A 144,179-nucleotide genomic window follows, 5' to 3' on the forward strand; every position below is an offset into this window, starting at 1 on the left:
CCCACTGGAGTGCAGGTGTTGTGATTTGGTTGGCACTAGACAATCAGCCTTCTCTGTCCAGACAGTTCCTAGCCCATGGGTAGTACATCCTGCTCCACTGGATCTGTCAAGGCAAGGTATAGGTATTTTTACTGTGTTTCTGTCCCGCACGCCCCTGCACAGTGTGAGCTGTACAAATGTCCACAAGGACCCTTGTGCAGTGATATATGAGAAACTGCTCAACTAGAGGCTTCCCTTAGGGCCAAAAGGATCCTTATCACATGGCTGAAGGGATCCTTGTGCAGGGCTGCTTCCCTATCCTCAGTGCAAAAACTACCCATCAAGCCCCGCCCCTCCAGAAACCCCGCCCCTCCAGAAACCCCACCCATTCACGAGCCCCACCCAAATCCCCCATCCCTTTGTAAACCCCGCCCATTCGGAAACCTCACCCATACTGAAGCCCCGCCCCCTCCAATGTCCGCCCTTATAAAGCCCTACCCATTTGAAGTCCCGCCCCTTATGAAGCCCCGCCCTTCTAAAGCGCTACCACTTTGAACCCCCGATCCCTTTCGAAGTCCTACCCCTTCCGAAGCTCAACCAATTTCAAAGCCTCATCTCTACACATGCTCAAATTCTATCTCCACCTCCACTTTTCTGAGTTCCTCTCCTGCCCATTATCTGAAACCCAGTATAAAGCCAGTCACAGTGGAGAACACTGGTAATCCCACCTACTGCAGAGGCTGAGGCAGGAGGAGTGCTGGAGCCCAGGCGGCAACAGAGCGAGATCCCATCTCAAAAAACAAACAAACAAAAAAACCCCACCCATATGGCCCATACTGTTTCAAATACATCCCCCACTACCTCACATATCCCCCATTCCAGATTAGGAACACATCTAGTCACTGGTACTGGGCGAGGCTAGGAGGGGTTGAGGTTAAGTGCAATAGGTCCCCCTGTATTTTCCAGGCTTGTTGCACTGCTAGAAATTTTAGAAGGCCCTTTGGGTTCCGGGTCTGGTATAGTGGGATTCCACTTCCAGAAAAACCTTCTGACCACTAACACCTGAGATGCTGTGGAAAACACTAAGGGTCACTGGGGACAGTCCACTGTGATTTGGGTTGCTGTCTGTACCCTGGGCCCAGCACCATACCTGCATGCCAAGAGTTCCTCTAGATGTAGCCACCACGCGCCTGCCACCGCTTCCGCGTCCAAACAGAATGGAGCACGAGGGTGTGGCAGCAAGAACATATATAGGGTGACAGCTCCCCTCCCCCCCGCCAGCTGCACACGGCCCTCTGGCAGCTGCGCCCTAACAATGTCACCCTCACAACTCCCCATCCCCCCAAAGCAGGATCCTCACTTTTACTCCCCCATCCCTTTACATTCAGTACCTGGGGTGGATAGGAACTTCAAAATGAACAGAGGACCACTTACATTGTGCAATAGGTCCAGGTCCAGTTGTAGTATTGGCTCAAAAGAAAATGCGTGGCCTGCCACGAGACGCATCAGACCCAGCAACCATTGCGTCTACTATTGCACATGTCACTCCCTCATTGGATGGAAGATGTAGCGTCATAGCCACCAGTCACTCTAATTTCTATATTCAAATTGCCAGCACAGGGCCGGGTGCAAAATACAGGCCGGGTGCAATGTATATGGCTATTTGCAAAGTATAAGGTCGAGTGCAAAATACAAAGTTGTGTGCAAAATACAAGGCCGGGCACAAAATACAACGCTGCCAAGCAAAATACATGGCTGAGTGCAAAGTACAGGCTGGGCACAAAGTACTGGCCCAGTGAGTGCTTACTAATTAAAAGTCATATTCCCTGTTTATTTTTTATTAGGATTTGTTCTTGGAAAGAGAGGGAAAAATACAGCAGCTTCCTGCTTTTCACAAGGGCATGAAAATTTTCAGGATGCACCGAGACAAAACTATCAAAAGATTGCACAACCAAGTATTGTTCAATTATTTCCTGCCAGTGCCCAAACTGCTTCCTTACCTTTCCCAAAATGGATTTAAGACTCGGATATTTGCTCAGTGGCCCCAAAGCCTGTTCTGGAAAATTCTGTGGATGGATCACAAGTAACCAACTGCAAATTGAACATGAAGCCCCAGACATTGTGATGAAAATACAGTCTCTGAATCAGGAGGTCTGGGGCTGAGCTGAGAGTTTTCTATAACTTAGGGACTGCATGTTGTGAGTCCCTGCCCACACTTTGTGTAAGAGGCTCTGGAGCCTGAGATTACATTTGAGAATTAAAAGTTGTGGAATTTTGGTGAAAGAATGGATTTGTACTCATATATTTGAGATTTATTTTTATTTATTTTTATTTTTTTTAATTTTAATATTTATTTTTTAGTTTTCAGCAGACACAACATCTTTGTTTGTACATGGTGCTGAGGATCGAACCCTGGCCTCTCGCATGCCAGGCGAGCATGCTACCGCTTGAGCCACATCCCCAGACCATATTTGAGATTTAAAAGAAAGGGCTTCAACGAATCCCACTATTAAGTTTAATTATAACACATGAATAAAAAGAAAAATAACAGGCTTTTCAAGAATTTGTTGATAAAAATGTGAAAAGCAGAAAAAATTTTAAATTAAAGGTCACTGAACAAGATGTCTGTGAGCTTGGTCTGTTTTCCCACCTTCTTATTTTTTATAGTGTTGGGCATGGAAGCCAGGTTGTGCATATATTAAGCATGTGATCTACTACTGAGCTGCACCCCCAGCCTCTAACTGCAGCTATTTTTTATGTCTGAGGAGACCATGGAGTTCATGAAATCAATATCCTTTATAACACCACTTGAAGAGATCATACTCACCTCTGGAATACTCAGCTTTTTTTTGCTGCTGCTACTAAAAGACCCAACAAGAACAATATTAGAGAAGGAAAATTTTATTTGGGTGTTCATGGTGTAGCTCAATAGTGGAGCACTTGTCTAGTATGTGTGAGGCACTGGGTTTGATCCTCAGCACCACATAAAAACAAATAAGACAAAGGTATTGTGTCCATTTACAGTTAAAATAAATGTGTGTGTGTGTGTGTGTGTGTGTGTGTGTATGTGTATATATATATATATATATATATATATATATATATATATATATATATATACATAGAGAGAGAGAGAGAGAGAGAGAGAGAGAGAGAGAGAGAAGTGTACAGAGGGAAGTAGCTCACATGATGATCAGAAGGCAGACAAAGACTTCCTCAGTGGTCAGGACTTCCCAGAGATTGTGTGAGTATGACTGAAAGCCCCTTTTCAGAATCTTGAGACCACACCCAGGGGAGTGGGATGGGGTATGTGCAAAATATCCCCAGTAAGGGGGATTGAGCACAGAGGGGCCCTGGGGTGTACAAGAAACCTATAATAAGAGGGTATGAGTACATAGGGGGAATCTCAGTTACAGGAACCTACAAAAAAATGGGGAATAAAAATTCTAGGCCCAGGGTCAGGGAAGGATAGTGGAAAGATCCCATATGTACAAGTCTCCTTTGTTTTCCTTTGAAGAGTCTAAGTAGGGAAAATAAACTGGTGATGGTGGGAGTCAATTTGCTCCCATGGAGGACGCGTGGCCATCTGGATCTTTGATTTCAACATCCACCATGGCTGACAGATTTTTCCTAATGTTCCAAACCACACAGGCCCTTTTCACGTCTGGGTTATACTGTAAAAATCTGTGACAGCCTCTATTTTAATCTGTGTATTGTATGGATGTCTATGTATGTGCTGGGTCTATATCATGTATGTGGTACCAAAATTGGCTTACAGATAGATAAATGAGTACTCATAAATTTAATTAATGGATCCAAATGCCTTTCAGTTTACATGACTTAAATAAAACTTTAACAAAAAGGGTCAATCTAAATTGGTAAGAGTAAATATGCCTTTGAAATTACTAACCCACACATTTTTTCTGGTTGGCTAACCAATCAGAGTGTTGGTTTCTATGAATCTAATCCCCTACTAATGGTGTGATTCTATGTACAACCATAGAATAGAACCAGAGATGTGAACAAATGTGCTCTATTTGTGTAATATGAATTGAATTGCATTCTGCTGTCATATATAACAAATTAGAATAAATGAAATAAAATAAAATAAAGTTAGTTTCTTCTAAGCAGCACAAAAAATGTTTAAACTGCAATATCCATTGCTTCTAAAGATTTTTCTCTGGTGAGAATAACTGATTTAAAGTGTTAATTAGACTTATCTTAGTTGGCTTTCATGTGTAACTAAAGTTCAAAATGGGTAAATTAAGCCAGGCACAGTGGCAATGCCTGTAATCCCAGCAGCTTGAGAGGCTGAGGCAGGAGGATCACAAGTTCAAGGCCAGCCTCAGCAACTTAGTGAGGATCTGTCTCAAAATTAAAAAAGGGCCAGAGATATAGCTTAGTGGTTCAACACCCCTAGGTTCAATCCCTGGTACCCCCCCAAGAGAGGGAGCACCCCCAAAATAAACAAAAGTGGGTAAATTAGACTTAACATATATGGGATAAACACTTATAAATGTGTTTGTTACAGAAGGTGTCTAATTAATTGGCAAAGTCAAAATACTAAAACTTGGGGACAGGTCTGTGGCTCAGCAGTAGTGCACTTGCCTGGCATGTGTGAAGCACTGGGTTCGATTCTCAGCAACGCGTATAAATAAATAAAATAAAGGTCTATCAACAACTAAAAATAATAATTAAAAAAACACAAAATACTAAAACTTCAACTACGTATAAATTCAAGTACTCTTGGCTTGAATTCCATAAGGTAACATATATTGGGGTCTACTAAATGTGTTTTCATAAATTGGTAAATAAAAACAAAAAGTTTAAGATTGCTCATTTTGGGGTCTTAAACTAAAAGCAAGGTTATTAAGAGTTAAAATTATAACAGGTGTTCTTCTCTATGTGTACAAAAAGTTTTAGCTGTGTTTTGATTAAATCATTGTAAAAAGAGTAAAATGTTCCTTCTTATTATAAAGAACTAAGATTTATTTGAATGAGATCAGATGGAAATCCTGTAATACAAGGACAACATAGCAGAGGGTTTTTTCTACTTGGGAGTACTAGTCTGGGGACTTATGACTTCTGGATAAAGGCATCAATCAGAGTCCATGTTGAACAGATATTAAGAGAAGTGTTGGGGCTAATGGTTGGAATCTGTGTTGCACAGGCATTGGGAGGGGCCCAAGGCTATGGGCTTGGCCCATGAGTTTCTAATTGATTATGCCCTGTTAGTCCTTGAGTCTGAATTTTTCTGCAGCCTCCACTTAGGTCTCCCCTAACTTTCATTTTTACTCTGTTCTGGGACAAAGGAGTGAACTGGAATGTTTAACCCCATGGGGTGGCCTTTATATTTGAAAAAATACCTTAATTTGAGTCCATAAACCTGAGATCCTGACAATTAACTATCCTATCTTATTCAGGGAATAAAAACTGCCAATCATAAAGGACATATCAATGGGTTCCACCACTGTTAGATTATAACCTGGGGACAAAAATGGTCTCCCTTTCTAAGATCTGGCAGGATGCCCCATTTGGCCAGGGGACAATTCTGGGTGGAGTCCTGCCTGCTGCCCACAGAGCTGAAATACAAGGGCCTCCTGGAGTCCCCCTATATGCAGGCATCTGTGTTTTGGCCATGCTGATTTCTGTATAGAGAAGTCTCTAATAGTCTCTGTGTGGTCATTGTGACAGACTGCCTGGACATAAAGAAAAAAAAAATCTAGACAAATGTCACAACTGGCCAGGCTGACAAGATGAGCTGGGTTTAAAGGAGCTGGATGCAGCAATAACTAAGAAAATGGTGAAGAAACCACACAACACATGAAAATGAGTTTCTAAAGTTGAGGGCAGGACTGCTCAGTGACCCCCAAGGCTCAGCTCCATGCTGGATAGCACTGGAAGGAGCAAGAGAGGGAGCACACCCAATATCCCCCCTATTTATTGGGGAGAAGATATTTGATAGAATATTCCACCCAAATAAGGCAAGGGGTAGGGTTTTGAAGGGTGGAGTCTTGCTTGGTGGTGTCCTGTGGTCAGCAGATTGATTGACATATTGGCAAGTCACACCCATCTCAGGTGCTGTGTGGGATCACAGGCAGAACAAGAGGAAAGGGACACTTGCATTGCACAGGCCAATCAGTGCACAACACCAGACCTGTCCCCTCATATGCTCAAATTCGCATAGTTCACACACACAGCTCATGGATGGCTCTCGACAGACAAAGGGGACAAACTGACATAAACCCCACACAACCAGTTGGTAGTGCCTTTATGATATATAATTCTGGGAGGAACAGAAACTAAAACCAACCTGTGTTTTGCTGGCAGCCTCAGCAAAGGGATCTTCAAGGAAGCCTAAAGAAAAGGATGGAAAGGGCCTCCTCCGGTGCATATCAATATGTCTATTGTAAGAAAAAGGCCCAAAAGGAGCCCCTGGGATCAATTGATGTTGAGAGCCACAGCCGAAGGGGCCCCAGCAAACTTTCAGACTGCCAGCTGATGATTGGCTCACAGCGGCCCCAGCAACACCTAGCTGATTGGCTCCTCTGTGGAGATGCTCATTGAGCTGTTTCCCTGCCCTTTCAGACTACCAGCTGATGATTGGCTCACAGCGGCCCCAGCAACATCTAGCAACATCTAGCTGATTGGCTCCTCTGCGGTGATGCTCATTGGGCTGTTTCCCTGCCCTTTCAGACCACGGAACTGCTCATTGGGGGACTTTTTTGGCTCCGCCCATGCGACCCAGCCAATCGGCCTCAAGAGCAGGAGGATTGTGGGAAGAAGAGGCTGGGTTGGTGTGTGTGGCTTGTGGGAAGCCGGTGGTGGCAGTTGGGCTCTGAGGGTTTTTTCCTGAGGAGCTGTTTTGTTTGGTGTGTGTGGTTCTAAAAATAAAGTTCGTTTCTTTTGACAAGTGGCTCCTGAATTGTGCCCAGCCAGACTGCGGCAAATTGACAGTGGGGAACTCGCTTAAAGTAGATGGCACCGTGATAAAGATAAGGGAGACAGATCAGACTCAGTAACATCCTGTGCTCCAACCCCTTGAATGAAACCTGGGAAGGAAGGTGTTGGGTGTGTGGGAGACTCCCCGCTGAAGTTAAGTTTCCATCCTGTGAGAACATCATGGAATCCCTTACCCCTCCCAATCCTCTCTGAAGGGTGCCAAGCCAAGAGCTCCATGAGCGAGCAGGGGGGGGCCTCCTCCCTGCCAGCCCCTCCCCTCTCAAATGCCTCCTCAACAATTTGGACACCATCAGCCTAACCCCGGAGTTCAATCCCAAGAAACTGATAAAATTCTCTACTCAGGATTGGCCCAATTATCCCTTAGGTAACCAAAACTGTTGGCCCCCTATAGGTCCTTAGACCCCGCCATTTTGCGGGATCTCTTCAAATATTGTAAGCGATTGAAAAAATGGGCAGAGATTTTATATATTCAGGCTGAAATTAAGTTTCCATCTTGTGAGAACATCATGCTCTCTGCCCTCCTCCTCTCTTCCTCTCTGCCCTCTTCCTCTTCTTTCTCTCTTCTCTCTGCTCTTTTTCTATGCTCTCTGACCTCCTCCTCTCCTCTCTCTGCTCTCTGCCTCTCTTTTTCTTCCCCCTTGGACAGCCCCTCAACAAATCTCTTGGTTGAATTTCTGTCTCGGATAAGTCACTCACCTTTCAGAAGGATTAAGAAAGAGGTTTTTTTTTTTTTTTTGTATATGTCACATTGTTTTAGTCAGCTTTTTCACTGCTGTGACTAAAAGAGCTGACAAAAAATTGTAGGGGAGGAAAAATTTATTTGGGGGCTCACAGTTTCAGAGGTCTCAGTCCACAGACAGTAGGCTCCATTCCTCAGGGCTCAAGGTGAGGCAGAGCATCATGGCAGGAGAGTGTGGCAGAGGGAGGCAGCTCACATGATCAGGAAGCAGAGAGAGAGACTGACTAGCACAACCCCAGTGACCCACCTCTTCCAGCCCCACCGTACCCACCTTCAGTTACCACTCAGTTAATCCCATCAGGTTATAAATACAATGAGTGGGTTAAGGCTCTCATAATCCAACAATTTCATGTGTAAAACTTTCTTGCATTGTCTAACACATGAATTTTGGGGGGACACCTCACATCCAAACTATAATAGATTGTTTGATCCCTCTCCTAGGATAAAATGTGCTGTATAAATTAAATGTACAGATAATATTCTAAGACAAAGAGCAACAATGTCAGTTGTAAGTTCCTCCCAGGAAAAGGAAACAAAGCCTGCTCAGCTGGAAGCCTACTAAAAGGCAGTAAGATCATTTGTGCCAAAGGGACCCTGAGAAAGGTGATCAATGTTAACCAAGATTTTGTTTAAGGAATTGAGTCAGCTTTGCCAGACACTATAAATACATCTGACTAGAGACATGTATAGATCTGAAAGTTTAGGAGAGCACTTTGCCAAGCTGGGGTTCTCCAAACTGAAGTTGACTGTAGTGGTAATTTTTTTTTCAGACTCATATAAAAATACCAAATTTAATTGGGAATTTACTTATGTCATTTAATGTTCTGAAATTGGATAAAGGTAACTTTTTTATCAATAAGATGTGTGTGTGTGTGTGTGTGTGAGAGAGAGAGAGAGAGAGAGAGAGAGAGAGAGATTTTGTGTTACTCTTTACACTGGTATGGGAATTTAAATGTTTTTTTGGAGAGTTATAAGGAGAGTTTAAGTGAGGAGCTCTCATAGCCTTTCTGTTTGAAACATGGTTTAGATGTAATGGTGTATTATGCTAACTGATATTCAGATACATTCAGGAAATAATATGTGAGAACTTTGTAAAATAATATTTAGGAAACAGGCAAAGATCTACTTCAGAAATAAAGCATTTTACCTAAGGTTTGTCAAGAGCCCTACCTTACCAGACATAAGGCTCTACTGATCACCCTACTCCATGTTAGAATGGCTCTAAAATAGGCCAGTATTAAGCAAATTTAAAATTGTGTTCAAAAGATAGATTTTGTTGTTGAAAAGATTACTATCATCTCAAAATAAACAGGGGATATAGTACATAACTAAAGGTTTTGGATTATAGAAATCATGTTTTTTTTTTAATTCATAACCATGATACAAACTGAATGCTTTTGCTCTCAACTCCATTTTGTAATTTTCTTATAAACTTTATAACTGTTGCCTAGTAGTGTTTTATAGAAGTACTACTTCTAATCTGGACAACCTGAGTTTATTTGAGACAATTAGCCATCACCCACAGGACAAATGAGATTACAGGAACAGTACTAATGCTGACCCCAATTAAATGGAAGGGGTAATTATAAAATTATAGCTATTGAAGTTAAAACCCAGTATCTCTACTTCAAGACTGGTGATACTGACCTGCCGGATATATTTAAAACCAAAACTTGGAGACCAAAGTTAAGGAAGTAAAAGAGCCAAGGAAAAAGCAGGCAATATTTTGCCCCTGTACCTCTAAGATCAGCCAGAATCCAGAGGAGGACAGCACCCTTCTCAGGGCCGTGAAACTCCAGTGAGTCATCTGACCTCTGGAACAGGGGGATTGAGATGATCCTAGAGAACAGGAAACCAACCAGGACACATTCTGCAAGGGGGAGCCATTGGAAAGAGAAATATCCCTGATGTTTCAAAAGGAAGCTACATGTGGTCAGCAAGACCTTGGCCCTTTGAGTATATGCTAAGGAGTGGGATAAATGGGTCAAAAAAAGCTAATCCACAATAAAAGGGGGGGGTAGGGAAGAAGAGAAATTCAGTAGATTAGACAAAAGGAAATGAAGGGAAGGGAGAGAAGATATGAATAAGAAAGACAGAATAAATATAACATGGGCTGGAGTTGTGGCTCAGAGATACAGCACTTGCCTAGTATGTGTGAAGCTCTGGGTTTGATTCTCAGCACACATAAAAATAAATAAGTAAAATAAATGTATTGTGTCCATCTACAACTAAAATGTATTTTTTAAGACTAGAGATTTTTTTAAATACATGATAGCAGAATGCATTACAATTCTTATTACACATATAGAGCACAATTTTTCATATTTTTGTATATAAAATACATTAAAAATATTTTATTAGTTGTTGATGGAGTATTTATTTATTTATTTATTTATGTGTGGTGCTGAGATTCAAACCCAGTGCCTCACACATGCTAGGCAAGTGTTCTACCACTAAGCCACAACCCCAGCCCCTAAAATGTATTTTTAAAAAAGAACAAATATAACATAATTTTCCTATGTACATAAATGAAAATACCTAAGTGAATCCCATCATCATGTACACCCTCATGAATGGAGTCCTACTTAGAAAAAGATATATTTCATGCTTGTATAACTATATCATAAGGGATTCTACTGTCGTATATATCTAAAAATAACCAATAAAATAAGAATCCCCATAGTCTTAATAGTTTCAGCATTGCTCAAAAGCTGAAGTACAAAGTTGCCTCAGAGACGCAGGGCAAATTCTTACCTGAAAAGTTTTTGTAAAAGTAAAAATTTAAAAAATCAAGTTACATATTTCCAAGATACAAAAACACAGGATACACAGTCCCATTCCAAAAGTAAGGAATAGGGGAATAGAAAGGAAGCTTGGACCAAAGCAAGACCAAAATCCAAAGGACAAACATTAAATCCTGTAGCACCATGTCTGGAATCTGGGGCTTGTGGTGGTGTGATGTGAGTTCCAAAGGGTTTGGACAGCCCTGCCACTCTGGCCTTATTGGCTTCAGCCCACATGGCCACTCTCTTGAGCTGGTTTTGCTTGTTGCCTATACTTTACTCAGCAAATGCTCCACATTCCTGCCATCTGTAGCTTCCTGGGGTCTCCATGGCAGCTTTAGCTTCACTCTCTCACAACTTAGTGCATTGCCCTTTCAGAAGCTGCCCATAGGGATTCAAACCTTGCCATGTTCTTTCTGACATCCCAGGCCTTCCTTTGAAATTACAGTGAAAGTTTCTGTGATCCCATCATTCTTTACTTTTTCATGCCTGTAAAACTAGCAGCACACAGACAATGCGAATATATGCTGCCAATGGAAGGAGCTGGGGACTCTGCATGCCAGGATATCTGAGCACAATGAAAAGAATCTTGGGTAAACAATTTCCTAGGCAGTCTTGTGAGAGCAGGGCACTCTGGGATTTTTTTTTTATCAAAGCAAAGTTTTGCAAACAGATTTATAAGTTTATACCCTTAAGCCTTCCATGGTGTACTGTGGCCAACTCCTGAGATGCCCTCAAGGTATATTTCATATTGTGGTAGGGCAAACTAAATGATTTCTTTTTTATGACTAATTTCTTTAGACACCATACTTTCTATGGCTGCTTGTATAATTGTATTTTTAAACATACAACTTTCCTGGCCAAATTACAAGTTCACCAAATCATTTCCCTCTTCTTTCTGCTATAGATTACCACAGCAAATCTGGCTAAAAGGAGCCAGGGATACCCATTAATGCTGTGCTGCCAAATTATTTGATCAATCATTGAAAGGAAAGTGAGGAACTAGGAGACGAGTGAGGGAGAAATGGAAGACAGTGACCAGGTATAGATACACCTGAGAGTTTCTCAGAGCTGAAAAAAAAAGGCATATCTCTCCATAGATGGAGAGAGGCAAAACAGGCTTGAGGTTTGGGACTTTTAAGGGGCAGGCTCAGGGATTAGAGCCTGGTGGGTCTAATGTGTGTGATTAAGGGTGGGTTGGTATGAGGGAGTGGTGAGCCTTTCTCAGAAACACTGTTCGGCAGGAAAGAGAAATTTTTCTTAAAATGGTGGCTGTCAATTAAGATGGTCATCCAGATGCTAAGCAAGGATCTTACATTCCCCCCAATTTTTGTTGGTTGTTGGGCCCCTTAAGGTACAGAGGTGTAGATCAATTTTGTGTAGATTTTTCCTGCTGGGAAGGGGCAGCGTCTGGACCATTGTTAGGAGTGTGGGTTGTCATTGAGTCAATGGTAATGGTCAGGGGGTGCCAGGCGATGCTGAGTCCAGATGGCCCAATTTTGGTGAGGGGTTGGAAGTTCTGTAACAGAAGCTAGTTCACAGTTTGGTTAGAGATCCTTTGCATCTGGTCTCAAATAAATCTAATGACACAGGGGGCAAGCATTTGCCAAAGGCCTATGATGAGGAGAGAGGTCAGGAAAGGAAGTGCCACTGGAGAAGGGGGTTACTTAGCTGCCATCCTTCAGTTCCAATGGCAGTGGGAAGCTCTGAGGCCTGAAGGAGATCGGAGGTAAAGGGGGCATTAGTAATTGAAGTTCCCTTGGTGCTAAGGAATCCGCTCTCCTTCCAGATAGCAGAGTGGGAGAGAAACATGTGGAAAGTGTATTTAGAGTCAGGGTAGGCTTTGAGGGAGGCTCCCTTTGCCAAAGTGAAGGCTCTGGTGAGCGCGACCAGATCAGCCTGCTGATTGCATGTGTTATTGGAGAGGGGAGCGGCTTCCACAACCAAGGTTAGAGAGACTGTAGCATACTCTGCCTGAGAAACTCCCTCCTGAAGGAAGGAGGAACCATCTGTGAACCATGTGCATGTTGCCTGGAGCAGGGGCCTTCCTGTGTGGGGGAAGGATGTGGAAGAAGCTCCTCCAGAGTTTCAGAACATGAATGGGTGAGAGGAGGAGAGGCGGAAGAGTCCTGAGGAGCAGGGAGGAGAGTAGCAGGGTTTAAAGATGAGCACGTGCGGAGAGTAAGACTGGATCTTCCACCAGGGAAACCTGTAGAGATCAAAGGTGGGGGGGGGCAGGAATGTAAGCCCGTGTAGGTGAGGAGATCCTTTAGGTGACGGGGAGCCAGGATGGTGAGTGGGGCCCCAAGGTGAGTTTCTTTGACTTGTTAATGAGCAGAGAGGCTGAGGCCAACATTCACAGGCAAGGGGCCCATCACCAAACAGTAGGGTCAAGGCCCTTCAATAGATAAGCCACCTGGGGCAAAGGCTGGCCCCAGCATGTGTCCGAGGACCCCTAGAGCAAATCCCTGTTTTTCAGCAGCCTAAAGGTGAAATGGGCGTGTGAGCTCAGGGAGATGGAGAGAGGCCCTGGAGGAGGGCCTGCTGGAGCCTGGTGAGGGGCTTTGTAACAGAGTGCAATAGGGATTCAGAGAGTGTGTCCCGGGCCGCATCATATACAGGCTTAGCCAATATGGAGTAGTTAGGAATCCAAGCTCTGAGGAATCCTGCCATACCCAGAAAGGAGAGAATTTCTTCCTTAGTAGAGGGCGTTGGTATACTAGTGATGAGGCTCTTTCTATCAACCATAATGGCTGTGTGTGTAGGGATCAGGAGGAGGCCTAGGTCTGTCACCATTGCCAAGGAGAGCTGTATCTTGGATGGAGAAACCCTATAACCACAGGCAGAGAGAAAGTGAACAAGTTTTCAGGTGTCCTGATGGCTGACCTCAAGGCAGGGACTGCAAAGAAGGAGGTCATCAACATACTGCAGCACCATAGACTGAGTGAGATATAGGGACACTAGGTCCTTAGCCAAGGCCTGTCTGAAGACATGAGGGCTGTCTCAGAACCCTTGGGGGAGAACTGTCCGCGTCAGCTGAGTGGAGTTATAAGACTCAGGGTCTGTCCATGTAAAGGCGAAAAAGTCTTGAGAGTCAGAATGGAGGGGAATAGAGAAGAAGGAATCTTTCAGGTCTAGTACTGAGCAGTAAGAGGTCCTGGAAGGAATGGGGGAGAGAAGGGCACAAGCATCGGTTACCACGGGATGGATAGGGACGACTGCAGAGTTGATGGAACGGAGCTCTTGGACCAAGTGGAAGGAGCCATTAGGCTTTTTTACTGCCAAGATGGGGTGTTATAAGGGGAATGAGTAGGTCTAAGGAATCCTTTTCACAAGAGGTCTTGAATGATAGGCCTAAGAGTTTTTGTCAGAAGAGCAGATATTGTGATTGGGCCAGAAAATGGAGAGGTTTTTGAGACGGATGTGAATGGGCTCGTGGTGTGAAGTGATGGCAGGACTTGAAATGTCCCAGACAGTAGGGTCCACCTTGGACGGGGGTAATGGGAAGGCACTGGCAGACAGAATAGGGTATGGTCAGGGTGAGGATCAGGGGAGCAGCAGGCGAGTCTGGATGGAAGCAAATACGAGGGTAGGAGGAAAGCATAGCCCCAACTTTGTGAGGATGTCCCTTCCCATATGGGGAACAGGGCACTGTGGAGTGACCAAAAAGGAGTGAGTGAAAATTAGAGAGGCAAAGGCGTAAACAAGGCTAGGTGTCTGTAGGGTTGGTAAGGTGTACACTCTACCTCAAAAATAGAGGTCACAAAACGAGCAGTAGCCCTCAGAACTCCTTGAGGTCTGAATATGTCACCTGGTGTCTAGGAGGAAGGAGACAGGTCCACCTGAAATACAGAGTTACCCTGGGTTCCCATGGAGGGATGGTAGTGGTCAGTGACGGGGACCTGGGCCTCATTGGTCCTCTGCAGCCACTCCTAAGAGTTGGAAAGGAGAACCAGAAGGGCCAGATGGCTGGGGGCCGCTACGGGCTCAGGGACAGTCAATAGCCCAGCGTCCCTTCTGATGGCATTTAGGACAAGGGTCTGGAGGCTTGTGAGGCTTGGGACATGTACGAGTCCAGTGACCCATCTGACTACACATAAAACAGGGTCTGGGTGGTCCAGAGGGACCCTTCTGTGGGCCAGTGGAACCAGGGACAGATGCTAAGGCCAGACAGACGGCTTGAGCAAGCATCTGGTATTTCTGCTTCTGGGCCTTCTCATCTCTCTTGTTATACACCTTAAAGGTCACTTCCAGAACCTCAGCTTTTGGACTTAGTGGCCCCCTCTCGAGGCACCTTAGTTTGGCCTTAATATTGGGGAAACTCTGGGAGGAAAAGTAGATCGTTAGTAGTGGCCTCCCATCTGGAGTCTCAGGGTCCAGGTTAGTATATTGTAATAAAGCCTTGGTCAGGCGGTCTAAAAATGTTGAAGGTTTTCATTCTTACCTTGGAAAATTTCCTGGAGGCTTTCATAATTGATAGCTTTATGGGCTGCCTTTCTAAGTCCTGCCATGAGGCAAGTAATGAATTGGTTTCTACTAGTTACTCCTCCAGGCAAATTATAATCCCAGTTGGGGTCCCAATCAGGGGCTGCTTCAGTGCCAATCGAATGGCAGGGGAGGTCTGATGTACCTCATCAGCATAATTTCTAGCTTGCTCCCAAACTCACCTGCGCTCCTCAGGCAGGAGGGTGTTAGACAAGATGGTAGAGACATCATGGGAGGTCCAATTATATGATTGAGTCATGTACGGAAACTCTTTGATACATGTGGTGGGACTTGAAGTATAGGACCCAAGCTGCTTTACTATCTGTGAAAAGCCTGACAAAGACAAAGGCTCATGAACCAGGATTACACCATCTACCCCAGCCACCTCGCGTAGAGGACACAGAGATGTGGGTTGGGCAGCGGCAGCCTGTGAGCGTGTGGCAGGAGGAGAAAAGGGTGGAGGGACCATGGGGACAGTTGCTATGGAGGTTCCATTAGAAAGACAATTGTGATATAGCAGGGGCTCATCCACTGGGTCGAAGGAGATCCTACCCAGGATCTTGTGTCCCTTTGGAAGCAAGCGTAGGGGAGGTGAGAGCTAAGAGGACTTGTGCAGGAGAGCCACAGTTGCAGAGAGAGGGCTCAGAACATAGAGAGGAGAAGGCCTGAACGTATGATATCTCTTTCCATTTTCCCAAACACTCACAATAGTTGAAAAGATCCCTGATAATATTGGGATCTAGAGTGCCATCAAGTGGCCATCTAGAGTCCAAAGAATATTGAGGCCAGATCTGATTGCACAAGTAGATAAGCTTTGGGGGGTTTAGGTCTGGAGTGAGAGAAAGAGACCCCAGGTTAGCCAGGAGGCAGCCTAGGGGACTAAGGGAGAGAATGGATGACGAGCCGCCCATGGTGTGTAGGAGATGAGTTTAGAGGTGAGGTGACCCCAGTATCACCTAGACGAGAGGATGGTTATGCTCAGGGGGTCGTCACCACCACTGGGTAAGCATCGGGGGAAGGGCCCATAGAGGCACTTGGGCACCCGACTGGAACTATGTAGGGGCAGAAGCTGTAGAGATTAAGCCAAGGCTGAGAGGTCTCACCAGGAACAACTCCCAATCACCCTCAGTAGTTTTTCTCAAAACCCAGGACCCAAGTAACAGACAAATTATAGATCCAGTTGACAGTAGGGATCAGCTGTAGCTGTGAAAGCTGTGACTGGGGATGCCCCTGACCACATGGTAGCCCTGGGAGTTCCAGACAATCGTTGGTCACTTCCTGGGACCTATAGGTCATTTAGATTGACTGGAGACAGGGATCCAATGGTGGGTGCAGAGAGGGCATTGGCAGAATGGAGGGCCTGGTCCCATGATGGAATCCAGATCTGGGGCTAATGATGCTCAGTGACCCTTGAAGAGGGGAGCAGGCACACTGGGGAACCTGATCCTGGGTCTTGGCACCAATAAAAGGAAAATGAGGAAGCGGGAGACGGGTGAGTGAGAAATGAAAGAGACCAGGCAGAGATACATATGAGAGTTTGTTTGTTAGAGCTGACACATAAAGGCCATCTCTTCATAGACAGAGAGAAGTGACAGATGCTTGGGTGCTGGAACTTTTATGGGGCAGGCTCAGGTATTAGAGCCAGGCGGTCCTAATGTGGTTGGTTAAGATTGGGGTTGGTATAAGGGAGTGAGTGGTGAGCCTTTCTCAGAAATGCCCGTAGGCGGGAAAGAGAAATTTCTCTTAAAATGTTGGCTGTCACTTAAGATGGCCATCCAGATGCTAAGCAAGAACCTTACAATCATCTTCAAACTTAGCCTCACACAAGGTCTCCAGTCATGGATAAATTGTAAACAAGTTCTTTCCCAGAATGTAATATGAATAACTTCTACTCAAATTCCTAATAGAGTATTTCCATCTGGAATCTCATGAGCACAGTCTTTACTTTTTGCAATCCTATTAGTATTCTGGTTTTCTGAGCTCACACCAGATTCATACATTAAGACTCCCAACATTCTAGGGCTCCTCTAGCCTGCATCTCAAAACCTTTTTAAACTTCTCCCACAAACCAGTTCTAAAGGCTTCTGAAGCTATGGTCAGAATGATTACAGCAATGATGCCACCTCTCTGTACCAATTTTCTGTTTGATTTTTAGCACTGTGACAAAATACCTAAGAAAATTAATTTAAAGGAGGAAAAATCTACTTTGGTTCAGAGTTTCAGAGGTTTTAGTCCATGGTCACTTGGTCCCATTGCTTTGGGCCTTTGGCAAGGCAGAACATTATAGTGGGTAGGATATGGTGGAACATATATATAGTTTACCTCATGGTAACTAGAAGTGAAGATGGGAGCCAAGGACAAAGGAAACTTCTCAAGGGCACACCTTTGGGACCTATTTTGTCCAACTAGGCCTACTTTCTAATGTTTCCACCATTTCCTAACAGCTCAAATAGCTGCGGTCCAAGCCTTTAGCACATGGCCTTCAGGGAAAATTTAACATGTAAAACATAATAGAGAGGATGTAGAAAAAGGGAACACTTGCACAACATTTGTGGAAATGTCAATTATTGCAACCATCATGAAAAATACTATGGAGATTCCTAAAAAAGTAAAAATAGAAAAATAGAATGACAAGATTAACAAATCACATTTGTGTGTGTGTATGTGTATGTGTGTGTATGTATGTGTGTGTGTGTGTGTGTGTGTGTGTGTGTGTATGTAATAGTAAGGGCACAATGTTCATTTACATAGTTATATGCTATTAATTAGAACAAGGATGTCAACAATTTTAGCACAGCACTTGTCTGCATGGCACATAGGGTTCAAATACTACTGTTGTGACTGCAGGGGAATGTTTCAAAGCTGTCTCCCAATCAGTGGCATCATAACCATCAGAGGAATTTTAAGCAAAACCAAACTGCAGATTCCTATGCCCACTCCCCCAAGTTCTGATACAGAAGGTTTGAAATAGGCTCTATAAATCTCTATTTCTCAAAAGTTCCCTGAGTTATGTATATGTACAACCAGGCCCTGAGCCACCAGTGCAAAGGACAGTCATGTGCCAATTAGATCTATGTGGCTGAGAATAATCAAACAACCAAGGTAAAGCACACCAATTCTTTTGAAGCCCTGAAATTACAGATTTAGTGATAGATGTTGAAGTCTGTGGTCAAAAGCACTTCTGCAGTGTGGTTATGGCTTGAGAACACCATGAGCTTTTCCCAGGTTGTGGGTGGCCTTGTTGTCCAGAAATTTCATCTGCTTGTCACTTGATCTCACCATGTTGTTCATTTTTGCCCTGCCACAGTCACCACAGGCACAGAGTGTGCACTGGCCCAAGAGTCTGGTAAGGAGTCAAAGAATTTCCTAACCAACCATTTACCTGGGTGAGATTCTTGTCTATAACAGAACTCCAGGCCTAAGTACTGAGTAGCAATCAAATTTTAATTCTCCAACCCTGGCTTCTACTTTTACCTTCTAATTATAAAAATTTACTTGACCTATCAGCTCCTTTAGAGGACAACAAGTTGAAATATTTGCACCCTCCAGCTTTTGCCAGCTCTGCAGACTTCGGCACATAATCACAGTCAACATGAACAAATTCCTCTGGCCCAGCTTTGTTTCCGGTGGTACCCTGGCAACTGAATTCAACATCATGACCTTGAAAGGCAGAAGCATAGTCTTCCAATTTTTTAAAGTCTACCAGTTCTTGATTCACATTTTTATAAGTTTCTTTCTCAAAGGGGAGCTTCCTCCAGGCAATGAAGATATGTGAAAATTTTAAAAACATTTAAAAGGAAAGGCATAGACAGTTAACTTTGAATGTACTAACAGAAACATTTGTTAGCACATTCTTAGACTCCAAGTTTGATAAAGTACCTTTTCATGTGGTGATAGTTGTATATTGATCGGCTAGGTTTCTCCAATATGTTTTACACAAAAAATGGAATTGATAAATGACTTTTTACAAAATTAATTATCTCAAACTGTTCTATTCATGATGTATTGGAAATACTTTGCTCAGCTTTAGAAATTGTTTTAAATAAAAGTAATTATTCAAAATGATCTTTCTTTAATATTTATTTTTTAGTACTAATTGGACTCAATACCTTGAATGTATTTATTTATTTATTTTTATGTGGTGCTGAGGATTGAACCCAGGGCCTTGCATGTGCTACGTGAGTGCTCTACTGCTGAGCCATAACCCCAGCCCTAAAAATAATCTTAAAATAGAAATTGGGAATATAACTTTATCATGATTGATATGCTATGTTATATTGAATATTAGATACTATGAATTTGTAGTACTACTCCATTATTTTATTGTATACCACTAAGGAAGGAAAACTCTTTGAATTAATGGCATCAATTACAGGATACATCTCAATTTCACAGATGATTGAATATGGAAAAATGTGCATTTAAGACTAAAATGCGGTAATAGATTTACTGCAGTCCTTTACTGAGCACTTACCATGTGCCAGGCCTTGTTTTCTAATCAAGAAATCTTGGGGATGGGGATGTGGCTCAGTGGTAGAACACTTGCCTAGCATATGTGAGGCCCTGGGCTTGAGGCTGAGCTCCACATAAATAAATAAAACAAAGATATTGTGCCCATCTACAATTAAAAATATATATTTTTTAAAAAACAAATCTTATTATCCTTACTTTATAAACATTGAGCCCAAGGTTCACAGAAATTAAATGATCTTCCAAAAAACATTGGGAACTAACAGAAAAGAGCACAGCTAGGATACACACTTACATCTTACTGACTACAGAGCCCACACCCTTATCTAGAATTAATGTTAGATTTATTAAACCTTTCTGATTTTGGCTTAAAATTCCAACTTGTGGTGGTCTTTTGTTAATATAGTAACAGATAGTAATTTTTACAATCTTTTAAAAATTTTTTTCATTGTCAGTGTCTATGTAACTGTTAGAAGATTTAAGTTAATGTACTAATTAATGGTCCATCAGAAAATTCTATTTTTCTGCCTGAAAATCTTCATTAAAGAAGGAAATTTTGACAGTCTGGGGTTGTGGCTCAATAGTAGAGTGCTTGCCTCACATGTGTGAGGCACTAGGTTCAATTCTCAACACCATATATAAATAAATGATTAAAATAAAGGTCCATCAACAACTAAAAATTCTTTTAAAAAGAAGGAAATTTTCTGATGTTTTATAATATAACACTATCAAAATAAAACTCAATTTGAAACATAATTTATTATGGAAATTCTCACAAATACACAAAAATAAACAGAGTAGTATGATTAAAAAATGAGATGATGAAAATGAAGTGAAAAAACCTGACTGGACACAGAAAGTCATAGAACTTTCATAAAAAATAAATTTTGTTATTCATGTTCAAAGCTGGGTAAAATCTTAACAGTTTGTATTTATTTAATTTTTTTAAAAGAAAAACAGTTTAGTATCAAATGAAAAAACTAGAACTTGGGGGTTTTCTCTGTTAAAATAATCATGGATAGTTGGTATGCCCTTAATAGTAGGTTGTAAAAGTTTTTTTTTTTTTAATTGAGTAATCTACTTTAGAAAACACAGATTTTTATTGGGATAACTTTCTGTTCATGGTGACTTTATTATTGTTTCAGTCAGTTCAGGCTTGTATAAAAAATACCATGCACTGGGTATGCTAAACAAAAAGTTATTTGTAACAGTTCTAAAATCTGGTAGATTTAAGATCAAGGAACTGGCCCACCTACAGGTAGTGTTTTCTGAGGGCTGTCTTCATGATCTGAAGATGGCAACTTTCTTGTATCCTCACATTGCTGGGAGAGCAACTACTACTGTCTCTCTTTTTATAACAATACTAATTCCATCATGCTGGCCACATTCTTATGATTTCATCTAAATCTAATTGCTTCCCCCAAACCCTACCTCTTAATACTAGCCCATTGAGGGTCAGAGTTTCAAAATATGAATTTTATGGGAACATAAACATGCACTACAGAACAATCATGTCCTTAATTACTTAAGGGAAGCAAGTTTCTTGCTATTAAAGACCTAAGTGGGGCCTGGGGGTGTAGCTCAGTGGTAAAATGCTTGCCTCTTACATGTGAGACACTGCATTCAATCCTCAGCACCACATAAAAATAAATTAAGATACTGTGTGTTCATCTACAACTAAAAATAATTTTTAAAAAAGAACTGTTTTTTTCTATGATCATTTTATCTCCTATATTCTTTTAGAATATCTTTTTATTGTCACCTCAGTTGAATAGGTGGTCAAGGGGTGTTTTTCAATGGTGCATGATACTATATAACCAAGTATTCAAACCTCTGACAACTTTTGACATTTTTCCTCTAAAATTAAATTTTAAATGATGTCTTCTTTGATAAAAAATCATCTTTGAGACTTTTCAGAGAGTTCCTGGAAAATCACAAAGAGTTTGTTCTTTTGTCTTGGAAAAAGGGATGATAGAATAATTAGGGTTTGCATTATATGAGTTGTGTGGAAGTGCTAGATTTTAAATAATGCTTAGCTTTCTTTAGATGAGTTTTTATGAAGGAAGTGTTATTAATATTAATATTTCACAAGGTCAATCTATGTTTCCACTGTAACATTACAAAGGTTCTTTCATGGCCAAAGTATTTACAATCATATATACTTTCCACCATGCAAATACATACCCTGGGAGGCAAGAGTACATATTACTTGCCTTGTTATTTGCACATACTAGACCTAGATGGTCATAGGTATGATTTTACCTGATACACCAGGAACTATAAACAATAGCCTAATATTTCCTCTTCCTAACTAGATAAGACAACATCTTCATCAAAAGGGATCATATGAACTCCAAGATGAACATTCCCAAGACAATGATGTCCATGAGTCCTGGATAGCACCTAATGACTCCTATTTGTGATAACTGTACCTAATGGTATATGTCTGCTAATCAGATGGGATCCTGTTATCTTTCCTTACTAGCCCCTATTGAATATTTTAAAAAATTTGTAAGTTGTAGATGGACAGAATGCCTTTATTTTATTTATTAATTTTTTATGTAGTGCCGAGGATCCAACGCAGTGCCTCACACATGCTAGGCAAGCACTTTGCCACTGAGCTACAGCCCCAGTCCTCCCTATTGAATCCGTAGACTGCCTACTTTTCTCACCCTTGCTACTCTATTATCTTTGATTTAATTTCTTCAAGCAGTAGAATATTCAAAAGAAATATGTCGCAGTTACAAGGTTTGGTGTACATCCCATCCCTAGAAGTCCGTGATTTCCTTTTCTCACCCGATTTTCAAGATATCATTGAACAAAAGTCTAAGAGATTGTGAATAAATCTTAAAGACTTGACTATTGTGGTAAATCATGCGTGGAGCTCCTACTACAGGCCACTCAGGAAGTTCACCATGACCATATTTTACAGACTTCACTTTTGGAAATATCTGTGACTCTGAACCTTCTTACTGAACCCACTTCAGTAAGAAGTCCAGGACATAGTCATGTAAAATCATCTGGCATTGAACACAATTCTTGCTTCTCCAAGGAGCTGCTGTGATTTGGATGTAGTTTGTCCCTGCCAAAATTCATGTGGAAATTTGGTTGCAAAGGTGGCAGTGTTGGGAAGTGGATATTTTAAGAGGGATTAGTATCTTTCTCATGAAACTGGATTTGTATTCATGGGAATAAATTAATTTGTGTGAGAGTAGGTTGTTATAAACTGGATTAGCTCTTTGTCCCCCTCTTCTGCTCTTGATTGCTTCCCCTTCCAATTTTCCACAATATATGAAGCAGCATGTGGTCCTCACCAGAAGCTGAGCAGGTGCTAGCACCATGCTTTGGGACTTCCAGGACCATGAGCCAAAATAAGCCTCTTTATAAATTTATAAATTACAGAAATCTCCGGTGCTCTGTTATAGCAATAAAAAATGGACAATGACAGAGACACATGTGCAGTCATCAAAACTGACTACTGTCTATGGGTTATCCAAAACCTCTTATGTCTATACTGTCACCAAAATATTCAGACTGCAGATGGGGAAACTTGTCAGTTGCCGGTGTCATTCTCACTCCATCATCTGAAGATGCTTCAGATCCAACAACTAGAAATCTTGACTGGCTTGCCCTAGAACTTAACATCTTCCTCTACCCCAAGAAAACCATGGTGCATTTCTTACTAGAGGCTGGTGTGCTAAAAGTCTAGTTCTAGTGTTGTGTAGTGAGCATACATATCATTGTACTGAGTTTCAACCATCTACTCACTTCTGTTATCATATCACTATTCACTGAGTCTCCTATTTCTGTCAGATGCTTCTGCTACTTTTCCCTACATGCCACCACACAAGCTGTGATGTATGCTTCCCTAAATGATCCTAGGATAGGAGAAAATTGTAACCATAAATATGTTCAGTGCTGCCAGTCTGTATCATTATCATATAGTATATTTAGGAAACACTAAATTTATATATACAGATGTGTGTGTGTGTGTGTGTGTGTGTGTGTGTGTGTAACAATTTGGACAGTAAAAATGAATATAAAGTTTGTTCATATCTTAGGAGGAAAGAGTTATTTGTTATTCAGCACTTAATTGCACCTCAACCAGGGAGCCAACATCAGTTCCCATGAAATGTTCCATTATTTCAGCATTCTACATAAAAACTCAAGAAGATTGTTAATAAAGTAGATGGGATAGGGTGAAGGAAGGGGAACTTCTAACAATCAGATGATAATCCGACATGAATCTCAGAAAATATTCAGTGAACCAGGTCTATACATGTTCCCATTGACAAATCTGGTGCATAATTGTGTCTACTTACAATTTTTCTACCCAGGGAGCAAAAAGCAAGCTATCATTATCAATTTCCCTAGTTCTTTAGAAATATACATTAAGGAAATTATAAATCCATTGGATAACTTTCCCTCTGGTGCCAAAATATCACATACACAGGATACTCTTTGTGTGTGTGTGTGTGTTTTATTTGTTTTGGTACAGGGAATTGAACTCAGGAGCACTCAATCACTAAGCTACATCCCCAGCCTTATTTTGTATTTTATTTAGACACAGGGTCTCACTGAGTTGCTTAGCACCTCGCTTTTTGCTGAGGCTGACTTTGAACTCATGATTCTCCTGCCTCAGCCTCTCAAGCTCCTGAGATTACAGGCGTGCGCCACTGCATCCAGCTCCTGCTATGTTATATTGTTCTAGTGTTTAAAGAGATGCCATTGGGATGAAGTTTTATCTCAGTATCTCAGTGATACAGCATGTGCTTAGTATGTGTGACACCTTGGGTTCAACCCCCAAAACCAAGAAGAAAAGGGAGTGATCATTTAAAATGTCTCAAGAGCAAGAAGTTCCTTTGTGGATCTGGAGAAGGCTTTTTTTTGACTTCTGGTTAGAAGGTAGGTCCTGAAAAACCACTGATTGCACTGTAACAAACTGCAAAAATATCAGATGATAAAAATGTCATTTTTATACATTTTTTAGTTGTAAGTGGACACAATACCTTTATTTTATTTTATGTGGTGCTGAGGATTGAACATGGTACCCTCATGCATGCTAGGTGAGTACTCTACTACTGAGTGACAACCCCAGCCCCAACGTCATATATTTTTGAAGGACATCTGAGAGTTGTATATTTAATGAATTCTAAAGTAACTACATTCCAGAGAGATAGAAAGAAAGAGACAAGCACACACCAATGGCCATTTTCCTCCCTGGAAACATGGGCTTGGAAAACAGAAGTTTGACCCAGCCACTGGTGGAAAAATTGCTGGGATAAGGACTGTTAATGATTGTGTGGCCTGAGTAGACAGATTAGAATCTGTAGGAATTCCAAATGCATAGTTAATTCTCCCCATCTATGTATCCTCCTAATGGGTTTATTTTATGAGTGCAAAAGGACAGAGAATATGGCTGAGACTGAGGGAGGTGAGAGGAGGAAAGGGAGGGAGGTGAGACAGAAATTGATTCACTGTTGTGTTTAGACCCCAAAGTCCTGCTTGAATTTAGCATCTAAAGGCAGCAACTTATAATATACATAGGACAGATTCCAACTTCAAGGCTCTTGAAGCCTGATGCTAAATGATCTAAATTCAAGTCATGCCGCAGCTCAAATCCTGATTGGATTGAATTTATATATCTCAGGTAAATGAGTGCTTGACCATGGAAAGGATGTACCCTCATGGTGTGTGTGTGTGTGTGTATTTTTTTCCCCAGTGTAGTTCTTTTAGACACAATGCCTGTCATACAGTACAAATCCAAAAACATGTGACATGATGGGACAATGTTACCCATGATGATAGTAATAAGAATTCATTGCACCTGAAATTTTATTTTCCAAAGCAGTCCCTAAAGCAGTCTAGATTCCTGAGGTGGGGAAATAGACTCCATCTTGTAATGGAAATAGTTTTGAAGTCATAATATAAAGAGTGTTGATACGGGGAAAGTGGAGAATCAGGGACATTAAAAAATCAATCTAACACAGGAATTCATGTGCAAGTTCTTCACCTCCACTGTGCCTGGAACATCAGATGTATTTTGCCTCTGCTGCAGCTACCCCACTGTTCATGTTTTTGGTCATGAAAGGTCGGTACTCAGGGTTGTACTGGGGCCCAGTCTTGGGGAACTCTCAAGGCTGCTACCAGATGGACAGCCGGTCCCAGACATAAAAGAGATTGGCTGAATTTTCCCAAAGGCCATTCTTGACCGACATCTGCAGAAAAAGACCCACAATGTCTCACCTCAGCCAATCCTTCGTTTTTTTGGGGGAAAGCAGTTCCAGTGTTTCTCATTACATCACTTTCTTCTTCAGAGCTCAGACTTAGAACCACTGGTTTCCTGCTCACTTTGATTCTGCAGATGTTGTGGTTGCCCCAGGGAAAAGCTGCCTTCAAAAGTGGCTGCAACAACCAACTTTCAATATCCTCACCATTGTTGGCCTCATCACCTCTTTCTTTTTCTGGGCACTTATGGTCATTTACTATGCCCACTGGAAGGTAAAGTTCCATGACAACCATGCAAGAAGGGTGTTCTTATTGCATATTTATAGAGGAGGGGCAGAGATCTTCAGTGATTTGTGTAAAACCACTATTTAGCTACAAAGTGAACACAGCTTTCAGGGCTGGGGGTGCAGTTCAGTGATAGAGTGCTTAGACCCTAGGTTTGATCCCTGGCACTGTCAAAAAGAAAAAAAAAAAAGTAAAGTGAAGCCATGACATGAAACTCATCACTTCTTCAATGCAATGGCTTCCTAGGTGATGAAGGCTGGCTTTGCAGCATAGGGAGCTGCGATGAGGCTCTTGAGTCAGGGAGAATTAGCCTCTGCCTGTTGTAGAGGGCCTTAGAATAATGTGGTGGACTTGTAAATACAGAGTGACACTGGGGACCCAGTCTGGAGTCCCAACACTTAGCTGTCCACTACCTCTAAGCTTCCAGCCCCAGCCCCCCACCATGAGCTTTCTGTTTTCCAGCTACCCCTCCCCCCTTCTCCCTGCACTTCCACTAGGCCATCTTGTTGGTGGAGGGCCAATGGATGTGCCTGTTGATCCTGGAGGCTCCAGGCCTTGCCACGTCAAGCTCTTACCACTGCAGATCCTGTCACCACTGGCAATACTGACATCTCAGTCTGTCCAGCCATTTGCCCTACACAGGGGCACTGAGATCTTTCTCCCTCATCTACCTGGAGCTTCTGGGAGAAGTGAGAATCTCACTAGGGTCTGGGAGATCACCTCATCCCTCTCTCCTCCTGCCAGCCGACTGCGCAGCCCCAGGAGGTCGACTGAGGTGTTCTTGGACCTCCTGCTGCAGGACTTTGAGGCGACCTCCAGAAACAGCTCTGCAACCTGAAGGCGGCATTTCCCTGGGGGAATCCACAACATCAGCAGAATTGAAGTGAGCAGGCAGCCAGGGGCTTTGCTCGGAAAGGACCCCACAGTGACCGCGAATACCCTGGGAAGAGGCTAGATTGCCCCGGTAGGGAGACGCAGGAAGGGGACATAATAGGACGAATGCAGAGACCGGAGGTGGTGCAGCCTCCCGGCTGCAGGAGTCTGATAAGGGAGAGCTCCTGGCTGAAGCTTTGGGGCCAGCTCTGGCTGCAGAGATGGAGGTGACAGTGGGAGAGGAAGAGGCTCCGGCTGTGTGTGGGGAGGGGTCTCTTGGCTCGGGATAAGGGAATCGCGAGAGGGTGTTGCCAGGTAGCAGGGATCAAGGATCCAGGATCGGAAACTCTAGATCCCGCGCTGGGAAAGAGGAGCGGAGAGCTCCTAGCTGCAGGGTTGCAGATGGTAATGGGAGGGGCTTCTGCTGTTAAGGTCGGATCAGCGGATGTCAGCCAAGGTGGAAGGGGTTCTCACTACAGACATGTGACGTATAGTCAGGGACTCAGTCGGTCGCTGCATTGCAGGACCAGAATGGGGAATTCTCGCTGCGACACGGGGAAGGAAAGATGCTTTAGGCTATCGCTGGGGAGGGTGGTGGCAGGTCTCCAGTTGTCCCTGGGGTAGGGCTGTCTGGCACCCACATCCCTTTCTCCCCTTTGTCCTCACAGGCTTCAGCAGAGACTGCCACCCTCAGCTCACACCCTGTCGGATCATGCTCCCTCCCACCAGGTCCCCTGCTATGGCGCTGGCAATGCTGCAGGACTGGTGTCAGTGGATGGGCGTGAATGCACAATGCTCACTGCTCATCCTGGGCATCCCTGATGACTGCGAGGAAGATGAATTCCAGGAGGCTGTGCAGGCTGCCCTCTGGCCCCTGGGCAGGTACCGAGTACTGGGCAAGGTCTTGAGGAAGGAAATTGGGTCCAGGGTAGCCTTGATTGAATTCCGTGACACTTTAAACAGAAGTTTGATCCCCCGACAAATGCCAGGCAAGGGAGGACCCTGGACTGTGGTCTTCCTGCCCCCAGATTCTGATGCTGAATTACAAGAGAGACCCAATTTCACTGCACAGTCTCAGGGGCAAGAAGTGGCAGCAGCTGCAGGTGAGGTAGGAGCTTCAGGTGACAGAGTTGCTGCAAGTGAGGGAGGAGCTGTAGTTGAGACAGAAGTACGTGAAATAGGAGTTGCAGATGAGGCAAGAGCATCGGATGAGGAGGGAGCTGCTGGTGACATGGGAGTTGCAGGTGTTCTAGGAGCTTTGGGTCTGGTAGGAGCTGCAGGTGACGGAGGAGTTGCAGGTGAGGTAGGAGATGCAGGTGAGGTAGGAGATGCAGGTGAGGCAGCAGCTGCACGTGGGGCAGCAGCTGAGGCAGAAGCAGCAGGTGAAGTAAGAGCTGCGCATGAGGCAAGAGTGTCAGATGAGGAGGGAGCTGCAGGGGACATGGGAGTTGCAGGAATTATAGGAGCTGTGGGTATGGCAGGAGCTGTAGGTGAGGGAGGAGCTGCAGGTGATGGAGGAGCTGCAGGTGAGGCAGGAGCTGCAGGTGAGGGAGGAGCTGCAGGTGAGAGAAGAGCTGCAGGTGAAGCAGAGGAAGCAGGTGAAATAGGAGCTGCAGATGAAGCAAGAGAGTCAGATGAGGAGGGAGCTGCAGGTGATATGGGAGTTGCAGGTGTGATAGGAGCTGTAGGTATAGCAGGAGCTGCAGGTGAGGCAGGAGCTGCAGGCGAGGCAGGAGCTGCAGGCGAGGCAGGAGCTGCAGGTGAGGAACGAGTCTTGGATATGGCAGGAGGGACAGATGACGCGGGAGCCCGGACCCAGCAGTGGAGCCAGGCCCTGCAGCCTGTCCTGGAAAACATGGCCTATGAGGAGCTGAGAAGCTTTTCTGGGATTGAAGAGCCAGCCTGTGGGGAAGACTCCTTCGAGAGCTGGCTGGATCATGCCAATGACATGCTGTACCTGTGGCGCCACATATCCGAGAGGGAGAGGAGGAGGAGGCTGGTGGAGAGCTTGGGTGGGCCTGCCCTGGATCTCATGTGCGGGCTCCTGGAAGAACACCCAGACACTCCTGCACAGGACTGCCTGGCCGCGCTGGTGCAGGTGTTTGGGAACAAGGACACCCGGATGACTGCACGCCTGAAGTTCCTGACTTGCTCTCAGCGGCCTCAGGAGACTCTCTTTGCCTACGTGATGCGCCTGGAAGGCCTGCTGCAGGTAGCCTTGGAGAAGGGGGCCATCCATCCGGCTATTGCTGACCAGCTGCGAGCCCGGCAGGTGCTGATGAGGGCCCGACCAAACCAGATGCTCCAGAATAACCTGAGGAGGATGCGTCTGGAGAGGAGGCCACCTGGCTTCCTGGGGCTTCTCCGGCTCATTAGGGAGACTGAGGCATGGGAGGCTGCCCTAGCTAGGAATGAGCAGGTGGAAGGTGAAGAGGGAGATGAAGTACAAAGTGGAGACCCAGCTGCCTCCCAGAATGTGCAGGCCCATGGAGAGGCTGCTGAGTCTGGCCCTGCCACCCATGACCCCTCCCACCCCTACGCAGGTAATGAAGATGCCAGTGCAGTTGCTCCTGAGCCTGAGCACCCTGCAGAAGATAATTCGGATTCTGATGATGCCATAGCATCCCCTGCCATTCAGAGAAGAGAAAATGCTCAGGTCCCTGCAGGCCTAGAGCAGGCAGAACCCAATGAGGCACCGGGGGCTCCCATCCCAGGAAGGATGGGCAGGGTTTCTGATGCCAGTCCAGGAGGGCCTGGCTGGATGCCAGAGAGTCTGGCCCAGGAGGAAGAGCGGGAGGCCTAGGAGCCCTTGCTGGAGGCGTCAGGAAACGAGGATGGGGCTGGACAGACAGATTGGCCACCCTGAGTTCTCCCCAGGCAAATAGGTTCAAAAGACCTCTCCTCTCAGGCAGCAGAGCCTTGAGGGAGGGGCAGGCCAGGCCAGGGCCTACTCTCACCCCACATCAGGAGCAGGGCCCAGGGAAGGGCTCACCCAGCCCAAACCAAGCCCCTGGATCCCCCCAGCTCCCCAAAGGGGCCCTGGCCACCACCACCACCAGACTTTTCCAGTGACCCCAATGACCATATTTGCCACCAGATGGAGCAAGGAGGGGTGCCCCTCCTCATGGAAGCCCCAACCCCAAACCCTGCCAGTCTAGGGCTGCAGGCCTAGAAATGGGGAGAGGGGCTGAGGTCACCTGCCACCTGCACTGGACTGGGGGACGTCGGGGAAGAGAGTCCATCTCAAGGGTGCCAGCTGCCTGGCTCTCCCAACAGGCAAAACCCCAACCCGATTCACCGTCCCCGGGACAGGGTGCTCCTGTCCCTGTCCCTGGAAGCCCACCTTATCTGTAAGCCCCATAGTGACCCACCTCAAGCAAACGCCCACCCCCACGCTAGCCATCGTTCCTGTGCAAAGCCGTGAGGTGTGTGTCAACCCCGGGCAGCGGACCGCGCCCTCGAGGCCGGCCACCTCCAGGCCCGGGCACGTGCCCTGAGCTTCCGGGCGAGCCAAGGCTCTGCCCGCTCCTGTCCAGTGTCGTGAGCTCAACCTCTGCTTTCTCGGTGTAGATCTAGGCCAGCTGCCTGCCGCTTGTTCTCGTGGAGATGTGTGTGTGTTCTTATCTGAGCAGCTCCTCCCAGGAGGCCCTGAGCCCAGTCCCCAGGAGTCGGAGACGGGAGCCGGCGGGAAGGATGGACGGCGAGGGCGCGGTGGACGCTCACCCCCTCGGTGATCAAGACCGCGGCCTCACCTCGGGCAGGAAGCACTGGACCTTAGATGGAGGGGGAGGGCCAGGGACTGTGCTTTGACGTTCCACCCCCGTTGTTCCTTGTGACTCAGTTTCCTTGGCTTGGGGGGGGTTCCCTGTTATGCTTTCCAGTGTCCTGTGACCCTTCTGTGCCAGCCATAGGGCAAGGGCCACCCCACAGCAAGCCAGCCCCTTAGGGGGCTCCCGGAATGGAAGTGAGTGTTCATTGCCAGAGGCCATTGTCCTGGCAAGAAGGCAGATCTGGGGTCCTCAGAAAGGGAGACTGTGGTGGGAGGGCCCCAGCGTGGAGACAGAGGAGGCTCCTCCTCTGCAGCCCCCGGGGGGGGGGGGGGGCGGGACCTGTGGCCTCGAGTGGTCCTGAAGAGTCCCTTTAGGTGTTGTCATCCCTTCTCTTCAATGGTTTCTGTAAATGTTTCTCTTCAATAAATCTCATGGATGTTCCAGAGGACTCTCATGCTAAGGGCAACTGGGGTCAGGGAGTGTCCCTTTTCATTATGGTGGTAGTGTAAAGACACTGGACTGGTGCTCTAACCAGAGAGTGGTTTGGGGGTATGGTTCTGATATGATCTGCTAGGGCTGTGGGGTACCCTAACTATCAAAATGTTGTGACCAAGTGTGAATGGCTTATAAGTCCACGCAAAGATACCTAGATGATCTGGCTAGATTGTCAGTATTCAGCATGTTGGTGGGTGACTGTAGTGGTTGCCGGGATCACCGTGCCTTATCCCAAGGCTTTATAACAGTCTTAATAGTTTTTTAAGAACTATTTTTAGTTGTTGATGGAACTTTATTATTTATTTTCTTATATATGGTGCTGAGAATTGGATCCAGTGCCTCACACAGGGTTGGCAATTTGTTTGCCACACATCCACAACCCGAGCCCCCTAATGCCTTTATAAAATAAGTCTGTAAGACAGTGAATCTAGAATAGGGGACACATGGCAGGACTGCAGGTATATATTACAGATTGAATATATATATGTATGTGTGTGTGACTTGGTGAAGAAGCATTCTTCCGGCAGGGCCAGCGGGCGGGCGTAGTGGTTCAGAAGGAGGGGCATCCCCAGACCTTCCGACTCCTGTTTGGCTGCCACGATTGAGGCTGGGTGGTACTAGGTACTGGGTTCTAAAGGGCACAGACCAGGTGCGTTGCTAAACATCCTACAGGGCACAGTACGGCGCCCAAGCCCGCAACGCACAGAGCAGAATTATCCGGCCCAAACGTTAATACAACTGAGCTTGACGACCCTGCTCCGGTGCGTCGTGGCGTCTTTGGGAACAGAACCTTAGGAGGAGTACAGGGGCCCGCTCAGGCTACCGACTCCCAGACCAGATCAGCGGACGCTGAAGCCGGGCGCCTGCGCGTGGGCGGAAGGAAGGGCCTCCGGCGCCTGCGCCCCGCGGAGCGTGAAGCCGCAATAAGAGTGTGCCCGCGCATGCGCGCGCCGGGGCACTTCGGCGCTCGCGGTCGGGCAGCATTGGACCATGGCGAGTGCGCCTGCGCACGCCGCCATTTCCTGCAGCCGCCGGCCGGGAGCCGAGGTGGCCGCCGGGAAGCGCGCCCCTCGGCCGGGCGAAATGGCCGCCAGGGCGAGGCGGGCCTCGGCGAGACTGGTCCCGAGGCCGCGCCCTTGCTGGCCGCGAGGTGGCGCGCGAGGATCGCGGATGGGCCTGGTCGTCCGGCTGGGGCTGTGTCCGCCCTTCCCCCACCCCAAGGCACCGCGGGTAGAGGTGGCCTCAGCAGGCTGGTCTTGGGGTGGCCGCGTGTGCACGGCTGTGGGGCGCAGGGGACCGTCGCCTCCGGACACTGGACAGTGGGCTGCGGAGGGCAGGGGGCGGCGGGGCGGGGCGTCCGTCCAGCCACCAGAGCCCTGGGGCGGGGGCACCGGCTTGGGTACGCTGTGCCCCCTCAGTGGTTAGCCTTGCCTGCGGGAGATTCAAACCAAGCAAGCCCCTGCCCCGCTGAGAGTTCTCACCCTTGTCTTTCTATGAACCTAGTAAGTTCCACAAAGCAATTTTGTAACTGCTTGAGAGGTTTGTTCTACTCCCCGAAAGACCTCAATTACGTAAACAATGAAATATTTCTTGCCTTATTGGTGTGTGTATGTGTGTTGTCATCAGTATCACCATCCAAATCAGCTTTTGCATTGGGGTCTATTTGTCCTTGCAGGTGACTCCAACATTTAGGAAAACCATGGAGGAGCCTGTGAACCTGCACCATCCCACACACATATGTCCAGGAGAATAAGTTGAACTTTATAACAGGAGGCATAGCAGAGATTAGAACCACTCCTAAAGATATGGAAGATATAGGTATGGTGGTCATCATCTGCATTCAATTTACTACTGAGTTGCAGTAATCGGATGGATTTGGAAGAATGTACACTACTCACACTTCACTAGGTACTAATCCCAGGTAGAGATGCTGTTAGACATGGTACGATTTTTCTAGCACATTAATAAGGTCTTATGTACATTGCATATGGCCATTGTATTGAAGAAAATGTTCCTTTCCATTTCAACCAATCAAGCAAAGAAGATAGACATTTCAAAATCATGTGGACAAAAATATTTATTTGCACTCTGTCCCAGGTACATGTTAACTCTGCTGTTTTCTGTCATAGTTCAAAAAGATATTGATTATATAGATAACCCATAGATCATCACCCAGATCCATTACACTGATGCTGTGATTGCCAGGATAGATAAGAGGCAGCCAGCTCACTGGAGATCCTTGTAAGGTATACTGGCTCCAGAAGGTGTGAGAAAAACCTTAAGAATATCCAGGGACTTGCCACTTCAGTGAGGTTCTTAAGGAATCAGTAGTCAGATGCATGCCACCATCTGCATAACAAAAAGCATATGACTTTCTAGATATAGCTTATGGTATGCTTCTGGTTCCTGGTAGAAATATCCATGACCATGGAATATCAAGTAACTGTGTGTATAGAACTTCTCATTATGAGCTAAGTCCTCTCAGCCCTATCAAATCACAGTCAGGAACCATTAGCAATCTATTACAGGAATGAGCTGGTGCATCTGAAATACAAACTGGGTGGGGACAAAGATATGAGTAAGCTGTGTGGGCACTAGCTCAGACCCCAATGTTACCCATCACAGTTACTTCAGTGCCCCTTCCTCAGGTCACAGCTTTGGCCATGTGATCTTATATAGCTACTTGAAGGAAGAGGAAAAGGCCTGAGTTTGGCTTATGGTTGAATTGTCTTGGTATCTGAGTATAATTTAAAATGGATAGCAGCTGCATTTCATTCATACCCACCCTAGGATGCCCCCAAAAGACAGAAAAGGAAGATCTTTCCAGTGGAGCTTTGAGTGGTATGCCTTGTTATTACTTCACGTGAAAAGAGAAGTGGTACAAGATAGGCATATACACAGATTCCTGCACATTGTCCAATGGCCCAGTGAAAGGCCTAGAAAGAAAAGGATAGGATAATTGGAGATAAGGAGGTGTGAGGTAGAGGCAATATGGATGAACATATAAGAGTATATTAATGACCAGCAAAAGCATAAAAAATTGAAGATGAACTGAACAGTGAAGCAGAAAATAATGACAACAAAGTTGACATTAGCTACTTTTTATTCATCATCCATTGGAAATGGGCACATGAACAGGGTGGCTATAACATGAGAAATGGAGACTGATGGTGGGCTCAACAACATGGAATCCTCCTCAGAGAGGCCTTTGATGCTGCCACTGGCTCTGAATGTCCAATGTGCAACACAGATCAATGCTGAGACCCCCAATATGACATCATTTCTCCAGCTTGAGTCTCTTTTCTCTTTCAGGAGGGCCATTCTTCTTTCTTACAAGAATGGAAATATTTTCTGAGTATGAGTTTTCCTTTTCTTCTGGCAGAGCTCAGTTAGCTTCACTATTCAGGGGCTGCTAGAGTGTATAGTCTGTAAACATGAAATCTCACAAAAGATAGTATCCTATTAGGGGACACACTTTGCAGTGAAGGAGGTGTGTAAGTGGGTCCATGAGCATTACATTATCTGGTGTCACACACCACATCATCCAGAAGCTGCTAGTTTAGTAGAGTATGTGAATGCACTGCTGAAGGTGCAGCAGAAGCATAACCTTAGAGGAAATATTCTGAAGGATGGGGTGTCATCATCCAGAATGCAACATATGCACTGAATCAGAGACCTCCAGGTGGCACTGGGTTCCCAGTGGGAAGAATATGTCTGGAAACCAAAGGATTGAGGTCACAGTGGCCTCACTTTCCATTATTCCCAGTGACTTACTCAGGGGGCTACTTTATGCTTCCCAATTCATCAGCTTTGGGCTTTGCAGAGGTTCTGGTCTCTAAAGAGAATTCCCTTTCACCAGGAGATACAGCCAGGGTTGCATTGTACCTATAGCTGTGACTGCTGAATAGGCATTTCTGAAGTTCCTTGTGTATAGAAATCAGTAAGCAGAAAGTATCACTATTTTGGTAGGAGTAATAGACTCTTCTCAAGGAAAAGAAAGAACTACTGTTGCAGTACAAATGGGAAAGAATATGTGGGAGGCCCAGATGATCTTGGGTGACTCTTGATATTCTCTTGCCTGACTGTGGCTATGCATGTGTTATGTAGTAGTTAGTAAGGGGTTGTGGAATACAAACCAGTAACAGAGCAGGGTCACATCACAGGGTTTCTTTAAATTGCTTGTAATGAATAATTGAGTAATTTACAGGAAACCAACAGGTATGCTAACCCTGAGAATAAACATGCTGGTAGCAGGCCCGCCCTGGCTCCCGGGGCTCAGTCCCCAGTTCCTTGTTCTGCATGTCAAAGTGGCCAGCTCACAGGGTCGTGATGCAGGTTTGCGGTTTCTGCCTCAGTCATATGTGCCTCTTTGGGAACATCTTGACCTGTTCAGAGCCTCCTGATAGGGGACGATGACGGTAACCCAAGGACGCAGTTATTACTTTTCCCTCCTCGCTTTTGAGTCATTTCCTCAGCTGTTTCAAAAGATATATAAGGGGAACAAATTTGGCAATAAAGCGGCGGCAGCACACACTTCCTCCTGGATGAAGAACCTTGGTGTCCTGTGTATTTCTTAACCTCACCGGCCCTCGGCGGACTCGGCTCCCGTAGCGGACCCGGCAACTGGAGGTTCCCACCGAGATCCGGAAAGCAGGGGTAAGTGGATGAGGCTCACCTTCTAAGGGAGAAGGGGGAGGATTGGTTTAAAGATAATTTAAAGAGACAGGGTATGTACCATGGGTAACTCAACAGCGAAACTTCGTCTGGCCAACGAAGTTAAAGAACTGTTAAGCAAACAAGGAGCAGGAATTAAGACTAAGACAGTAACCGAATTCATTAAAAATATAGCCCAGGCTTGTCCTTGGTTTCTGACGGGAGGCTTTCTCAATAACAATGATTGGGATTTGATGAGACAGGATCTGACACCTAGTGATTGGCAACAGCTTTGCAGGGCTGTTTTGTCCGGAGGGGATTTTTTACTGTGGAAAAGTGAAAATCAAGAGAGGTGTCGCGAGCTAGCCCAAGTCAATCAGGACGCCGGCTTCCCGCGGCGTAACATAAAAATGTTAACAGGCTTGGGACAATATGCTGTCATAAATCAGCAAATTAATTATGATCCTGGGGGTCTATGCTCAGATAGCCACAGCAGCCGTTCAGGCCTGGAAGGCTCTACCTGTTTCAAATGCTGAAACAAAAATTTCAAAAATTGCTCAAGGACCCTCTGAGCCTTATTCCAACTTCATAGCCCGTGTTGCAGTAATTCACTTGCAGGTCAGCATGGGAAAAGAAAGAAAAAACAGAGTAAGCGAAGCAGCAGCAGAAAAAAAAAGAAGAGTCCTTTATTGTGTACAAGCAATCTTTTTATAGTATTGTGAACAAAGAAGGCAGCCTTCCAACATCAATAAATCAGGTCTTTCGGCTAATTAAACATAGCATACAGAAGTTTTACTTTCTAATCAGAAGTGACCCGCTTCTCAGGGCTAATCTACTTTCGGCCCGGAGTATGTTGAGCTCTGCTCTTTGTTAAGAACAGATAATAAAAATTTTCTCAGCGCCCTCCTAGCCCACTTGGCAGAACATCCCATTTGCAGGCAAGTCCTCCCAAGGACAGCAGACACCTCGTTTTCAAGCATGTCCGCTGTTACCTTATCTAAACCTTGAAGGAGCCTCTCGTTTGTGAGCAGGCATGTCCGCTGTTACCTATCTATACCTTGACAGAATATTCCGTTTGCAGGCAGACTCCATCAAGACAGTAATAGTAACGCAGTTATATCTAATTCTGTACAGCCCGACTGATGCAGATAGCAGGAAAGATATTCCCTAATTTGGAACAAGCCATGCCAGTCATTAAACAATTGGCCCTTTGCCGGAAGGAACTGTGGGACTGATACTGGGAAGGGGCAGCACTCTACATAAAGGGCTCGAATTCTTACAAGTGTGGTTGATGGTGATTACCACGGGGAATTGTTGCTGAAGCTAGAAGCTACCCGAGGGATCATTCCTCCCAGAAAACACAGAACACAATTATTGCTGCTGCCGGCGGCGTCCCTACCCAGCCGCGCCCTACAGGCAGCCTGGGGTAATGGCAGTTTTGCTTCTACCGGCACTCCCCAAACCTTTTGGGTAGCACACTTGGACTCCCGACCACAGTTAGCCATTAAAATACAGGATAAAATCTTCAAGGGGATATTAGATTCAGGTGCTGATATCTCTATTATCTCTAAGAGACAATGGCCATCTGCTTGGCCTCTTCAAGATCCCTCAGCTGTATTACAAGGGATCGGGACACTGTCCGGACAGTCCGGGCCCCAGAATCTTCACCATAGCTAATTTTAGGACTTTCAACAAAAAAATCTCTACAAAAGAGTTTAATTTAGATAAACTTCCACTTTTCATGTTGCCCTGTTTTACTTGACCACTGTCTGAAAAAATCAGCACTCCAGGTGCTGGACACCCCCTTACTAGTTTTTCACAAAATATGTAAACAGGGCCTCTGGCCTTGAGCTGGGCTTCACAGTGCTGACTACATTTCTAAGATAAGAGAGTTACTAACTGGGCTCCATGGTAACAGCTGGCAGGGGGAGGAAAGAAAAGAAAGAAAAAGTTCTCCCCCTCTCAAGTGTCCTTGAAGGGTTAACTTGCCCAGAACAACAACAACAACAAAAAAAACTGCTTTTTGTGAACTTCTGCAGACTGTGACCTTCTGAGCCCCTCCCCTCATGCTGGGTGCAAAATTCTGTAACTATCTAAATTTGGGATTCAGGAAATTAATTGATTATGGCAGAAGCTGTGCGCTCTGAATCTGGCTGCAACCAAATAAAACTGTTTCCCTATATTCACGGCTATCTTAGGTGCCTTGCCTTGTCCATCCCTGCAACAATATAATTCTATATACTTAAACATTGTTAATGTTTTCGTGAAATGGTCAACAGATGTGATTAATTGTGTGCTGCAAATAATAAAATATCTCTTATTAAAATGGAATAATTTGCCTAAGTTCAGAAATTTACAAGGATTGTTTCAAAATGTGAATAAGGAAGGACACAGTGGTTATTTTCCGCCTTACGTAGTGGCTGGACTCCCCACAAACCTTTGGGGAAGGGACCTACTTCAACAAATGGGAGCTATCCTCACCACTCAGACTCTAAAAGGGAGTAATAAATTTGTTAATGATATGATGTTAGACATGGGATGGCTTCCCGGAAAAGGACTGGGGAAAAGACATGAGGGAAGGGCAACGCCTGTGGATCCTACAGAGGAAATCACCCAAAGTGGTGGGGACTGAAGGGGGCTAGGAAATTTTTCCTAGGGGCCACTGAAATGTGGCCACGTCCTCTATCTATTACTTGGTTATCAGATGACCCTGTGTGGATAGAACAGTGGCCCCTAACTAAGGACAAATTGCAGGCTGCGACCCTTCTGGTTCAGGAACAGCTTAGGATGGGACATGTGGTGCCTTCCACTTCCCCCTGGAACACTCCTATTTTTGTCATAAGAAAGGGGTCTGGAAAATGGAGGCTCCTCCAGGACCTGTGGGCTATTAATAGTACCATGCAGCCCATGGGACCTTTACAGCCAGGACTACCCTTCCCCACGGCTATCCCTAAAGATTGGCATCTTATTATTTTGGACCTAAAAGATTGCTTCTTTTCTATTCCCCTGGCCCCCCAGGATCACAAACGTTTTGCTTTCTCTTTACCATCAACAAACTTTAGGGAACCCTACCAGCGGTTTGAATGGACCGTCTTACCTCAGGGAATGGCTAATAGTCCTACTATGTGTCAATACTTTATAGCAAAATTGTTGAACGGGCCCATCAACATCTTAAAACCTATTTGCAAAAAACAAAAGAGGGGGAGATATACCAGAGTTGTCAGGGACCACATGCACTATTAAATATAACTCTATTCACTTTAAATTTTTTGCTCACTGACGCCGAAGGCTGTACAGCGGCGCAGCGTCACTTCTCCTCTCCCACCATGCAAAAAGCACAGATTAGATGGAAGGATCTGGCTACAGGGAAGTGGCAACCCCCTGCTCCACTCTTGGCTAGAGTGAGAGGAGTTGTTTGTGTCTTTCCTCCAGGGACAGAAAAACCCATTTGGGTCCCAGAACGTTGCACAAGACCGGTGGACACAGACTCGGGAAGGAGCGACGACCCTGGGACTTCAGGTTCGGCCATTTTCGCTTCTCCAAAGGAGTGACAGAATGAGTTTTGCGGGTTGGATTTTCCTTATAACAGTCCTGGTATGCAGGCCTGTGGATGCAGGAATGGGTCCCCCACCAGGTAATATTTACCAGCATCTTTTTGGGACCCCCTGCGAGTGCAGGGGAGGGATTTGGAATCAGGCCCCCAGTAGCTGAACTCAGATGGCCGATTGTGTTACTAAGGTAGCCTACCTCCAGGCTGAAGTTCATCAACAAATTGGGGGATTTCACCACCCTGAGTGGGTATGCGTGAACAAACCAAAGATTAACCCCCCTGGTCCCAAAAAAACTCTCAGTAACTGTTCCACAACTTGTACTTATACTTCAGCAGTTCATGTCTCCTGCTATGAGACGGCCTCAATTTGTGTACACAAGGGACAACAGTATTTTGAGGCCAGATTGACCGAGACCTGGTCGGGGGAGGGGGTGGGAATAACTTATCACTTCACTCCATCTCTTTTTGGCCAAGGGGGAGTTGAATCTAAACTCCAGTTGGCTGGGTGCCAGGGTGAGGTTGGTAAGTCCTCCTGTTGGCCCACTGTAGCCCCTACAGGGATATCTGACGGTGGTGAGGGGGGGGGACCTACTGATTCTGTTAAACATCTTCAAATCATCAGGCTTTTGAAACCACAGGTCCCTGACCTCATTTACCACCCCTTGGTGCTGCCTAAGTCTCAGCTCCCAGATCTGGATGCCAATACGTGGGATATCTTAAAAACCACCTTTTTCTTACTTAACAACTCTGATCCCATGCTTGCTAGTGACTGCTGGCTCTGCTTGACAACAGGGGTGGTCATGCCCGTGGCAGTTCCTATCAATGTCACCATATCTGATGATGAGACCTGCCAGCTCAGACTGCCTTTCAAGGTCCAACCTATGGGCACTTTTACAGAATGTCTCCTGGGTATGATGCAAAACAATGCCTATGATGTTGATGTTGGAGTAACTTCCTTTTGAAACTGTTCAATCTCAACAGCCAAGAAATATTCCTCACCCACTCCAGCCCTCTGTCCCCCTAATGGCACTGTTTTTATGTGTGGTGGGAACTCTGCCTTCCCCGACTCCCTGCCAACTGGACAGGTGGCTGTGTTCTTGCCTTGCTCCTCCCTGATATAACCATTGTCCCTGGGGATGAGCCCTTACCTATTCCCAGCCTAGACACTCTAGTGAGAAGACACAGGCGAGCTATACAGGCTCTACCATTACTCGCCACACTGGGGATAACGGCTGCTGTGGGCACAGGCACAGCTGGACTGGGTACAGCGATACATTCTTATCGCCGTCTATCTCAGCAGCTTATAGATGATGTGCAGACCCTATCTGGCACTATTAGGGACTTACAAGACCAAATTGACTCTTTGGCAGAAGTGGTCCTCCAAAATAGGCGAGGCCTAGACTTACTGACTGCCAATCAGGGGGAATCTGTTTAGCCTTAGGAGAAAGGTGCTGCTTCTATGCCAATAAATCGGGCATAGTTCGCACTAAAATCAAGGAGCTTCAAGAAGACCTAGAGAAAAGGAGAAAAGAGTTATTCGAGAACCCTCTTTGGACTGGGATGAATGGGTTCCTGCCCTTACTGGGTCTTCTTTTGATTGCAACCTTGGGACCTTGTATTACAAATAGGATAACTCAATTCATTAAGGACCAGATTAACATTTTAACCTCCAAGCCAATACAGGTTCACTACCAACGCCTGGAGATGTACGACTCCACCCACGAGGTGTACTTACGACCCATCCGGAGATGAGATGTAACTGGACAGGAGCCAATACCAAGCCCTCCTATGTGTGCCTGCTTTTGCCCAGGTCCCTAATTACCCTGCCGACTTGGTGCCGTCATCCCAGACCCTTACGTTCAGAAAGCTCCCTGGTCATAGCTATCCCACTGGCAAAGATGATGACTGGGATCCGCAGTTGTGTCCTGCTGGCCATGACACCCTAACTGAAAAGTGTCCGTTTACGTAGGACAAGAGCTGATCTTGTAGTACCCAGTGACGGGCAACTTCCACGCTTGCACTGCAACCTAAGCCAGGGGAATGGGGCCTCCCCAGAGACGGGTAAGCAGTGTAGGGGCGGTGGACGACCTAAGACAGGGGCTACTTGATTCCCTTTGACATGCAAAAAACAAAAAAGGAGGACTTGCTGGTAGCAGGCCCGCCCTGGCCCCCGGGGCTCAGTCCCCAGTTCCTTGTTCTGCATGTCAAAGTGGCCAGCTCACAGGGTCGTGATGCAGGTTTGCGGTTTCTGCCTCAGTCATATGTGCCTCTTTGGGAACATCTTGACCTGTTCAGAGCCTCCTGATAGGGGACGATGACGGTAACCCAAGGACGCAGTTATTACTTTTCCCTCCTCGCTTTTGAGTCATTTCCTCAGCTGTTTCAAAAGATATATAAGGGGAACAAATTTGGCAATAAAGCGGCGGCAGCACACACTTCCTCCTGGATGAAGAACCTTGGTGTCCTGTGTATTTCTTAACCTCACCGGCCCTCGGCGGACTCGGCTCCCGTAGCCGGACACGGCATAAACAGGTAGAAACAAAGGGAGCCAATTAAGAAATACCTCAAAAAGGAAACATCAATGGGGATAACTTTTTAGGATCTACTGGGATAATTGTAAAGTGAGGATTTATGGCTATAGGTTTCTCAATGTATATCAGAAGGAAATTTCTTTACTAGGGGACTGTAGAACTACACATAGAGATTCAGACCTTGGGACTCTTCCTATAACAGAGGAATCGAAAGAGAACATGAAGGGGAAGCTTTTTATTTCCACTGTGAGTGGATTGTGAGCTAGACAAAAGGAGGGTAATGGTGGGTAGAGGTGATGGGATCCTTGACATTTTAGGGAGCACTCTAGAGAGAATGCAATCACAGGTCAATGGTTCTGGGAACCATATGAACAATCACTCATTTAATGGCATTCTAGTTGTTGAAATGCATTGGTTAGCATAGTGGTACATAGGAAATCCAGGATGATGGGATGATTATGCATGGAAGGATGTTGACTACACAGGGGCAGAGACTGGCTGAAGATCAAGATGCTTTAAATGGCTTTGAAGGCTATCTGTGTCTATGTGCATAACCCAGCAAAAGGGAGCAAGGTAGGCATAAATTAAGACTCTCCTTAATGTGGTTATGTCCTAATAAACTTACAATGAATAGAAAATATCCAAAGTAACACTTAACTTTTAGAATCCTAGCTTAGCAACATAATACACTATAAAGTATTCCCTCCCCCTGCACATATTGTAGGACTGATTGGTAGCTGTACCTTGCTGCTGCTGCTGTGCAGCTTTAGGAGGGAGGTATGTATTACACATTGCTAGCCCAAGAAAAGAGCCAAATTCAAAGTTCAAACTATGGGTTCTACTAAATGACTATAACTATTCCACCATGGTAAATTTGAAAAATCACAAGTTGAACCATCCTTAACGTGGGAACACATTTTATTCAATGTTATTTATAGATTGTTTAATACCCTCTTTATCCATTTTATGAATTTGAAAGCAGCTAATTACTTATTATTATTATTATTAGTAGTAGTAGTAGTAATAATTATAATAATGATAATGATGATGCTCAAGATTCCCTTCCTACTTTTGTTTTTTTTTTTTTTTTTTTTAAAGAGAGAGAGAGAGAGAGAGAGAGAGAGAGAGAGAGAGAGAGAGAATTTTAATATTTATTTATTTTTTGGTGGACACAACATCTTTGTTTGTATGTGGTGCTGAGGATCGAACCCGGGCCGCACGCATGCCAGGCGAGCGCGCTACCGCTTGAGCCACATCCCCAGCCCCAACCCTTCCTACTTTTGGATTTAGCAAAGTAACTTTCCCCAAACCTTTACATGACCATAACAGTAGCCAAACACTTCCAAACATTTTTATTAGTGCATTATACTTATACATGATATTGTGGTTCATTTTGACATAATTCTACAAGCTTTAGATATAATTGGCTATGATTCAGTTCCAAGTACTTCCCATTTTCTTCCCACCTCTCTTGCCTTGTTCCCTTTCCCTTATTCTACTGATCTTCTATTTATTTGCAGCTTTTAATTAGTGCTTTCTAGAGATACATAAAGGTAAAATTCATTGTAGAATATTTATATATACAGAGAGAGAGTTTCATCAGATTCATTTCACCATTCTTCTTTCCTGTCCCTCCTCTCCCCGACTCAACCTACTTCCTGTACTCCAATAATTTCTCTTTTATTTTTTATTTTACTTTTTAAAAAATTATTAATTTGTTCTAATAAGTTATACATGACAGCAGAGTACTCTTTGATTTATTGTACACAAACAGAGCACAATTTTTCACTTCTCTGGTTGTACACAAAGTAGGTTCACACCATTCGTGCAATCATACATGTACCTAGGGTAATGATGTCCATCTCATTCCACCATATTTCATATCCCCATGCCCTCTCCCCTTCACTCCCTCCCCTTTGCCCAATCAAAAGTTTCTCCACTCATCCCATGCACCCCTCCCATTATAGATTAGCATCCACTTACCAGAGAAAATTCAGCCTTCGGTTTTTTAGGATTGGCTAACTTCAATTAGCATGATATTCTCCAACTTCAACCATTTACCTGAAATTCCATAATTTTATTCTCTTTTATTTCTGAGTAATATCCCATTGTGTATATACACCACAGTTTCTTTATCCATTCATCTATTGAAAGACATCTAGGTTGGTTCCACAGTTTACCTATTGTGACTTGTGCTGCTATAAACATTGATGGGACTATGTCACTGTAGTATGCTGATTTTAAGTCCTTTGGGTATAGACCAAGGAGCAGGATAACTAGGTCAAATGGTGGTTCCATTCCCAATTTTCCAAGGAATCTCCATACTGCTTTCCATATTGGTTACACCAATTTGAAGTCCCACCAGCACTGTATGAGTGTGCCTTTTTCCCCACATCCTTGCCAACACTTACTGTTGTTTGTATTCTTGATAACTGCCATGCTGACTGAAGTGAGATAAAATCTTAGAGTAGTTTTGATTTGCATTTCTCTAATTACTACGAGATGTTGAACATTTTTTTTCATATATTTATTGTTCAATTGTATATCATCTTCTGAGAAGTGTCTGTTCAGTTCGTTAGCCCATTTATTGATTGGGTTGTTTGTTTTTCTGGTGTTAAGGTTCTTTTTTTTTAGTTTTTTTAGTACTTTATATATCCTGGAGATTAGTGCTCTATCTGACATGTGTGTGGCAAAAATTCACTCCCAAAATGTAGGCTCTCTCTTGACCTCATGGATTGTTTCTTTTGCTGAGAAGACACTTTTTAGTTTGAATCCATCCCACTTATTAATTCTTGATTTTATTTCTTATGCTTTAGGAGTCTTGTTAAGGAAGTCAGGGCCTAATCCAACGTGATGAAGATTTCGGCCTACTTTTTCCTCTATTAGGTGCAGGGTCTCTGGTCTAATTCCTAGGTCCTTGATCTACTTTGAGTTTTTTTTTTTTATTATATTTTAGTTATAGATAGATGCAATATCTTTATTTTGTTTATTTATTTTTATGTGGTTTTGAGGATCGAACCCAGTGCCTCACATGTGCAAGGCATGTGCTCTGCCACTGAGCCACAACCCCAGGCCTTCAGTTGAGTTTTGTCCATGGTGTGAAATAGGGGTTTAGTTTCATTTTGCTGCGTATGGATTTCCAGTTCTAGCACCATTTGTTGAAGAGCTTATCTTTTCCCCAATGTATGTTTTTGGCTCCTTTGTCTAGTATGAGATAACTGTATTTATGTGGGTTTTTCTCTGTACCATTAGTCTACATATCTATTTTGGTGCCAATACCATGCCATTTTTGTTACTATACTTTGTAGTATATTTTGAGTTCTGGTACTATGATGCCTCCTGCATCACTTTTCTTGCTAGGGATTGCTTTGGCTATTCTTGGTCTCTTATTTTTCCAAATGAATTTCATGATTGCTTTTTGCATTTCTCTAAGGAATGACATTGGGACTTTAACTGGAATCGCATTGAATCTTCTATTTTTATGGGATTCTCCGAAGCCCACCCCCTTTCTCCTTATTTTGCTCTAGATTCCACTTATGAGAGAAAACATTTGAATCTTGACTTTCTGCATCTGACTTAATTTATTTAGCAGGATGTGCTCCATTTTCATGTATTTACGAGCAAATGTCATAATTTTATTCTTCTTTAAGGCCAAGTAAATCTCCATTGAGTATATATACACTATATTTTCTTTATCCATTCATGACTTGACAGGCACCTGGGCTGATTCCAAAACTTGGCTATTATGAATTGTGCTGCTATAAACATTGATGTGGCTGTATCACTATAGTATGCTGAGTTTAATTCTTTTGGATAAATACCAGGGAGTGGGATAGATTTTTGGGCACCCTCCACACTGCTTTCCAAAGCAGCTGTATTAATTTTCAGTCCCACTGACAATATATGAGTGAGCCTTTCCCCCGACATTCTCATCAGTATTTATTATTATTTGTATTCTTGTATTCTTGATAATTACCATTCTGATTGTAGTGAATGAAATCTCAATGTAGATTTGATTTGCATTTCCCTGATTGCTAGAGATGTTGACCATTTTTTTCACATTTACTGGCCATTTGTATTTCCTTTAAGAAATGTCTGTTCAGTTTTTTTGCCCATTTATTAATTGAGTTTTTTTGTGTTAAGTTTTATGAGTTCTTTATATATTCTGAATATTAATACCCTGTCTGAGTAGTGGCTAATAAAGATCTTCTCCCATTCTGTAGGCTCTTTCTTCATCTTCTTGTTATCTTTTCTGTGCAGAAGTTTTTAATTTGATGCTCTCCAACTATTGATTCTTGGTTTTATTTCTTGAACTTTAGGAGTATTGTTAAGGAAGTCAATATATGTGCCAATATGTTGGAGTGTTTAGCTTACATTTTCCTCTAGCAGTTGCAGAGTGTCTGGCCTAATTTCTAGGTCTTTGGTCCACTTGAGTTAACTTTTTTGCATGGTAACAAAGCAAGATTTAGTTTTTTTCACACACACACACACACACACACACACACACTCATGTATATATATACAAAGTTTTTCCAGCACCAAATGGTTATACACCACAAAATGTGGTGTTTAAAAGGTTATCTTTTCTCCAATGTATGGTTTTGGAAGTATCAGATACTTTGTCAAGTAGCAGATGACTCTATCTTTGTGGATTTGTCTCTATGTTTTCAAGTCTATTCCTTTGGTCTTCATGTCTGTTTTGATGCCAATACCATACTATTTTTGTTACTATAGCTCTGTACTATAATTTGAAATCTGGTATTGTGTTGCCTCCAGTATTACTCTTCTTGTTCAGCATTGCTTTGGCTATTCTGGGTGGGTGTCTTTTTCTTCCAAATGAATTTTAGGACTGTTTTTAAAATAAAACTTTTAGTTTGTTTTTAAAATATTTTAAAATGCAGTACTGAGAATCAAATCCAGTGCCTCACACATGCTAGGCAAGGGCTTTACTACTGAACCACAACTCCAGCCCTAGAACTGATTTTTATCTAGTTCTGTGAAGAATAACATTGATATTTTTTATGGGGACTGCATTGAATCTATATAATGCTTTTGGTAGTATGGCCATTTTGACAGTATCAAGTCTGCCTAACCAAGAACATGGGAGGTCTTCCCAACTTCTGAGGTATTTTTCAATGTCTTTCTCTAGTGTCATGGTAGAGGTCTTTGCCTCCTTAGTTAGATTTATTCCCAAGTATTTTATTTCATATTTATTTCATTTTATTGTGAATAGGGCATTTTTTTTCTGTTTTCTTCTTCAGCAAAATCACTGTTGGAGTATAGAAAAGCTATTGATTTGTGTGAATGTTGATCTTTTATCATACTACTTTGCTGGACTTATTTGACAGCTCTAGACTTTTTATTTTAGAGTTTTTGGGTATTCTAGCTATAGAATCATGTCATCAGAGATTTGTGACTTCTCCTTTTCCGATTTGTATTCCTTTACTTTCCTTCCCTTGCCTGATTGCACTGGTTAGAGTTTCACGACTATATTGAGTAGGGTGGTGAAAGTGTACATCCATGTCTTGTTACCAGTTTTAGAGAGAATGCTTTTAGTTTTTCTCCACCTCAATGAGATGTTGACTTGAGTTTTTCATATATGGTCTTTATAATGATGATATAAATTCTTCTATCCCTAATTTCTCAAATGTTTTTTAAACATGAATGAGTACTGGATTTTATTAAAGCCCTTTCTGCATCTATTTAAAGGATATGATTCTTGTCCTTAATTCTGTTTGATGAGTTACATTTATTGATTCACATATGTTTAACCAATCTTGCATCCCTGGAGTGAAACCCACTTGAACATGGTGTATTATCTTCTTGATGTTTTTATGAATGTGGTTTGTTAATATTTTATTAAAGATTTTTGCATCCATGTTCATCAGTGCTATAAACTTTCCTCTTAGAACTGCCTTCATACTGTCCCAGAGATTTTGGTATGTTGTATCTCTATTCTCATTTGTTTCTAAGAAATTTTTTCTCCCCTGATTTATTCTATGTTCCATTTCTCATTCAAAAGTGCATTATTTCATCTGCAGGTATCAAAATGGTTTCTGTTTTTTATCTTGCTGTTGATTTCTGATTTCATTCCATTATGATAGGACAAGATGTAAGGAATTATCTCTATCTTTTTGTATTTGATAAAAATTTGCTTTGTGCCCTAAAATATTATCTATTTTAGATAATATTCAATGTGCTGCTAGAAGAAAGTGAATTTAGTTGTCAATGGATGAAATATTCTATAGATGTCTGTTAGGTCGATTTCACTAATAGTATTTTTTTTTTGTTCTGAATAGTCTAATGGTGAGAAAGGTATGTTATAATCACCCAGTATTATTTTATTGTGGTCTATTTAATTCTTAATATTGAGAATCATTTGATTTATGTACAAAGATGCAACATTGTTTGGGGCATAAATATTTACAATCATTTTATCTTGTTGTTGTATGATGCCCTCAACCAGTATGAAGTGAACTTCTTTGTCTCTTCTGATTAATTTTGGTTTGAAGTCTACTTTATCTGATATAAGAGTAGTTACCATCTTCAATTTTTGTTTCCATTGGCATGTTATTTTTTTTCACATCCTTTCACCTACAGTCTGTGGATGTCATTGCCTATACCATGAGTCTCTTGTAAAAAACATATGGTTGGATCTGTTTTTTAAATCCAGTCTACAAATCTATGTCTTTAGATTGAAGAGTGTAGACAATTTACATCCAATACTATTATTTAGAGAGGTGATTTTTATTTCATGTCATTTTGATTTATTTCTAATTCTTATTTCAAACTTGATTTTCCTTTCATTGACTATTTTACTGCAGCTCATCCCTGTGCTGTTTTTCATTTATTTTTCATGAAATATTTGTTGAAATATTTTATAGTGTAGGTTTCATGGTTATGAATTATTTCTTATTATTGTGGAATGTTTTTATTATATGCTTAGTTCTGAAGGATAGTTTTGATGGATATAGTAATTTTAGTTGGTGTCTATATTCTGTTGAGAGCCACAGCCGAGTCGGATGGCGCCTGGCATTTTGCCAGAAGGAGTGGTTGAGAGGCCATTAAGATGATGATAATTAAGTTAAGCTGTGTATAATTGCTGTGACTGGATGATGCTGGATTGAAACAAGCTGTGTATTCAGTTGTATATAGACCCCTGCTGTCTGGCAATAGGGCGGCTCCTGCTGCCTCGGGCGCCCACTACTTTTGAGTTCTCGTGGAGTTCCCGTTGAGTTCTCCTTTTGAGTTCTCGTGGAGTTCCTGTTGAGTTCTCCTGGAGTTCCCCTTGAGTTCCTGCGGAGTTCCCATTGAGTTCTCGCTGAGCCCGGTAGAGGGCAGGGAGAGTTCCCGGGGAGTGCGTGTGGAGTGCCGGTGGAGTTCAGGCAATAAAGTAGTTCCTATTTGAACCTATAAGTGCCTCGTGGTGGCTCGGTTATTTTGTGCCCAGCCAGAGTGTGGCATTTTCAATTCAGGTCTTGGTATATATTATTACAAGCCATCCTGGATTTTAGGGGCTGTGTTGAGAAACACTTGAAATCTGAATTGGTTTACCTCTAAGTGTGACCTGCCATTTTTTTTCTGCTGACTTTTAAAATGATATCTTTGGCATTTAAAAAAAGTTTTTTTATTTGTTCTTTTTAGATATACATGACAGTATTATTCTATTTAGGATCCCATTCTTGTGGTTGTGCATGATGTGGCATTTCACTGGTTGTGTATTCATACATGAACATAGGAAAGGTATGTCCAACTCATTCTTCTGTCTTTCCTATTTCCATTCCCCTTTCCTTATCTTCATTCTCTCTTGTCTAATCCAGTGAACTTCTGTTCTTCTCCCCCTCCCCTTGTTGTGTGTTAGCATCCACATATTAGAGAGAACATTTGGCCTTTGGTTTTTGGGACTAGCTTATTTCACTTGTTATTTTTTTTCACATCCTTTCACCTACAGTCTGTGGATGTCATTGCCTATACCATGAGTCTCCAGTTCCATCCATTTACCAGCAAATGCCATAACTCCATTCTTTTTATGGCTGAGTAATATTCCATTGTGTATATATATACCATTTTTCTTTATCCATTCATCTGTTGAAAGGCATCTAAGTTGGTCATAGTTTAGCTATTGTGAGTTGAGCTTCTATAAATATTGATGTGGCTGCATCACTGTAATACGCTGATTTTAAATCCTTTGGGTATATACCAAGGAGTGGGATAACTGGGTAAAATGGTGGTTCCATCCCAAGTTTTATGAGGTATCTCCATACTGCTTTCCATAGCAGTTATACCAAGTTGCAGTTCCTCCAGCAATGTATGAGTGTACCTTTCTCCTCAAATCCTTGCCAACATTTATTGTTACTTATATTCTTAACAATTGCCATTCTGACTAGAGTGAAATGGAATCTCAGTATAGTTTTTCTTTGAATTTTTTTAGTTGTTGATGAACTTTTATTTTATTCATTTATATTTATATGGTGATGAGAATCAAACCCAGTGTCTCACACATGTGAGGCAAGCACTCTACCATTGAGCCACAATCCCAGACCCCTCAGTGTAGTTTTAATTGGCATTTCTCCAATTGCTAGAGATGTTGAGCATTTTTTCATATTGTTGTTGACCATTTTATTTCTTCTTCTGTGAAGTGCCTGTTCAGTTCCTTTGCCCATTTATTGATTGGGTTATTTGGGGTTTGGGGTGTTGATTTTTTTTGAAGGGTACCTAGGTTGGTTCTATAGCTTAAATATTGTGAATTGAGCCACTGTAATCATTGATGTGACTGCATCTCTGTAGTATCCTGTTTTTAAAACATTTGGGTATGTACTGAGGAATGGGATAGCTGGGTCAAATGGTGGTTCCATTCCAAGTTTTCATAGGAATCTCCATATGGCTTTCCAGAGTGGTTGAAACAATTGGCATTTCCAAAAGCAATGTATGAGTATACCTTTTCTCCACATCCTCACCAAAATTTATTAATACTTGTATTCTTTTAAAAATTTTTTAGTTGTTGATGGACCTTTATTTTATACATTTATTTATATGTGGTGCTGAGAATCAAATCCAGTACTTCACATATGCTAGGCAAGTGCTGTACCACAAAGCCACAACCCCAGTCCCAATACTTGTGTTCTTGATAATTGCCATTCTGACTAGAGTGAGATAGAAACTCAGTGTAATTTTTAAAAAGATTAAGATGTACACAATACTTTATATATTTATTTTTTTATGTGGTGCTGAGGATGCAACCCAATGCCTCATTTGTGCAAGGCAAGCACTCTTCCACTGAGCTATAACCCCAGCCCCCTCAGTGTGCTTTTAATTTGTATTTCCCTAATTGCTAGAGATTTGAACATTTTTTTGCATATATCTGTTGACTGACTATTCATATTTATTCGCCAATGTGCCTGTTCAGTTCCTTTGCCCACTTGTTGATTGGGTTATTTGATTTTTTTTAGGTGCTATTTTTTTTTTAGTTCTTTGTATATCCTGGAGATTAAGACTCTATCTGAGGGGCAGGTGGCAAAGATTTTATCCCATTCTGTAGGCTCTTGGTTCACATTCTTAATTGTTTCCTTTTCTGTGAAGAAGCTTTTTAGTTTGATTCCATCCTATTTATTGATTTTTGATTTTACTTCTTATGCTTCAGGAGTCTGGTTGAGGAAGTCATTCCTAACCCGACATGATAGAGAGTTGGACCTACTTTTTCTTCTAGTAGGCACAGGGTCTCTGGTCTAATGCCTAAGTCCTTCATCCACTTTGAGTTGAGTTTTGTGTAGGGTGAGAAATAATGGTTAATTTTCATTCTACTGCATATGGATTTCCAGTTTTCCCAGCACAATTTGTTGAAGAGCCTATCTTTTCTCCAAAGTATGTTTTTGGCACCTTTGTCTAGTATGAGATAACTGTATTTATGAGGGTTTGTCTCTGTGTCTTATATTCTCTTCCACTAGTCTTCATGTCTGTTTTTGTGCTAATACCATACAGTTTTTGTCACTATAACTCTGTCATATAGTTTAAGGTCTGGTATTGTGATGTTTCCTACTTCACTTTTTTCACCAAGGATTGCTTTAACTATTCTGGACCTCTTTATGTACCTAGATTTGCTAAGTAAATTTCATGACTGCTTTTCCTATTTCTATGAAGAATGTCATTAGAATTTTAATAGGAATTGCATTAAATCTGTATAGCACTTTTGGTAATGTGGCCATTTTGACAATATTAATTCTGCCTATCCCTATCTTCTAAGGGCTTCTTCAATTTCTTTCTTTGGTGTTCTGTACTAGTTTTTATTGTAGAGGTCTTTCACCTCTTTTGTTAGATTGATTTCCGTGTGTGTGTGTGTGTGTGTGTGTGTGTGTGTGTGTGTCTATTGTGAATGGGATAGTTATCCTAATTTCTTTTCATCTGATTCATTATTGATTTATAGGAACATCATGATTTATGGGCATTAATTTTATATCCTACTACTTTGCTGAATTCATTTATGAGTTCTTAGAAGCTTTCTGGTGGAGTTTTTTGGGTCTTCTACATATAGAATCATGTTGTCAGAAAATAGGCATAGTATTGCCGCAGTCTGGCTGGGCAAAGTAACCGGGGGGGGGGGGGGGGGGGGGACAAGCAACTTGTGAAGGTTGATACAGCGGGAACCACTTTATTGTAGGAGAGCAGGGGTATATATACATAACTGAATACACAGCTTGTTTCAATTAACATCATCTAATACATCAATCAGTCATCAAGGAATCCTCATTATCTTAATAATTACACACAGCTTAACTGAATCAACACCATCTAGACACAGCAGTCAGTCATTAAGGAATCCTCTCATCCTAATGGCTCGCTGGCGTTACTTCACAAACCACTCCCTCTGGCAAAGTGCCAGGCACCATCTTGACTTGTCTGTGGCCCTCAACATTGTATGAGCTCTCCTTTTATTTACTATTCATATTTATTTAATTTTTTTACTTTTTACATTTTCTGTGATTAGGTTTTTTAAGGACTATGTTGAATAGGAATGGTGAAAGAGGGTATCCCTGTTTTGTTTCAGTTTTTAGAGGGAATACTTTCAATTTTTCTCCATTTAGAATGATATAGGCTTTGGGGTTAGCATAGATAGCTTTTACAATGTTGAAATATGTTCCTATTATCCCTAGTTTTTCTAGTTTTGGGAGCATGAATGTATGCTAAATTTTATCAAATGTGTTCTCTACATCTATTGAGATAATCATGGATTCTTTTCTTTTAAGTCTATTGATATGATAAATTATATTTATTGACTTCTGTATGTCGAACCAACCTTGCATCCCTGGGATGAATATGTTTGTGTATGTTATCTTTCAGTGTTTTATTAAGAAATTTTGTATCTATGTTCATCAGGAATATTGGTCTTTCTTTCCTTGGTATGTCTTTGTCTAGTTTTGGCATCAGGGTGATACTAGCTTCATAGAATGAGTTTGGAAGGGTTCCTTGCTTATCTATTTTGTGGAATAATTTGAGGAGTGCTGGTGTAAGTTCTTCTTTCAAGTTCTGATAGAACTTGACTGAGAATCCTTGTGGTCCTGGGCTTTTCTTTCTTTGTAGGCTTTTGATGGTGTCTTCAATTTCATTGCTTGAATTTGATGTGTTTATATTTTATATTTACTCCTGATTCAATTTGGGTAGGTCATATGTCTCTAGAAATTTGTCTATGTGGTCATGATTTTCTATTTTATTAGAGTATACATTTTAAAAATAGTTTCTGATATTCGCCTGTATTTCAGTAGTGTCTGTGGTAATATTTCCTTTTTCATTATGAGTTTTAGTAATTTGAGTTTTCTCTCTTTTTCATTAGCTTAGCTAAGGGTTTATCAATTTTATTTATTTTTTCAGAGAACCACCTTCTAGTTGATTTTTTGATTTTTTTCTTTCAATTTCATTGATTTTGGCTCTCTTTTTATTGATTTCCTGTATTCTATTGATTTTGGTGTTTCTTTGTTCTTCTTTGCTAGAGCTTTGAGATGTAATGTTAGGTTATTTTTGGTGACTTTCTATTCTTTTAATGAATGAGTTCAATGCAAAAAACTTTCATATTAGTACTGTCTTCATAGTGTTCCAGAGGTTTGATATGTAGTGTCACTATTCTTATTAAGTATTTTTAAAATTTCATCCCTGATTTCTTCAGTTATCCATTAGTCATTCAATAGGATATTATTTAGTTTCCAGGGTTTTTAAATCCAACCTGCCAGTCTATGTCTTTTGGTTGGTGAGTTTAGGCCATTATTGTTCAAGGTTATTTTTGAGGATATAATTTGTGTTAATGTATAATTCCCTTAAACAACATGAAATGGCCTTCTCTGTCCCTTCTCATTAACTTTATGTGACATAAGGATAGAAACCCCTGCTTATTTACAAGATCTGTGTATTTTGAATGATATGGTTTTCCCCACCCTTTTACCTTCAGTCTGTGGATGTCTTTGCCTATGAGGGAAGTCTCTTGGAGACAGCATATTGTTGGGTCTTGGTTTTTAACCCAATCTGCCTGTCTATGTCTTTTGATTGATGAGTTTAGGCCATTTACATTTAATGTTGTTATTAAGATATTATTTTATTCCATATAATTTCGAATTATTTCTGCTTTTTAATTGAATTATTTCTCCTTTGATTGACTATTTTTCTAGTGTAGTTCCTCTCTTTGCTGGTTTTCATTTTTATTTTTCATTTCTTCTTCATGAAATGCCTTATGGAGTTTGTTTTGTAATGTAGGCTTTCTAGATGTTATTTCTTTTAACCTTTCTTTAACATTGAAGATTTTTATTTCATCTTCAATTCTGAAGCATAATTTTGCTGGGTATAGTATTCTTGTTTGGTACCACTTTTCTTTCAGACCTTGGTATATATTATTCCAAGACCTCCTAGCTTTGGGGGTCTGAGTTGAGAAATTAGCTGAGATCCAGATTGGTTTTACTCTAGATGTGACCTGTCATTTTTTTTTCTCTAACAACCTTTAAAATTCTATCCTTATCCTGTATGTTAGGCATGTTCCCAATAATGTACCTTGGTGTGGGTCTGTTGTAATTTTGTATACTTGGGGTCCTAGATGCCTCCTGTACTTGATTTTCAATTTCATAATTATGGTTTTGGGAATTTTCAGATATTATTTCATTGAAAAGGTTTTTAATTGCTTTGGTTTCTATCTCTGAGCCTTCATCTATCCTGATAAATCTTATGTCTGGTCATTCTATATTATCCCATATTTCTTCAAAGTTCTTTTCATGGTCTTTTAGCATTTTTTCTCCCTGGTAAACTTTATTTTTAAGATTATATATTTTGTCTTCATTGTTGTGAGATTCTGTCTTCCAAGTAGTCTAGTTTGCTGGTGATGCTTTCCAATGAATTTTTAATTTGTTTATTGATTCATGCATTTTGAGGATTTATGACTGATTCTTCTTCAGGATCTCTATCTCCTTATTGAAGTGATCTTTCACTTCTTGCATTTTCTGTCTGATTTAATTTCTTATGTTACTGTTTACCTCACAGATTAGTTTAACCATGAACTTTTTGAATTCCATCTCTGACATTTCTTCCACTATGGTATCAATGGAGTCTGTTGTTGAGGTATTATGTGTTATTTGTGACAGTTTGTTCCTTTGATTTTTCATATTGTTTGTGTGTCCACCCATCTATCTGGATGGATATGAAGCTACAAAGTTTCGACTTAATGAGTTGATAGTGTTCCTGTATGTTACTAGTACCTCACAGATTGGGGAGAGCCCAATAATAATAACAATCTATGCAAATAATATTTAGCAGTATACTAGGTACTTAATTCCTATTTTGATATCTACAGTGTTAATTGGTCCAATATTCAGAAATAGTAGGACTAGCAATTTCCATCAGTAAAAACAGTAAATAATTATGAATTGTGTCTGGCAAAAAAATCAAACAATGTATTGTCTATGGCTTCCAACATATTAGTTATTTCTGTGACATTTTTGGTAGGGGCAGAAAAATATGGAACACTTCACAAATTTGAGTGCTATCCTTATGGAGTAGCCATGCTAATCTTCTCTGTATTTTCCAAAGTTTAATATATGTGCTGCCAAAGGGAGCACTGTTAGGCATTTTAGTTATGTCTTTGAGAGAATCTTTTTTTGATCTTGACTATTTGGTGTTCTATAGGCCTATTGTATTTGGATTTCCATCTATTTCTTAGGATTTGGAGATTTTTCTGATATTATTTCATTGAAAAACCATGCATTCCTTTAGTTTGTATTTTGGAATCTTTGTCCATGTGGTAATGATTCTTAGATTTGGTCTCTAAATGTTATCCCAGATTTCTTGAATATTCTGGCCATGGTCTTTTAACATCCTTTCTTTATTGTTGACCTTATTTTTTAAAATTTATTTTTTAATTTTTTTATTAGTTGCTCAAGACAATACAATGATCTTGACATATCATACATTTGATTCAAATAGGGTATGAATTCTCATTTTTCCACGTGTACAGATTGCAGGATCACATTGGTTATACATCCATGTGTATACATACAGCAATCCTAGTGTCAGTTGACCTTATATTGAAGATTATGTACTTTGTCTTTAATGACAGAGAATCTGTCATCAATGTGGTCTAATCTATTGGTGAGGCTTTCCATTGAATTGTAAATTTGATTTATTGAGTCTTTCATTTCTAGGATTTCTGTTTGGTTCCTTTTTGGAATCTCTATCTCTTTATTTAAATTATATTTTACCTCTTGTATTTTCTTTCTAAGTTAATTTCTTACATTTTATTTTATCTTATTGAATATTTTCACTATGAACTTTCCAAATTCTTTCTTCAACATTTCCTCCATTGTGTTGTCAATGGGATCAATTATTGAAATGTTGTGGTGCTGTTCTAGGTGTTTGTTCCCTTGCTTTTTCATATTGCTTGTATGTCTACCCATATTCTGAGGTGATTATTGTTTCTACTTTTATGCAAGGGACTATTTAGTGAGTTCTTTTCTCTTAAGAGTCCTGGGCTAGGTATGTGGCGGTGGACACCTGTAATCCTAGCAGCTCAGGAGGCTGACCCAGGAGGATAACAAGTTTAAGGCCAGTCTCAGCAACTTATGAAGGCTCTAAGCAACTCAACATGTCCCTGTCTCAAAATAAAAATTAAAAATGCGCTGGGGATATGGCTCAGTGTAATGCACCCCTGGGTTCAATACTTAGTACCAAAAAGAAAAGAAAAGAAAGAAAGAAAAATAAAGAAAAAAAGTTCTTGGCTGGGTGAATATCCAGGTATTGATACTTTCACTTGATGTGTGTCTTCTGCTCTTCCCAATATCAGCACCACCTTGAAAGAAGACACTGAACCCTGTTAAGTATAATCATTTCAGAGCAAAGCCTTGTACTAATCAGTCTTAGGAAATATGAAAACTTGTTGATATTATTCTCCACATTTCCTCTAATCCAAGTATAAAATTGTAGAAATGTTCTGGAAGAGGATGAGAAATTAGTTATCAAAGTCAGTAAATTTACTATTGCATTATATAATTGTGCAAAGGAAGAAAAAGGGAAGAAAGAAAGTAAGAAGAAATAAAGAAAAGAATAAGCAAAAAGAAAGAAAGAATAGAAGAGAATAATATAAATCAAGGTTAAAAAAAGAAAAGTATCTAGCAGTTTTGGTTGAGGGAGTAGCAGGTAATGTCAGAGAGAGAAGAGGGACTAAGGGAACAAATGTAAATCTGAACTAAGAAAACAGGATGATTCCGATTAATACTTTTAAAATGTTAGAAAAATACAATCATGTGTTGAAGGCATAATATCAAATACTAGGGAAACAACTGTCAAATCAAAATGAAGAGTAACATATGTATGATCAAAACTGATATTAGAGCTACTTATAGTAATCCATGACAAGGTGGAGAAAATTCTTATTGGATATTCCTGGTTTGGCTTTCATCAGGATTTGGTACTTTTAGAAGGTACCTATCACTCTACAGCTTTGGATTCTCTTATAGGTGCTGGGGTACAGGAGCTACAGGGTATTATAGATTTCTCATCAGCTAGTTCTTGTTTGTCATTCTGGGGTCTGAGGTCACATGTGCAGAGAATAATCTGTTTCATCTGCTGGCTATTTCTGTTGGGTACAGGAGCGTAGGATGCAGGGCTCAGGGCTGTCACTCTGATTTCTATGAGATGCTGTGCACTTACTCCTGTCCACAGGGTCTTTTTTAAAGTGGCATAGAGACATGTGGCTGTCTCCAAAAATGAGACTTGTGATTGTGGGCTCTTGCTGGATGATCTGAGGTGCAAAAGTATCCCCCATTACTGATGTAGATCACTGAGGTACTATCCCTATTAATGAGATATAAAGTCAGTTGACTCACCTGCATCTGAGCTCCCACTATCCACAGTTATGAACCACTGGTTTCTGCTGTCCTCTGCTGGGTATCCCCTGGAGGGGTGCGACCTAAGTCTGCAACTGTGGGGCCCTTGGGCATGGGCTGTCCATGGGCTTTGATGCAGAAGCCTCTGCTTAGGCTGATATAGATCATCAGGGTACCATCTCTGTGACTTTGAGTTGGTTGGCCTATGTCTGAGCTGTCACTGCTCATGGTGGTGAATCACAGGGGCCTGCTCCCCTTCACAGTAATCTCCCTGGGGCATGAATCTTGTGCCTGTCTAGAACCATGGAGCCTGAAGACCCAGGCTTTCTATGGGCCTTCTGTGGCACCAAAGCCTCCATCCTGGCTGGTATAGCTCAAAGGGGTTTTATTGGTCACCATGATGGGGATGGGATGTTACCTGGCTCATCTTTGCCTGAGCTACTGTGGATGCTGTATTGAGCACTGAGTTAAGGTTAGCACTCCTTAGGAGTGATTAATTCTGGGAGTTTCTCCACTCCATTCACCTTTTCTGTGATGATGGGTACAGGGTTTCAGTAATTTTTAGCTAGCATCGATCTCTCTGCAAGTTCCTTCTAGGTGGATTACTGAGACAACCTGTTTCAGAAGCATTCTCTCTTGTTCTATTTATTGCTACCTAAAGGTGAGGACAAGCTGAGTTGCTTTATTTTCTTCCAAGGAAGCTAGTTAGCTGTAGATTCTACAAAATGGCTGCCATGGCTGACATGACTATCAGTCCACAATTTGGGTTAAATGGCTTGATATCCTTCACTATCTTTTATGTTCCTGTCCAGTTTTAATTTGTTTTGCTTTTCTTTCCAGTTGTTGTTAAAGAAGTAAGCATATGTGCTTTTCATCTCCATCTTTCTGTTATCTCTCTTCCCTGACTCCACCCTGGTACAGGTTAAAGATCAAGGAATTCTGCCCCTATTTTTTGCACCAATAACCAAACTTCAAGTCCCTACAAGTCTCAAACTCTTCAATATTGAGTTGAACATCCCTCTGGTCAGCTGTTCATTCACCACTTTCTGGGATGTGGAGGGGTCAGGGATTGCTGCCTAGTCCACTCCACCATTTTCCTAACTCTTTTTTTTTCCAATTTCAGTATTTAATGGAAATACCTGCCTAGCATGTGAGACTTTTCTTTATTTTTTAAAACAACTTTATAGGTAGGACTAGATGGCATCTCTGAGTTGCAGCATTCACTTCATAGGTGGTTGCAGGAGGAAGTTTTAACTTGAAGCTCATGGTGGCCTGGGGCTAGACTCTAGGACATCTGTTGTACTAGGATGTCTCACTATCAGGAATCAACTCTCAGACTGGTAGAGGGGGTAGTAAGTAAGGAGAGCTCAGAGTTATTGGGGATGGGCCTTTTGGAGCTCATCACCAACCTGGACAACTAGGGAAGTGCTCTTCCCACAGGATTGTGGAAACAGAAGAGAATTCTCACAGATTCATGTGAAGAGTATGTGTGCATGGTTCATATACTGTCTGACTGTGGGCAAACCACAGTCCTTCCCAATTTCCCAACCAGAGGAAAAGTGGATTTAGCCAAGTTACAATGCTCTGTAATAGAGAACACAGAAGGGAGACAAAGTGGAAGAGAAGTGTAAGCCCCCAGGAAAGAGAGTTCTCTGCATCTCAATAGGAAGAAGATGACTTTATTTTTCCTGTTTTCTCTTTTGAGAAATCAAATGGTTGTTTGTTGTGATGGCTAAACTTACAGGATGTGTTTCCATCTCCAGATCGCTTGGTTGCCAGTAGCCACTGTTGACATTAGAAGTAATAGAAAAATTTAGAAGTGTTACTAAGACAGTGAAAGGAGTGTTTGGACTGAAAACCACACTGGTCTGTGAATTCAGCACCTCTTGCAAAATAACATCTAAAAAATGAGAAAATTAAGGTCTTCTCCAGTGTCTTGGCTCATTTCTCCTGCTATAACAGGATATCACAGTAATTTATAAACAGTAAAGATTTCTTCAGCTCACAATTCTGAAGGCCGGGCAGTCCAAGGGCATGGTTCCAGTATCTGGTGAGGGTCTTCTGGCTGAGTCAACCCACTGTGGAAAGGCAGAAGGGCAAATGAGTACCTGTGAAAAGGAAAGTTTGAGGACTGGATTCATTTTTTTAACCTACTGTTGTAATAACTAACCCATTCCATGATGACAGCATTAATCAGGGGCAGGTCTAGTTCTGTAAACCTGGAGAACACTAGAGTCTGACTTGAAAAATAAGTAATCAGAATTCTTGAAAATTTTAAACTATGTTGCCCCAAAATAATAACAAAACTTATCAGAAAGACTGATGACTGTTGACTAAATTAAACACCTTGAAGTTAGCATTGAGGAACTGTCCCATAAAGTGCAAAAGATAAAGTTGAAACCATGAGGCAAAGAGCACTAACAGGACTTCTCAACAGGAAAATAAAAACACAAGAAAGACAACTTCTTCTTCCTCAGATGTGGTCAGCTGCCTCTTCTGGGGATCTTTCCTCATGACCCAATCAGCTCTAATTAGGGTTTACTTACCAATACCACTATACTGGGATCAAACTTCCAAAACTTGAATTTGGGGAACATATCCAGACAACAGAACCCGATGACTAACAAGAAACTCAGTATTTATAGTTTACGTGGTGCACTACACAAGAGAACCAGAAATGAAAAGTCAGACACCAAGCTTATACCAACCCTGTACCTCCGATATCTTCCCCAGAAGTGTCAAGGTCAACTTCATTCATGGGAACCCTCCAATTATTCTGTGCTTTAGAATGGCCATCATGGTGATCCCAACTGGCCAGACTGAAATAAGGAGAAACTCCATCTACTCTCAGGACAAATACCAAAGGCCCCTGAAGTCCAAAGCTCTTCACATAACCCTGCAAGTTGTATGAAATATAATGGCAAGTTGTATGAAATATAATGGCAAGTATTCACGAAGGTGCAAGTATTTGAGTGAACCTATATTCTATTCCTCCATGTTTCTCTTCCATGAAACCATTGCCCATTTTTTCCTACTTTGAAACAGTTCAATAGCTAATATTTATTTTCTGCTTATTTCTCTTCATGATACATCTAAATATTTTTTTCAATAGTACCTCCATTCTAAGCACTATTCTGGACTCCAGAGTACTGAAATATAACAGTTATATGCTCCTCCTCATTCTGCAGGAAAATGATTGAAACCACAAAAATAACCTCTCATATTTAGGAAGATTCAATATTGTCATGATTTTAATTATTCCCTACTTGACATATAGATTCAATACTATTCCAATCAAAGTCCTATAAATTATTTTGTGGGTATCAGAAAAATGATTCTAAAGTTTATATGGAGAAGCAAAAGACCCAAAATAAATAGCCATCATAATATGAAAAGAGAAGAATGAAGTCAGAAGACTGACACTATCTGACTTCAAGGTTTATATCCCTCATGATAACCAACTGAAATGGATTATGGACCTAAATATAAGATGCAAAACTATAAAACTTATAGAAGATAACATATAAGAAAATCTTAGGTATGGCCATGACTCTTTAGATACAACACTTTATGTAAGAAACAATTGATAAGGTGGACTTCATTGAAATTAAAACTTTGTGCTCTGTGCTCTGTGCTCTGTGAAAGAAAATATAAATAGAATGAAAAAATAAGCCATAGACTGGGGAAAATATTTGTAAAAAATACATCTGATGAAAGACTGTTATACAACAAATACAAAGAATTCTTAAAAGTCAACAATAAGAAAATGAACAAGTAAATTAAAAAATAGGCACAAAATGAACAAGTACCTCACCAAAGATGATATACAGATGGTAAGTAAGCACATGAAAGGATGTTCATCATCATACATGATTAGGGACATGCACGTTACAACAAAGATGAGATTTATTACACAAGTCTTCGGCCCAAATCCAGAACACTGACAACACCAAATGCCAGCAAGGATATAGAGTATCAGGAACGCAATCATTGCTGCTAAGAATATGAAATGCTACAGCTACTTTGGAAGAGATTTTGGCAGTTTCTTACCATCTAATTTGGTAGTCATACTCCTTGATTTTTACCAAAATGAATTGAAAACTTTTGTCCACATAAAAGCATGCATGTAGATATTTATAGCAGCTTTATTCATGATTGCCAAAACTTGAAAGCAACCAAGATGTCTTTCACCAATGTGGTGATTGGAATAGCATTAATCTATATGTCAATTATTATAGATTAATAAACTATGGTGCATCCTTACAATGTAACATTTATTCAGTACTAAAATGAAACATGATTAAGCCAGGAAAAATGTGGAAGAAACTTAAATGCAGATTACTGTGAAAGAAACCATTCTAAAAAGAGTACGGACTGTATGATCCCCACTATATGATATTCTGGAAAAGGGAAATCTATGGGGAGTGTGAAAAGATCAGTGATTTACAGGAGTGGGAGGAAGGATAAATAGGCAGAACACAGAGGATTTTTAGGGCACAGAAAGGATTCTATATGATATTACAGTGGAGGATGCATGTTATTATATATATAAACCAAATCTCACAGAATATGCAGCATCAACAGTGAACTTTGACTTCATGGCAATGTGTCAATGTAGGTTCATTATTAGCAACAAATGTACCACTGTGTTACAGGGTGTCAATAGTGGAGGAGGTTGTATGTGTGGGCATAGGGAGGTATGGCAACACCTTCTTCTTTCTGTTCAGTTTTACTTCAAACCTAAAACTGTTAAAAATAAAGTATATTGATTTAAAATGAGAACTATGCTCTTTTACATTGGGAGAGAGAAATTGCTAATTCTGGAGTTACTTGACTGTTACCAGAAATATAACGTTGATTTACTAAAGATTAACTGGAGCCCAGATGTTTTACAATCCTGTTAGGTAAATAGGGTATCATTTTTCCTTGAATAGGAGAAAATATAACAACAAAGTTCCATTGTCTTATTGTCTCATGTTGGGCATAAGTCAGTTTTGAATCTGACAGCAATTGATCTCATCATTCCTTTCCCCGCAAACATAAATTCTTCACATCTTTTTTGAACCAGCTTTTTATTCTTTTCCTCCCTTTGACACATAATGAATGAATGACTGTCTGCATGGGAATTTTATGATTTTAACAACTTCATGATTGTGATTCTATACCATTCTAAGGTCCAGGATGGCCTTTTTCTCATGGGCCTCTGGTTTTCTGTTGGTCAGGAACAGAGAGCACAATAAGGCAAATAAATAGGCAACCAGATAGTACCAATCATGACTTCCATATAATGTGCAAAAGATTCTTCTTTTATCACATTAATATTCTTTTGCTGTATACTAGCTCTTATGTATCTTTATTATTAGATACTTATACCATCTATTACTCATTCTAGTTCATAAAACTTTCAGCATTTTACCCTTAGACAATGTGGGGCTTAACTTACTGTTTCCTAAGGTGGCTATACCAAAGTGCCACTGTAGGTGGCTAAAACAACACACAAATATTTTGACTGGAGGCCAGAAGTCCAAACTAAGGATATTGGCAGGGTTGATCCTTCTGAGGGTGGTGAGGGATCATCCCTTTCAGGTCTCTTTCCTAGCATCTGTATTTTTAAGGGCAATCTTTGGTGTTATTTCCTTCATCTTCACGTGGTGCTTATTTGTGTGCATACCTCTGTGATTAAATTTCTCCTTTTTATAAGGCCACCATATATATTGGATTGTGGGCCTGCCCCATACCTGTATGACCTCTTGTTAATTTATCTAATTACATAAATAATAACCCTATTTCTAAATAAGTTCACATCCTGAGCTACTGGGGGTAAGGACTTCACCCTATCAATATTGGGGGGAGATACAATTTGGTCCATAACAATTTTAAATTAAGAGGGACACTTTCTGTCCATCTATGTACCCTCCCACAGAAATTTCTTCAAGTCCAAACAAAAATCTCCATTGATTCAGAAGGAGCTATTGTAATCTGAACATCTGCAAAAAATAAGATGCTCTTAACTGTGAGTACCAAAAATATGACTCAGTGCCATCCATGGGAATGAACCGTTTTGGGTGTCCATCCCAGTTGAGCATTAGACTGTTAATTCACATTTACTGCATCCACATAAGAGATCCCAAAAAATAACTACCCAGCTAAACTTTCCCCTGATTCTGACTCATAAACTTGTGAGTGGATATTTTGAGTAATTGGTCACCAGCAATAGGAACTTAATGGGAAGAAATATCCAGACCAAATGAAGAATTCCTATGAAAGGTTAGAAAAAGAAGGAATCTTATTGAGAAATGTGGGAAAGAAACTACTAAGAATTTCAAACAGAAATGTCCCCCTAACCAAGGTATTAAACTACATTCATAACCAAGGAATTCTAAATAAAAGGGCAAAGAGATCACATTTGAAACCCCTCAGTTAGGAGTAATATGAAATAGTGGTGATGATATGGAGCTTGATGGAGGCATAAATTGGTAAGACAACCCAGAAACCAATTTGGCAATACCTTTTAAAACTGAAGATAGTCTGATCCATCAATGCTAGTGTTATGTATAAAACCTAGTGAAATTCTCCAAGTATATTTTTAATTTTTGTTGTGATAGCTAAAAAGGGGAAACAACTTAAAAATCTGTCATGGGGAAATTGGTAAATAAATTTGTGTACACAGCACAAATAAAATACTAAACATTAAAAATTGATGAACTGCATTTTCATGTATCACAATGGTAATTTTTATAGACATAATGATTAATAAAATGGATGAACAATGAGAATATACTGCCATTTACGTAAAGTTTTAAGCAGGCAAAGACAAACCTGCCAATTGTTCAAGGATATATTCTTTTGCAGTAAAATTTAGCACAAGGAAATGCAAATGTAGGATCATGTTTCCCTCTATGGGGGACAGAGTGGGAGACAACTGGGAAGGCAATATAAAAGGGGCATACCTCAGCAGCAGTTTTAGATCTTAATCCAGGCAATATGTATAAAGCATTGGTTGCACTTTTAATTTTACTTTTTTGTGTTAAATACTTGGAGTGTATTTTTTATTTAATTATCAGAAGCTCTTATAAAAAATTCCCAGGACTGTCTCAGACTCAGCAGATTAGACTTCTCAGAGGTGGAGCCCATGAACCTGTCTTCTGAGTGACCCTGTTATACTGGTCTAAGCCAGGATAAGGCTATTCCAGTGGAGTTTGGCTCCCCCACAGTCTATTATACTTTTCATTCTACAAGTTGACCAAATGTTAGCTACGATACAAGGTGATGAGGACATAAATGCAAATAAAACAGTTCCACTGGCTTTAAGAGTAACTTCAGTTACAAAAATGTTCAAAAACTTCTCAAACCAAACATTCTTATCTATTGCCTGAATCCTAGTGTTCCCAAATCCTCTTTTCCTGGTGTGCAGAACATCCACTGATCACTGTACCTGACTGGGATTTCCACACAGTCCTTTCTGGAGAAATTCCTGGCATGGTCCTCTGCCTTGACACTAGTGGAATCTACTACTTGACTATTTGACACTACTTGACATCTAGCAACTTTGCCATTTACTCACTGTTTGGCCTTGGATCAGTAGTGTCATTTCTCTGAGACTCCACTTCTGACCCAAAAGCTGAGTAGATGAAAATTTAGTTTGGGACTAGTTGAATGCATGGAATGGCAAAGCTATGACCAGAGTTTGAGGCTTTTAGCCAGCTATTATTTTTTTGTGACATTTTTTATTTTTATAGTTACACATGGCAGTAGAATCCATTTTGACATAATTATAAAAACATGGAATATATCTTGTTCTAATTCAGACTCCATTACCTCTCCTGCCCCTTCCCTCTCCCCACTCCCTGTTCACTTCCATTTGTTGATCTTTCTACCATTTACCCAGTTATTTTTAAAATTAATTTCTTGTAGATATACATGAAGGTGAAATTCACTGTGGTATATTCATATATACACATATATATCAACTTCATTCTGCTATCTTTCCTTTTCCCATCCCTTCTCCCTTCTCTCTTCTCTTCATTACCCTTTGTCTAATTTGCTGAACTTCTACCCCCCTTATTGTGGGTTAGCTTACACATATCAGAGTAAACATTTGATTTTTGGGGGGGGGATTGGCTTGTTTCACTTAGCATGATAGTCTTCGGATCCATCCATTTACTGGCAGATGTCATAGAGTCATTCTTCTTTATGACTCAGTAATACTCCATCGTGTGTACGTATCACATTTTCATTATCCATTCATCTGCCGAAGGGTACTAGGCTGATTCCATAGATTAGCTATTGTGAATTGAACTGTTATACCTATTGATGTGGTTGCATCACTGTAGTATGCTATTAAAACCCTTTGGATATATGACCTGCAGAGTGGGGAAACTGGGTCAAATGATGGTTCCATACCTAGTTTTTTGAGGAAACTCCATACTGCTTTCCATAATGGTTATACCAATTTACAGTCCCACCAATGTATGAGTGTACCATTTCCCCCATATCCTTTCTATCAGACATCTATTCTATTTCATTGCCTTTCCTAGGAGCACCAAATATTGATTTGGAAATTTGTATATCAGTGTTGTTGTTTTTTTAATTTTTTAGTTGACCTTTATTTTATTTATCTATTTATACATGGTGCTGAGAATTGAACCCAGTGCCTCAAACATGCCGGGCAAGTATGCTACCACTGAGCCCCAGCCCCAGCCCCAGTCCTTGTATCAGTGTTTTGTGAGAAAGATAGATTCTGATGACCTTTTAGATGTTTCTAAGGAATTATATACACATACTTGACCTTCAAAGCAGTTCTGAGAAGGTCCTATTCAGTGTCAATTCTACCTTCAGTAAGGTGTGTAAACTTGAATATATCTCTTCAGCCCTTTGAGGCTCATGAGTTAAAAAAGGATAATATCAACATACACCTCACATTGTTCTGGTAAGGAATAAATGAAATCATTGTTACACAGACACTTTAAGAATCTAATCTAGCCAGGTGTGGTGGCATATGCCTGTAGTCTCAGCTACTCAGAAAGCTGAGGAAGATCCCAAGTTCAAGGCCAGCCTGGGCAACATAGGGAGATCCTGTCCCAAAATAAAATTTAAGTAAATGAATGGAACTGGAAAACATTCTAAGTGAAGTAAGCCAGACTTAGAGAGTCATGGGTCAAATATTTTTCCTCACATGTGGAAGCTAGAGAGAAAAAATAAATTTAAAAAGAGATGAATAGAGGAGAGGAAAAGAATTAAGGAGGAAGGAGAAAGGGAGGGAAAGCAGAAGAACCTGGGAACAAAATCGACCAAATTGTGCTACATACATGTATGAACACATTATGATAAATCCAATTTTTTATGTATGATTATGACACATCAAAAACATATACATGTAAATAAATAAAAGGAAGATCAAAACAGAGAAAGTAGGGAGGGAAAGGAGAACCACTAGGGAATTAATTGGAGTAAAATTATCTTTTGTGCATTCATGAATGTCACAATGGACCACATTATTCTACATAATTATAATGCACTAATAAAAACACAAGAAATAAAACTTTTAAAATGGCTGAAGATGTAGCTCAGTGATACAGCACATGTTCAGCATGTGCAAGACCCTGTGTTGCATTCCCAGTACAGCTGAAAGAAAGCAAAAAAGGAAGGAAGGAAGGAAGGAAGGAAGAGAGGAAGGAAATGAGAAAATCTAGTCTGACCAGGGAAGTCACAACTGGCAGGCCAACAAGTGGACCACTGACAACTACAATGTGAGACTGAAGTAATGTGGGCAGTTCTCTACCACATCCCTATAAAAGTTGGGTTCCCAGATCCGGCTGGATAAGTGGGTCCCAAATGAAGGCTGGAGAGGGGCTGGAGGCCTGCCCATGGGAGGCCAGGATGGAGATGGCAGAGCAGGCAGGAGCACAAAGAGCACGAGGTTGGTATGAGGGCTCTTAATGAAGGACAGTCAGTCCCATCCTCATTTAATTGCTGCCCTGGAACACAATTAATATATAAGTAGCCTGCTAAGAGCCAGGAAGACAAGGCAGTCCCAAAGGGTGGGGCTTCAAGTCCAGGAAACAGCCTCCCAAGACCCTGGATGTGCAGTGTGCAGACCATGAAAGGCCATTGCAGATCTTCCTATGGGCTGGTCACTACACTCAGGGCAGTGAAGCATATAGACCCATTGTGTACCCTCCCTGGCCCCAGCCCTGTGGTCTCTTCTAGTGGGATGGGCATTGCCCAAAGCTTTGGTGGGGTGGGGTGATGAGCACACATTAACACACGTGAGCACAGGTTTGTGCACATGAGCGCATGCCGCATCTACTTCATGGAATCACACCTGGACCCGGTGCCCTGGTCTGGCCCGGAGACCAGAACAATCCTATCCTGGGTGGGGATGGAATCAAGGACTGCAGGCAGAGAAGCCCCAGAGGGCCTGCTCCCCACTCCTGGCCAGAACGCAGAGCTGGTGGGCCCACCCCAGGCCGCTTCCTAGAGGACATCTTGGGCGCAGACCCCTCACCGAGCTGGCGCCCCAAGGGCACATCCAGGAGGAGCAGGGGACAGGGCTGGACCCAGACGGACGCGGGACCGGGTGGGGAAAGCCAAAGGCGTGGGGTCTCCAGACACCGACACCCAGACACCCCCTCCCCCGGGGGGGGGCTCCACCTGTGCCAGGGCGGAGGCGGGGGAGGGAGGAGGTGACGTCACCCGCGGTCCCTGGGTGCCCGCGGCGGCGGCGACAGCCCGGCCGCGTGACCCGTGCGCGCCAATGGCCCGTCGGTCTCCGGGGCGACGCGGAGGGTCCGCGCTCCACCGCCACCGCGCCCCCGCCCCGCGTCCGCACTGCAGAGAGCGGTGGCGAGCAGGCGCCGGCGCACTGGCCCACGTGCCGCGCCGGGAGAGCGAGAGCTGGACGCAGAGCCAGCGACAGGGCGAGGGAACGAGGGGCGGCCGACCCCGCCGCCGCCACCGCTCTGCTCAGCCCGGAGGAGCCCGCGCCGCCGGGGCCCGACCAGGGAGGACCCCGCCCCAGCAGGAGGTACGGTACCCCGGGAGGGGCCGCTCGGGCCAGGGATTCCCCGCGGCCCTCCGCCCGCGCCGGCCCAGCCACAGCAGCCCGCGGGGCGGGGGGCGGCGTGGGAGGGTGCTGTGGCCCGTGGGGACCCTCGCGGGGTGGGGCGGGGGTCGGGGCACGAGGGGCGGCTGGGGTGGGAGTGGGGGGTTGGGCATTAACCTCGCTGTCGCCCCGTTCGCGTTCACAGGTTGTGGAGACCTGGGTGGGCTGCAGTCGTCCTGGGAGTTGGCTGATATATTTATGTGCACACCTCCTGATCACCCACCCCCAAATTAGAATCTGCTGAAGTTCGGGAACATGCCATTGACCCTGTTGCAGGACTGGTGTAGGGGGGAGCATTTGGACACCCAGCGGTCCATGTTGATCCTGGGAATTCCTGAGGACTGTAGTGAGGATGAATTTGAAGAGACTCTCCAGGAGGCTCTCAGGCATCTGGGCAGATATAGGGTTATTGGCAGAATGTTTAGGAGGGAGGAGAATGCCCAAGCCTTTCTACTGGAGCTTGCACAAGATTTTGACTATGCTTTGGTCCCCAGGGAAATTCCAGGGAAGGGGGGACCCTGGGAAGTGATTGTAAAACCCCGAAATACTGATGGAGAATTTCTCAATAGACTGAACCGCTTCTTAGAGGAGGAGAGGCGGTCCGTGTCAGACATGAACAGAGTCCTTGGGTCCTGCACTAATTGTTCAGCTCCCAGATTGGCTATATCACCAGATTTCTGGACCTGGGCCCAGACCCTGGGGGCAGCAGTGCAACCTCTGCTAGAACAAATGCTATACCGAGAACTAAGAGTGTTTTCTGGGAACACCATATCTATCCCAGGGGCATTGGCCTTTGATGCCTGGCTTGAGCACACCACTGAGATGCTACAGATGTGGCAGGTGCCGGAGGGGGAAAAGAGGAGGAGGCTGATGGAATGCTTGCGGGGCCCTGCTCTCCAGGTGGTCAGTGTGCTGCGTGCCAACAATGCTGCCATCACAGTGGAGGAGTGCCTAGCAGCCCTGCAGCAGGTGTTTGGACCTGTGGAGAGCAGAAAAATTGCCCAGGTGAAATTTTGTAAGGCCTATCAGGAGCCAGGAGAGAAAGTCTCTAGCTTTGTGGTACGGTTGGAACCCCTGCTTCAAAAAGCTGTAGAGAAAAATGCAGTATCCCGGAGGAATGTGAATCAGACACGCCTGAAACGCATTTTAGGTGGGGCCACCCTTCCTGACAAACTTCGAGAGAAGCTTAAGCTGATGAAACAGCGCAGGAAGCCGCCTGGTTTCCTGGCCCTGGTAAAGCTCCTACGTGAGGAGGAGGAGTGGGAGGCCACCATAGGTCCAGAGAGGGAGATTCTGGAAGGGTTGGAAATAAGCCCAAGGCCATCTGCCAGAGTTGGTGGGGTCAGGGCAGCGCTTGTCCCTGCCCTTGGCAAGACTCTTGAGGCAAGGCCTTCCCAGGGTTCTCGACGCTGGAGGGGCAGAGGCCAACACCGGAGAGGAGGTGTGATGAGGGCTGGCTCTAGAGGATCAAGAAAACGGAAACACCACACGTTCTGCTATGGCTGTGGGGAAGATGGCCACATCAGGGCGCAGTGTTTCAACCCTCCCAATCTGCCCTTGGTGAAGCAGAAGAGACAGGCTGCAATTGATTTGGGAAACGGGAGCCGGGCTTGGGACAAGAGCCATCCCAAGTCCAAGGCCAAGTAGGCTCTGGAAAACAGGGCAACAATTCTTATCACAGGCCTAGGACACAAATAACAAATTTGAAGAATGGGCAGAGGCAGCTCAGACAAAGAGCAGAGGGTTTCAGTAGGGAAAAAGGACAGAGCAATCAGGTCCAGACTGAACCCTGTCACCCTCTACCAGTGGGAAGGGACTCCAAGAACCAAAATCAGACTTCATGCAACTCAGTGAGGGTCCATCACAGGATCATAAAGGGGTGCCAGAGTACCAAACAGGGAGCTGCCACACCCTGCACGTGGGAATCTCAAGCCTCACACAGAGACCTCAGCGATACAGAATATGAAGATGGTGAGACGGTGGGCTCTGACATGCGTGTCTGCAATGTCATCTGGCCACCTCCAAGTTCCCACACTACAGACTCAGAGCTAATGATGCCAACCAGACACCAGGATACATGGAGCATGGAGAAGCCTGCCCTGGGGCCATCCTTGTCAGAAGGAGCCAATTCCTCTGAGGAAGAGCTCCAAGAGAGAGAAGTAATGCTCCGCAGGGGAGGTCGCAGGGTCCAACCTGTCTTCAGGATCATCTACACTGCTCTAGGGGAGCCCCAGGAAGGCAGTACCCTTGAGCCCTTCCGCCCATAAAGGCCGGGTCTCCAGACCCCAAAGCCCTGGGAGCCCAGCACCCTCCCAGAGGCAGTCTCCTTTCCTGCAGCCTGACAGGGCTGTATGGACAAGGACACCAAAGACTAAGAAGACCCCCAGGTGGGGGCACTGGCACCCACTAGGTCAGTGCACCCAGAGCTGGCTTAGGAGTGAGTGGATACAGAAGACAGCTTTTGCTCCAAACAGGAGGAGGTAGAAAAGGAGTGGGAGGAGGATGAGGGAGGACTCGGAGGGGGGCAGTTTGTTCTGTTTTGTCTGTGCAGGACCACTGGAGAAGTGGAGAGAGCAAGCAGGGAGAACTGGGGCCTGGCTTGGCAACTCACAATTCAAGAACTGCCAACCCAGGGTCAGCGGCAAACCCTGCCAGCCTAGGGCGGCCAGCCTTGAAGCACTACTGAGCGGCCATCCATAGCCTGGATGAGGGCACCTGAATACACCTGCCACCTGCACTGGACTGGGAGACGTCAGGGAAGAGAGTCCATCTAGGGTGCCAGCTGCCTGGCTCTCCCAACAGGCAAAACCCCAACCCGATTCACCGTCCCCGGGACAGGGTGCTCCTGTCCCTGTCCCTGGAAGCCCACCTTATCTGTAAGCCCCATAGTGACCCACCTCAAGCAAACGCCCACCCCCACGCTAGCCATCGTTCCTGTGCAAAGCCGTGAGGTGTGTGTCAACCCCGGGCAGCGGACCGCGCCCTCGAGGCCGGCCACCTCCAGGCCCGGGCACGTGCCCTGAGCTTCCGGGCGAGCCAAGGCTCTGCTCGCTCCTGTCCAGTGTCGTGAGCTCAACCTCTGCTTTCTCGGTGTAGATCTAGGCCAGCTGCCTGCCGCTTGTTCTCGTGGAGATGTGTGTGTGTTCTTATCTGAGCAGCTCCTCCCAGGAGGCCCTGAGCCCAGTCCCCAGGAGTCGGAGACGGGAGCCGGCGGGAAGGATGGACGGCGAGGGCGCGGTGGACGCTCACCCCCTCGGTGATCAAGACCGCGGCCTCACCTCGGGCAGGAAGCACTGGACCTTAGATGGAGGGGGAGGGCCAGGGACTGTGCTTTGACGTTCCACCCCCGTTGTTCCTTGTGACTCAGTTTCCTTGGCTTGGGGGGGGGGGTTCCCTGTTATGCTTTCCAGTGTCCTGTGACCCTTCTGTGCCAGCCATAGGGCAAGGGCCACCCCACAGCAAGCCAGCCCCTTAGGGGGCTCCCGGAATGGAAGTGAGTGTTCATTGCCAGAGGCCATTGTCCTGGCAAGAAGGCAGATCTGGGGTCCTCAGAAAGGGAGACTGTGGTGGGAGGGCCCCAGCGTGGAGACAGAGGAGGCTCCTCCTCTGCAGCCCCCGGGGGGGGGGGGGCGGGACCTGTGGCCTCGAGTGGTCCTGAAGAGTCCCTTTAGGTGTTGTCATCCCTTCTCTTCAATGGTTTCTGTAAATGTTTCTCTTCAATAAATCTCATGGATGTTCCAGCCGAGCTTTTTGCTTCCTTTAGGCATGGGACAGGGTGGAATGGAGGGAACAACTTTGGCAGGGTTAAAATGTTGGGGTATGTGTGGGGTAAGTTTCAGATAGGCTATAGGGTACACTAACTGCCAAAGTGATCACAACCCAGGGTCACTGGCTTATGGACCCTGATGAAACATAGCTGACCATGACATAGGTGGATCTAGATGGTGACTGGTTAGATTCCTAGGGCACTCTGTGAGCTTTTCAAATAGAAGTGGATCAGATATTAAAGGGTGGATGTGGGACAACAGGCAGGACCCATGTTCCCATAGCCCCTTGATGGCTTGAAGTGCTCCAAACACTCAACACATTGGATCTAGACATCAAAACAAGACCAGTGTATGTATGTATGATATGGAATTAAAATTTCAGCATGCAGGGGAATTGTGAGTATCAATATGAGTGTGTGTTAGCATATGCATGAAGGGGGGGGGCTGGGGTTGTGGCTCAGTAGTAGAGCAGTAGCCTAATGTGTGAGACACTGGGTTTGATCCTCACCACCACATAAAAAAAATATATATAAACAAAATAAAGGTATTGTGTCCATCTACAATTAAAAAAATTTTTAAAAAAGTATGTGTGAACGTATGTAAGCATTTTTATTTGTGGTGGTGTGAGAGTATTACTAATTTGTGAATATCTCAGTATATCAGTGAATGTAAGTTGTTATGGTTTAGATATGAGATGTACCCCCAAAAGCTCATGTGTGAGATAATACTAGAAATTTAGAGGTGAAATGATAGAGTTATGAGATGCTTAACTTAATCAGTGCATTAATTCACTAGTAGGAATTAGCTCAGTGGTACAGGTGGGGTGTGGCTGGAGGAGGTGGGTCACTGGGGGTGTGCTTTGGGGGTTTATATTGTTCCTGGTGAGCAGAGCTCTCTCTGGTTCCTGATGGTCATGTTCTGAGCTGCTTTCCTCCTCCACCCTTCCACCATGATGTTCTTTCCCATCTTGGGGCCAGAGCAATGGAGTCAGTCATGTATGTACTGAACATCTGAAACTGTAAGCACCAAATAAACTTACCCTCCTCTAAAACTTTTCTTGTCAGGCCTTTTGGTTACAGCGGTGAAAAAGCTGACTAAAACATGTGGATATGTGATTTAGCATGTGAAATGGTGTGTGAATGTGAGTATGTTAGTGTGTGTTTGAGTATGAGTATGTATGTTTTCAAGTATGAGTGAATGTTGGTGTGTGAATGTGTGTTGGTGTGTGAGTGTATGTTTATGAGTGTACATAAATGTATAAGTGTCTTAGTAAATGTGTGTCAGTGCGCTGATGTGTGAGAATGCCATAGTGTGTGCTTATGTGTGAATATGACTAAGTGTTCCTGACTGTGTCCTGAGTGTATACATGAAGGAATGTGCAAATGTATAAAGAGTTCGTGATTGTGAGTGAATGTGTGGTAATGGATGTCTGTGTGTATATGTGTGTGCGTGCATATATAAGAGAACATGTGATAGTTAGATGAATTTATATGAGTGCATGTTTTGGTTAGTTGATCGGCTTTTTATTTGTTTAAGGAATCAAACAAGAGAGGGAGAAGGCAGAGTAAAGTACAAGTTGCTTCTCACAAAACAGTCATAAGACTTTTATTGATCCCAAACTGGTAAGCACTATAGCTGGTCCTATAATGCACTCATTTATTTTCAACATTTGGCACATGCCCATTTTCAAGGTTCCTATCATTGTATGTTACTATTACTGTTGTGTGATTAAAATGCACTCCTTGCATGAGTCCCTTTGTGGACATTGTTTTTCCCTTCTCTTGGGTAAATAAGTAGAAATGGGATGGCAGAGCCACAGGGTAGGAGTATATTTAACTTTATAAGAAACTTCACACAGATTTTCAAAGCTATTGTGATCACTTATACTCACAATGCACAGTTTCCTGTTTCTCGGGGTCCTCCAAAAAAATCTTGTGTTTTCATCTTTGAAATTTCAGGCATTGTGTTGTAGAACTCATTGTGGTATTTTGTTGTTGCATTAACTAGCATTTCTGTGATGTCTAATGATATTGAGCATTTTGTATGTTTGTTTATTAACTGTCTTTCTCCCTTAGTGCAGGACCTGTTCAAGTCTCTTGCTCAGCTTTCAACTGGGATCCTCTTCTCTTTCATTATTGAATTATGTGACTTGTTACAATACTCAGGATACAAGTTCTATGTCATATATATGTGCTGGTATTTTTTCTACCAGTTATATATTCCCCGTGTATATTGTTAATGGTATGCATTCACAAGCAAATTGGTTTTATTAAGATGAAGTAGTCTGCTGTAACATTTTTTTCTTTTATAATTAACCCTTTTAGGGTCCTATCTAAGAAATATTTCCTTGGTCCACATTTGTAAAGATTTTGTCTTATGTTTTATTTTTGTGGTTTTTGCTTTTTCATCATAGGATGAATCTAAATTAGTTTCTATATCATAAGTGAGATGTGGGGTCAAGATGCATTTGAAAAGACTTTTCTTTTGAAACTGATTTTTTGGGGTGTTGGTAGAAAATATTTGACTTTGTATCTGTGGGTCTACTACAGAGTTCCATATTTTTCTCTTTGGTATTTTTCAGTTGTAGATAATCTATTTGGTTCTTAATTATACTTGTTATTTTTTTTGATGGAGTTCTTCCTCATTGGTTTTTCATTATATTCATTTGTATTCTTTTAATTCTGGAACAACATTTATTTCCATTAATTATCTTTAATTCCTCATCTGCTAATCCTATAGTTCTTGCCATTCCAGGGCCTTCGGAAACATTTTATCCTTGTTTATGGATCATGTTACTCCTTCTAATGTCTAGGAATTCTTCACAGAGGTGGACATTTTGATTGTCAGGTTGTTGAATGTCTTGATTTTGTTGTTTCACTTAAGTTTGTGTTGAGTTCTGTTCCAGCAGGCAATTGTGATTGAGTTGTAAAACTTGTTAAATACAGACCATCCTGAGTTTTTTGAGGCTTGTTGTTATTATTATTATTATTACTGCATATTAATTGTACAAATTAATGGGTTTGACTGACATTTCTATGCATGCATATATTGTGCTTTGATCATATGCAACCTTCCTCTTACCCCCTCTTGAGTTCCTCCCCCTAATTCCTCCCCATTCCTTTCCCTTTCCTCAGTATTCCCTCTTCTAATTTCAGGTCACTCTAATGTTTTGTTATGTGGATCTTGCAGGGTTGAGTCTTCCTCCTAAGGTATGGCTTTTCTCTGTTCTGTACTGAATGTCCAGAGATTTCAATGTGGTTTCTCCTCTATGGCCAATGCAAAATTGAATGTCTCTGAACACTGTGTGATTTCTGGTAGTTCTGTTTGTAGCTCTCTGGAAGGTGTTTTGTGTCCAACCTGTGGCGTCTCAATCTGAGCATGCAGAGCTCAGTATGCTGCCAAAGGTTCAGTGGGAAGTTTGTGAAGTCTTCGGGAACTCTTTGTATGCCTGATCTCCTTCTCTCTTACACAATGACTGCAAATTCTAGATGCCTCAGTAGCTCCCAATTCCACAGTTCAGTGAGAATGCCACATGCTTCTTGAATTTTCCCCTTCCTTTGCCATCAACTGGAAAGTGTCTCCAAGCTGATACCAATGAGGTGTGGCTGTTGGTTGGCCACACCTCTTTTGACTTCCTTATCACAGAAATCGAAGTCTTAACAAACTTGCCAAAGCCAAGGTGCTCATCCTGAGGTAAAACGGGTTGGATGGTCAGTGAATATTGAGGGACTGAAGAGGGAAGGGGACAAGGGCAATTAATGGGGAAGAAATGAGAAGTTCATGGGAAGGTGGGATAGGGCCATGAAGGTCCTAGAGTACCCATACCAAGGTCTTTGGATATCTGCCCTAGATGTGCAGCAAGCCATCTGGATATTCAGAGAAGAACCATTGTCCTAGAATTATGTGAAGGAGAAGAATGACCTGCTCATGTCTGTGAACTAGAAAGATCAGTGAGAAACTAGTGTCAGGAAAAGATGGAGGGGGCACATTTGTCACACCAAAGGTAGCTGCAGAGGTGGTAAGTGAATACAGAGACCACTTTTGTTGAAGTATTCTCATGTGATGAAGTTGGAGGCATATTGGAGCTAAGATTCAAGAAGATTTCTGATGGACAGGGTCTCTTTGCAGAACTGAACCAAATTTATCTGTGGGAAACTATGATTTTGCCTATCAGGCAGCCCCTAGAGGCACTTTCTATTCCTTCTCATACTACTGACCAAAGCTTCAGACTGGTAACACTCAGTTCTAAGAGGGAGAACCTGGAGTCTGCCTGGAGGCCACGTATTTCTGGCTGCCTTCTCTTCTCTGAGATGATCCTAAAAAGGCTTAGTTCTGCAAGGGCGTATAGGAGGATTATGCTTTCAAGCAGGCCCCATTAAGTGCAGGTAAGCCAAAACAGATGGTCCCAAGGAAGGTCTCATTGCTCAACCAGACATCTTCTTTCTTTCAACTATTACTGGTGGTTACATGTGTCCCAATGGACATCTCATTACCTCCTTTTCAACAAAGAGAATCTTGTATAGCATTCAAAGTGTCCTGAATCCTGGCTAGGGCCTATACACTTCTCATGTAAAATTAACAGGATGGTTTCTTTTGTAGCTCCTGGAATGTTGAAGACAAAACATAAAACAGACCCACCAATAAGGACTGAAAGGAAGGGTCTGTCCTTCAGAGCATGACAGAGCAACACAGAACAGCAGATATACACAGTTAAGTCCAGCCAATTCCTTTGGTATCCTTGGCAACCAATATCCCAACAATGACGCAGAAGATGTGACAGTACTGCAAAGGCACAACAGAGCCATTGCTGGATGACAGGGCAAACATATTCCATAAGAGAGGATACAAATATTAAGGGATTCGAAATATCAGAGGTGTATTCACCTAAGAGGGCTAATGTAACTAACTGAAATTGTGAATGTCAAGAAAAAAGAAATCTACAGTGTCAAATTGGTGAGAAAACAAAACATGTCAGGTGTTAACAGAGTTGGTGTCTACCAGAGGGTCTGAGGAAGGATCCATTGCATTCCTTCCAGTCAGTTCCTGGTGGCCAGAGGTATTCCTTGGCTGAAGGCAGCTTCACTCTAAAATTCACTTGGCAAGTAACAAAGACTGCCTTGGGTTCGTGTCTGTCTCTGTATCCAAACTGGCCCTTTCCACAAGGACATCAGTCATCTTGGAGCGGAGGCCCACCCTCTTCCAGTATGACCTCATCTAAATTTAACAAGTTACAACTGCAGCGACCCTATCTCCCAATAAGGTCACATCCTGAGGTAGTGGGTGCTAGGACATCCCCATATGAATTTGCGGGAAGTGAGGGGGTGCCCAATTGAACCCATGACACTCAGGAAACCAGAACCACGGAGTCCCCCAGCTGCAGACAGGTGCACAAGTCACCGTGACCAGGTGCAACCATCTGAAGGCCTCTCTCCTGGAAGCTGTGGCCCTGCCCATAAACGCTGGTCAACTCCTGAGGCATCGCCAAATCCCACAGCTGCAGTGGACAGGCCTGGCAGGCTCAGAGAGCAGAGAGAGCAGGGGCAGGGGACTCGGACAGGGTCTGCATCTTGCAGATTCCTGGAGAGAGGAGCCAGCTTCCCCCTCAGGATGCTGCCTAAAGAGGAAAGCGAGCCTACCCCTTGGGTTGGGAGAGCCATTGGCACACGTACAGGGCGGGGGATCCCGGCAGCTGGAAGGAAGCATGGGGAGAAAACATGCCAATGGAATTTAGCTGGCTGCAAGCTCACTGCAAGCCCAGTAGTGGACTGCACGTGCTGTGAAGGGGATCTCAATCCCCAGCCTAGGCAGAGAGGAACTGCCCTGGGCTCAGAACTCTGAGAGATCAATATCTTTTCTTTATAAATTACCCAGATTCCGGTGTTGTGTTACAGCGGCATAAATGGACGAGGACATATAGGCGAGTCCCCTTCTGGTGGGGTGCCAGCTTGCCATAGGGGGAGGGAGCCCCTGAAACCTGAAAGCAACTATCTGGTGGTGACATGCAAACCAGTGCCACCAGTAAGAACGTGAACAGAGAGGATTCTGAGGTCCACTAGTGTGGCCAGGCAGAGGAAGTCTGTGGGAGGAGGGAGAGGATCTGCTGAACCAGGAGGAGGAAGAACCTCAAGAAGAGGAGGCTGCCACCATGGGCAGCTCTTGGGGTGGGGTGGGGTGGAGCGTGGCACACAGATGAAGGAGGGAAGGCAAAGGCTGAAGGTAGGGATGAACTGAGTGTGCTGGGGGCCAGCCCAAAGGGCCAATTCAGCAGGCATCAGATGAGAGGGGCTCGGGACAGTGGCAGGGGAGGAGGACCCTAAGAGAAAGCCAACTGTGAGGGGTGGGGCAGGGCTGCTGACAAGGATCTAAGGAGATGGGGACCCAGGGGGAGTACACCTCAAGGGGAAGAACAGGGTCTGGTGGTGTTGCCAAGAGCTAGATCTCCCCAGCTGCCATGGGGATTGGGGAGTAGAGACTACGACAGGTTGAATCTGGGGGTGAGAAATAAAGGAGAGAGGGAAGGAATCCTGCCATCCATCTTAGCTTGAGCAAGCAGGTGGAAGAGGAGCCCTATCTGGTGGTGACGCAGCTGGGGAAATCTGGGGAAGGAGCAAGTGTACTGAGAGGGGCAAAGCGCTCCAGTTTGCACACCTGAATTCCGAAATTCCCAGGGGGCATCCAAGTGGGCAGTTTGATGCACATGTGTGGAGCTCAGGGGAGGGCTTGTATACAGACACAGAAGGTCCCTTAGAGGCACTGAATGTCCCTGGGCTGAGCCTGGGAACCCTCCTCCACCATGCTGAGCCCCAGCAAATGAGGAGGAGGAAAAGGGGTTGGGTAGGGGAGGTCCAAGGACAAACAAAGTAAAAGCCAGCAGAGAGGGAGGAGGTCAATCTGAAGGGCAGGAATGGGTGGTTCCAGAAACCAGGGAAGGAAAGGGGTTGGGGAAGCCAGGAGAGCCAAGCCTGCTGAGAGGTGGAGACAATGAGGCAGAGAAGTGACAAAGGAAAGACAGCTGAGGTGTCACAGCTCAAGCCCCTGTGAGGATGCAGGGAGATGAGCCCACACCCATACCCCAGACAGAGCCAGAGTCTTGGACTTGGAGTCAGCAGGGAAGGGAAGGAGGGAGAAGGTGGGAAGAGAGGGAGAGTAGAAAGAGGTGAGGCTGAAAACAGGACAAATGCTGGGCCAGTTGGTGACACTAGACCCACCCCAAGAATATTTCCATGGGAGCGCTCTCCCTAGAGAAGGACCCCAGAAACATCATGGCTGAAACCAAGAAAGAGGGTGGCATGTGGTATAAGCCATGTGGAGTCTAACACTGAGGTTGAGGAGACAGAAATTCCCATGGTGGGTGTTAAGAGCAATAGTGGCTTGTATCAGAACAAGCAGTCTAGGTCCTCAAGGAGAAGGGGAGGGAGTAGACACATGAGCCAACAGAGGAAACTGGTTTGTGAGAGAAGACACCTGTTTCTTCGTTTGCACAGTGGGTTAGTCAGGTTTTCGTCACTGTGGACCAGACACCTGACACTGACAACTTAGGAAGGAAAAGTTTGTTTTGAGGTCACATTTTCAGAGGTTCAGTCCATGGCCAGCCAGCCAGCTCCCTTGCTCTGGGCCTGAGAGTGAGGAAGAACATCATGGCGGAGGGGTGAGGTGGAGGAAAGCTGCTCACTTTGTGGCAGCCAGAAAGTAGAGAGACAGACGGAGAAGCCAGAGGGACAAGATATCGTCCCCAAGGGCACAGCCCCCAGTGACCCACCCCCTCCAGTCATGCCTCACCTGCCTACAGTTACCACCCAGTACAGCAGTCCTTTCAAATTATAAACTCATCAGATGGATTAATCCATGGATTAGGTTATAGCTCTCATAACGTAATGGCATCCCCTCTGAACATTCCTGCATTGACACAGGAGCTTTGGGGGGGCACCTCATATCCAAACCATAACCCCTAGCTTTTACCACTCCCAGCCCCCAGAAGGGGTGGAAACGCCTGGGGAGCAAGGGCAAGCCAAAGTCTAACCAGGAGGCCAACTCCAATGTGACATGCTTCTGGACAATGGCTGAGTGTTCAAAATGAGAATGCCTTTGACCTTGACGCTAGCAACTTTCTCTTGGAAACAGGCCAACAATATGTCTCTGGGATGGGGAGGAGAGGAGTAAAGGAGATTGTGGGAAGAGGAACAGGGAATGTCCGGTGAACTTGTGGGAGCATTCCCAACCTCGCCACTGACTCAGGGGATGCAAGGCACATGATGACCAGGTAGCATTTCTCCCCTTGGGATGGGCAAACGGTCAAGGCTGAACGAGACCAAAGGTTGCTCAGGCCTTGGGGATTGCAAGGACACTCCCATGCCACGGGTGGGAGGGAACACAGATTTAGCCTTTCACGGGAGAAAACCAGTGAGTAGCACATGGTCATGGCAGTGATGGGTACAACCCAAGACCCAGCATAGCCACTTCTTGACAACGGCTATGTGCACCCTGGAGCCTGCCTCACTGATGGCGGCTCAGAGAGGCACATGGGACTTGGGCGGCAGCAGTGTCTGTAACAGCCCTACACTGGGAACAGCTCAAATGCCCCAAATGCCTCAGGGGTGGTCGGACAACCATGCTGCCCTCCAGGCCAAGAGAGTGTTATGGTTTGGAAGAGAGGTGTCTCCCAAATGCTCAGGTGTGAGACAGTGCAAGAAGGTTCAGAGGAGAAATGGTTGGGTTGTGAGAACCTTAACCCAACCAGTGAATTCATCCCCTGATCGGGATTAACTGAGTGGTAACTGAAGTGGTAGGGTGAGGCTGGAGGAGGTGGGCATTGAGGCATAGCTATGGGGTATATATTTTGTATCTGGAGAGTGGGGTCTCTCTCTCCGCTTCCTGATCACCATGTGAGCTGCTTCCCTCTCCCACTCTCTTCTGCCATGATGTCCTACCTCACTTTGAGCCCCGGGGAATGCAGCTGGCTGTCCATAGCTGAGACCTCTGAAACCATGAAGGGCCCCCAAATAAACTTTAACTGCCCTACACTTGTTCTGATCGAGTCCTTTAGTCACAGCAGCGAAAAACCTGACTAAAACAGAGAGCAACGCCCCCTCACCCCAAGCTCATTAAGCTGTGGAGGGCCCAGGGTGTGTGTGTGTGCGCGGGGGGGGGGGGGGGGGGGGGCCGGGGGGGGCGGGGACACACTTGAGCACCCTCCTCCCAGCTGAATGTGAATGCCTCTCCTTACACACACTTAGGCAGAGGCCCCAGAGACCCCGGTTATGTCTCTGACAAGAAGACGCAGGGACTCGCCAAAGGACAGGCAGTAAGATAATACAGGCCCAAGGAGAAGAAACTGGTTCAAAGCCGCAGAAACTGGTTCTTGGGCCTTGGGTCTTGGGTCTTGCAGCCCGCACAGCAGGAAAGGCCTGGGCAAACCCAGGAGCTGGGTCACCCTCCTATGCGAGGGCAGTGAAGCACATAGGCCCGTGGTATACCCATCGTGCTCCAGTGGGATGGGCAGCGCCAGATAGATGGTGGACCCTCGGCGGGGTGGCATGGTGAGCACACATTCCCCGCACGTATCTACTTCATGGAATCACACCTGGACCCGGTGCCCTGGTCTGGCCCGGAGACCAGAACAATCCTATCCTGGGTGGGGATGGAATCAAGGACTGCAGGCAGAGAAGCCCCAGAGGGCCTGCTCCCCACTCCTGGCCAGAACGCAGAGCTGGTGGGCCCACCCCAGGCCGCTTCCTAGAGGACATCTTGGGCGCAGACCCCTCACCGAGCTGGCGCCCCAAGGGCACATCCAGGAGGAGCAGGGGACAGGGCTGGACCCAGACGGACGCGGGACCGGGTGGGGAAAGCCAAAGGCGTGGGGTCTCCAGACACCGACACCCAGACACCCCCTCCCCCGGGGGGGGCTCCACCTGTGCCAGGGCGGAGGCGGGGAGGGAGGAGGTGACGTCACCCGCGGTCCCTGGGTGCCCGCGGCGGCGGCGACAGCCCGGCCGCGTGACCCGTGCGCGCCAATGGCCCGTCGGTCTCCGGGGCGACGCGGAGGGTCCGCGCTCCACCGCCACCGCGCCCCCGCCCCGCGTCCGCACTGCAGAGAGCGGTGGCGAGCAGGCGCCGGCGCACTGGCCCACGTGCCGCGCCGGGAGAGCGAGAGCTGGACGCAGAGCCAGCGACAGGGCGAGGGAACGAGGGGCGGCCGACCCCGCCGCCGCCACCGCTCTGCTCAGCCCGGAGGAGCCCGCGCCGCCGGGGCCCGACCAGGGAGGACCCCGCCCCAGCAGGAGGTACGGTACCCCGGGAGGGGCCGCTCGGGCCAGGGATTCCCCGCGGCCCTCCGCCCGCGCCGGCCCAGCCACAGCAGCCCGCGGGGCGGGGGGCGGCGTGGGAGGGTGCTGTGGCCCGTGGGGACCCTCGCGGGGTGGGGCGGGGGTCGGGGCACGAGGGGCGGCTGGGGTGGGAGTGGGGGGTTGGGCATTAACCTCGCTGTCGCCCCGTTCGCGTTCACAGGTTGTGGAGACCTGGGCTGCTCTCCCCGATTCCTAGGCTCCCGCCCCTGGGTGTCTTTCCCCAGTGCCAGCCTGGTCAGCCCCTAATATCAGCCCCGCGCGGGCCGAAATTGTGGGCGATGGCGGTGACGATGCTGCAGGACTGGTGCAGGTGGATGGGCGTCAACGCTCGCAGGGGCCTGCTCATCCTGGGCATCCCGGAGGACTGTGATGAAGCTGAATTCCAAGAGTCCTTGGAGGCTGCCCTGTGGCCTATGGGCCACTTTACCGTGCTGGGCAAAGTGTTTCGCGAGGAGGATAACGCCACTGCTGCCCTGGTCGAGCTCGACCGGGAAGTCAACTATGCTTTGGTCCCTAGGGAAATCCCAGGCACCGGGGGCCCCTGGAACGTGGTCTTTGTGCCCCGTTGCTCAGGCGAGGAGTTTCTCGGTCGCGTGCTCCACTTCCTGGAGCAACAGGGGCAGACAGTGGAAAGCGTGGCCGGTGCCCTGGGTCTGGGGCTGCGCAGGGTGTGCTGGCTCCGATCTGTCAGTCAGGCGATCCAGCCCTGGGTGGAAACCGTGAGGTACCAGCGCCTGGGCGTGTTTTCCGGGAGGGACCAGCCAGCCCCTGGGGAGGAGTCCTTTGAGGCCTGGCTAGACCACACCACTGACATGCTGCATGTGTGGCAGGGGGTCTCTGAAAGAGAGAGGAGGAGGAGGCTGATCGAAGGCTTGAGAGGGACTGCCCTGCAGCTCGTGCATGGGCTCCTGGCGGAGAATCCCGCCAGGACTGCGCAGGACTGCCTGGCGGCCCTGATCCAGGTGTTTGGAGACAACGAGTCCCAGGCCACCATCCGGGTGAAGTGTTTGACTGCTCAGCAGCGGTCAGGCGAGCGTCTCTCCACCTTTGTGTTGCGGCTGGAAGTCCTGTTGCAGAAAGCCATCGAGAAGGGGGCCCTGGCCAGGGCCTCCGCTGACCACGTGCGCCTGAGGCAGGTGCTCACCAGGGCCAACCTGATCGAGCCTCTGGATGAAGCCCTGAGGAAGCTGAGAATGGTTGGGAGGTCTCCCACATTCCTGGAAATGCTGGGGCTAGTTCGCGAGTCTGAGGCATGGGAGGCCAGTCTAGCCGGGAGCGTGAGGGCCCCGGCAGAGGAAGGGGCTGGTGCCCCCGCTGATGCCCAGGCAGATGCCAGGGCCGATGCTAATGCAGAGGATGAGAAGGTGGAGAAGGAGGAAGAGGAGGTGGACCAGCAGCAGCAGGAAGAGGTGGTGGTGGAGGAGGAGCAGGAGGAGGAGGAGGAGGAGGAGGAGGAGGAGACAAAGGGAAGACCAAGGCAATGATCATGCTCCTGTGGGCCCAGGCCAGGCAGGACCCACTGAGGCCCCAGGAGGCCCCGCCCCAGCTCAGATGGGCAGTGCTTCTGATGCCAGCCCAGGAGGGCCTGGTTGTGGGCCAGAGAGCCTGGCCCAGGCAGAAGAGCAGGAAGCTGAGGAGCCGGTGCTGGAGGGGCTCAAGGACATCCCAGAGGAGTCAGGAAATGAGGATGGGGCTGGGGAGACTGGCCACCCCGAGTCTGCCCCAGGTGAATAGGCTCAGAAGGCCCAGGGGCTCCTCTCCTCTCAGGCAGCAGAACCTTGGAGGGAGGGGCAGGACTGGCACCAGGGCCCACTCTCACCCCACATCAGGAGCAGGGCCCAGGGAAGGGCTCACCCAGCCCAAACCAAGCCCCTGGATCCCCCCAGCTCCCCAAAGGGGCCCTGGCCACCACCACCACCAGACTTTTCCAGTGACCCCAATGACCATATTTGCCACCAGATGGAGCAAGGAGGGGTGCCCCTCCTCATGGAAGCCCCAACCCCAAACCCTGCCAGTCTAGGGCTGCAGGCCTAGAAATGGGGAGAGGGGCTGAGGTCACCTGCCACCTGCACTGGACTGGGGGACATCGGGGAAGAGAGTCCATCTCAAGGGTGCCAGCTGCCTGGCTCTCCCAACAGGCAAAACCCCAACCCGATTCACCGTCCCCGGGACAGGGTGCTCCTGTCCCTGTCCCTGGAAGCCCACCTTATCTGTAAGCCCCATAGTGACCCACCTCAAGCAAACGCCCACCCCCACGCTAGCCATCGTTCCTGTGCAAAGCCGTGAGGTGTGTGTCAACCCCGGGCAGCGGACCGCGCCCTCGAGGCCGGCCACCTCCAGGCCCGGGCACGTGCCCTGAGCTTCCGGGCGAGCCAAGGCTCTGCTCGCTCCTGTCCAGTGTCGTGAGCTCAACCTCTGCTTTCTCGGTGTAGATCTAGGCCAGCAGCCTGCCCGCTTGTTCTCGTGGAGATGTGTGTGTGTTCTTATCTGAGCAGCTCCTCCCAGGAGGCCCTGAGCCCAGTCCCCAGGAGTCGGAGACGGGAGCCGGCGGGAAGGATGGACGGCGAGGGCGCGGTGGACGCTCACCCCCTCGGTGATCAAGACCGCGGCCTCACCTCGGGCAGGAAGCACTGGACCTTAGATGGAGGGGGAGGGCCAGGGACTGTGCTTTGACGTTCCACCCCCGTTGTTCCTTGTGACTCAGTTTTCCTTGGCTTGGGGGGGGGGGGTTCCCTGTTATGCTTTCCAGTGTCCTGTGACCCTTCTGTGCCAGCCATAGGGCAAGGGCCACCCCACAGCAAGCCAGCCCCTTAGGGGGCTCCCGGAATGGAAGTGAGTGTTCATTGCCAGAGGCCATTGTCCTGGCAAGAAGGCAGATCTGGGGTCCTCAGAAAGGGAGACTGTGGTGGGAGGGCCCCAGCGTGGAGACAGAGGAGGCTCCTCCTCTGCAGCCCCGGGGGGGGGGGGGGGGCGGGACCTGTGGCCTCGAGTGGTCCTGAAGAGTCCCTTTAGGTGTTGTCATCCCTTCTCTTCAATGGTTTCTGTAAATGTTTCTCTTCAATAAATCTCATGGATGTTCCAGCCGAGCTTTTTGCTTCCTTTAGGCATGGGACAGGGTGGAATGGAGGGAACAACTTTGGCAGGGTTAAAATGTTGGGGTATGTGTGGGGCAAGTACCATGAGGAGCTGTTGGGATCTTGGCTGGCAGGTTCTGGATGACAGGATGCCGTTGGTTGTGGGTGGGCACTGTCTTTCTGGCTCCCCAGAGCACTTGGGAATAAGTGGGTTAGGCATTGAATGGAGGGCACAGGACCACAGGATTCCCAGCAGTGCACGGGGGTGGGGGGGATGGGAATCGGGGCATCCAGCCAGGTCAGACAGGCCACGTGTGTGCTCCCGGGCTAACAGACAGGTCAGGGAAGGGCCTGGCATGAGGTCAGATGTCCCCGCCAGGAGCTGTGTATGGGACCAGGAGGGCAGGGGTGACATTCTCCAAACCGCTCCACCTGCTTTTGCCTTCCTCAGGTATCCAACAGGTGGGCATTGCTAGCTCAGACCATCTCCACTGTACAGATGATGGACACAGTGTTGTAAGTATTTAAAGAGCAATGGTCAGAAAATCTGGGCTGGGCAAATCTGCTGTAGGATGTTTGCATCTAGATATACCAATCATCCTTCTATGCTGCGGACTGTAGCCATGCAGAGATGTGTCTTCAGGGACCGTGAGCACACTTGGGCAGTGGGATTGTTTCGGGGTGTGTGTAGAAGCAATAGTAGCTGACCAATCATTAGGTTATCTCTGTAGTCTCCTTGATGCACAGACCTTGGCCTTTGTATCTGGGTCTCAGACCATGTCACATTGGAGCATCTTGCAGGAACAGAGCATAGCCCCAGCTGCACTATCCTCTACCTGCCTTCTGGAGGCACTGTGGTGTGCCTGGCATATTTACCCTGTGTGTTTTAGCAAGGCCATGAGTAACCTAAGCCATGTTTTCGATGCAGACATAGGAGTTTCAATTCTTCCAAAATTGCATGGGAATATGTGGAGTGTTAACAACAATAAGCACAATCTCAAAAGGCATATCATTCTCCAAATGCTACTTCTCCATTTCACTGGCATGACAAGTGAGAAAGGCATCTTGCATGATGAGCTGTGTCATGCATGCCATCTTGCTACTGTAGAGCATTGGTAATGTGGCTTCTTATAGATAAGGTTCTTTTAGGCATCTGTTTTCACAATAGTGAAGTTTCATTTTCATTGAGGATCTGCTCAGACAACTGATTTTCATCCACAAACATCTTATTTAGCGTTTCTGATAATCATTCAGCTGACTTCATATAACCCTGTGCAGACTCAGTGCTCACTTTCACGTTATGTAATGAACAATGACTCTAGAACTGTTTAAACCACCTGAACCTTGCTTTATGCTCACCATCATAGTGCAGTCCACCCTTTAAACATATAAGATGAAATATTTGCTGTGGCCATGATCCTCATGGGGCTTCAAGGAATATTCTGATCTTTAGAAGTTTCTTCATATCGGATATACATCCTTCCTGAATTTTTGTTATCTTTTGGGCTTTAATAATGTAGGGTTTGTTTGTTTTTTAACAGTTTCCATTACGTTGTTCTTGTCCTTCAAGATGATAGCTATGGTGAAATGGGACATGATTTGAGAGAAATAACCATCACTGATGTGCCACATCAGTCCTATGTTGTGTTCTCTTTCATTTCCCTATCAACCACCAATATAGCCCATTACTGATAACATTACAGAGGATTTTCTATTCTCATGGGCCATGATGAATAAAACAACGGATTATCTCAAGCACAGGAGAAAATGGTGCAATCAACCAACACAGTAAATAAGAGATGTGTGCTTTTACATTACAATGATACACACACACACACACACACACACACACAAATGCATATGGAATATGCATTTAAATGATAAAATATACAGTAAATACAAAAATCAGTCAGAGATATTTATTATCATTATCAATCATTATGTCCTATACATATTTTCATGTGTTATACTTTATGAAACTGGCAGCAGATAAGGCTTACGTACACAGGCATTGCCACAAACTCTAGGGTTACAAAACCATGGCTCCAAAATTACTACATGACACAAAATTTTTAGCTGCATTGTAATATTATGGGAACAGCTTCTTACATACCTTTGGTTATTGACAGAAATGTTCTAATATAAAATATGATTTAATTTTTTTAATATTTATTTTTTTAGTTTTAGATTTACACAATATCTTTATTTGCATTTATGTGATGCTGAGGATTGAACCCAGTGCCTCATGCATGCTAGGCGAGCACGGTACCATTGAGCCACCACCATACAGCTCCTGGCGGGGACATCTGACCTCATGCCAGGCCCTTCCCTGACCTGTCTGTTAGCCCGGGAGCACACACGTGGCCTGTCTGACCTGGCTGGATGCCCCGATTCCCATCCCCCCCACCCCCGTGCACTGCTGGGAATCCTGTGGTCCTGTGCCCTCCATTCAATGCCTAACCCACTTATTCCCAAGTGCTCTGGGGAGCCAGAAAGACAGTGCCCACCCACAACCAACGGCATCCTGTCATCCAGAACCTGCCAGCCAAGATCCCAACAGCTCCTCATGGTACTTGCCCCACACATACCCCAACATTTTAACCCTGCCAAAGTTGTTCCCTCCATTCCACCCTGTCCCATGCCTAAAGGAAGCAAAAAGCTCGGCTGGAACATCCATGAGATTTATTGAAGAGAAACATTTACAGAAACCATTGAAGAGAAGGGATGACAACACCTAAAGGGACTCTTCAGGACCACTCGAGGCCACAGGTCCCGCCCCCCCCCCCCCCGGGGGGCTGCAGAGGAGGAGCCTCCTCTGTCTCCACGCTGGGGCCCTCCCACCACAGTCTCCCTTTCTGAGGACCCCAGATCTGCCTTCTTGCCAGGACAATGGCCTCTGGCAATGAACACTCACTTCCATTCCGGGAGCCCCCTAAGGGGCTGGCTTGCTGTGGGGTGGCCCTTGCCCTATGGCTGGCACAGAAGGGTCACAGGACACTGGAAAGCATAACAGGGAACCCCCCCCCCCAAGCCAAGGAAACTGAGTCACAAGGAACAACGGGGGTGGAACGTCAAAGCACAGTCCCTGGCCCTCCCCCTCCATCTAAGGTCCAGTGCTTCCTGCCCGAGGTGAGGCCGCGGTCTTGATCACCGAGGGGGTGAGCGTCCACCGCGCCCTCGCCGTCCATCCTTCCCGCCGGCTCCCGTCTCCGACTCCTGGGGACTGGGCTCAGGGCCTCCTGGGAGGAGCTGCTCAGATAAGAACACACACACATCTCCACGAGAACAAGCGGCAGGCAGCTGGCCTAGATCTACACCGAGAAAGCAGAGGTTGAGCTCACGACACTGGACAGGAGCGAGCAGAGCCTTGGCTCGCCCGGAAGCTCAGGGCACGTGCCCGGGCCTGGAGGTGGCCGGCCTCGAGGGCGCGGTCCGCTGCCCGGGGTTGACACACACCTCACGGCTTTGCACAGGAACGATGGCTAGCGTGGGGGTGGGCGTTTGCTTGAGGTGGGTCACTATGGGGCTTACAGATAAGGTGGGCTTCCAGGGACAGGGACAGGAGCACCCTGTCCCGGGGACGGTGAATCGGGTTGGGGTTTTGCCTGTTGGGAGAGCCAGGCAGCTGGCACCCTTGAGATGGACTCTCTTCCCCGATGTCCCCCAGTCCAGTGCAGGTGGCAGGTGACCTCAGCCCCTCTCCCCATTTCTAGGCCTGCAGCCCTAGACTGGCAGGGTTTGGGGTTGGGGCTTCCATGAGGAGGGGCACCCCTCCTTGCTCCATCTGGTGGCAAATATGGTCATTGGGGTCACTGGAAAAGTCTGGTGGTGGTGGTGGCCAGGGCCCCTTTGGGGAGCTGGGGGGATCCAGGGGCTTGGTTTGGGCTGGGTGAGCCCTTCCCTGGGCCCTGCTCCTGATGTGGGGTGAGAGTGGGCCCTGGTGCCAGTCCTGCCCCTCCCTCCAAGGTTCTGCTGCCTGAGAGGAGAGGAGCCCCTGGGCCTTCTGAGCCTATTCACCTGGGGCAGACTCGGGGTGGCCAGTCTCCCCAGCCCCATCCTCATTTCCTGACTCCTCTGGGATGTCCTTGAGCCCCTCCAGCACCGGCTCCTCAGCTTCCTGCTCTTCTGCCTGGGCCAGGCTCTCTGGCCCACAACCAGGCCCTCCTGGGCTGGCATCAGAAGCACTGCCCATCTGAGCTGGGGCGGGGCCTCCTGGGGCCTCAGTGGGTCCTGCCTGGCCTGGGCCCACAGGAGCATGATCATTGCCTTGGTCTTCCCTTTGCTCCTCCTCCTCCTCCTCCTCCTCCTCCTCCTGCTCCTCCTCCACCACCACCTCTTCCTGCTGCTGCTGGTCCACCTCCTCTTCCTCCTTCTCCACCTTCTCATCCTCTGCATTAGCATCGGCCCTGGCATCTGCCTGGGCATCAGCGGGGGCACCAGCCCCTTCCTCTGCCGGGGCCCTCACGCTCCCGGCTAGACTGGCCTCCCATGCCTCAGACTCGCGAACTAGCCCCAGCATTTCCAGGAATGTGGGAGACCTCCCAACCATTCTCAGCTTCCTCAGGGCTTCATCCAGAGGCTCGATCAGGTTGGCCCTGGTGAGCACCTGCCTCAGGCGCACGTGGTCAGCGGAGGCCCTGGCCAGGGCCCCCTTCTCGATGGCTTTCTGCAACAGGACTTCCAGCCGCAACACAAAGGTGGAGAGACGCTCGCCTGACCGCTGCTGAGCAGTCAAACACTTCACCCGGATGGTGGCCTGGGACTCGTTGTCTCCAAACACCTGGATCAGGGCCGCCAGGCAGTCCTGCGCAGTCCTGGCGGGATTCTCCGCCAGGAGCCCATGCACGAGCTGCAGGGCAGTCCCTCTCAAGCCTTCGATCAGCCTCCTCCTCCTCTCTCTTTCAGAGACCCCCTGCCACACATGCAGCATGTCAGTGGTGTGGTCTAGCCAGGCCTCAAAGGACTCCTCCCCAGGGGCTGGCTGGTCCCTCCCGGAAAACACGCCCAGGCGCTGGTACCTCACGGTTTCCACCCAGGGCTGGATCGCCTGACTGACAGATCGGAGCCAGCACACCCTGCGCAGCCCCAGACCCAGGGCACCGGCCACGCTTTCCACTGTCTGCCCCTGTTGCTCCAGGAAGTGGAGCACGCGACCGAGAAACTCCTCGCCTGAGCAACGGGGCACAAAGACCACGTTCCAGGGGCCCCCGGTGCCTGGGATTTCCCTAGGGACCAAAGCATAGTTGACTTCCCGGTCGAGCTCGACCAGGGCAGCAGTGGCGTTATCCTCCTCGCGAAACACTTTGCCCAGCACGGTAAAGTGGCCCATAGGCCACAGGGCAGCCTCCAAGGACTCTTGGAATTCAGCTTCATCACAGTCCTCCGGGATGCCCAGGATGAGCAGGCCCCTGCGAGCGTTGACGCCCATCCACCTGCACCAGTCCTGCAGCATCGTCACCGCCATCGCCCACAATTTCGGCCCGCGCGGGGCTGATATTAGGGGCTGACCAGGCTGGCACTGGGGAAAGACACCCAGGGGCGGGAGCCTAGGAATCGGGGAGAGCAGCCCAGGTCTCCACAACCTGTGAACGCGAACGGGGCGACAGCGAGGTTAATGCCCAACCCCCCACTCCCACCCCAGCCGCCCCTCGTGCCCCGACCCCCGCCCCACCCCGCGAGGGTCCCCACGGGCCACAGCACCCTCCCACGCCGCCCCCCGCCCCGCGGGCTGCTGTGGCTGGGCCGGCGCGGGCGGAGGGCCGCGGGGAATCCCTGGCCCGAGCGGCCCCTCCCGGGGTACCGTACCTCCTGCTGGGGCGGGGTCCTCCCTGGTCGGGCCCCGGCGGCGCGGGCTCCTCCGGGCTGAGCAGAGCGGTGGCGGCGGCGGGGTCGGCCGCCCCTCGTTCCCTCGCCCTGTCGCTGGCTCTGCGTCCAGCTCTCGCTCTCCCGGCGCGGCACGTGGGCCAGTGCGCCGGCGCCTGCTCGCCACCGCTCTCTGCAGTGCGGACGCGGGGCGGGGGCGCGGTGGCGGTGGAGCGCGGACCCTCCGCGTCGCCCCGGAGACCGACGGGCCATTGGCGCGCACGGGTCACGCGGCCGGGCTGTCGCCGCCGCCGCGGGCACCCAGGGACCGCGGGTGACGTCACCTCCTCCCTCCCCCGCCTCCGCCCTGGCACAGGTGGAGCCCCCCCCCGGGGGAGGGGGTGTCTGGGTGTCGGTGTCTGGAGACCCCACGCCTTTGGCTTTCCCCACCCGGTCCCGCGTCCGTCTGGGTCCAGCCCTGTCCCCTGCTCCTCCTGGATGTGCCCTTGGGGCGCCAGCTCGGTGAGGGGTCTGCGCCCAAGATGTCCTCTAGGAAGCGGCCTGGGGTGGGCCCACCAGCTCTGCGTTCTGGCCAGGAGTGGGGAGCAGGCCCTCTGGGGCTTCTCTGCCTGCAGTCCTTGATTCCATCCCCACCCAGGATAGGATTGTTCTGGTCTCCGGGCCAGACCAGGGCACCGGGTCCAGGTGTGATTCCATGAAGTAGATACGTGCGGGAATGTGTGCTCACCATGCCACCCCGCCGAGGGTCCACCATCTATCTGGCGCTGCCCATCCCACTGGAGCACGATGGGTATACCACGGGCCTATGTGCTTCACTGCCCTCGCATAGGAGGGTGACCCAGCTCCTGGGTTTGCCCAGGCCTTTCCTGCTGTGCGGGCTGCAAGACCCAAGACCCAAGGCCCAAGAACCAGTTTCTGCGGCTTTGAACCAGTTTCTTCTCCTTGGGCCTGTATTATCTTACTGCCTGTCCTTTGGCGAGTCCCTGCGTCTTCTTGTCAGAGACATAACCGGGGTCTCTGGGGCCTCTGCCTAAGTGTGTGTAAGGAGAGGCATTCACATTCAGCTGGGAGGAGGGTGCTCAAGTGTGTCCCCGCCCCCCCCGCCCCCCCCCCCCCCCCCCCCCCGCGCACACACACACACCCTGGGCCCTCCACAGCTTAATGAGCTTGGGGTGAGGGGGCGTTGCTCTCTGTTTTAGTCAGGTTTTTCGCTGCTGTGACTAAAGGACTCGATCAGAACAAGTGTAGGGCAGTTAAAGTTTATTTGGGGGCCCTTCATGGTTTCAGAGGTCTCAGCTATGGACAGCCAGCTGCATTCCCCGGGGCTCAAAGTGAGGTAGGACATCATGGCAGAAGAGAGTGGGAGAGGGAAGCAGCTCACATGGTGATCAGGAAGCGGAGAGAGAGACCCCACTCTCCAGATACAAAATATATACCCCATAGCTATGCCTCAATGCCCACCTCCTCCAGCCTCACCCTACCACTTCAGTTACCACTCAGTTAATCCCGATCAGGGGATGAATTCACTGGTTGGGTTAAGGTTCTCACAACCCAACCATTTCTCCTCTGAACCTTCTTGCACTGTCTCACACCTGAGCTTTGGGGGGACACCTCACATGAAAACCATAAAAAATTCAGTAAGTGGGTGACAACTGTATGCTGGTGGGATGTGGCTAGACGAAGTGGGTCACTAAAGGCATGCTTTGGGGTTTATATACTTTGTCTAAGCCTCTTCCCATTGCCTTTCTACTTCCCGGCTGCCATGTGCTTAGCAGCCTTCCTCCACCATGCCTTTTGGACATGGTGTTCTGCCTCATGTGGGGCCCAGAGTAATGGAGTTCGCCTACCATGGACTGAGAACTGTGAACCCAAATAAAAGTTTGTCTAATGTGAGTTGTTCTTGTTGGTATTTTGATCATAATGAGAAAAACCTAATAAAATGTATATTATTATAATACTCTAATTAAATAATAATAATAACAATTGAAGGGCAATCAGTAGAGTAGAACAAGTGGATTGGGGAAGAAAGTGGGGAAGGAAAGGAAGGCAATCGGGAATGAGATAGACCAAATTATCTTATATACATGTACAAATATGACATAATGAATCCCACTATTAGGTCTAATTATGCACCATTAAAAACAAGATATTGATGAAGGGAAATGAAAATAATGTAGTATGTCATCTCATTCCTCAAAATCCTTCCATAGTCATATAATAATCTTTGATCAGCTTCAGATTTGGCTCATTCAACATATGGTAAATATAAAGCTTTACTTGAAAAGTCATCACTGTCACACTGAAGGGTCAAAACAGCCTCGATTTTTGTCAGAACAGTCTGACTTTATTTTTCAAAATAAATAATTATATTAATATGCATTTCAAAGGATATTTTAAAAACCATTAAAAAATTTTAGGATACTTTTTAATGTAGGTATTACTAAATCATTAAGATTGAAATGCTATAGAGTTAATATTGTGAATTCATTCATTTTCTCATAAATTGCAAAACAAAGTAATATATGTCCTAATTTATAATAAAGCAATGATTTGTTACTGAAATTTCATATTATTAAAGAAAGTATTATAATGAAAATCATGGTATGTATCCTTGCAGACATTCAACTCTGGTGTTGGTCTTTGGGGTGTAAATATTAAAGAATCAGGTAAACTGAAGAAACAAAACCATTAATTTTATTAGATAGTATGATAAAACTTTTCCTATATCATTAATGAAAGAAATATTTACAGCTAAAAATTAAGTATTCTGATGGCTATAATTTTTTTTATGGTGCTGGGGATTGAACCAAGGGCTTTGTGCATGCTAGGCAAGCACTACTAACTGAGCTATATTCCCAGCCCCTGTCATTTTTTATTAAAAATAAAATATAAAACATTTTTAAGGTGAAATAAGGTCATTGAAATTGGAATATTATTTAATGATTTAATATAGTAAAAGTAGATATATTAAGTACCTGATTATATAAAGTACATTATATCTGAAAAAATCATGTAAACCTTTTAACTGTGAATTATAGCTACCATATCTTGATTATTTAAAAGTATCAGAAAATATCCTAAATAGCCTGAAAATAATGAGAATACTAACCAAATTCAGTTGTTCCTCTGTGCCTTTTATCTCCAGTTATTGACATGTGCTAGCCATGGAGTTGTGTGTCAGTGGTATAGCACTCCCCTGGTACATGCCAGTCCTTGGGTTCCATCCTCAGCATGACATAAAAATAGATAAATAAAATGACGGTATTTTGTCAAAATACAACTAAAAAATAAATATTTAAAAAATAACTGGAAAAAGTCATGTGGAAAAAGACAGGTGTCTCTTCCTCAGGAGAAAAAAAATCAATGATATCATGTGACATATCATTCCTATTGTTCTATTTTTAATATATCTGAATTTATAAAATTTCATCACAGGATAAAATATTGTTATTTTTGAACAATGGTTTACTCCCAAGAGAAATACTATTTGAGTAAGAATGGAAATGTCTAGTTCTATGTAAGTTCTTGGTTTAATTTGATTAATCATTGAAGGAGTTTCCTCTAAAATAGTAATTGCACTTACCTGGTTGTTTGCCAGCTATGTTAGTTTTTAGATCCTAGGCCTATGTACTTCAGTATATGAGGATAAACATCTGAGGCTGAGTAAGGGGTATGTTTTTGTTTTTTCTTTCTTTTTTCTTTTTCATTACTTGGGATGGAAACCAGGGGCACTTTATCACTGAGTTACCTCCCCAATCCTTTTTAAAAATTATTTGAGACATGTTCTCAGTAAGTTGCTGACGTTGGTCTCAAACTTTCCATCCTCCTGCCTCAGTCTCCTGAGTCACTGGGATTACAGGGTTTGTCACCGAACAGGGTGGATATGCTTTTGTTTTGGCTAGTTGAAGAATGGTAATTGTGACCAGAGCCATGGTGTCTGTATGAGGCAGTTGCCAGGTTTCAAGCATTTAGTGTCTAGGAAAGTCTGATGCAAATATAACTGTATAGGAAAGTAAAATTAGCACTGTTCCACATAAGTCTTGGAACATGTTTTCACATAACAGAATTGTAAGAAGTGTGTGTGTGTGTGTGTGTGTGTGTGTGTGTGTGTGTGTTGGTGCTGGGAACAGAACTCAAGACCTTGTATATGGTAGGAAAGTGCTTTACCATTTGAGCTGCACCCCAGCCCCTGAACCCCAATTTTGAAAATTCCTGACTCGGATCAGGGTGATAGTGAAGAATATGGGGAGAAGTAAGCATATCTGAAAGATATTTGGAAGGTAAAATCAATTGAACTTTGTGTTGGATTGGACAGTGTTTGGGGCATTTAAAGAGGACTTGTATATTTTATAATGGCTTTGGTCAATGTGGCCAGTCCATAGACCCAGAGCTGAGTTAGGATCTGTGGAGATGAGGCCTGGAGAAATTTAGGATTTGCTCCCACTAGAAGGTTCCCTGCTGCTAGAGTCCACCTCTACTCTTGCCTAGGGTTAGGGATTTCCCCAGTCTGGTAACTTGTAACTCCGAAACTCCGTGAAGGCAGCCTGTGTGCCATTCTGGGTTGCCTGATCCACTATACCCGACCAGCGGTTGGCCCAACGAAGGTACTCAACTCAAAACTGTAGCAGGAATTAACTTCCTTAATCTTCACAGTGTCCCCTGCTGTCTGTGAGAACACCACAGACGGGTGCCAGTGGTGTGAGAAAGTGTCGCCACTCACACCGAGCCTGTGCACACCACACAGAGCATAATTTGGCATTGCCTCGTGGGCGTCGTCCCTAGGACCCTTCTTCCTTGAAGTTCCCGCCGCTGAGCCTGCAGAGGGGCAGCGGCCAAATAGATCCGGTCTGTGCCTGGGTGGCAGACTGACTCCCAGGATCCTCTGGGAGAACTCGGGTGCATCCGCGAATGCTTGGGGGGTTAGAGAGGGGAACCATTCCTTTGTAAGGTGTGCCGCGGCTGAGCTGTTGCTTGCTTCTTCCGCTGCGGGCTAGGAGGCGACCACCCCGGAAACACGGTTTCAGGTCCTGGAGGAACCACAGAGGCTGCTGCAGCAGCATTAACAGTAGTGGTGGTCCTAGCTGCGACTAGGGCATAGAGCGCATGCGCTAATCAGGCGCCTTCGCAGAACCACCAGGGACTGGTGGAAGCCCGGAGGTTGGCTGGCTGCTGGGTGGTGGTGACTGGTGACTTGTATGGCTCCGTTGCCATAGTGACCACCATGCTTTGGCATGTGTGACAGCTGAAGGAAGAGATCAGCATGGCTGGACGGGCTGACTACATTCCCCTGTGCCCTCCGTTCCCATGGAGGATTCTAAATGCTCAAATCCTAAAGGGCCCTGAGCAGGGGCTCTAGCAGACCAAGGGCTTGGTACACAGGTCTTTCTTCAAATAGAAAAAAAAAAAAAAAAAAGGAGACTATGGAAGAACCAACCCAGATAGCAGAATGGAGAGGTAAGACTCTCTGGCTGTTGTGGACTGGGGAGGAATCAGCCCCTTCCTTCCCCAAACTCAGTGAGGGGAGACAATGCTGCAGGATGGGCGGGTCGAAGGAAGTAGGCAGTCCCAGGCTGAAGGGCTGCATCTAAGAAGTCCTCTGATGCCTTAAGCATATAAGCTAATCATGCAGTGGTGTGCCAGACAGCGACCCTCAGGGTCTGTACTGTTCAATAGAAATATAATGTGAGTCACATATGTGCTTTTTAAATCTTCTAGTAGCCTTACTAAGAAGACAGGTAAAGCAGGCAGTAGTACTGTTTCACAGGTAAGAAGCACCCAAGCAGTGTGCACATTGTCAATTTAGGTGCATGCATCCTTGCTGCAGGGCATGATTTCTTCCTTTTCCTTCAGTATTTCCTTCCCAGGACTCTGCTGTCTCCCACAGATGACCGGGAAGAAGAGGGCAATGCTGATGAGCTCCTGACAGCCTGTCTAGAGGTAAGCTGTGACTTCTTTCCTCCCAAAAGGTTCCCTCAACTCTTGGAGAAGTAATGTATACATTATCCTCCCCTGCTGTGGAGTATCTGTGCTGAACCCATTTCTCTCCAGTAATTTGAACCTCTCATAGGACATCTTTATGCAATTTTCTCCCCTCAACCCACCATTTGATCATTTGTCACATCTTTGAGACCTGCTCTGTACCTCAGAGGTTTCTGTTATGCCAAGTGTGAAACCCAGCCCTGACCATCAAGGAACTTGGGACCTTTTGGAGGAGATGGAACAGAGCAAACTGTGAGCATGAAATACTCAAATAACAAGAAGTGGCAAGATGAATTATATATATATATATATATATATATATATATATATATATATATATAAATAATTCACATCTATATAATGATATATATGATTTTAATCACATCTATAATGATATATATATATATATATATTTATAATATTGATTATATATATGTAATATTTTTTGGAACTAGGGAGTAAACCCAGGGGCACTTAACAACTGAGCCACATCCCCAGCTCTCTTCATTGTTTATTTTCAGATAGGTTCTCACTAAGTTGCTTAGGTTTGTGCTGACGTTGCAATCCTCCTACCTCAGCCTCCTGAGTCACTGAGATTACAGGCATATGCCACCCCACTTGGCTCCCTTTTAATATTTTAAACAGAAAGTGATATGGGGAACAAAAGAAGGAGAAATTTAACCTGCATTTGGAGACTAAAAATGATGACTGGCAATGATACAGAGTAGAGCAAAGTAGCAAAGACTCAGGAACAGAAATGAACACAGCCTTTTGGGGGACTAATGAGAGACAGGCTGGAGGTCCAGACTTCATGCATAGAGTGAAGCCAGTGGGTGTCTACACTCTTTATTTTTTGTATTATGATAAAATATACATACTAAGATTTACTATCTTAACCATTTTAAGTGTGTAGCCCAGTGGCATTAGGCATATTCACAGTGTTGTGCAACTGTAACCACCATCTGTCTCTAGATCTTTTTTCATCTTCCCCAAATTAAACTCTCCCATCTTTCTACTGTCTGTCTCTATGAATTGGACTACTCTGGGTTCTCCTGTAAGTGGAATCCTCTTTTGTGTCTAGCTTCTTCCACTGAATATAATATCCTCCACGCTGAGGTTGACACTCTTGGCTATCAGCTTCACTGAAACTTATTGTAGACACTGAGAAACAGGATGTCAATCCCCATGTTACTTAAGTGAGAAACTATTAGTGAGCCTTATGAAACCCTCCAAAAGTCCATCGTTCTACAGAGTAGAAAGATCTTAAAGATCTAACATGCTAAACCATGCTGATGAGTAAAAAAGAAAAGAAGCCCCCACTTTTCCCCTGCCAGTTAGCTCATGGATTGCTGGAGGATTCCCTTCCCATGGCCCAGTAAAAGGTTCAACCTAGTCAAACGTGTACAAGAGACCCCCAGGAAATAGTTGGTGGCTCTTTTGTACCAGCTAGTTCTTTTTACTGGATTCAAGGAAACTCAGGCAGAAGAGAGTTTACACTTTTACTGCTGTATTCAGCAAAATAAAAGTATTTAGTTCCAGTGATTTAAAGTCAGCTTTCAGCTAAGAAATTCAGAACAATTTTCAAAGTAGTATGCTTTAAAATAATTTTTTGCATATAAGATCAACAGATCAAATAACATCAGTGGAACTCTTTTCAAAACCAGGTAAATGGATATAATAGAAAATAAATAGAAAGAATAGAAAGATAGAATAGAAAATAAATGAGTAAGATTTCAGGTTTCCTTTATATTGATTGCTTGTATAGGAGGTATGAATTAATACAAGATTTTAAGAGTCTTTGAGATCTAAATAAAACTAGCTTTACCATAATTTTGGCTCATTTGTTAAACATACCATATATACTCCAAGACACTGAATTTAAACTGTGATGCTGAGACACAGTTTAAACAATCAGGTCTTTCAAATATATTAGAAAAAAATGGGGTTCTGTGGCATTTTATGGACTCACCAGAGTGTTCATCACTTTAGTTTTTATTACCCCCATTATATAAAATTGTTTCCCATCACATTTAGAATACCATCTGAAAATTTAGCTGTGCAGCAGAAACATGATGTTACCAGTATCAACTTTATATCACCAGCCTTATTCCCCCCTACACTGTGACTTTTCTTTATTAACTTTTGTGGGCACCAGGGACCAAGAACTGCTCTGTTTGCCTGTGGGTTACAGAGCTTGCTGATCTCTGGCCTGCTTATCTGTCCTGTGGCTGTGTAGAAATGCCTGGGATTCTAGAGTCAGCCTGTGTCAAAGACAGCTCTTGTAGAATCTCTAGAAGCTCTACCGTCTTATATGTGTTCTCAGACACCAGCCACACAGGCAGCAGTTTGAGGTACCAAGTATAGTCAGATTGTATCTCGCCTACTTTGCTATCATTTGGTACATTACTGCTTGTGGTATTTTTCAATAATAAAAAGATGTGCTAAACCAACATTAACAAGTTGTTGAAGAAAAGGAAATTGTTTGTATCTCTATTACTCAACACAACTGATTTCAAATTTATGTATTTCCTTGTGGTCTTCATTAATTTGCTTATCCATTCTTGTCATCAGACTCTCCTTCTTCATGTTTTCATATAATTTTAAGGGTCTGTATGTTTCTTAAATACTTGAGGAGACAGTGAAGGCACTTTTAGAACCGGGTGGTAATTGCCTTTGAACTTGAATGGTTTTAAAGGTAAGGACAGTAGCATTGGAAACATAAAAGAGCAGTGGAAAAGACAACTTTCCTGGAGTATGGGATCTATGGGGCCACAGGTAGGAGAAGGTGAGGCCAGATAGGTAACTTTGATCTACACTGGGAAATATCTACAATGCCACTTAAAGGAACTTGACTTCATCATAGGAGTATCTGAAGAGGAATTTAAACAAAAGCTTACTATGTCTAGATTTGCATTACAGAATAGGTATGCTGGTAGCAGCATAGACAGTGGAACAGTAGAGTGTGAAGTTTAAGGTGCCAGGAAGACCAGTTATGAGATAGTTGCAATGATCCAGCAGAAAGCTCCATGAGGGCCATCACAGTGGAGATATCTACACACACACACACACACACACACACACACACACACATGGAATTGAAGGGTCTTGAACCCCTGCCCTAAGAAATTCTTTTGACATAGGCCAAGGGTGTGAAGCATCCTATTCAAGTCTTACCTTCCTTAGGCCACCTCCCCTATAAAGCTGCTCTTGTTTTTCCAGCATCACCATCCTCACCCCAGACTCCTCCCTTCAGCAGGCCATATGACGTATACCATTATATTAGTCACTTGGACCAGGGCTATAGCTCAGTGATGGAGTGTGTGCTTAGCATGCATGAGCCCTGAGTTTCATCCCAGCACCAAAAAGAAAAAAAAGCCACTTAAATTAATCCTTAGGGCTCTAATTCTCAAATCATTTCATTCACCTGATTATCCTATTTATCAAGTGAATAACAGGCATAGAACTAAGGCTGAAAGATATTGGAGTTGGGAACTCTCAGTATATACCAAGGGACAAGCAAGTAATTTCTTTGCCACTGAGAGAATTTCTCATCCTGCTATGTCCAGCATGTAAGAACTTTTTGGAATGTGCTTTAGCTCTTTTCTTCCTAATAAAATGACTTTCTTCTCAGGAGAAGAAATGCATCAACTTTTTTTTGTAGCTTCTGTGGAGTAAAGCACTCAATTAGGCACACACTAGATGTTCAGTATGCATTGGACTTGCTGAAGAGGGGCCCTTACATACTTTTGCATTCTTCCTGTCAATCTTCGCCTCTTCCTACAATGCTGTCCACTGAAACCCTCCCTGAGGATGCTCAGGGTAAGTAAGAATGCTTTGGGTATTGTATGAGTCTGTGATATTCATATACTTATGCCAGGAGGAGGGGGGTACATCTGGACCCAACTCAGAGGAATGTGGTAAAGGTGAGATGATGACCAGGTACAGACCCCTGATCTCCCTGCATAAGAATAGCATTCCTTCTCATGGGCGTTCTGAGCTGGGGCTGGATGAACCAGGGGTTAGATTTCTATTTTCTTGGCAAACAAGACAGATAATTTCTGTTTCTCTTCCACGTTTAAAAGCCAGTGCCAAATGGTGTTATTGATAAACTTATTTAAGCTTCTTCAGAGTCTCTGGTCTCTCTGTCCCTCTGATCTTCTAAACCAGGGGTATTTTCATATAAGTTCCCATTAGAGATGATGTGATTCCTGTGCCATCCACATGGGCAAAGCCAATTGTTCCTTGTAGCTGTCAATTTCTTGCCTCTGCTGCTGTGCCCACCCTGTCTCTACTTTCAGGCCTTTTTGAAAATTGAATTGAGCCCTGTGGAAAAGTCCATAGGATCTCCTAGGATGCCTTTTCTCCCTGAATACCAAGCAATTGGAGTGGAACTCTAGGATATCATTGTGTCCCAGAACAAATAGCTAAGTCTCTTTTCTTTTCCAAAAACCAGAGACTCCAATTTCCAAGTCAGACATGTTCTCCCAGTTAGAGCCAACAGAAGAACCATGGGTACTAGAAAAAGAAAGGTTGCGAGGCTTCTATACAGGTGAGTGAGTGAAAACCAGGTAAGTCGACACCGTTCTAGTCAGTAAAGGAGTGCATAACCTGTTTCAAGTTCTGATACTGAGAATAGGTTTCTATTTATTGTAGGCATTTATACCTGAACCATTCATACAAAGCCTGGAAAATAACCATTTGCAGGACCTGGGTTGAATAAGGTTTGCAATTTCCAGTTCTAAAGAGAAAAAAAAGAGAATGTTTTAAACATTCTAAATGTATAGGCATTTTGTTGATCACTGGTACCTCTTCACATTTAGTATTCATTATTTATGGTATGTTCCTAATTGCATTCTTTTTGGCAGGAAATTCACATTCCAGTTCAAATTATAGCGTGTTTAATGATGGCATCTTAACTCCAAAGAAAGGAGTGAAAGGAGAGTGACAAAGGAAACGAGTTGTTTTATTTTTTGTTTTTTTGACATTCTACTGATTCATTTAATAAATAGATACTTTACCCAATTGAATTTGCTTCATTACAAAGACAGTGTGAGCCCATTCTAGAAATAAAAATATATAGAAAGACATGAAGAAAAGTCTTGAAATCCTAACACCCATTCCCATTCACTATCAACCTTTGCATGAGTGTTCTTTCTTTCTTTTTTTTTTTTAAAGAGAGAGTGAGAGAGGGAGAGAGAATCTTTAATATTTATTTTTTAGTTTTCAGCGGACACAACATCTTTGTTTGTATGTGGTGTTGAAGATCGAACCCGGGCCGCACGCATGCCAGGTGAGCGCGCTACCGCTTGAGCCACATCCCCAGCCCTGCATGAGTGTTCTTTCAAGTAGGCCTCTGCAGTTATGTGTGGAAATGTGGATACGCTGCTGCATATACTGTGATTCACTGCCTGTCATTTTGCCGTTAGTCATGTGTGGTGGACAGCTTTCCATGTCAGTGAACATATAGCTTTAACTAGATTTTCATTCTCTGGAATGGCTACATAGTATTCTGCTATACTCATATATCATAATCTATAACCAGTCCACTATTAATAACTATTTAGGCTGTTTCCAGGTTTTCATTATTCTGTGCAACACACAAATGAACAACCTTACATTAAATCTTTACAGGGCATGCATTGTGACTCAGTTCCTCAGAGTGGGATTGATGAGACAAATGATAAAGGGTAAAATGTCTAAATACCTTATTTCCTTTCTGTTTGCAACACTCTTGAGTCATTTTAACTAGACACAAGGTAGAATTGAATTGGTCTTTAAAGATTAGCAGATCCAATGAACTTCTATTCTCCCCACCCCCATTGTGTTCTAGCATCCACATATCAGAGAGAAAGTTCAGCCTTTGGGTTTTAGGGGCTAGCTTATTCCACTTAGCATGATAGTCTCCAGATCCATTCATTTACCATAAAATGCCATAATTTCTTTCTTCTGTATGGTTGAGTAATATTCCATTATGTATGTGTACCACATTTTCTTTATCCATTCATCTGTTGAAGGGCACTGGACATAATTTTCCTATGTTTATATATGAATACTCGGCCATATATGAATAAACTCCACATCATGCACAACCACAAGAATGGGATCCTAATTAGAATCAGTTATACTTTATGTCTGCATAATATATCAAAGTACATTCTATTTCATGTATATCTAAAAAGAACAACAAAAAAGATTAGTAAAAAAATTCCCCAGGCCTATGATGAAGATGAATAATATTGGGGTAGGAGCAGCATTTCTTTAAACTCCTTATCTTCATCCAAGTCTCATTTATCATTCCCACTTTTTGGGGCCTCTCTGACAGAAAAAGGTTCCCCTCCATTTCAGTGCTGAACCCTTTAGCAGCAATTCATTGCATATCAGGATGGGAACAAATATTAAGAACAAGAAACCTTGTATAGCATTTACAGTGTGCCAGGCATGCAGTTACATGTACTTCTCACATACAATTCAGTTGCTCTTTAAAATGTCTTAGGTAGACTATTCCATCCTCTGTATTTTATACATGAAGAAACTGAGGCCCTGAGAAAGTCCATAGTTGGTTCAAGTTCATATGGCAAGTAAGTTGCTGAGTCAAGAGCCAAACCCATGCAGCATGGCTCTGGAGGCACCCAGTCATGTTTCAGCTGATGTGCCTTTCTGGTCAGGTCACACAGGTCATGCTCCTCTTCTGCTATGTGAACACATCCTTGAGGGCCAACATGTGGTTCCTCTTGCCTGTCCTGGCTCTTTGAAGTAAACTGATATTTCCCCCTTCTAATTTGGAAATAATGTTTCTTGGTGGACTTTGTTTTAATCATAAAAATACCATATGTTCATAATAGAAAAGTATATAAAGAAGTAAATAAAATCACTTGTAAGAGAAATGCAACTAATGTTTTGGTGTATTTCTTACTAATATTTTTTTCATGCATGTATAGTTATATATTATAGCTCTAAAATTAAGATTTATCCATGTATTTCTGTGTGATTTTATATGCTAATTTTAATCAACTCACAAACCATTAAAATGTCTTCAAAATCATGATCTATGGTGACTGTGAAGTATACCATCATCTAGTATATAACTTATTTAATCATTTTCCAGTTGTCAGACATCTTTAATTTCCCATTTTTCAAAGTGACTGTTCACACTGTTATAAACATCTTTGTACCTAAATCTCTCTACACAACTGCTTTCTCCCTTCCATTGTAAATCCTAGAACAGGAATTTTCTTTTTTTTTTAAATTTTAATATTTATTTATTGGCAGACACAACATCTTTGTTTGTATGTGGTGCTGAGGATCGAACCCGGGCCGCACGCATGCCAGGCGAGCATGCTACCGCTTGAGCCACATCCCCAGCCCCTAGAACAGGAATTTTCTAGGTGATTGATTCATATTACAAATTGCTTACCAAAACATTTTTCTAATTGACTCTTACAGCAGTGTATTAGAACACACATTTCACTATACCCTATCAGTATGTACTGCTGCTTTTTTGAAAAACAAATCCTTCCCAATTTGAAAAGGGGAAAATAGTTTAAATTTAATTTTTATTTCTAAGAAGTTGAAAAAAATTTCAAATGTTTATTGGCCATTTTTGATTTCTCCTCCTCCTATGGTCCCCTTTTAATGGCCAGGGCCCTGGAGGGTACTAGATGCCTAACTTTGACATCTGACTCTCCTATCCTTCTGAGCTTCCTCTCTGAAGCATGCTCTTCAACATGCACTTTGGAGATGTCTTAGCTTGAGCTATTAGAACAAATTATGAACAGGGTGTCTTAAACAATAGACATTTTTTTCCCTCACAGTTCTAGAGGCTGGGAAGTCCAAGATCAAATGTCAGTAGATCCAGTGTCTGGTGAGGACCTGTTTCCTGGTTTGCAGATGGCCATCTTCTTGCTATGTCCTCATCGGGAAGAAATATGGGACTTGCTTCTGTCTCTTTTTATAAGGGCGCTAATCTCATTCATGGGGACTTCACTCTCATGACCTAATTACCTGCCAAAGTCCCCACCCCCTAATATCATCACCATTGGGGATAGAATTTCAATCTCATGGAGAACCAAGTATTTATCCCATAAAAGAAGCCATCCTTGATTCCTCAGACTCTTGCCCCTATTGTTATTCTGTCTCCTAATTCATAAAATTCATCTCTTTCTCCTGAAGTCATACCCGCCTTGCCTCCCATCAGGGTTGGAGATTAATGCGTGATTCTATTTCTTCTTGTGACTAGTGTGTTTCCTTAATTTGAAAAAATTACAAAGATGTCTATTTAGCATATGCTCCTGTCCCTGAAGGAGGTCCTGATCAGTGAGCACTTAGCTTTCTTCTCTTGTATCTCTGCCCTTGAGCACATGCAGATTTTCTTGACATATAGACCTTTGCCCCATAGTAATTAAGTATTGTTGACAGTGGGAGAGCTTCCATAGTAAATGCTGGAGCTGTGGGCCTCAGAGTTCTGGGAGAGAAACTTCCTAACCCAAGGGCTGGAGTTTCAGGGGCAGGGGATGTTTCCTACCTTCTTCTTGATATTTGGCTTATTTGTCAAAATATGGGGCAAGACCAAACTCTATGAAAGTAGTAACACTATACAAACTGTAGGTTGTTGTCTTAGTCCATTTTGTGCTGCTATGAATAAAGTACCCAAGACTGGATAATTTATAAGAAAGAGAAGTTTGTTTCTCACAGTTCTGGAGCCTGGGGGTCCAACGTCCAGATGTCAGCATCTGGTAAGAGCCTTCCTGCTGCATCTTCACATATTGGAAGATAGATTACCAAAGGGGATGAACATTGCATTCTCATGTAACAACAGAGTAGAAGAGAGTGAAGTCACCCCCCCATCAGCCCTTTTTACAATGGTATTAATCCATTCTTGGTGGCAGAGCCCTTGTGAACTAAATATTTCCCAGACTACCACTCACCTCTGTTGCATTGGGGATTAAGTTTCTAATTCATGCATTTGGAGGAACCCATTCAGACCATACTGATTATCTTCACAACAAACTTGATAATTAAAAATCATTTTTCACATATTTCTGCCTGTGGTTCACTATATGTTAGAATTTTACATTTCTACCAGTGCCACATGATAAAACTCTAGACTGTAGGGTAATTAAGCTACCACAGCATCAGAATAGACATGTCAGTGGATCAGAAACAGAATATCCTGTGCAATTCACATGCATATGTACAATATAAACAGGGAATACCAATTATCACCTTTGAAAAATGCTGTAAAATGGGACCAGAATATTTAGTTATTTAGAGGAAAAAGTATGGATCCACACATGCCACCTTCCAAAATTTATGTCAAAAGGCTAAAGGCCAATGCATACATCCTCCCTGGAAAAGAGAGAATTATCTGAGCTTAAAATCAATGAAATAAATTACAGATGAAAAATATTTTTTAAATTTTTTTTGTAGTTGTAGATGGAAACAATGCTTTTATTTTATTTATTTATTTTTATGTGTTGCTGAGGATCAAACCCAGTGCCTCACGTGTGCTAGACAAGCACTCTACCACTGAGCCACAACCCCAGCCCCAGAAAAAATCTTGATACATTCAATGGTATAGAAAATTTAAATACATTGACTATCATAGATACAACTAAGTGGAATAAGACATCTGCAAGAAATATAGTGGACTACAGGTTAATATATGAATCAGTTTTAAATTGTGAGGATAAATAGGAAATCCCCAGTTAAGTAGGTGACTGGTAGGTACAAGCAATTCTTCAAAGAGAAAGCACAAATAGCCAGTAAGTATTCAGTCCTGCTACAGTAATTCATCAAAGAAAGGCAAATAAAGAAAGATAAATGTTGCCATATATAAAACATAAATTTAAAATGATAATTTTATCATTAATTTCAGGGTTGGGGCTGTAGCTCCATGGCAGAGTGCTTCCCTAGAATGTGTGAGGCACTGGGTTTGATCCTCAACACCACATAAAAATAAATAAACAAAATAAAGCTATCACATCCATATACAACTAAAAATATTTTTAAATGATAATTTCAATGAAAACAAATAGGCATTTCATTTGCTAGTACTGAGAAAGAAAATGGGCAAGCCCTCTCAGGAGCCTTCAGGAGGTGAATTGGGCAGGACACTGGACACAGGAAGATTCGGGGACTTTCCTGAAGTCACACAATTATTGAGTGGAAGCATTTGGATTCCAGTTCAGGCTGGCAGCCCCACAGTGCTGGCCCTAGAAATAGAACCAAGAGGTTTGAAGCATGCTAATGGTGACAGCCTCTGGAATCATGGCCAAGGGACATGTAGCATGTACTTAATGGGACAACAGCTGGAGAAACAGTCATAGGACATTTGGTAAACAGTCATCAGTGTTCTTTCAGTGGTGAGTGTCAGTTGTTTCTATAATTGGGAAAAAAAATCTCAATCAATTCAGTATGTTTTTAAGTCTTCCAAGAAGGAGACTGGAAGGACACACATCACATGCTCACAGTGAGTGCCTCTGTCTTCATGGGGTCAAAATGGCTGTGACCTCTCAACTTTTCTCCTTGAGTGTCTGCAGTGATCCAAGCATCCATGGAATCTTGTGCTCCTGAGGCCCAGCTTGCACACACCAGGGCCTGGTCTCAGCTCCCACTGCTCCCACTTCTCCTGGGCAGAGCCTGTGGCTAGCACTCTGCTAGACCAGGGTTAGGGCATCTCTCAAGCAATGCCTGGGTTGTCACATCCCAGCCCCACCCTGTGAGGGCTATGTCTCTTTCCATACAACTGTCATGCAAGTGCCTCATTCTATGCTAGATGACGAGCAAAATGGACAGCTCCTGCTAAAAATGACAAGGAAGAGAACAGTGGGAGGCTAAGGCAGCTGCCCTCCCAGCTTTATTCTGGAAAGCCAGACAAAGGGTCTGTAGGTATGGGCTATAATCCCCACTGTGCCTGACCTCAGGGATCCCTGTGCCCTCCTCTATGTCATGGAAGAGTTGCCTACCAGGAATCCATCTCTCCATTAGAGGCCAAGGAGAAAGGCTAGGGGAGGCCTGGCATAGTCTTGTAGTTGGAGAGAGTGACCCATGGTGTATGGGGAAGGGATACCTTGAAGTTGGAAAGGAAGGCAGGGAGACCCCACCCTGCAGGGCCAGTGGAGTCAGAGTTGGCTCAGGGGATGCCTCTAACTACCTCTCTCCAAAGCTTGCAGGATCCTTCTCAGTGCACACATGCCCCTTGGGAGGAGCCCTGGGGAAGGCCCTAGACATGTGGTAGGGCCAGTGCCCATAGGTACAGAACAGACTCAAGCAATCTTGCTAGGCCATGGACCTCCTTTCTCCTGTCATCAGTTCGCAGCAGCTTCCCAGTTTGCAACAAGGAACGCCCCCCCCCCCACACACACACACTATACTTGGTGTTCCTGGGATGGTGCTTCCTTGACCCAGAACCCAGCACATCTTCTCCTGATGGAGGCCATCAACCTTGTCAGGAGACAGCCCCTGGCAGATGCCTCCCTGCTCTCTGCTTACTCCCCCTTCTGGGGCTGCATCTGCACAGTTCAGCCCTGGGGCCCTGCAGCCTCAGGCCATGTTGCTTGTCTCTGGATTTTCCTGAGGGACCTTAGGACATGGAGACTGTCCTCAGGCCTGGCTCAGTGTCCATCCTCCCCTGATGTGAGCATGGGGAGAGGAGGGTCTTGTATTTCTCTGTTACTGAAGGAAGAGAGGGCTGGAATTCACACTGGCCCACTGAGCCCACCCTGCACCACTCTGATCTGGATGGAGACTTCCCTTTGCATGTTGCCATTGTGCCCACAGGGGGCCTGAGTGTCCTCCTCCTTTCTCAGGGCTCAGGACTGCTGAGACCATCCAGAAGTCCCCTCCCTCCTTCCCTACACAGACTCCAGTATTTCTTTATCTCCATCCTTGACAGCCCTTTTGTGTTCTATCTCTTCTGGGCCCCTAAATCTGCATAAGGAACACAGGCTTTCCCTTTCTCTCCATGCCTTTGCTGCAGCCATCAGCTGGGTGACTCAAGATAGCAGTGGGGCTAAGATAGGAAGGAAGGGGCAATGTTTGGAAATATCCAGATTGGATTTCTATATAAATATGCCCTATCTTTCCAAACACAAAAACATGACATCAGGGACTTCATACCTATCATCTCCTTTCATCCAGTGTCCTTTCTAAAAGACCTCCTCTGGACCAGTCCTTATACCAGATGCTGGGGAGTTAACCATGAATGCCATAGTGAGGCCTTCTCCAGTGTTCCTTGTAGTCTAAGGAGAGAAATCAATGGTACTTGAAGAATGGGAAAACATAGTTATAAATCATAGTCAATGTACAAAATATGAAAAATAAACGTTAAGAGGGATGCTTACTATAGACATGATTTAAAGAAAGTGAGAGAAGGATGAGAAGGAGCCCACAATTGGGAGGACTAGGAAAAAGTGAGCCCAGGGTCTGTATAGGCCACAGAGAGGAGTCTGGAGCCACTGGAAGGTTGTGAGGCTGATAAGCCTTCTAACATGACCTCTTATGTGCAAAGTGGAGAATGGGGATAGAAGGAAGGGAGACTATGAGATCAGTAGTGAATCGTCCAGGCCAAATGTTGCAGTGGCATGAAGACAGGCAGTGAGTTAGAGCACTGTGTGGCTGCTCGGGCCCCAGGCTGCATACCATAACCTCCTTCATAAATTAGAAGGGCCAGTTTTGATGGGCATTCACTTTTTCCACATCAAAATGGGCAATTTAATATATTTGCATTGAAGAAAGACCAAGTCACTTAATAACAGACTAGGACTGATTGGAAGTTTTGTGCATGTGGTGGTGGGGTAGGGGAACCCTACTCACTGGAGGGCTTTGTTTGGGTGGACTGACTTTTTAAAGGTAAATTTCTCATAGCTAATGTTTGAAGGTCTTCTCTCTTGAGCTATTTTTTTTTCTCTACCATACCTAATTCCTTTTATCTTCTGCCTGGTCACCAGTATTTTGGAAAAGAGTTGGAAGACTTCTGCTTCATTCTCTAGTTTTGAGTGTTTCATCCCTGAGGCCATTGTTTGCTTCAATACTTCTGCATAACAAACCAACCTTAATGCTTTACAAAAACATTTATTTCTCAATCTAGGGCCTTTGGGGCAGTTGTGGCTATGTGAGCTTGTGGGGATAGCTTCAGGTCCACTCCACATATCTTCTCATTCTGAGCCCCTGATGGAAAGGAAAGTGGTTAGCTCAGTGAGGTAATGACTCGTGATGGTCCACTGCAGGAACAGAACAGGCCAAGACAAATTGTTCAAGCACAGTAAAGCCTTGGACTGGCATGGTGTACCTCATGTCCACTCACATTTTGTTGACCAAAGCAAGTCATGGGTCAAAACCTAAAGGCAATGAAGTGTGGAAGTATATTCCACTTACAGTGAACTATGACAAAAGCAGTAAGGGGAAGGAGCCAAGTGAACTTTCCTGCCACATCTGTTGAGGCAGTCATATTAGAATAAAGACCTGCAGGATGGGAAGGTGTGAGCCATCTGAAAGAAGAACATCCCCAACAAAGAAGATAGCACATTAGAACTTGGTGTATCCCCAGAAGGAAGAGGTCTGTGGCTGAAACCAAGTGAGTTGGGAGATTGGCACAGGGGAGGGTCAGATGGGTACTGGGCTCAGTGAGGCAGGACTTAAAGGCCATGAGAATGAATCAGGGTTTATTTACAAGGAGCTCTTCCTGGAATATTTTCAGAGAAGAAATTATAGGATAAGATTTAAGTTTTACAGGATTCTCTGTTTCCTTTGAGGAAGACAGGACAAGTGAGGCTACAGGAGGATGGGATGGGGGTGTAATGTAACCAGTAGTTTAGGCTAGAGATTATGGCAGCTTAGACTCAGGGTATGGCTGTGGAGTTAGAGAGAAGTGGATGGACTGGGAAGATCATTCAAAGGATAGAATTTGGTGACTATAAATGTTGTGAAGATGGAGAAAAGGAGGTATGAGGACATAGTACCCAGCTTCTAGCTTGGACCCCTTTGGGAATATGGTACAATTTAGGAAGAGAGAAAGAGCTCATAGATCCCAGAGGGAGAGGTCATTTGTAAATTGGCAAGTCATGATGGGACATGGTTACATATCTTGTGACAAAAGTACCCAAGTGATTCTACTTCTAAGACCAATGAAAGAGTGGTAGAAGCCAGGATAAATGCTATAGAGTAGAAGGTGTGTTTTTGTCCCACAATAATAACATGAAATATTATGTTAAAGACATGAAGCAGTCTCAATTTATATAGAATAAAATACATATAAAACATAGACTCTGCTACCTGAGATTCAATTACTTGGTCCTTAGTGACATTCTTCAGTCTCTGTTGTGACTTTTGTCTAAGATAATATTCACATCACTTAAAATTCATATTTTGAAAGCATGAGTCAGTGGTTTTAAGTATTTTCCCCAAGCAGAACCTACGCTGACTGATGTTGCTCCTGTCTGACCCAAGACATGGTCATTCCTAGGCTGAGGCAGTTCTGGGCAGAGCAATGCAGTATGTGAGACTGCAAGAGGATTACAGTGGACTTTTATGTTTTTTTACTCCATGTCCAAAAATCAAGAACAAGTTGTTGGGGAAAAGAAAAGATTAATTCAGAAAACCATAAGGCCAAGAAGATGGCTGACTAATGCCCTGAAAAAAAATATACCTCAGCATAAGTTTCAAGCTCCTTTTACCATTAGACAAAGGGAAGATGTTTGGAAAGAACTGATGACTGGAGACTTTTAGGCACCATTCTGGTGGTCTAGAACAGGACATTGTGAAACCTGGTAGCTATCAGAAGGTTGCGATGCCCTTGTAAATCTTGAAAACAGTGGTTACACTATATTGTCAGGAAATAACAACAAGAAAAGTCTGCACATGTTTAGTATAGGAGAAATTATTTTCAAATATTTTTAAACCATAGTTGAATCTGAGAATGTGGAGCCCATGGATACAGAGGGCTGGCTGTACTGAATGTAGCATTGCTGTAATTCCTTGGCTACATATCTTATATCTGATTCACACACACACACACACACACACACACACACACACATACACACAGTACATGGAGCAGAGTTATTTATTTTTTTCTGCTTGGTTTCCTAGGTTAGGTTCATAAGAGGCAGTCAGAACATGTTTGGGACTGAATTCAATGGAGTGTGATGCTGTAGTGGATACCTATTACTTATTTGTTGGATTAAATTAAATTTGAAATGATTTCAACAGTGGAGATACTCCTCATGCAGAAGCAAAGTGGTCGGGCTAATTTCCTTTTGGAAGGGATGCCAAGGGTGGTAAAGGAAATAATGTTTGGTTTTGGGCACACTGCAAATAAGAAAACCACACTATTTTGAGTCATCCTAGAAATCTGAGTCTTAAGGTTGGGACAAAGGTAGAAGGTAGAGGTACAGATTTTGGAAGCCATCATTAGAGGTGCTAGTTGAAGCCAGGATGAAATTATTCAAGGAGAGTATAGAGTGAGGTGAAAACATAGTGGTAGGGGAAAACCCAGCAGCTACAAGCACTTTTGGGAGCTCAAGGCAGGACAAGGAAAGGAACAGGAAACACAAAGAAACAGCAGGTGGAGTGGAGGGAAGAGCCACCTCCCCTCAAGAATTGGAGAGATATGTGAACTGTCATCAAGGAACTATTGTTAGCAACTGACCCTGCCGTAGAGAAGGGGAGAGGCTTAGAGTCTGATGATAGGATATTCAAAGTTTGCTGTTTCAGGCAGAAGGGGAAGAGAATGTTCTGCAAACAGAAATGAGTATCAGACCCAGGAAGACATTTGCCTCACATCTTGGCGTCCAAGTGTACAAATGATGTGTGTTAACTCTCAGTCTTCACAGACCTAGACTGCAGTATCATTCTCATCACACAGATAAGGTAACAGGGCCCAGAGAGTAGTAAATATATTTGGAGAATTTAGGACAAGTAGCCTGACATCAGAGCCTGGGCTTTTAACCACTGTGCACATTGTCTTTCAAAGAAAAACAAAGCAAGACATCCTGAATTAAAGTATAACATATTATGATTTGTATTAACCACATAAAATATGTCACCTATAGATATTCAAAGTTATAATGAATATATAAATCACTAGCCCTATGAGACCAGATGTACCACATGAAAGACTATGTGGATTAGTCAGGGTAGGACAGTCTGTGCTGCAAAGCTGATATCCTCTAATCTCCATCATTTATCATCACAAAAGTCTCTGTTCCATAGAGTCATTCAGGGGCCTGGGCTGATAGAGACTCCACTCCTTGTAGCTGCATCCTCTGGAACAAAGAACCTCCTCAGACCCAAAGAACAAATAATACCAGCTCTTAAGTGCTTAGGACTAGAAGCAACACACATGATTCCAGTTATAGCCCAGTAGCTGGAATGAATCACATGATTCCACCTAACTGTATAGGGGTCATGGATGAAGGAAGGATCAGGAAATGTCAAGGAGGAAATAGAATCTGTGGTTAGCAGTATTACAGGGATGTTTTGCTAGAGGGACTTGGGCAACTTGTTTCATGTGAAGCTTAAAAAATCCTTGAAGGATTGCTTTGCTGATAATATTTTTGTTAGTGTGTGTGTGTGTGTGTGTGTGTGTGTGTGTGTGTGTATGTGTTTGTGTGTGTATGTGTGTTTGCCAGTCACTTGAAACTTTAGTATTCCTGGTATTTCTCTAGTTTCCTCTTACCATTTCATCCACTCATGCATTCACTCACTCTCATTCAAGAAGCATTTGTTGAACATGTAATGTGAGGTAAAACCCTTTTTCCCACAGAAATGATGTCCCAAGAGGAAAAGACAATTGAAATAATGCATACATGAGACCTGGCAAATGGTGAAGAAAAGTCAAGCAGGGAGAAGAGATGGGGTGACAAGCACGATGGGGGGTGTGCAGTCAGAGAAAACTTCAGCAAGAAAATATCTGAAGGGGTTAATAGAGCAAATGATGGACCTTTCCAAGGAAACAGTGTTTTATCAGGACTTAAAGATTCTTTTGATGGTAGGATACTGACCTAGACAAATGGTAGAACTCCTTGTTCTTATGGATCCTAAAGAGATAAAGCTGCCATGCAGGACTACACAGAACATAAAGCCTGGGGACAGTGTAACAGTAAGCTGGAGCTCTAGGGGCAACATGTTGATGGCAAGTGGGGCTGGGGTGGCTAGGTTTTGTGGGTTCTCTGCAGATTGGCTAATTTGAATAATTTCTCAGGTTCCAGGGCATAAGAGCTCTCCCTAGTTATCTGGTTCCTGGCATCAGGACAATTAGGGGAGGAGCATAGTGGTCTGGAATGTGAGAGCTTGATAAGAGAAGTAGTTGGACTGTGAACTTAACCAGCTACTCAACAAGGGTACTTTCCTGTCCCTGGACAGGACCTCAAAAACTGGGTCATAGCAGCATTTTAACAAGAAAAACAACAACAAAAACCTATCTTGTAGAAGGTTCCGGGCAAAGGCCCTGAAGAAGGAGGGCATCTGATGTTTTAGAGTAAATCAGTGAGTCCAGTGGGACTGGAAGAGAGGGAGCATAGGTGAGACAGAAGGAGATGAGGGCCATAATGTCATGAACTTTGAGCAACATTGGAAAGACCTGGTCTTTCAGTCGGGGCTGAGCACAAGCTGCTGGAGTGTTCTGAGTATACCAGTGATTGATTTGCCATGATGTTGTAATGGGATCACTTGGTCTGCCATAAGGAAGGTGTGTCAGTGTGTGTTGGGGATATGGCTGGGGTAAAATAGAAGCAGGGCCACCAGTTTGGATGTTGCTGAAATATTCCAAGAGAAAGGTGATTGTGATTTGGATCAGGGAGGTAGCACTGGAGGTAATTAAAGGCAGTCAGATTCTGAAAATAGAGTTAGCAGATTTGCTGGTGGGTTTTTTGATCTGAGCTACTGGAAGGATACAGTTGACATAACTGAGATGGGGAAGATGTGGGAGACATAGATTTGAGGATCAGAAAAGTTTTTTTAATATTTATTTTTTAGTTGTAGTTGGACACAATACCTTTATTTATTTATTTCTATGTGGTGCTGAGGATCAAACCCAGGGCCTCACGTGTGCTAGGCGAGTGCTCTGCTACTGAGCCACAACCCCAGCCCCAAGGTTTTTGTTTTTGATCATGTTAAGTTTGGGATGTCTAATTAGATATACAAATAGAAAAACATGCATAAGTCTTTTGCTCAATGACAGAATGGAGAGATAAAGTTGGGAGAAGTCAGTGTGTATGTATTTGTGTATATAACTCCATGATACAGAGGGTAAGAGGAAGTATAGCTTGGTCTAATGGGAAACCATCAAAATAGACTGAAAAGGAGCTGCTGGGGAGGTGGGGCAAAAATCAAGAGGGAATAATATCTTGGTGGCCAAGGAAGAGAAAGTAAGCCACATGCCACATTTAATGTTACTGGTGTGCTATTCTTTTCTTTCTTTGCACATGTGTTTGTTTCAGCATTGTTCATAAGAACACCTCCAGTGTAGCCAAACTGAATCCCTAGGTATGTGGCCCCCATTTTCATGGGGATATTCACTGCTATAGAGTAAGAATTATATACTAGTCTCTCCCATTCCTCAGGCGGCAGTTTCCTTTTTAGATCTCGTAATTAGTTTCTCAAAACATTTTTGCTCATTCAAAAATTTATTAAGCACCTTTACATGCTTAAATTTTGTGGGGTACAGATTGGAATCTAACACAGCTTCTACATAGGCAGTGATGTGCCTTAGAAGAGAGTTACATAGGGTTTGGTAGTTCCTAAGAGACAAAGCTCACTTTCAGAGGCTGGAGTATGGGGTAATATCATGGAAGGCCTATGAAGCTGGTGTTAGGAGCATAGGGCTTGACTGTATGCAGTTATGAAGTTTGTTCCCTTTCCCCACTATTAGTAATTCAAAATTAAGTTGGCAACTTTCTTCTGATGTTTCTGTCACTTTCACATCTCTAGGGTCTACATTCTGTTGCCACAATCTGTTTCTGAATCCTTCTGAGCAAAGTGCAGTCTCTGTCAAACCCATTTATGTAAACAATTTCAATTTATCATTGTCCCCTTACTCTAAGTATTAGTATAGAGGCAGCTGGAGACTTAATCTTGAACTGCTCATCCTATCTTGTCACTTGAAAATAACTGGACAGTATTTCTCTGTGTCACAAATCTTGTCTACCATAGTGTTTGACTTATCAGTGTGTTTTCTTCTTGAGTCCCTTCAAAATAATTTCTTCATCAATTTGATGAATCTCCTGTAAAACATATTTCAAAAGTAATTCTGAGATGAGCTCTTTAGCCTTTGCAAAGAGATCACCGTTCTACCATTATGAACCATGTTCACAATCTTTATCAGTAAAACCACGGCAACTTTCTGCCTTCTGTATACTCCTTTGTCAGAAAAAGGTAACTATCAACTAGAATAAGGCATAGAAATTCTACTCCTGCATCTGAATTTTTAGTTTTCTACCCTGAAAATATGCAGGATTGATTGGAATGGAATGAAGGTACCTTTCCAAGAGGCCATTAGATAATCCAAGCATATGGAGACAACAATGCAGAAGGGACTTTGTCATGTCTTCCAGTCCCAGAATGAGGCCTTGGATCATCATCTGTTGTTCCCCATTATCTTCCATCCTTCTCTGCCACCTTTCCTGTGCCTCTGTTTCCCAGCTTCCCTCTGTCCTTTCCAGACCCTTCTGGGTGTTCATTTCTCATGCTCCACTTGTGTCACCTGCTTATCTGCTTTCCTGTCCATCTCTCCTTCATCTCATCCTGTGTTGAAACAGCAGAGCCAACTCTGAGGGTTGTTGACACCACGAATACCTTAGGGGCTAGGTTTTCTATCACATGATGCTGGTTGAACTCCCTGTTTTGTATTTTCTTTCAGATTGGGGAACCAGAACTGAGGCTAAGGATTCAACTTTCCAGCAGTACATTTCTGAAGGAGGCTCATTCCAGGGAACACTGATAAATAGAATGACAGGGAACAGTCCCTGGGACTCTATGTTGTATGAGGCATGGAGGAGTGAGGGCCACTTGGAGAGATCTCCCAAACAGCAATAATGCACAAGAGAAATTCCAGGGAGGACAATCCCAATGAATGCAGTGATTTCCAAGGAAGCTTCAGCCTCCAGTCAGTTCCTGTTTCACAGCCAGGGATCCCTACATGAAAAAGTTTTGGCACAGGTGACACACATGTAGGGAGCCTAGGCCCAAATTTAGACCTGATTACTCAGCAGGGCTTCTGTATGGATAAGAAACCTTGGCAGTGTACCCAACAAGGGAACTCCTTCCGGGACCATTCCACCTTGTTGGCCTTCAGGAAAGTCACACTGGAGACAAACCCTTTACATGCAAGGACTGTGGGAAGACCTTCAGCCAGAGCTGATCACTTACAAAGCATCAGAGGTCTCACACAGGAGAGAAACCCTTTAAATGTAGTGAGTGTGGAAAAGCCTTCAGTCAGAGCTCCTCGTTCAGTGACCACCAGAGAATCCACGTGGGCGATAAGCCCTCTGAGTGTCACGAGTGCAGGAGAACCTTCACCAAGAGCACCCACTTCACCCAGCACATGTGCATCCACAACGGGGAGAAGCCCTACGAGTGTGGCGAGTGTGGGAACGCTTTCCACAGAAGCACACACCTGACCCAGCACTGCAGGACATACACTGGGGAGAGGCCCTACAAATGTGATGCATGTGGCAAGGGCTTCACAGACACCTCATCCCTCTCTAGGCATCTCTTTGTCCATACTGGTGAGAAACCCTACAGATGTGATAAATGTGGAAAAGCCTTTAGTGGCCCCTCAGGGCTCATTCACCATCAAAGAACACACACAGGGGAGAAGCCTTATGAATGTGCAGAATGTGGAAAAGCCTTTAGCAGAAGTGCACACCTTATCGAACATCGGGGAATTTACACTGGAGAGAAACCCCACAAATGCAAAGAATGTGGGAAGGCCTTCAGCCAGAGCTCACACCTTACAGAGCACCTGAGGACACACACTGGAGACAAACTCTATACATGTAAACAATGTGAGAAGGCCTTCAGCCGGAATTCATCCCTTATGCATCATCAGAAAACTCATTCCACAGAACAGTCCTATGAATGTTGCAATTCCTTCAGTGAATCCACAGCCTTGGTTTAGCAGCAGAGTATTCACTCTGGAGAAAGAGCCTATAAATGAGTGGGAGTGCTCAATGATGCCGTTGCTTGTATGAACCACCACCAAGGAACATTTAACATCCCTTCTCACCCTGGGATGTGGTTAAGAAATGTTGGGGTCCTCCTCTTTGCCTAGGATTGAATAGGATACTGTGAGGGTAAGACACCATTGCAACTCTATCTTTCTCCCCTGTGATTTAGAGGAAATCCAGGGTTAAATCTTATTGGGGCTTTGAAATCAAAGATGGGTCTAAGTATAAATGTTGAGTATTAAAAATATTGTTTAAATATTAACATAAAACACAATTGGGAATTTTCATAGCATGATGACCTCATGTGTTATTATTATTGTTATTATTTACTTCTGGGCCTCTGGAAAAGGCCCAAAGTGACAGACACTGGAAGGGGGGATACAGCTAGAGTGATGCTGACAGTGGATAGGGTTGTGTAGTGTGAAAGGGGCAGTAAGGAATGCTGAGAACTCTGGATAGAGGGGAGAGAAAGAGAAAAATATTAGAAGGTCATGTGGGGTCATCTGGTCTAGAAATTTTCTTTTTTTTTTTTAAGAGAGAGGTGAGAGAGAGAGAGAGAGAGAGAGAGAGAGAGAGAGAGAGAGAGAGAGAGAGAATTTTTAATATTTATTTTCCAGTTTTTGGCGGACACAACATCCCTGCCTGCATGTGGTGCTGAGGATCGAACCCGGGCCGCATGCATGCCAGGCAAGTGTGCTACTGCTTGAGCCACATCCCCAGCCCTAGAAATTTTCAAATGTTTAAAGTTACATATTGTTTAGTAACTTTAAACATTTGATAAATTTTAGAAAAAAAATTATGTGGAATTCTTTGGTTACATGGCAAAGTTTTAAGTCAGTTAATACTTAATTGGGGATTGTAATAAGTTCATTGCTCTATATTTGTTCCATATCTAAATAATAGTCAAATAAGTGTACCAACTTTCTTTTATTCCACATTTATTCTTATTAACTTGAACACAAAGAGATCAAATTTCACATCCATTAAAAATTTGCCCTTTGAATAAATTCTTCTGTGATTGATGTCAAGTTGGATCTCTCTTTTACTTGGTGTCCAAGGCAATCCATTTTCTCCATATTCAAGTGTCAACATAACATGTTACCAACTGTGTCTCTCCTGATGCCTCCCGTTTTTCCTTCTGAATTCATGCTTCACTTTGGCCCCTACCAGATTTTCATTGCCAGAATTTAAAGAGATATCTGAAAGAGTTTGCCAATGAAGTGCCTGTGCTGGCTGCAGGTGGGAGCTGGGGGAAATGGGACTGATGCCAACATTCAAGAACTTGCCAATATACTTCAATGTTGAGAGAGCCTATAGGGTAATGAATGACAGAAAGGAGAACAGGAGTTGCTCTACCTTTGGATGTGTCAGTTTTGGTAAGAAGTGACAGTGCTTCTCAACTCATCTGGTGCTTCAGACTTACTTGGAGTAGCTTAATAAAAATTCACATTCCTGGGATCATTCAAGCTGCCAAATTAGAATCTTCAGGGCTAGGCCCACTCTCAGAAATATGCTTTAAAAATGTCCCAGGGCAATTCTGCTGCACAACCATCAGAATACATACTGTGACAATGCCCCATGCAGCCTTAAAGATATTTCATGTGGGGAAAAAATGTGCATAATATTCTCTCTTTTGATTCTGCAGGAGTTTCCCTAGTAAATTTTCCTTTGGGTTTGCTTCATTCAGCTCTTACCCTATTTCCAAGAAGAAAAATAAGAAAAGGGGAACTCAACATCTCTATGCCTCTTAGACAATCAGCTCCATATTTTCCTTCTTAATTCTGAGAAAAATATTTATCATTTTTTTCTATATGCAGTACACATGCCGAACTATTCAAACATCTCTTCATTTTCTTCCTCAGAGAACTCCAATTTTGCCCAAGTATCTAACTTTTTCATAAGGCCATGGTTCTCAGGGGAGTCTCAGATCATCTTTAGCCTTAGAAGGTAGGTCCCCATCACTCTTTCCAACAATTGGCTTAGGCATGGGGACTTGAGGCATAGGGGAGGGACCAGAGGAAGAATTCTTGTTCCTTACTCACAACTATATGTTACAAAGGACTATAGTAGTTGCCTCTTCATTGTGAAGGAAGCCAGTCAAAGACACACATGGCTCATTAATGGTTGTCAAACTGAAAGACGGAAAGAGCCTGGCTACTAATGACCTCAAAAGGCAATCACAACAATAATCCCAGAGCTCCTGCCTCAAGACCTCACATGATGTGAGATAACAGACCTTACATATTTCTGGAATCACTGGGAAGTGGGCTTTCTCTTTTTTGCTGCTGAAAGCCAAAGTATCTTGATCTCTTTTCTTAGGCACATCTATGTGTTATGCAGGCATTATACCAAGCATATGGGAATTTTCCCATTTATTTTTCCTAAAGACTCTGCCTCAGAAGGTACTCTCATTCCTATTTCATAGATGAGGAAATCAGTGTTCATAATGGTATCATAAATTGCCAAAGTCACATGACTAATAAGTGAGGGAACTTGGATTCAAATCCAGGTCAATAGGAACCCAGTTTCTTGACTCTTGTCCTGGTAAGCTCCAGTGACAGATTCCAAGTCAGTGCCCTATGACTCCTCCCAGCCTTTGCTGGCCCTGAAAGCCCACCATGAATACTCAAGCTTCCAGAATACATCCTGTTCTTACTAGCTAGACTGTCCTATTACTAGCTGTATTAGCTTCTGAAGGATTGTCATAACAAGTCACCACACGCTCAGTGGCTTAAATAACACAAATTTATTCTCTTACAGTTTTAGAGGTCAGAGTTTAACATGGATCTTGCTGGGCTAAAATCAAAGTGTCAGCAGAGCTGTGTTCTTTCTGGAGATAGAATCTATTTCCTTGCCTTTTGTAGATTCCAGAGACTACTTGCATTTTTTGACTCACGGCCCCTCTTTATATCTTCTAAGTCAAAGGTGTAGGATTTGCAAATTACACTCTGACTTTGCTTCCATCATCATACCTACTATTATTCTGACCCCTACCTTCCTCTTATAAGAATCTTTGTGATAATAATAGTTCCACATGGATAATCCAAGATAATTTCTTAATTATAACTGAAAAATCCCTTCTACCACATGGGGTAATATGTTCACAGGTTCATGGGATGAGAATGTGGACATCCTAGCAGGGGATGTCATTCTATCACACTAGTGTGCCTTGCCAGTACCCACATATCCAACCTCTATGAACCCCACACACTTCTCTGGTGCTGATCCCTCTGCCCCCTACCTCCCTAATGTAACCTCTGATCTGGTAGAGAGTTCTTACTTAGGTCAGTGTTCTGACACCAACAGATTCTAATTAAAATTAGTTATCCTAATGTAAATACTACTTGAATGATTCTGTTTCTAGTACTAAATATTCCAAGAATTTGGATGAGAAGAATCTACTTTTCTATTACCTATATTTAGCCAGTTGTTCAAATTACATATAGTAAAATAGTCACATTGGTAACAATGATTATATTTAGTGTTAACATAGTATTTGCATAAGAAATAACCTCTATTTTTAAGACTTTCTAGATAACTAGTAATATGGGTACAAGGATTTACCTATAGTACCAATGTATTATTCCAAGAATCAATAAAAACTTAGATTTGAAAATGTTGTTTTTCAACTTCCTTTATGCAATCTGATTTTCTAGATATCAATACTCATTTAATAAACTACTTACCTAGGTCCCACTAATTCCTTTCATAACCAATGCATTAAGAAATCAAAAATAGGGGCTGAGATTGTAGCTCAGTGGTAGAGCGCTTGCCTTGCACTTGTGAGGTCCTGGGTTCAATCCTCAGACCACATAAAAAATAAATAAATAAAGATATTGTATCCACCTACAACTAAAAAAAATAAAAAAAAGAAATCAGAAATAGGAATTCATCCCTGGGGAAACTGCAGTAGTACTCCAGCATTCTTACATTAGCTATTAATGTAAATTGTGCATTGGGATGTCTATATAACTACTCTTTGGTCCCACAAGAGATGTTGAGTATTAGTTTCATTATTCTATCATGAACTGGGACTTTGTAAGAATGTGTATGACCTTTCCACTCTTCGACAATTCATCCTAATTTTATTTTCTATCAGAAAAGAGTCAACAGGGTGCTTCTCAAAGATACCAGCGCAACCACACCAGGACATTCCTTGTTCTGGTAGTGTCATTGCAGATCTGACCTCCAAGGTCACAAGAGTTCTCTGACAGGACCTCTAGACTCACATAAAAAATCATCCCTAATATTGAACCACATTGCTAAGGCCAATTCCTATGCTGGTATCTCCTTCACTGGCTGTGGTTGTGCAAGTCTGAAGTGCCACCTAAGCGAGATATAGGCCTCCCTAGGTCACAGAAACTCTGCCACAGCTCTGTGCCAACAAGTCCCCCGCTCCACTGAATGATATTCTTTACCATGCCTTGGTTTAGCATCCCCCAAATCCACCCCCACATGCCTTCTCCCAGTTCACATGAGAACGTTTTAGCCAGGCCCTGCAGTTCATCTGAGGAGAAGGCATCCCCCACCCACACAGGAACTGTACTTCCCTCCCCTGTTGCGATGGGCTGTGATCTTACCTACTCTGAGTTTGCCCTTGTCATCGGTCCTGCAGCAAGGACAGTTAACAGGATGGATGCTGCCCAAGACAAGCAACGTCTTTTGAGGTGGCTCCCTTACAGGCGGTCTTTGTGGCCTACAGAGACAAAAAAGGTGCTCCCCAGTTCACAATGATTAGGGGATTGCCGATTCTAGGGTGACAGCTTGGGGGTTCCCGGTGCTCCAAATTCTTGTGCTCATCAGCTTTCCAGGTCTCAGGGCTCTACTCCTCCCTCTTCAGCTCCCCAATGGAGGTGGAGACCTGTGCACCAGCGCATGCCATCTCTCTGCAGCAATGCCAAACATCCATTAGCACAGGACCTGGTCGTCAGCAGCGTGCCTTACAGCTGGAGGAGAAGTGGACTCCTGGAAATAGGGTTTACAATAGGTGACAGGTGAGGCTATGGCATCACACAAACCCACCTGCGATGGAGATCCAGCAGGGACCCTGCCTCAAAAGGGAGGAAGATAGGAGCTCATGGGAGACATGGCCGCCTCTCCTTGATAAAGGTGCCACTTGTAGATGATATGCAAAAGAGACCAGCCTCTCTCCCTTCACCCCAACCAACAGAAACCTCCGACCTGAAAAATAGGGGGGAAAAGCAGGATCTGGATTCAAATGCAGGGAGTCAGCCCATGTGGCTGGTCAACATTTCTCACTAACAGGACAAAGTGTCATATCCTTGTTCCCTCACAAGTGCGATTGTCGCCTGGGTTGCAAGATTCCCGTCCCTTTCTAGGGCACCTGGAGTTTATCTTCAGAGCAGAGCCTTAAGCCACAGCTCACTTGCTCTCCTGATGAAACATGAATGAATGAATGAATGAATGAGGCAGTAAGGGAAAGAGTAGAATCCAGATGCTAACATGGCCCCAGCAGACAGCTGAGAGACAGACACAGGGTTGTGGAGAAGCTAGAGGGCACTGTCTGGGTGAATGGGGTCTGCACAGAGTGCCGAGGCCTACAGTCTGTTGAAAATGATTCCCAGGACCATGAGGGCTTCAGGGGGCCCCAGGAGGCTGCTCTCTGTCAGGCAGAGTCCAAAGAGAGGTAGGTCAGGCCTGACGCCCATACCATTTGGAAGGCCACATGTAAAGTTACACAACGTCAACCACAAACATGAATATTTATTTGGAATGAGCAGGGAACTCACAATGAGCCTTCAAAATGACAACAGCCACCATGATACCTTCCGTGATATTATTTCGTGGTGAGTGTGCTTATACGCTTTCTTGGATGCTCCACCTGAGCCGTGGTGCAATTTCAAGCGTGATGGAGCAGGAGTCCAAGGGGAAAGACACAACAGTTGGATTGTGAATCCAGAGAGCTACCTTGCAAGGTCGAGAAAAGCACCTGCCAGGGGAACACACAGCATAGCCTAACACACGAGAACAAGGGACTTCCTCCAACAGCTACCCACCCGCTCAGGATCCCCTCAACCCTCAATGCTTCATTCAATCAAGTTTTCAAAGTAAACTGGTTTTTCTCACGTGTATTCTCAGAAAGACGTTTTGTTTCAAGTTAGTAGGAGAATCCGTGGGTTTTGCACGCATCATTTGAGGGTGTGTGTTTAATTACATTTGGGCGATGGCCAGGTAGGGCCAAGCAGAGGCTGTTTCTATCTTCCATTTGCAACTTGGCAGCCCCGGTACTGGCACTGTGCCAGCTGCCTGGAAAGACTGACCCAGTCTGCGTTTCTGCGGTGGGAGCCTGCTGGCCCATGAAGAAGTCGGGGGATACACCTTGAGACAAATGTCTCTGTGTGAGGGCCTGTGGGATCCAGAGCAAATGCTTGCTGTCCTGTAACTCATCCTCTGTGGATGGGTTCCTCTCCCATCCACTCCATGGAGTGGCTGGCCTGTGAAGTGGTCAACCTGGGACTCGATGGCCATGTGAGGAGGATCCAGTCGCTGCCAGTGATGGGAGGGGGCCTGTGGCCTGTGTGCTTCAGGAAGCCGCTGCTCTTCAGCCTGTGAAGAAGGGCCACTCCCTGCTCCCACAGGCGGAATTTCATGAATGCACCAAGTCGATGCTCCTAGGCAAGATCCCACGGGACAAAAGGGCCCTTGGGTACCAGGATTTCAGCCATGCCCAGTGGACGGTGGGCTGGTGATCCAGCAACTCTGTGCTCGGCTGGACTTCCAGAATGGCTTTTGAAGAAGTATCAGAAGGTGATGACACCACAGGAGAAAGCATCTCTGTCATTGGTTTTGACTCCAAGGCTATTGTTCAAGAAGCAAATAGGTGTAGCAGGGAAAGTTCGGGGATGATGTCAAGAAGGAGCCCAAGGCATATGTGTATCCACGTGTCCCTGGACACATGAAAAATCCAGGGGATGTTTGTGTGAACACACGCATGAGGTTTCCCAGGTTAGTGTTGCTAGATAGCTGAAGGCCGGGCCTTTGCTGGTGTGTGTCTTGTATGAAAATATCAAGTGGGAAGGGAAGGAGTGTCGTGAGAAACAGTGTTATGTTCCTCTAGCAACATATGAGCAGCTCTGTCTCCCAAAGGGTGTTGCAGTATTTGAGCCAAATAGCGGGTGAGGGGTTTGGGGACAAGAAATGTGGCTGAAGGTGGCATCCACCAAGGGGAGAGATGGACCCACCATGAAGAGTGCACCTTCCAAAAGTCTCGAAGGTGCAAAGCATACGGGACTGCCTAGGGAGGGGGTGAGGCGCTTCCTTTCCCACAGATGGGCGGCCTGATGGGTTGGGGAGAGGAGGAGGCCCCTGTGGAGGTGCAGGGCTGGGGAAGAGACCTGACCACCTTTCTGCCTCTCCTGGATCTCTTCCTCATCTGCTTCAAGATGTCTTTGTCAAACAGTTCCTTCTCCCGTGGATGCACGGGTGGCCCTCGCAGGTACTTCTCTTCTGCTCCCTTGTAGTCGAGTCCATCCAGCGCAGCGATTGAACAAATGATGGCTTCTGGCAGCAGGACTTCCAGAAGAAATCTCACTTTGTCACCTCTGATGAGAGCGAGCAAGGCCTTGTCCGTTTGCTCGTAGATCTCTTGCAGATGCTTGACGACGACGTCCAGCTGATCCTCGTCCTCCAGGTATGTCTCGATGCAGAACACGTACCGGTTTTCACTCAGAAAGGACGTCAGCCACCGGGACTGCTTCCTGCCCTTCACGATGTCCAGCAGATGGTGGTCGGCCCCCTTCTTCTTCACGATGAAGTCCACCAGCTTCTGGTTGGCTCGGTCCCGAGCGGCCCTCATGCGGTCTGGGAGCAGCTTCTTGCAGGGCCTCTTGCCGCCCACGCCCACCGAGGTCTCCTCCTCAGAATCTTCCAGGTCGGCATAATTCACCTTTGGAAAATTGACGTCCAGGTCCCCGTCTTGGATGGCTTTGCGCATGGGGTAGCTGGCGTCGGCCGCGTAGTAGTCCAGGAAGGAGCCCACGAAAGAGCCCCGACCGACCCGCTCTCGGTAGTGGGCAATGAGCGACAAGCACCAGTTCACACTCTGCCGGTACGCCTTGCTGGCTCTCTTCAGGAGTTTCTCCTTCTCCTCACAATCCAGGTGCTTCAGCCTGTGCAGAGGGACCCGAATGCCACTGCGTTCCCCGCGCAGGTTTGCCTCAATCAACAGCACCCGGGCCGTCTTCTGGGTTTTGCACACGCTCTTGACCACTGCCGGCCAAAACGGATGATCCTGAAACTTGAACCAGACCATCGTCCCTCTTTTGATAGGGCAGGGCTCGCGTGCCGAAGGCCCTGCTGCGGCTCCTCGTGCTGGTCGATCGCCAGCCCTTATGGTGCTGGCCCTGGCGTCCCTCATCGCCTGGGAGCGCACACGGCGTGGGCGCCCCCGCAGTCCTTTCTTGGGGTCTGGCGCCTCGAGCTTCCTTTTCCCGTGGGCAAAACCGAGGGAGCGATGCAGGCTCGGGGTAGAGCAGGTGGAGGATGCTGCCATCCCTTCCAAGGCACCCTCGCCTGGGCCCTCTGCATCCTCTGCGAAGGCAGTGCTCTCCTGGGAAGTAGCCGGGGTCTCTGGGCAGGTGACCCCCGCCTCTTGGTGCTGAGCTTTGGGCACAGCTGCAAAGAGTCTTGCTGGAGGCGACCAAGCTGGCTGTTCGTCTTTAGCATAGGCATCCTCCCCCACGGCGAGAGGACGCGCGAAGGGGCCTGCTTCTTCTGCCCCCTCTTCCTGGCGGTCACCTCCACAAGGAGGCAGGAAATCTGGACGCTCGTGGGCGCCTTGCGATGCCTCTGCTTGCTTTTCAGCTGGAGACAGGCGGATGGCTGTGTGCACCTGGGAGTTCTCGCCATGCAGGTCGTTCCCCTTCTCTGAATGCACGCACAGGGATCCCAGTTGTCCCCTTTTCTTAGTCCAGAAGTGCCCTTTGCGCCTCTGATACTTTCTGTGAGGTCGCGAGCTGGCTGGCTTTTGGAGTACCTCTGCAGGCACCTTAGGGGTCCCTGGCTCCTCGGGTTTTCTTCCTTGGTCCAAGTGGGCTTTCTCAGTCAGAATCTCCAGCGCTACTCTAAGGGCTCTTCTGTACCTTCTTTTCTCCCCCGATGGCACAGTGGCCCTGGACCATGCCCGGGCTGAGGTGGCCAGGGCTTCGATTTCCAACTTGTTCAGGGGCCTTGCGTCTTTGCCCTTCACTCTCAATTTTTGGTCTTCAGAGAGGATCTGGACTTGGAGAGAAAGCACCCTTCTCCTCTTATGTTTCGGCAAAGTCCAAGATCTGGACAAAACCTTGGCTGGCCACAAGCGGCCTTTCCAACTGCATAGGACATACTGGGTGTCCATTGCAGTTGGAGTTGGGGGTCAGGAGGTGATTGGAGGAGGGCAGGACGCCTGGCTGTCAAAACCACTGCTAATGCAGTTCTGTCCTAAGGCCGCGTGCAGTCCTCAGGGACTGCAAAGGGCTGGCAGCTTGAGTGGCTCTCTTCCCGCCCGAGTCTCCCTGAGGTGCTGGGCTGACCGCTTGTTTTTGTGGGTGATACAGGAGCAACCTGGAGTTCACAAAAGGAAAAGCAGAAAAGTGTCAAAAGAGAAAATTTCTCTCGTGCAAGTAGAAGCACCCTGCACTATGAGATTGTTGAGGGATGAAAGAAGGAAATACAGAGAGTGCGTCCTTCACAGAAGGGTTTATAAATGGAAAGTACTTGGGGAAAAACAGACAAAACCCTGGAGGTGTCAGGGGGGCTCCATAACAAGGCAAATCCAACATCTTGTCCTCACTGTAAGGATTGTGCAGCTCAAAGAGCAAGCACACGAGGAAGTGGGTGTCATGCCAGGGGACCCTTTCTCGAACTGTACATTCTGTGCCTTTTTGGCTCCTGGGGCTTCTCCCCTGGAGAATGCCTCGGATTTTCTTCTTTTCTGAGGGGTTTGTGCCGCCCTGCCCTCCTGCAGGAGGTGTTTGTGCAATGTCACGTTCAAGAGCTTGCACGTGGAACCCAGGGGTTTGTGAAGGTCCTCCTGCTGATTCTTCCTGCCTAGCGGGGTGAGGAAGAACACACTGGTTCAGGCACTGGTCTCCAGCTGTGGCCTGAACTGCTGTCTCTTGGTTTACATTCTTCTGTCTTCCAATACCAAATCTGTGATTCTTACCATGAAAACAAGGGTCTGAACAGCAAGGCGCAACAGGGGGCTGTGGGAGAGGCTTACCCAGGGTCACGAAGGTCCAGTCCCACATCTGCTGCTGCAACTCCTCACCTGCAGAACCTTCACTCTGCTCCGTTCCTCCAAACTGCACTCTTCCTCCAGGGACCCCAGGGCACCCAAATGCAGATGGCCACGACCTGTTGCCCTGTGATGCTACTCTGGAAAACCCCAAACAGGTAGGAAAATAAGCCGACTGTGTGTGACTACCTTCCCCATCTCTGGAATGCATGACTTCTGCAGCAGAAGCCATGTCCTAATGTCACCCATAATGCAGATGTCACATTTATTTTCTTGCATCTCTTGCATTTCAGAATATATCCACCTTCTGCCACTCAGTATAACGTGATCGCTTCTCTTGCAGGAGAGTAGGAACTACACCTTTCAGGACCTCATGTGCCTTGGCCACATGGATTTCCTATTATCAGTCTGGGTGCTGGAGGGTGTGTGAATCAAAAAATGGGGTTTGTCTCACTCTAGAACACATTAACCAGGCTTGCTGAGAACGTGAAATGCACAGGAAGGTCTGCCAAGGGTTAGCATGCAGCAGCCACTCACTCGCGTTTTTTTAACTTATTATTTGTTCTGTTTGGGTATACATGGCAGTACAATGTATGTTGACATATCATACATACATGGAGTATGGCTTCCCATTGTTGTGGTTGTATGTAATATGGAGCTACACTGGTCCTGTGTTCATATGTGAACAAAGGAAAGTTATGTTGATTCCTTCTACTGACTTTCCCTTCCCACGCCGTCCCTCCCCTTCATTCCCCTTTGTCTAATCCAAAGTACTTTTACTCTTCCCCGCCCACCCCCCAACTTAATGTGTGTTACCATCTGCAGATCAGAGAGAACCTTCCGAGGCACTCACTCTTAGTGGAAGGACCTGTGTGCTTCCAACATATTACCTGCACATTCAGGCACACGCTCACACACAGGTGTGTGGAACCAGAGTTCCGATCATAGGAGCATTATGACACGCATCTTCTTGTGAAGGGCCATTTTCCAGCATCACTGTCGTAAATGCCAAACTTCAACCACAGAAACTTCCAACCTTACTGAAAAGTGTAGGGCAGCCCATGAAATCGTTCCCATGATCCTTCTCTTCTCACTCTTCCACCCCCAAATACGCAGTGGAAACCCTCTAGTTCTATCCATTGCACAAATGCGTTTTATTCCTCATTTACATTTTTCACCATGAATGGATTACTTCAAACAAATGGTGCTGGGCAAACTGGAAACCCATGAATGAACTTTAACCCCTATCTCACCCTGCCAAAAAACTCAACTCAAAGAGAATCAAGGACCTAGACATCAGACCAGAGACCCCCGCATCTACTCCAAGAATATGTAGGCCCTACTCTCCATCATGTGGGCTTAGGAACCGACTTCTGTAACAAGACGCCTGAAGCACAAGAAGTAAAAATCAAGAATCAATAAATGTGACATTACCAAACTAAATTTCTTCTTCTCAGCAAAGGAAACAATGAAGAGGGAGCCTACATAATGAGAGGAAATCTTTGCCATTGGCACCTCAGACTGAGCACTCAGAGCATTAATCTCCAGGATATATAAAGAACTCAAAAATTTAACACCCAAGAAACCGATAACCCAATCAATAAATGGGCAAAGGAATTGAACAGGCACTTCACAGATGAAGAAATACAAAAAGTCAACAGATATATGAAAAAAAAAAAAGATCAACATCTCTAGCAATTAGAGAAATGCAAATTAAAACTACACTGAGATTCCATCTCACTCCAGTCAGAATGGCGATTATCAAGAACACAAGTAACAATAAATGTTGGCTAGGATGTGGGGAAAAGGTTCACTCATACATTGCTGGTGGGACTGCAAATTGGTGCAACCACTCTAGAAAGCATCATGGAGATTCCTTAGAAAACCTGGAACGGAAGCACCATTTGATCTAGTTATCTGGAAGGACTTCACATCAGCATACTAAGGGGACACAGCCACAGCAAGGTTAGGAGGTGAATTCACAATAGTTAAGCTATAGAACCATCCGAGGTGCCCTTCAACAGATGAATGGATAAAGAAAATGTGGTATATATACACCATGGAACATCACTGAGCCATCAGGAAGAAAGAAAACTTGGCATTTGCTGGTAAAGTGATGGGCCTGGAGGCTATCATGCTAAGTGAAATAAGCCAGTCCCCTAAAACCAAAGGCCACAAGTTCTCTCTGATATGTGGATGCCCACACACAACAAGAGGAGGGGGATGGAGAATAAAAGTTCATTGGATTAGACAAAGGGGAATGAAGAGAAGGGAGGGGGATAGGGAGGGGAAAGACAGTAGAATACATTCCTATGTTCATATATGAATACATGATCAGTGAATCTCCACATCACGTACAACCACAAGGATGAGATCCTAGTTAGAATCAGTTATACTGCACATGTCTAAGTCAAAATATACTGTTATGTGTATCTAAAAAAGAACAAATGAATAAATAAAAAATATTATAGATGACATTGAGGGAAAATTGCTGTCACTGTCATGACGAATTTTGTATTCGTTTATTTGTATGCGGTGCTGAGGATCAAACCCAGTGCCTCACACATGCAAGGCAAATGCTCTACCACAGAGCTACGGCCCAGCCTCATGTCATGATGAGTTTTATCCACACGCACCTTGTGTGTAATTGAGTCTTCACGTGCTTCTGTAAGATTTCATTCTCTGGCAAATTCTACATAGCTCCTTTTAAAACATGTTGCACACGGTGTGTGAAGTAGTACATGGGTGTGACCTCTCTGTAACACTTATGTGGTGTTTTGTACTATTTGTTATCCTGGAGGTAATGTGACCAAACATACGTCTGGGTCCTAGAATCCATTTTCCTCACACTTTATTATTTGTCTCTTCTTCAATACACATCCTCTTTCCTCTCCTTCCAGATTTCACCGGTATGGACCAATACTGCTGTATTCTTACATGTCTTTATGGTTCACAAGGGCAGTCCTTTTAATAAGTCCAGGCTACTGGAGGGCGAGTATCATGCCTCTTCGAGGGCCACCCAGTTTTCACAAGTACATCACAACACCTTACACTTCCAAAAACCCCACAAAAACAAAATTATGTTTTCTTATGCAAAAAGGTGTTGCTAAAGTAAAGGCACACGTGCACATCTTTGGGTAGATATGCAGGGAGATAGAGAGGTCTTGATGAGGACTGATGATTGACTGATGTACAAGAGGGCTGGCGGGTCCCAGATTCAGAATCAGGGAGCAGCACTTAGGGTAGACGTAACAAGAAGGAAGGAAGGAAGGAAGAGCTAGACCTTCTTTGGAGTAACCGCTGCGAAACCTCTCCTGGGTGAGGGTGTCTGTTTGCACAGGTTGGGGGACCCCTGATTAAGCAAACTCAGAGTAGGAGACCTTGGAGCACCTGAGGACACAGGATAAGAGGGACAAGGAATAACAGGGGACTCCAGACCTTCTGTCTCTCCTCAACTGACCTGCCGGCCCAGCCCACACAACAAGCATGACTGTGCACCCTTCTGAAGCCAGACCGCACCCCAACATGCAGCCGCTGGGGCACATGCACACACCGCCACATGCACACTCAGATCCCGTGACGTTAGAGACGCAAGATGCCTGGGTCGCATGTTCACACGCGTACAATGCGTGCTCACTGCCTCTCCACATTCCCGTCCCCCAAAATGTTTCTGCTTCCAGCATAGATACTATTTTCAGGTCCACTTAGTTCCTTATATTGGAAACATACATGGGAACTCTTGTTTAAAATGACAAAGTAAGCAATAGGCGAAGCATCCGTAATTCAATCATCCAGGAAAGCAATGCCTTCTGCTGACAAATGAGGCCACAGGCTGGACCCACAAATGTTTTTCCACTGAAAAGGCTTATTTCTAAAAGGATTCAAGATGCTTTAAGCACTTCCCAGCCTATTTCAATATTGTTCAGCATCCCCATTTGGCTACATGTTCTCAGGTACCATACACTTTAACAGAGGACCTTGAGCAGGCAATCAAAACATGTCGTGGGGCTGGGGATGTGGCTCAAGCGGTAGCGCGCTCGCCTGGCATGCGTGCGGCCTGGGTTCGATCCTCAGCACCACATACAAACAGAGATGTTGTGTCCGCCGAAAACTAAAACATAAATGTTAAAATTTTCTCTCTGTCTCTCTCTCTCTCTCTCTCTCTCTCTCTCTCTCTCTCTCTGTCTCTCTCTCTCTACCTCTCTCTCTCTTTAAAAAAAAAACATGTCTTACTCATATTTTTCTGGTCACAGCAGCAGTGCCTCCTTCAGAGAGGCAATGAGAAGACCCATGTGTTTGGTCACCTAATTAAGTGCTCCTCTCAGCATGTGCTTTGGCCCGTTGCCCAAACACCTGCTATGGAGGCCTTGCATACAGCCCTTGTGTGTGGATTTCTGTTCTCACTTGGCACAGCTGGGAAAACAGCAGTTTTCTCTCCCTCTAGAGAGACTGACAGGTAGGTAGGTAGGCAGGCAGATGGATGGATGGACGGGCAGATAGACAGAAAGAAAGATGATCGGTGGGCAGCTAGGGCAGAGGCATAGGGAGATGGATATGCAGGGAGACAGAGAGATCTTGATGAGGACTGACTGATTGACTGAGGTTCGAGCAGGGCTGGCAGAGTCCCAGATTCAGAATCAGGAGCAGCGCCTTGGGTAAAGTGAGAGGCTTCCTTGTCCTGTACCTAAATCCTGCTCCTTCCAAACACACAGACCTTGGGAAAGACCCCATCCAGCTATCCTGTAAAGCCTAGGCTTTTCTGTAGCCACACGATGAGCACAGACAACACCTCTTCCCCGGCATGCGCTTCCTCACAGGCACCGAACAAACTCAGACCCTTTGCGAAGATGCTCGAGTACTACTTACTGCTTCAGGCTTAATCCACCTAACTGCGGTGAGTGGTGTGACAAGAGGTGATGTGTCTGAGAGAAGACACTTCTTTGTGGGCGTGCGTGTGTGTGTCAGCACCCAGGGTGAGCACAGTATTATCACCTAGGCTACACGGTGTGATCTTCCAGTCCCACTCTCCAACCGTCTGTCTCATCACCCCTGCCCTCAAGTGTCTCTCTCCCAACCTCCCTACACGAAATAGGTTTCTATGACAAGGAGTTGTAAGAAGAGCAAAGTTACACGGTAAAGGGTACACGCGACAATCGTGAAACGGAGGTGGCCGTTCATAAAATACAAGGGGATCTCCACTTTCAGTGACTCAGAAGACAAAGCCCTCACACAACAGGTGTCATCTAGGGACATGATGACACGTTACTCAGTCTCCCCAGCCCGCCTTTCATCAGGAGCCGCCGGCCTCCCTAACAAACAGAAGGGATGAGAGCCCTTAATGTGCGATTAAAGGACACACAGGCTCCCAACACTCAACGCGCAGCGTGCGTGTGAACACACACACACACACACACACACACACACACACACACTCCTGCACTCACTCACGTTGATAGCAGACACCTACTAGTGTTGAGGTTTCTACAGTTATCCCATCTCTCCAGTCTGTAAATATCCTTGTGAAATGTGTCTGCCGCCAGGAAGGAATGGCTTGCCCCGGTTGTCATAGAAACCAGAATGTCATCAAAATGCTCTCCTTGACGTTAGTTTACTATGGAAACCAGGAAGTACTAATACACCCTCAGAGGCAGAGTGTTGATCTCCATCTCATTCGGTCACACCCACCCAATCCAGGGAATGAATGGAGGAAGGCACCAGCAGATAAATGAATGAGTGAAGCACTGGACACGGGACTACACCCTCCATGGGATGGGCTTGGCCGGCAGGGAGTTTTCCCAGAATGGGTTTTGGGGGGGTGAAGCAAAAGACGTTCTGTTCTCCCCTGAGACACACCCGCCAGACCACATGAGGTCAGGTCCATTTGTGCAGCGGGGATCGAGGACACCTGGTCACTTTAAAATGACCTTTGAGAGAGAAATATTGTGAAGCAAAGCACTTCAGCCCAGAGGAAGGTGAAGCCGAAACTTAGGTGGTGACGGGACCACAGGACCCTGGGTGTGCATGGACCCCAGCACGCTGATGGGGTGCTCAGCACACAAAGGATGCTGTGACGAGAGCGATTGCACAGCGTGCCTGTGACCTGGGATGGTAGGGAGGTGAGGATGAACCTCACAGTTGCTTGGGGTGTGCTGGGCACATACTTCCTACACCACAGGGCACCGCGGACATAGCACCCACTTCCCGTCAGTCATTCACATCAGAGACCAGAGACAGAGAGCTGCCGTCTGATAAGGTTCTTCCACCGATGTTGTCTAGAGGCGTCCCTGCTGTGGGGAGTCCTCAGAGACAACATCCGGTGGGAAGAACCTTATCAGACGGACAGCTCTCTGACTTGGCCTCTCTGATGTGAATGACTGCCGGGCCGCTGGGCTAGGCCTCCCACTGATCGACGGTGCCCTGTGGCGGGTGTGGGGGGGTGGGCCTCTATAGACCAAGACAAAGCATTGGATTCCATATGTCGTCCACAGGAGGACTGCCATTTGTGCCTGTGCACTGACTGAATGAAGGGCTCCTCCTCCTGTGGAGGAAAGGGGGCCAGATCTCAAGACCTACCATCGGGCCTCTTTACTTCCCCGGGGAGGGCAGAGAGCGGGGTGCATTCATGATGCATGTCTTCAACTCAGAGAGACGTTCTCAAACAAGGACGTGGGTTGGCCTCCCAGCTCTGCCACTTCTCAGCTGTGGGATGTGCACCTTGTGCCCTAACACCTCCAATCCCTTGTCTCCACTTGTCCAAAAGAACTGTAAGTGTGTCTACTCTGGAAGGGTTGAGGACAGAGGAAAAAAGGTCTGCAGCAGTTCCCCAGTGGTGATTTTGCAAGCCCTAGGCAGCGGTCCCTGGCCCTACTGGGACTGGTGCGTGCTTCCCCTCAGATCAATGAAGAAGCAGCTGGAGAAATCCAGCCCTTATGAACTCCTCTCGGGTGGGCGCGAGGCTGGCAAGCACGAGAAAAAATGCTGCACGTTTCGGTATGTATTTTCCCCTCAAAAGCAGATTTATTTTTTAAGCCATATTTATTAGTGAGAATAAACGGGCTTCATGGGAAGGTTCAATGGAAATATTCAGGAATTCGTTGCTTAAGCCTTTTCAGAATACTTCAAGGTTTTGAGACTTAGTCTAATAACTGTTGTGCTTTTCTAATTAAAAGTTGCTTATCCAAGTGAAATTCAACTGAACCTGAAATTAAGCCCATGAAGGACGTCCTTCAATGGCATGAAGTCAATTCACCGTGTTGTGAACTCAGCCCCCTCTCAGCACCTACACGAGGTTTTCATTGGTCCCCAGGGAAAACCAGCACCCACAGAGGGTGGGCTCCTCACTCCCACCTCCCTGTAAACCGCTGCCACCATGAACCTGCTTTCTAAGACAACTCAGGTTTCCAACACTAATTTTTGGGCCTGCCTCTCTGTACATTTCAATGGGCTTAGACACGATGTGACCTTTGGTGTCTGGCTCATTTCCTTTGAAATCATTTCCAGGTCCATCCAAGTTAGAACGTGCATCCAGACTTCACTCCTCTCGAAGGCTGCCCAACCTTGTGTTGTGGGATAGACCACGTGTTGGCGATCCTGCCACGCTGAGGTGACACTTGGGATGCTTCCTTTGGAAGCACCAGTGAACATTCAGTTACCTGTATGTCCTTGAGTGCCTCTTTCACCTTGGGTGACATGCACCAGGAGTGAGTGTTTGCCAACATTTTTCACTGTGACCAATCGATGTGATGAGAACAATCATAGGAGAGAAAGTTTATTTTGGCTCACAGTTTCAGAGGTCTCAGTCCAGAGTCGACCGACTCCCTTGGTCTGGGCCAGAGGTGATACAGAACACCAGGGTGGAAGGGCAGTGGCAGAGGAAAGCTGCTGGCCTCGTGGTGGCCAGGAAGCAGGGTGAGAGGATTGGGAAGGGGTACAGGGAAGAACAACCCTTCCAGGTGACCCCCTCCTCCAGCCACACCCCACCTGTCTACAGAGACCCAGACAGTCCTTTCAAACTAGGACGGACCGGTTGGGGCTGCAGCTCTCACCATCCAATTGTTCCGCCTTCTGCATGAACACGGGAGGTTTGAAGAGACACCTCACACCCACACCATCACAGAATGCAAGTACTGTGTCATGGTAATCCTATGTTTAATAGCTTGAGGGACCCCAAAACTGTTTTCCACGGTAACTGTGCCATTTGAAATTCCCACAGGCAGTGCCTGAGGCTGGCCACATCTTGTCAGTCTCAGCAACAGTTCTTATTTTCCTTTTCCCAAGAGGCATCCAGAAGGGGTGGAGTCGGGGGTGGGTACCTGGGTTGACTGAGGTTTCGTTTGCATTGCCCTGACAGCTCCTGAGACTGAGCGCCTCTTCCATACCCCTCTACCTCGCAGACGCTTGGACCATGATGACTTCCCTCGTTTTCGCTGCTGAGAACTCCTCCTAGTGCTTCAGGAGCCAACCTCGGTTCTCCATCTACTGAGATAGTCACCCCAAAGCCCCACCCTCCCCTCGAGTTCTGAGGCTACAGCTGGGAAAACAAAGCATGCAGCATTTGGGCTGTCAAACAGCCTTCACAGATGTCCACACCACAGTCTTCTAAAAGAGCAAGTGAGTGTTTGGTCCCACATCCAGCTAAGCAGAGGAGCAAAGAGGCAATGCTGAGCATGGAGTGGTATTTGGTAGAGTGTGCTCTTCTGAAACTCGGCACTGAGTCCAGTCCTGAAATCTGGGCACATCTGTAATAAATTGTCCTAGATCATCCTCTCTTAGGGCCCATGAAGAAATCCCCTCAGACCTTCTTATTCTATATACTACTCTCTTCAGGAGTAACATGCCAAGGTGGTGGGAGGTGAATCTTTGCACGTGTTTGCCACGCCCATAGAAGGGGAAGCATAGAGAATCTTCAGCGAGGACCAGAGTAGGAAGCTAACCAATCAGAGCAGGACACAGCTACATTGGTAGCTCAGGACAGGACAGGGTTGTTCCCATCCGTCATTGCTCACCCAACACATGGCACGCTGCTTCTATACTGTGGAACGATGGGCAAATTGCACTGCCTTTGAAGAACAGATTTTTGTAACATTTTACTGTGAAGCTTCATTATTTCCAGAATGAGAATAAAGTGTTGGGGGTGGAACATAAGTTTCCCTAGTGTGTCCCACGATGAGCTATTAGTGGAAAACTGAAGGCTCTTGATCAGGCGGCCCCTGGAAGCATAACTTTGGCAATTCATGACACATGTTGGCACCCCTGTGAGACTTCAGGACCTTGGTGTGAGGATCCATAGAGGGGCGTGGCCCTGTGTTCTGGCACCCGGGACGGGAATGGAAGGGTGCCAATTTAATTGTCCCTCAACCTTTTGACACAGAGCAGCTTGTGGTGGTGCCACAAAGTCACAGGATGATCCAATTTACTCTTTCTTTAAAATATATTTTTTAGTTGTAGATGGACACAATACCTTTATTTTATTTATTTATTTTTATGTGGTACTGAGGATCGAATGCAGTGCCCCCCCCCATGAGCCAGGCGAGTACTCTACCACTGAGCCATAACTCCAGTCCCCCCCCACCCCCACCCATGTATTCTTGCCTGTTCCCAGAACAGACTCTGGTTTCGCATCCCTTATTCTTGGTTCCACATGCCTAATGGTTTCCATAAGTGGATGGACAGTAGCCTCCAAAACAAAACAATGGTGTTAAGAAGCCACCAGAGGGAGATATCGAGCCGCCCTTGTTAATGTCAGCCTCACATTTGAGGACTGCCAGTCAGTGACTGGGTCCAAGGTGCCTGGTATGAGAACACCCAGAGGAGTGATTTCAAATGCAGATTTCACGTCCCCAGCCACAGGGTAAACTAGGTAGGCTTTGGATAGAACCAAGGAATCTGAATTTCAACAGCCATCTATCCCATGACCGTGATCCAAGTTGGTCCACAAACCGTGCTTGTGATTCTCTATTATAAATGCTAATTATAGCCTTGGGCATACAGAAAAGCGTCTGCAGAGATAGAGTGTAAACTAGAAGTGATCTGAGGAAAATCAAGTCCCAGGAAACCCCATCATGTAAAGGCCTCTTGGAGGAGGTAGAGCTAGCAAGCGTACTGAGAAGTGGCCAGAATGAAGAGAATCACAGGACAGAACAATTATAGACTAGCAAGGGGGGCAGGAGAGAGAGAGAGAGAGAGAGAGAGAGAGAGAGAGAGAGAGAGAGAGAGAGAGAACAGTGTTGACTGCTGCTGCCAATCAAGTGAGATGAGGTCCAGAGAATGTCCTTTTGATACAGTCCCACCAAGGCCCTTGGGTCAACAGACCTAGAGCCCTCTTGGAAAGAGATGTGGGAGCCACACCAGCTTACAGTGTGTTAAAGAGCAATGTGGGAGGTGAGAAAATGGAAGCCCTGGGCATAGATGATTCTTCCTAGAGCATTGACCCTAAGTGGAGGACGGTGGTGGGATGGCTCGGGTTGAGGGTGAGGCCCAGGCTTGTAAGGAAGAGGAGATTTGACTCTGTGCAAAGGTGGATGGGAGGGATGGGGTGCTAAGAGATGCTGAAGATAGAGGACAGAGAGAGATGATGGAAAATATGAGGTTCCTGGAAGAAAGGAGGCCATGCAAGCTGGAGCACAGCGGGGAGGACATGCACCTTCCCTAGTGGAGGAACACACTGGATACTGATGCAGGTGGCTTGTAGGTTTGATGCTGGGAGTTTGGGAGGATTCTGCCTGAAACATTGGGTCAGAGAAATGGGGAGGTGTCCAATGCCGAGCATGACCAGGTGGTGTGAGAGGAGGTGCCAAGAATGAGTATAGTGGAAAGGGCTTGAAGAGGCACTTGGGAGGGAGAAAGAATCCAGCAGATGGAAATGGGACATCAGGGAACTCTTTAGATGCCAACCTGAGGCTAGAAATCATAAATTCAAGATGGTGAGACAGTGCCACAGTAGGCAATTTCCACCATGAGTACTGAGGAAGAGGCTGGCAAAGAGGAGGAGCATTTTGGGTTTTTACAGAAATAAGATTATGCCCGGCAAATGTACAGAAAGCACAGGAAGTGTGCTTCCAGAACAGACTGACAGAAATGGCAGACCTCAAATCTAAGCAGATGGGTGGGGCTCATGGATGGAGGAAAAGGAAAATGGTCCTGGGGAGCAGGTGACCTGATAGGCCGGCCAATGACTGTAGGATGCTCATGGGACTTTGCAGGCTGCAAGGATTGGACATGGTGCTCCCAGGGCAAGATGCATGCAGGAGGGATGTGGAAGGGGAGCTGCTCCAGGTGCCTCCCAGGAGTCATGGATTGAGTGGCATGCAACATCAGGTCATTTTACATGAGGCCATCAAGGAAGCGAGAAGCCAGAGGGCATGCGAAGGTGTGAGAAGACTGCCCCGAAGGGCACAGTGAGCAGATACAGGAGGACAAGTGGTGGATGACTCTGCTGCTAGAGAGGGCTTCCTAGGAGAACCAGTTTGCAAATCATGCCTCTGAGGCTTCTAAAAATCGTTGTAAAAGCACGAAAATTAGTTCTGTGTGGTCTTGCCCCTTCCGAACCTTCTAAGGAGGCTCTGAGTTTCTCTGGAGCAGGGGTAAGTCGAGGCTGCAGGAGAAGTAAGAGAGTCAAGTCATTCACACAAGACAGACAGACAGACTGGGAGGAGAAGAACCAGGTGCGCTGCCAGGAAGGAGGGAAATTGGCAGAGGATGAGGTGGGGATTGAGCAGGTAAGAGAGCAAAGGGAGAGCTGGCAGCTGGCATGAGGCTCTCCTGTCGGGGAAAGGAGCTCTGGCTAAGGGGGTGTCGAGGAAGACCCTGCTGGAGAGCTGGCTTCAAACAAAAACCATCGTTTGTGTTTCTCAGGGACAGGCAGGGATGCGTCACCCCTGTTGCACCTGATGTCCCTTGCCTGGGGTTGCTCCACTTGGGGCTGGAGGATCCATATTCAAGGGAGCTGGCTTCCATGGCTGGAAGTGGAGAGGGGTTATGGGCTGGAAGCTCATGAGCCAGGGCCAGGGCCTCTCTGATTCTCCCCATGGGTTTTTCTTTAAATATGAAGGCATAGCCCACAGGAGACCACAAGGCTTCCTCCAAGCATGGTGGGTGGGTTCCCAGTTTGAGTGGCCTCAAGGAGCAAGGAGTGATTTCAGGGCATTTCCATGACCTAGTCTCTTCACGCCCATAGCATCCTCGTGTGGCAGAGGCCACCCGAGTTCAGTAGGAGGACAGGAGGCCTCCACTGCTTGATGGAAAAAGTACCAAAGTCACATCACAGGGAGAGGCCAAGGTGCTGCGGCCATCTGTAGAAAACACAGTCTGCCACAACAAGTTCAATGGCCAAAAAGAACCTGTGGCATAGTGCTTAAAATGGCACATGTGACGAGGTAGAATGAGAGAAGGTGCGGAATCTAACACATGATCCTAGCAAATACACCTTCCCAAGCACACCAGGAAGAGTTACAAAGCTTATCATAGAGCAGGTCTCAAAGGAAATATCAGCAAGTGCAGGAAAGGAGACAGATCCAAAGGACACTCTCTGAGCACAGTGCAATAGTGCTGGGTGGCATGAAGAAGCCAAAGTCCCCCTGCCCCGACTCCAGAACTCATAAAGGCTCTCCACTGAGGCTGTATTGTGAGAAAGTGGAGACAAGATAGGAAATCACATAGCAGTAACTGATAAATTATTATAAAGAGCCTCCTTGTCAGAAACCCTGATATACCTATCTATCTATCTATTTATCTATCTATCTATATCTATCTATCTATCTATCTATATCTATACAAACACACACTCATCTATACATATATGTATATATGTATATAAGCAGTGATCAGAGAAAAATGCACGGCTATGAATACTCCTATGCGTGAAAATGGAAACATGAAAATAAATAAATAAATGAAATTCCCACCTACAGAGCTAGATGGAAACCTAACCATTGAGGTGGAAATAACATTAATGCAGGCAGGTGACAGAGAAAATAACCAAAAACACGAGATTAAATCGTTAAATCAAGATTCTCTTTGTAAATCACTGAAAGACCTAGAGTAGGTGCCAATTTATTCAAAGGAACAGAGTGAAAGCATATTTTTATAGCTGATAGATTGATCACAATCTATCATCTGAAACAGACACAGGGCACACAGGAGAAACACAAAGCAAGCGAGAAGAAACTCTAAGATCCAGGCGACCACTTTACGTAACTTTATGCAGAAAACTTGGCAGAACCAGATGAAATACATAATGTCTTGGGGAAACACACTTGGCTCTCACTGACTCCAACACGGACAAAAAGGTTTTGAAAAAGACAGTTTCCACAGAAGGGGGAGAAATATGAAGGCATAACCCACAGGAGACCACAAGGCATGCATTGTTTCCCAGGGAATTCTGGCCAAACCTTTGGTGCCAAATGGGTCAACACGGATAGTTTTGCTTGGAGCCTAGAAAATGAAGTAAAACATTGACTCTCTCAGGCAAGGGCAGAACAAAATTGCCCAAGCCCAATAATGGCAGCAGCACTAAAGACCGGTCGACATCATTTGCCAACTTTAGTGCAGCAATCCTAAATAAAATATTATCAAGCCGAATCCAAAATCACAATGACACTATACTACACCATTGCCAGGTAAGATTTATTCTGGGATCACAGGGTTCAGTATTAGGAAACCTTTTAAATTGTCATATTAGTAGATGGAAGTGGGGAAATTCAGATTACCTACAGAGATGCTGAAAAATGTTTCACAAGACTTGAAGACAAAAACCTAAATTGAACATTGTCCGAAAAGTGTGGTGGATAGGCATTACTAATAAAGAGGAAGGCAAAAATGCCCAACGTGTGCGTGACTTTTTAAACACTGTCTTGGAGGTCTTGGCCCATGCAATTAGTGAGACAAAGCAATTGATAGTGAAAGGATTTGAAGGGAAGTACAAGGAACCCTAGTTGTAGAGGACACCATAGTGTACCTGGAGTACTATTCCAAATCAGGTGTGGAACCAACTGAAACATTAAAAGGATCTTGAAATTTTCCAGGATATAAAATAAGCATGCAAACTTCAACAACATCTACACACACACACACACACACACACAGAGAGAGAGACACCATACACAAGCACTTTGAAAACGCAATAAAAAGGCAAAGCAAATCTCATTTATGAGATCAACAGAAGACATATTACTAATAAAATGAAGATATTTTGAGAGACCATGAAACACTTTTTTTTGGCGGGAAGGGAACCAGGGATGGAACTCAGGGGCACACAACCACTGAGCCACATCCTCATCCCTATTTTGTACTTGATTTAGAGACAGGGTCTCACTGAGTTGCTTAGCGCCTCACTTTTGCTGAGGCTGGCTTTGAACGTGCAATCCTCCTGCCTCAGCTTCTGAAGCCGCTAGGATTACAGGCATGTGCCACAGCTCCGGGCCTCATGAAACACTTTTAAAAGTCCTCAAAATGGACTTGGAAGAGTGGGAAGAAATATCTCATTCCTGGCCAGGTTGATCCCACATCATGGAGATGCAATCCTCACCATGTTCACTTGTAAAT

At 45.1% G+C, this 144,179-nt stretch overlaps 5 protein-coding genes, 1 non-coding gene and 1 pseudogene across 6 annotated transcripts; 3 read left to right on the top strand and 4 right to left on the bottom strand.

The window, feature by feature from the left end:
• Positions 1-18,141: 18,141 nt before the first annotated feature.
• LOC143638723 (protein HTATIP2-like) lies at positions 18,142-27,519 on the bottom strand (annotated as a pseudogene).
• A 25-nt stretch (positions 27,520-27,544) lies between these two features.
• On the top strand, positions 27,545-29,608 carry LOC143638724 (paraneoplastic antigen Ma6F-like). The gene is made up of 2 exons (XM_077106530.1): positions 27,545-27,687; positions 28,681-29,608. Exons 1-2 carry the CDS (start codon positions 27,545-27,547, stop codon positions 29,606-29,608), a joined length of 1,071 nt encoding a protein of 356 aa, XP_076962645.1.
• Positions 29,609-55,781: 26,173 nt separating this feature from the next.
• Positions 55,782-55,888, bottom strand: LOC143639632 (U6 spliceosomal RNA). Its single transcript, XR_013154775.1, has one exon. It is a non-coding gene; the product is annotated as a U6 spliceosomal RNA (small nuclear RNA).
• A 13,621-nt stretch (positions 55,889-69,509) lies between these two features.
• Pnma3 (PNMA family member 3) lies at positions 69,510-70,901 on the top strand. The gene has a single exon (XM_077107734.1). The coding sequence runs from the start codon at positions 69,510-69,512 to the stop codon at positions 70,899-70,901; it is 1,392 nt and encodes a 463-aa protein (XP_076963849.1).
• Positions 70,902-83,642: 12,741 nt separating this feature from the next.
• LOC143638725 (paraneoplastic antigen-like protein 6B) lies at positions 83,643-85,098 on the top strand. The gene is made up of 2 exons (XM_077106531.1): positions 83,643-84,701; positions 84,916-85,098. Exons 1-2 carry the CDS (start codon positions 83,643-83,645, stop codon positions 85,096-85,098), a joined length of 1,242 nt encoding a protein of 413 aa, XP_076962646.1.
• Positions 85,099-90,447: 5,349 nt separating this feature from the next.
• Positions 90,448-91,902, bottom strand: LOC143638726 (paraneoplastic antigen-like protein 6B). The gene is made up of 2 exons (XM_077106532.1): positions 90,844-91,902; positions 90,448-90,630 (listed from the first exon to the last, which is right to left on the bottom strand). Exons 1-2 carry the CDS (start codon positions 91,900-91,902, stop codon positions 90,448-90,450), a joined length of 1,242 nt encoding a protein of 413 aa, XP_076962647.1.
• Positions 91,903-126,659: 34,757 nt separating this feature from the next.
• On the bottom strand, positions 126,660-128,759 carry LOC143638727 (PWWP domain-containing DNA repair factor 3B-like). Its single transcript, XM_077106533.1, has one exon. The coding sequence runs from the start codon at positions 128,757-128,759 to the stop codon at positions 126,660-126,662; it is 2,100 nt and encodes a 699-aa protein (XP_076962648.1).
• Positions 128,760-144,179: the final 15,420 nt, after the last annotated feature.

The sequence above is a fragment of the Callospermophilus lateralis genome, chromosome X (assembly GCF_048772815.1).
Source record: "Callospermophilus lateralis isolate mCalLat2 chromosome X, mCalLat2.hap1, whole genome shotgun sequence".
Classification (NCBI taxonomy): domain Eukaryota; kingdom Metazoa; phylum Chordata; class Mammalia; order Rodentia; family Sciuridae; genus Callospermophilus; species Callospermophilus lateralis.

Coding starts and splice junctions, on each gene's coding strand:
- LOC143638724 (XM_077106530.1), top strand. CDS start 27,545: ATGGCGCTGGCAATGCTGCAGGACTGGTGTCAGTGGATGGGCGTGAAT. Junction 27,688..28,680: donor GCCCTCTGGCCCCTGGGCAG/GTACCGAGTACT, acceptor TGAGGAGCTGAG/AAGCTTTTCTGGGATTGAAG.
- Pnma3 (XM_077107734.1), top strand. CDS start 69,510: ATGCCATTGACCCTGTTGCAGGACTGGTGTAGGGGGGAGCATTTGGAC.
- LOC143638725 (XM_077106531.1), top strand. CDS start 83,643: ATGGCGGTGACGATGCTGCAGGACTGGTGCAGGTGGATGGGCGTCAAC. Junction 84,702..84,915: donor ATGCCCAGGCAGATGCCAGG/GCCGATGCTAAT, acceptor GCCCCAGCTCAG/ATGGGCAGTGCTTCTGATGC.
- LOC143638726 (XM_077106532.1), bottom strand. CDS start 91,902: ATGGCGGTGACGATGCTGCAGGACTGGTGCAGGTGGATGGGCGTCAAC. Junction 90,631..90,843: donor ATGCCCAGGCAGATGCCAGG/GCCGATGCTAAT, acceptor GCCCCAGCTCAG/ATGGGCAGTGCTTCTGATGC.
- LOC143638727 (XM_077106533.1), bottom strand. CDS start 128,759: ATGGACACCCAGTATGTCCTATGCAGTTGGAAAGGCCGCTTGTGGCCA.